General features: G+C 41.9%; 1 protein-coding gene across 4 annotated transcripts; it reads right to left on the minus strand.

Annotated features, from left to right (window-relative positions):
• Positions 1 to 22,998: 22,998 nt before the first annotated feature.
• Positions 22,999 to 96,769, minus strand: CYRIA (CYFIP related Rac1 interactor A). 4 transcript variants are annotated; one of them, XM_063125184.1, is made up of 13 exons: positions 96,646 to 96,769; positions 67,563 to 67,613; positions 62,520 to 62,568; positions 43,139 to 43,218; positions 37,118 to 37,239; positions 35,157 to 35,262; positions 34,157 to 34,293; positions 33,956 to 34,033; positions 32,803 to 32,919; positions 32,609 to 32,688; positions 29,327 to 29,453; positions 24,424 to 24,494; positions 22,999 to 23,442 (listed from the first exon to the last, which is right to left on the minus strand). In XM_063125184.1, the coding sequence occupies exons 4-13, from the start codon at positions 43,206 to 43,208 to the stop codon at positions 23,379 to 23,381; spliced, it is 972 nt and encodes a 323-aa protein (XP_062981254.1). In that variant the 5' UTR covers positions 43,209 to 43,218; positions 62,520 to 62,568; positions 67,563 to 67,613; positions 96,646 to 96,769; the 3' UTR covers positions 22,999 to 23,378. The 4 variants fall into 4 exon arrangements, with proteins under 4 accessions (XP_062981254.1, XP_062981255.1, XP_062981252.1 ...); XM_063125185.1 differs by lacking the exon at positions 43,139 to 43,218; XM_063125182.1 differs by lacking the exons at positions 62,520 to 62,568; positions 67,563 to 67,613; positions 96,646 to 96,769 and adding an exon at positions 56,695 to 56,725.
• Positions 96,770 to 144,179: the final 47,410 nt, after the last annotated feature.

Raw genomic sequence — 144,179 nt, forward strand, 5'->3', positions numbered from 1 at the left:
AGCCATAGAAGTTGATATAGTACTTCAATGTTCCTCCTTGAAACCACTGTGATGGGAGAAACCTGGTAAAATCATATCCCGTGATTAGAAGTGAGACCAGCCAGTCACAAAACTAGATGTTCCCAGCTCTCCCTCCCACTATTCCCACCTTAGTGTTTTCCTTACATGGCAGTCTGGGGGAGAATGTTGCAGTGTTTAAAGATATACTGTCTGCCTCTCTCTTTGCACCCGAATCTCTGAATCGCTCATGAAGCTTGATCCTGTTATAAGGGGAAATGTATCTGACAGGGTTATGCTCATGTGTTGTGAGAAAATAGCAAGCATACAGCATGAAGAGCACCTTTTATCAGCTTAGGCTGATATACCAACTGCGCCCTTATCTGGACAGAGATAGCCTAGCTACAGTTATCCATGCTCTGATAACCTCTCGTTTGGATTACTGCAATGCGTTATACATGGGGCTGCCTTTGAAAACGGTCCGGAAACTTCAACTGGTACAAAACAGGGCAGCACGGTTACTAACAGGGACTGGCCGACGAGACCACATCACGCCAGTCCTTTTCCAGCTTCATTGGCTGCCAGTCCTGGTCCGGGCCCGATTCAAAGTGCTGGTATTAACATTTAAAGCCCTAAACGGCTTGGACCAAGGGTATCTGAAGGAACGCCTCCTCCCATATGTAGCTGCCCGGACCCTAAGGTCATCCTCAGGGGTCCTTCTCCATGAGCCCCTGCCAAAGGAAGTGAGGTAGGTGGCTACCAGGAGGAGGTCCTTCTCTGCTATGGCACCCCGGCTGTGAAATGAGCTCCCTAAGGAGGTTCACTTGGCACCTACATTATATGCTTTTAGATGCCAGGTGAAGACCTTTTTATTCTCCCAGCAACAGTCTATAAATAAATTTTAACTTGGTGTTTTAAATTTGTAATTTTGCATTGCTGCTGTTTTTATCTGGTTGAGCTTTTATATTGTATTTTATATTATGGTTTTATACTGTTGTTTTATACTTTTTGTTTTTAATTTTTGTGACCCGCCCAGAGAGCTCCGGCTATTGGGTGGTATAGAAATGAAATAAATAAATAAATAAATAAATAAATAAATAAATAAATAAATTTAAAATGAAAATGATTAAAATAATTAAGGTTTCCTGTCTGCCCTAAGTATCCACTCCTGGAAGAGGTTGCCTGCTGTGTCTCTGCAAGATTCACTGATCCAGCCTATTGCTCTTCGAATGAGCTTCTGCTGTGTATGAGGGTAATTTTGTTGCAAAGTGTGATTAGATCCTTCAGTTACTGCCAACAGAGAGACATGGCGGAATTCCTTGTGCTCTGAGGAGGTTGCCCTGCCGCCCTATTAGAACTGGTATACTGGCCCATGGCACAGGGCAGGGGTGAGCAACATGCGGTCCACCATACTGCTGAAATTTATGGGAATGGCAGTGAAATAAATGGTAACGAAGTGCTGCAAGAAGTTAAAATGGACAAATTTACCTTGAAAACAAGCTAAGCTTGTCCATTTTACCATGCTGTAATGGGTGTTGCTGAAATTTGGTGGCATACCGCCATCTTTTTGCCACTGCTGAATTTGTCAGTGTGGTAGCAGTGCAGGAGTGCAGCCTGTGGGGCAAATGGGGGGGGGCAGAAGTGCCCTCCAGACACCCCGAAGTTGTCCAGCACTGTTCTGGGTGTGTGTGTTTCAATATACTAACCAAGCCATTTCTCTCTTCTATAATGAATACGCATGCATGTGTATTGAGGGGGAAAATCTGTAAAGCTATTGTGTATTTTGCATTTTAATTAACGTTTTGGCTAATATCTCTATTTTAGAAGTAAACTTTGGGATTCCAAACTTTGGGAGGAGCAGGGTGCATAGCTCTGTGTACATTTATCATTACACAAGTATACATGTAAATTCATATGTGCATGTGGATGAGGGTGGCAGCAATACAGAACCATTCAAATTAACCAAAAGGTGCCTGTAATAGTTCCAAGGGATTGAACCACCAGTGTCTGCTATTACATATGGGAGCATTACCTTCTGGCTGTGGTGTTACCTTGTGTGTGCCTCTGGTGGTGAGAGAGGTACTCACATCCCCGTTTTTATGTTTGTTTTTCTGCAGACATCCTCTTACGGTCCCCCAGATTCAACAAGACAAGCGTGTTTGTGCACCATGTACATTGATGGTGCTATATAAATAATAATAATAATAATAATAATAATAATAATAATAATAATAAAATATAATTTCATCATCATATTACATTTCTATAGTGGAAATGCCAGGACCAACATAGGGGAGCTAGTAAAAAAATGTGAGCTCATTTTTAGACATATTTCAAGGATGCTTTAGGGCTTAAATGACAGGCATAAATTCAAGAAGTGTGGTTTTGCTTGGGGTGCAAGTGCACCGATGTGGGGGAGGCATGACTTGTTGGATTTCTGTCTCCTGTGTGGCTAGGACTCTGAGCCTCTTGTGAAACAGGTAGCAACCTGACTGCCACTTTTGCTTGTGCAAAATTCTTCGGGAAGGTCATTTGGGTAGGTGGGAGATAAATACCCCCACCCCATTCTGTGGACAAAGCAGCCATAAGAATCTGCCTGGAAAGGTCAGGTTAAAGGCTTGCTCAAGACCACCAAGCGAGTCCATAGCAAGGCTGGAATTTTCACCCAGGTCAAAAGCCATTCATCTATCTCTTTGCCCACACTGGCTTTCCATAAATCATCTCCAACTCACAATATTTCATCCTAAGGAGAGAGCTACAGAAATTTTGTAAAACGAACACTACAGCGAATGAGAAAGATCTCTCCACATCCTTTGCATGGGTGGCACGATCCCATGCACCTTTAAGAATCAAGGCAGATCATTCGGAAGCAGCACAGCATTGCAATTATCAAGCTATCTGAGACAGAGGCGCACACATCCTGTCTTGATTTGTAATCAATGCATCGAGGAAAGTGATAACCAAGCACAAAAGAATGGAACTTATGCCTTTGCTTGATAGTAGAACAAGTTGCTATGCAGTGATCTTAGCTGGGACATTTGAAGGTGGCATGATATTTTGTTTGTTTTTTAAACTGCTTAAATGATCTTGTAGTTCTCCCTAGGAATCTGTGGTGTCAAACTCAAATCAGCTGAAGGGGCCATTGGGAATCCTCCTTGCCCCTCTCTGTCTGTATCGGCTCATCCTTGTTCTTGTGTAGTGGCTAGACTGTGTCAAAATCAGGAATCTCCTGAAAAAGGAAAAAAAATCTGTTTAACCAAAGTAATCTGTTCTGAATTATAATTAAGGGAAGAGTTCGGACTGCAGTCTGAAGCATGTGTGAAATAGTTGCCATTTTCTTTATCATTTTAATATTTGTCAGCAACACTGAATAGAAAAGGGCAGGTTGTAATGGTCAGCTACTCACAGAAGTAAGTTCCATTGATTTAAATGGGACTTACTTCCAAGCAAGAATGCTTAGCCGCGCAACGTCGTCACAGAACAGCAGGTAGGATGGCTGAGGCCCATTAAAAAGAAAAGGTAGTTGAAGACATACAGAATTCAGTTGTTGGCTGTATTGTTCCCTTGGGCTCAAGTTGCTGCGTGTCAGTTACTGGTTAGGAAAAATCCTGGGTTAAAATAATAAAGGCGAACTCCATGGGTCAGAGAGCCAGAACATGGCTTACATTTCCAAGCTGTCTCCGCCCTGTGCTAAACGGAACCTTTTGCTGTCCGTCTTTGGAACTTCAGAGCTGCTCCCCTCTAACCTCTCAGGAAGTTGTGTGAAGATTTTTCACAGTCCATAATTTAAACGGTCCCACCGGGATCGCCTGTGTGCGAAAAGAGGACAGAGAAAGAACGTGCGCCCTCGCTGCCCCGCTGCCGCTGATGGGGAAGAGATTAGGCCTGCTGGCCTAGACACCGAACAGTGTGATGGGGAAGATAACTCAGCAGAGAGTCTATCCTGAAATCATTTCCCCACCCCCGTTCCTTCTTCTTATTTTTTTAAAAACAAAATTGCAGCAGTTAAAAGGAATGTTTTCCTTGACAGCCCCCCTACTAAACAGGGATTAACTTCAAGGCTCAAAGAGAGAACAGCTCCAGAGTGACCAGTAATCAAGACAATAGACAATGCTGCTTTCTTTAATCTCAGGCCTGTTGAAACAGCCCCTTGACAGGTGATGGATTAGCAGAAACTAACACAACTTCCTAATGTCTTCATAGAAACACTGTATGGTTTATCTTCAGACACACTGTGGCCATTATTTTGCCTGTTGCAGGGCCCGTGTTCCTTAATCCTGCTCTTTTCCTCTTGCTGCTGATTCCTTCTCTCTCTCTCTCTCTCTCTCTCTCTCTCTCTCTCTCTCTCCAAGGCCACTAGAATCCCTTAATCAGTATCTTTCCGGCTGCTGTCACAGCAGGAAAATGGATGGGATCTGCATTGCAGATGAATCGCCAGAGAGCCGGAGTAGATGCTGAGGCTGAGGCATCCTCCTTGTGAACACTGTAGCTCTTGGCACTTTCCTTTGTCTTCAGCGCTGTGTGTGCGCGCGCACGCGTGTGCGTGTGTATGAGAGTGCAGTCAGATGCTTTCAGCCACTGGTGCCAGCCAGTTACATTTCTGCTGACAGATGGTGCAGCTTCATTCCCGCTACAGCAGCCGTAGCGCAAGCGAGCTGGCTATCAATGAAAGGGGCTGTTATTGGACGGGCAGTCAACATGCCTGCTGGAGCAAGGGGCGCAAGAAAGGAGAAACCATTTCAGTCAAAGCCACACAAAACAGCAAGGCTGTCGAAGTCAAGCGGCCCATAACAAAAGGCACTGAAGGCAGGCTGCCTGCGTCTTTGTGACTGGCCCTACTTTGGCGCTCAGAGCTTAGAACAGAAGAACAGGAGAAGAGCCCTGCTGGATCAGACCATGGGTCCGTTTACTCCTGCCTTCTGTTCACACAGTGGCCAACCAGCTGCCCACGGAAAATCCACAAGCAGGAGATGATTGCAACAGCACCCTCCCGCCCATGGCATACTGCCGCTGACACTGGATTTGGAATATTTCATTTATTTCACTTTAACTTTACAATGAGCCTGTGAGATGGGTTAGGCTGAGAGATAGAAGAGGTCTGGCCCAATATCACCTAGGGAGCTTCATCACTAGGGATGTATGGATTTTGAAAAATCCGTTCCGTCTGCGTTTTGCGAATCATGAGGTGCCTTTCGTTCCGTCATCCGCTCATTGACGGGATCATTTTTTTTCCAATTTCTCAAATTTGCACAAATTCACACTTGCCAAAAAACAAAACAAAAACCCACCTTGAAATGTGCAATTTCTTCCCAATATATACATTTTCATGCTTTAGCGTATGGGGGAAATGCGCATTTTCCCACCGGTGTGTAAAAATTTGAGTAAAATTCTGGAAAGTAAAAAAACCCACCACCCACTAGTCTGCAAGTCCATGGAATTCGTGTGACTCAAGAAAAGCCGGTCTGATGGGTAATCTGCAGGCTGGATTCATAGAAATCAAAATGCATTTTATTCTGTTGCAGAGTTCTCTGACATCTCTATTCATGACTGAGGGGGACTTGCTAAAATTCCCTGTTTTTTTGCTGCCTGAGAATGCAAAAAATAGGAAGGGGGGGGAAACAGTTGACAAATTACAATGCTCTGCGTTGGTGGGTCACAGGTTGTGTGAGGCTTTTCCCTTTAATTTCTTCAGAGCAAAACTTACTTTCTGAAAAGGAAATGGAGAAGAAGGAGAAGAAGGAACCTGCCTTATACTGGTCCTGTTCAGACAACGCACTAAGCCATGGTTAGGCTGCTAACCGTTTGGCAGCAAATGGTTAGTGAGCATGATTAACTCATAGTTGTGTAGCCATCATGGTTAGGAATGGCTCACAAGACTTGCTAAGTCATGGTTCACATGACATGCTAAGCCATAATGTTTAGCTCAAAATGTTTAACCACCATGGCTTAGCGTGTCGTCTGAACAGGGTCACTGAGTCAGACCCTCGGTCCATCTAGCCCAGTATTGTTGACACTGACTGGCAGAAGCTTTACAGGGTGTCAACCCAGCCCTACCTGGAGATGGCAGAGATTGAACCTGGGACCCTCTGCATGCAAAGTATGCATCCTTCCACTGATCTACAGCACCTCCCTAATAGCAAGGATGCTGCACTTATATATAGCACTCTAGCAAACTGGCTACTAATCTTGGAAATCTTCACACTGTCCCTTTAGATGGAACAGTTTACCAGTAATTTCCCTGTGATGCTTCAACACTTGCTTGGTCTCCTTCAAATGTTGGGGAAATGGGCTCAGCTGTTCCTCAAAAGAAGGGCACATCCTATTATGTTAGGTACCCATCCCTGATGGGAAAGTACTCATTTAATAGCATCTGCCACAGGGTTGGGTCAAATGGCTCTTCTACATACCATTAATATTTTGTTGTTGTTGTTGTTTATTCGTTCAGTCGCTTCCGACTCTTCATGACTTCATGGACCAGCCCATGCCAGAGCTTTCTGTCGGCCGTTGCCACCACTAGCTCCCCCAAGGTCAAGTCTGTCACCTCCAGAATATCATCCATCCATCTTGCCCTTGGTCGGCCCCTCTTCCTTTTGCCTTCCACTTTCCCTAGCATCAGCCTCTTCTCCAGGGTATCCTGTCTTCTCATTATGTGGCCAAAGTACTTCAGTTTTGCCTTTAATACCATTCCCTCAAGTGAGCAGTCTGGCTTTATTTCCTGGAGTATGGACTGGTTTGATCTTCTTGCAGTCCACGGCACTCTCAGAATTTTCCTCCAACACCACAGTTCAAAAGCATCTATCTTCCTTCGCTCAGCTTTCCTTATGGTCCAGCTCTCGCAGCCATAGGTTACTATGGGGAATACCGTTGCTTTAACTATGCGGACCTTTGTTGTCAGTGTGGTGTCTCTGCTCTTAACTATTTTATCAAGATTTGTCATTGCAGTCAAATATTCCTTGAAGCCAAAAATTCCCTTTTAAAAACTGTGGCCTTTGAAAATGAAATGCATCATGATATCATGAAATAGCAAATGGAAACATGATTGACTAGCAAAGTTATTCATGAAGATTATGTAATTTATGGTGGTGTGAGTGTGTCTTGATCTGCAGTACAACCTTTGTAGACTACTATTTTAAGTTTAATTAACTAAATGATGGTATATTCAATTCATTATTCATTATCTCAGGGACCTTGTTAATGATATTGATCTGGAAGTGATGGTAAACTTGCTTATCGCAGCCAAGATGTACATTGCAGCTAATTGGAAAGACTAGAAACAAAAATCCTGCCGGTCCATCAGTTTTGCAATGATATGGTATTGGAATTTGGAATATTGCTATTTTAACAAGATCAATGTATTATTGGAGTAGATTTCATAGACAACAGACAAACAAATTTGAGAATTTTTTTTAATGTTTTGGAATAGCACATTTCAAGTTAATATGCAGCTTGGAATGATTTTTGCATTATGGGGATGTATTGTATGGATTCTAATTTATTTATATTTCCCCCTTAATAATCGCCATGGGACCAGCTATGCCCTGGCTTGTGATTGGAAGGGAAACCTGGACAAATAGAATGCACCACTCCTCTTTGGCCTCCTGAGTCAATGAGACCCACTCCAAATAGACCCAGGCCATAGCTAGACAGGACTTTATCCCGGGGCGATCCCTGGGATCGTTCCTCTGTGTCCGCATGTCACACAGGGGATCCCAGGAACAGGGAGGGATGATCCCTCCCTTGCCCTGGGATCTCGCCCTACACTTTAGTCCCACTTTTTCTGCGGTCTCGGGCTGATCCCGAGACCACGGAACATGTGGGCTGCTGTCGCGTTTTGTTGCGGCTCTTTGCAGTTACTCACAAGGAGCCGGGACCCGCGCACGGGGCACAGGAGCTCTGCGCCTATCAGGGATGGGGTGGGGGGAGTGGGGGGGAATAATTAAAATAAAAAAACACTTACCTTTTGCGCACGAGCAAAAGGACACTAAAACCCAGAGATTTCTGGGGGGAAACCAGCCATTTGGTCACCCTACATCAGCCCTAGCCAGCATAGCCAACAGTGAGGGATGGTGGGAGCTGCAGTTTGGCAATATTTGGAAGGAACTGCTTCTCTACAGTAAGCTGCACATAAGGGAAACAGGTTTTTTCAACCGGCTGCTGCTCTGGTAGCTTGAGCTACTGCGGTGAAGAGGGGGCATTTATCTCCATGCCTTAAAAAGCTTCCTGCATATCAAGCTTCTGCTGAAATGGACAGCTGCAGGAGCTGCTTGAAAATCTGGCAACCTCGCTGCTCGCTCTGCGGTTAATGAGTTGGTAGAAAAGCACTACCCGTTTATGTAATTATTTCTCCACTGAAGCTGAAATGAGAGCACACAGCATTGCAAGGCAAGAAAAGTAAGTCCTACTGTGGCCAGTGGGACTTATTCCCATAAACACTGATAGGATGGCAGCCTAGAAAGAGCTGTTGTTAGGTCACAACCCAGAGAACTGTCTGGTTCCTTAACAACCCTGCAGTCACAGAGGAGGGTGCAACCACAATGATCCCATTACCCAGCCTCTATAAAGAAGACCATATGTCAGTAGAATAGCCCCAATTTTGGAGCTTCAGACAATAGCTAGACCTAAGGTTTATCCCTGGATCGTCCAGGGGTCAAACCTGTTCATCTAGGTGACACACAGGGGATCCAGTGCTCAGGCAGGGGCGAACCCTGGATGATCTCAGGATAAACGTTAGGTCTAGCTGTGGCCTCAGTCTCTGGTATCTTTAATGTGGGAGAGAGTGTTAAGAACATAAGAACATAGGAAGAGCCCTGTGGGATCAGACCAAGGGTTCAGCACTCTCAGCTGTCAACCAGGGACGCTCAAGCAGGACATAGTGCAACAGCAGGGCTGGAAGCGATGTCTGCTCGAAGACATTGGAGACTTGCTCCCAGTCAAAACCACATAACACTGCACTAAATGGAGCAACAGACTCGCTCCAGACTCAGTATGGGCAATTTGATGTGGTCATAGGATATTCTTTCCCTCTACCTGCTGTGAGGAAAACAAGAATTCTGATGGCTGGAGAAAGCCAAAGGATGCAGCGGTGACTAGTATGGTTAGATATAAAGGCCGAAGTGCCACAGGGAGTGTTTTCTTTCAGCTCCGTTCTTAAAGAGAACCATTGACAACTGGCGCTCATAAATAATCCCCTCAAGCACTTTTCAGGCTACGAGTGTTAACACTTAAAATGTGGCCAGAGTCCAAGCTGGGTAACTGCATTACATACATGCCCAAGTATAAATTCAGCTGGGAATGGTTTGTCTTCTTTATATCCACCAGGAGGATAAAATCCACGAGGAAGGACTTTGCTCAGGAGCTATCCTGCGGCCATAAATAAGTAATTAAAAAAAACAAATTATGAATGGAATGTAAATGCACATTAGAGTTCTTCCTGTTAAGGTAATAGCTCTTTAGAATAGGGTTGCTGGGCTCTTTTTGGAGTAAGATTCTATGCCAAGATTAAGTGACGTGGTTCTCACAGGCACCAATGTGTCTCCTGAGACTCAATAATAATAATAATAATAATAATAATAATAATAATAATAATAATAATAATAATAATTTTTCTTAATAAATTTATTTTGGGATTCCTTACTCACAGTTGTTTATAGGTTCTTCAGATGATGATGTGATCCTCCAGTTTCGCTTCTGGGTTTTCAGAGCACATTCCTGGGTTTTTTTTAGAGCAGGAAATATTGGGGTGTTATTTCTGAAAGCACTAATTGCGAATTTGTGGTATTCTGCTATAGTACAGCTCCACCTAGAGGTTATGTAGCTGAAAGGCACAAAAGGAAAAGCTCTTTGAGGAGAGCTCAAGTCTCAATTCTAAGATGAAACCAAATGTAGATACAGCGATTAACAGCCTCATAGAGAAAAGCTCTGAGCATTTCTCATGTTGCTCAAGAGCATCCAATGTAATATAGTGTCACTATGGGAAATTAGGGCACTATGGGAAATTTAAAATGGTGGCTTCCCAGACTTGGCTGCCTAGTATAGGTGATCCAGGTCAGGTGCCAGTGAGCCCTGGCAGCTGCCATAGTGTGCTGGACTTGGACCTGATTCTTTTATTATCCACATTGCAAAGAGGGCACAGTAGCTGAAGTGAAATTTGAGCTAGGGAGTTGATCGCTCACATTGCCAGCCATGCTGCTGTGACCTACCTTTACAAGTGTCTGCTTGGTTGGTTTAGGGTGACCATATGAAAAGGAGGACAGGGCTCCTGTATCTTTAACAGTTGCAAAGAAAAGGGAATTTCAGCAGGTGTCATTTGTATATATGGAGAACCTGGTGAAATCCCCTCTTCATCACAACAGTTAAAGCTGCAGGAGCTATACTAGAGTGGCCAGATTTAAAAGAGGGCAGGGCACCTGCAGCTTTAACTGTCGTGATAAAGAGGAAATTTCACCAGGTTCTCCATATATACAAATGACACCTGCTGAAATTCCTTTTTCAATACAACTGTTAAAGATACAGGAGCCCTGTCCTCCTTTTCATATGGTCACCCTATCATATTTACAAATGACACCTACTGAAATTCCATTTTCTATGCAACTGTTAAAGATACAGGAGCCCTGTCCTCCTTTTCATATGGTCACCCTAAGTTGGTTAGGCAAGGAAGTAGGCACAAACCCTGAGATCTGAATTACTCCCTGAACTTTTAGGGTGGCTGTTTTGTCCATACAAATTAACTGTCCACATAGGAAAAGGTGACACTACCCTGTGTGAAAATCAGGTGATGGTTTTATTGGAGCTTCCAATTGTACATCATTGTTGAAAAAACAAACACATGCATGATTTTCACACTTCTAAGGGATGAACCCTACCTACACACACACACACACACACACACACACACACCCCAAAGGGATGCCTCTTTGTCCATGTAGGACCTCCACTGTAGGTGAAGACCTTGTAGGTGAAGATCTTCATTGTAGGTGAAGACCTTGTTTGTCAAAGTGAAACACCAATCTGATGCTCCCCAAATGTGTTGGGACTGCAATTCCCAGAATTCCCAGCCATCATGGCCAATGGCTATGCTAGCTGGGAATTGTGGGAGTTGCAGTCCAACACACCTGGAAGGAACCTGGTTGGGGAAGGCTTCGCTAAACATTTCCATCCCTTGCCCTGCTGCACAGAGTCAAGCATCCAGGTCCACCTTCTTATGTGCCGTTTAGACAAAGACTGAAGGCTGTGTCGAGTGTTAATCAGGAGAAGCCATGAGGAGGAGCCAGTTTGATCATTGCTCTCATTTCCAGTCACATGCTGACAGCTGCAAAGACAGGTGAAGAGCGTATCTGTTTGGCCAGCTAGCAGCTGATGATACTGGGTGGTGGCCAAGCGATGACATTTTCTGTGTGGTGGTCCTCTTCCTGTGTTCACTTTGCAATTCCTATTCTAAGAGCGAGGGAGTGAGCTGACAGAACGCCTTTATTCTATTTGCATCTGTGAGTGCCCACACATTTTTCCAGCAGGCAGATGATCCCAAACAGCTGAAACAGCTAGCCTTAAAGAAGCTGAGTTTGGGGTGTGCGTGTGTGTGCTCTCAATATTGATAATATAGTCAGCATCTGGCAGAGACCAGTACGTTCTTACTAGAGCGTTATTTGTGATATCTTATATGCGGTACTGCGAAATCCACAGCATATATAGGTGTAATTTGGTCAGGACAAAAATAGTCTGAAACTCCACTTGCTTCATTGATCTTCAAGCCTTGAAACCAGATCCATTTTCGAGGTCCTGCTAAAAGTGCTGCCCCAGTTTTCCCATTCATCAAAGCAGCAGCAGATGGTGTCAGCATTTGTGAATTAAGCAGCCTCTTAAGCACAGCCAGACATTAAGGTGGAATATTTCCCGGACTGTCAAGATCGCTATAAAATGTGTCACCTTCTTTGCCCTGTAGCTGTTAGCCAGGTTGTTTTGTTTTATGATAAAATCCACAAAGTCTTGATTGAAAGCATATTGCTACAAAGACGAGTAATTAAGTACATTAAAGCTAGGAGCTACCAAAAGATACAGAAAGAGGTAAATCTAATATTTGTTTTGAAAAATAGCTTCTGTGAGATGCAGTCCTTCGATTGTGTGTAGCCTTGTTTAGGCAAATTCAATGAGGTTAGGTCTAGCAATGGTTATTAGTCATGATAAGTAGCAACTGCGACAAAATGTTGCAGTATATCCTAACAGGACTGGTCCGGTTCAGGCATCCAGCCAGTGAAGCTACCCTCTGGGATACTATGAGCTGTTAGGAACTCAATCAAACCGTTTCATTCTCTCCCCCTTGGGAATATGCTGATACCCCTACTTATTTCTATAGCCCCTTATCTCCAGTCTTGTACTCAGATAGTTACCCCCATAATCCTAGCCCATATTACCTCTGTACCTGAAGTTTCCATGTAACCCAATCAGATGGAGCTAATGGTCTCCCCATTCGTGCAAAAGGTTGTGTGGTGTTTTTCATGCATTTTATGGCTGTAAGCCACCTTGGAAGGGCTTCTGCCCTGAAAGGTAGCCAAGTATTTTTTAAAAATAAATAAATACAGTGAATTGTCTTGTGTTCAACCTCTAAACTTGACCCACTGCAGAGATTTATACAATAGCTCTTGCACACATATTCCACTGTACTGGATCACAAGGGGAGGTCTACCAGATCCTTACCAAGCATTAATTTATTGTAGGAATGTGTTCAACCGTCCTATAAGTTAGGCTATTATCTTTCTATTGCCGTGGTGGGGCAAGATTTCAACTCTGGGTGTTCTGGCTCACAAGCCATTCTATATGCATTACTTAGGTGAAGGGGCAACGTATGTTAAAGGGTGGGGGGGGGGCAGAGAAATATGCCTTGAACTCCAGTGAGGACTCCCAAGAGTCTAAGCCCCGGAGTCAGCCGTGGACTTAAGCCACCCTACTTATCTGGCACATCCACCATAGTTCACGGTGCAACTCCCCGGATGGCTAAAAGGCTTGATAGGCTAATAGCATCCATATATATATACAGTATTATTATTATTATTATTATTATTATTATTATTATTATTTATTTATATAGCACCATCAATGTACATGGTGCTGTACAGAGTAAAACAGTAAATAGCAAGACCCTGCCGCATAGGCTTACAATCTAATAAAATCATAGTAAAACAATAAGGAGGGGAAGAGAATGCAAACAGGTACAGGGTAGGGTAAGCAGGCACTGGGTAGGGAAAAACTAACAGTAGAAAGTAACAGTAGAAGTCTGCACAACATCAGACTTACTGCACAACAGTAATACAAATACCTCGAAATTACACAGACAACTTGAAATTTACCATAACTAAAACTCAGCTTTCACTCAGCAGTCTGAATCTCCATGGCAGTTTATGGCAATTTTGTCTAATTCTCTCTTCCTTATCTTTTTTGCTGCCAGTGCAAACAAAGCCACTTTCTGTGTCACGTAACTGTTCGTATCACTAAGAAAAATAACTATTTCTGCAAGGTCATTCCTATTTACCCTATCGCTGGAAAATTACTGCCGTAAATTCTATCGTTTATGGCATTTGTGGCCATAAAGTACTTCCTTCTAGGTGAATTGCAGCATAAGCGGCCACAATTTACATAGAAGGAAGTGCTTTACAGTCGCAAATGCAGCAAAAATGCCGTTGTGAAGAATGCTGGTTTTCAGCTGGAAAGAACAGGTTTGATGCAGAGTGAGAACGATGACGTGGGTCATAGACGATTGTGAGCCGCAGTAGCACTGGGGTAAACCTCCTGTGTTATATGGGGGTCCAGGACATGGTTGGTAGTAGCAGGCAAACTGCCTTTCACAGAGGGCTGTCTGCTGTTACTGGCCTTCCCATCAAAGAACCGTCAAAGGAGCATTACGTATCCCACCCACCCTGGCAAAAAAAAAAAAGTTTAGAAGTAACTCACAGCCCACCTGCCATGGATGCAAATCCCTAGATAGGCAAGGGGAAGGAGGGAGAATCATGAAGGAAATATGACTGAACAAAACCTGCTATTCCAGTTCAGATTTACGTTGGGACAATTTGAGATGGAGTTAAATTCATTGCTGCCTTTTCCTAAAAGGTTCAAACCAGTCAGACAGTGTTATGCTTTACGCATTTTCTCTTTGGGTGTTTCCAGATGAGGCTTTTTATTGTGTGATCGTCCCAATGATGTTGTCCCGTATTTCTCACCCTCCTGTGTTTTTCGACTGCTTCTTCGGTCTTTTTTCTTTCCACAAAAAAGATCTGTTCAAGGTAAAACAATGGAAGAGCTGCACAAGATCTTTTGACTGGTACCACTAGGAGTTCCCTGTTGCTCATTCTTTATTGGAAAAAAACAGCAGTTATTTGACATTATTTGAATGCTCTTTTCTCTTGACAACAATTCTATTCCTGATGCTCTAGAGCGGCCTTCCCTACTGGAAGTTATGAACTATAATTCCCATAACCCCTAAGCATTGGCCACGCTGTCTAGGGATGATGGGAATTGTAGTACAAAACATCTGGAGGGCACCAAGTTGATTCAGGCTGCTCTAGATCCTGGAACAGCTGTGTTCAAAAGGCACTGATGTAGACATTAACAAAAGAGGGAAATAGAAGTCCCTTATTTCTATATAGTGGTCAACATACTAAATTATTTTGTCAAACCAGTATCACAGCGGTATGCCAGTTTCGGTGAACTCAAGATGTATATAAAAAACGTCTCTTCACTTTCCTTTCCTGGGTAGTTTGTATTCCCATTTCACAGCCTGATTTCACTGTATAAAGGGCAGGAGAAGCTTTACTGAACAGAGAGAGCTCAGTCTACAATATCAAACAGTGAAGTGACCTTAAAGGAAAACATATTCCTTTAAGGAGGAAAGGGGTCGGGAGAGGGGAGGGGAGACATGGGGGGGGGGAACCCAACAACCCCCCAAGCAGAAAAATGGTTTCCTTTCAAGCCCCGGTTGTTTTACCCACCCATATCTGCTTCTGTGGTAACACATGTTTCATATGAACCTATATTAAGATGAATTTTAACCTACAAATAACTAGATACAGCTATGCAGTAGGAGGGAATTCCTCCCGAATGATGTCAAGTTTCTTAAGCAGTCAAATTAAAAATAGCACATAAAACCTGACCAGTCATCTTGGCTCTGAATTCAACCAACACATTTGGGAAACATTATCAGCTTTATCGGAGGGAAACGTATCACAGTAAATCTGCTTCTGTTTATATATCGTTTTATTATTCATTTTTGACATTTTCCTTTTTTCTTCAACCAGTTCTTCCTTCGCCCCCAGCAAATAAACATTAGCCTGAGTTGAAATGCAAAACAGTGTGAGTTTTCCCCTGTGCCAGCCCCCACAAGACTAAAAAGATCCACTTTAAAGCATGATACAAATTGAAAAGTTACCATTTAGAGGCTCTAAGCTTCCCAGAAATGCAAGCGCAAGAGAGGTTTTGAAGGAGACTACTCAACTGAAAAGGGTGGAGGGGGGACGTGTTTGATGGGAAATGGGTAAGACAGGTTTAAAGTGACATTGGATACTTAATAGCATATTATGCAGTACAATTCACAGCAAAATGTTGCTATAGCGTAAGACAAGCGACTCGATGGAAGACATGCTCTTCCAATCCAGCAATACATATTTATTAAAATAGCATTCCCGGCAAATATCCAGCCTACATAAGATGCCTCTTAACTGTCTCTTAAGATGCATCCAGGGAACAACTGGAAGTCCATTCATGTGGACCAGCCAAAAGCCTGGCCAAGTTTATAGGAATCAGATGGCCTGATGAGAAACAAGAACTTTTCAGATGGCCTGATTAAGACAACCTTCAAACACCCGTATTGAACACAGCTGATCTGTCTTTTCACAGCATAGGACATGAAATCAGACCTGGGCTATATACAGCCCTTGTCAAACATGGATCTTCGTGTGCAGAGAGCTTTGCACAGTGTGGAATTGGGATCATGTCCTTCTGATACTGTATTCTCAGGATTCCATGTTGGAACAGAAGCCTATCTGCATAAGCATCCATGTGTCCACTGACGATCCCTTAGCCCCTGTGACCCTGCTTCTCCTCCTTGGTGTTGCTGCCTGGTCACTCTCCCAGCAGTGCGGAGGAGCAGCTTCCACTTACATGGTCCTTTCCTCCTGGGTAGTGTTGTAGATTGGTCCAGAGGGAGAAGGCAAACAAATGGGGAATGATGAAAGTGGCAAAATCCCCCTAAAAGGGGATTCTTGGGCAAGCCTCCCCCACCCACCAACCAGGAGTCAAGTGGCTATATGCCCAGGGGATGTGACTGTTAGGGGAGGACAATGAGGACATTGACCAGGCCTACATGACTTGAGTCCTATTCCAATGTGGCATCTAATGGATCTGTCAATGCTGTTTTTTTCTGTGGCCTCATCTACACCAAGCAGGATATTGCACTATGAAAGCGGTATATAAAAGGCAAGAGCCACACCAAGCAGGATACAGTGGTATGAAAGCAGTATATGGTATGTGTCATGGGTCTCAACAGTTGTCAGTGCACTTCAATACTGCTGTAAAGCAGTAGTGTGGCTTTCATAGAGCAGTATCCTGCTTGGTGTAGATGAGGCCTGTGTCTCATTTTTCCAATGCTAAGTTTGGTGCGTCTTGAACTTAGAGAAGCTTGCAGGAAAATTCACTAGCATTTTTGTGCACACTTCTAATGCATGCTTTCCCCCCTAATGTACACATTTTTGCAGCTACTTTTCTAAATATAATGCACATTTGAACATCATTTTCTCTAACATATGCATTTTTGTAAGTATTTCTTGATTGGAGAACTCCATTACAAAATTCAGAAGTGTGAATTTCAAAGAATCACTGAGTTTTGGTTGGCGCAGAGTTCAAAAACTACAAAATTAAGGAAGTCCATATTAAATCGTGAACAGACAAAATTCATTCCTACGAACATGTAGATACTAATACAGGTCAAAGGGCTACACAAATGAAATCCCAATCTACCACTACCCCTGTAGGTTTTGTACATTTAGAGCCACATGTAAAAGTGAGATAATAGGAAATATTCCTGAACATTCCTGGGGGTTGGTTGTTGGGTGAGGGATGTGGAGTTGATGTCCCAAGACCCTTCAAGCAACCACAGCACATTTGGGGGCAAATTATTTCAAACATTGACACCCACATCTGGAGATGGTACAACAATATTAATTGAGTTGAGTTGGAAGAGACTTGAAGATCAACCAGTCCATTTTTGCCTTAATGAAGGATAACCTGTACATAGAAGATCCCCTCCTATTTCTTAGTCTTTCTTCCAAGGTACTACAGGTATCTGTTGAAATATCAGATGTCTGTTGTAATAGTGGGAAGAAGTCATGTCCTTTTAACAATCTTTAGACCAGGGTTTATAATACATTCCTCATGTAGGGTAAACATGCATTTCATCCACTGCATTTAGCTATGCATTCTAATTATTATTATTTTATTATTATTATTTATTACATTTTTATACCGCCCAATAGCTGAATCTCTCTGGGCGGTTCTGATAGGTTAGACCATTTTCTCTCTCTCTGTAATTCCCCCCACCCACCCCACAATACTTAGTCCAAAGCCGCAATTCACATGGAACTGGGTCACAGAAAGGACCCAACGCCCATTAGAACTGTGTGAATGCCAAATTCACAAACCACTAGAGTCCATTTGTCGAACATATTATAACTTTCTAACATTTTTAATGCTGTTTATGTGATTACATTGGCCTTAATTTTTATTTTTCTTCTATAGTATTGTAAACTACTACAAAACAGCTGTTTAGAAATGTTTGAAAATAAGTTTACAATAGGGAAGTTCCAAAAAGAAGCTCTGCAGCAAGGTGGTTCTTTGACAGTAACCATTTTTGGATTAGGTCTATTACTAATTTTGCCTTATTTCATTTGTATTTTATCCATCTGTCATATATAACAGATGGATAAATATATAATATGTATATAGCTTTGACATATATACAAATTCTAAGTTATAGACAGCAGCAATCTATTCCTACTTCGAATAGCCCATTAAAACGAATGGGACTTAAATAAGTAATTTCAATAGGTCTACTCCAAGTAGGATTTATGGTGGATTTTACTCCTAATAGTTAATTTAGATTACTCTTTTTAAAATAAAAAATCTTAGTTTAAACTTCTGTACAAGCAGGCACTGAAATGTATGCAAAAGTTGTAACAATCACACAATACCTTTTTCAACTCTTTATTATACAGAAGGCAAATAATTCTCTTCTTTTAACTTTTATAAACATGAATTCCATCTACAGTTCAAATCTGGGTACTCAGCTATGAATACAATTAGCCAAATTTATCACACATACTGCACATATGGATCAGTGTATCTGTCCAAAGAGCTATCAATTAGATGTGTACAGATGTACATAATTTGAGCAGTGAACCTGATGTTGATTAAGTGGGTTTTGTTCTTCTCTCCTGAATCATGTTCCAGGACAGCTAATTCTACATGTTTGCAGAAGAATCTGTCTGTGCACAGTTATTATTGGCTAGCACCTGTGATGCTATAAAACACCCAGAGCTACATGCTGCACTGAAAAATAGGTGTATTGTTTGCCTAAAAACACTGGGGAGAGGGACAAGAAATGTACCAATTCAGTCTTTGTACCGGTTCACCTTCAAAAGAGGCAGGGGTCAGCCCTGGGTCAACAGGGAATTGCAATTCCTTGTTCTTTGTTACATGTGTATGCAACCCTTCTCACTAGTATATGTAAAAATATCCTTCCAGGACTAGTTCCTCTCAACATCAGAGTTTCAGAACAGCACCCCATGCAGGTTCAAGCTCACAAACATATCACAGATATAAACACAGAAAGCTATCCCTCTCCCAAGCAGCTTACAATAAAGCCTAAAAAGTTGGATCTTAAATCAGTGTGCCTACTCTGAAATATCTGGTTCCAGGATTTGTAAGAAGAAACTGAAGTTCCCATCTTACCTTTCTAAACCATGATGGTCCCAAGTTTCCATCAACTCATAGACATACATTCTATGAAGTCTGCAAAATTCTTAACTAATTCAGTCCCCCCAAAATGCAGAAAAATTTACCCCCCCCCCCAAATGCAGCAGTTGTGGAGAACTGGTGGGAACACAGATACGCTCCCCCCCCCCCCGCCCATCCAAGCCTCTGTGGGCTAAATGACATCAGGGGACATGAGCCCTCCATGGGCCGAATGACATGAAGAAAGAGCCCGGCCACCACACCACCACCTTGGCTGAAGTGCCAGTGCTAAATAAGGGGACTCCCACTGTTATCTCTAATTTTTGAGTGGACCTGGAAATAAAGCAGAGATTCTCCTACACGCTGCTTGCCCTTCCAGTTGGGAGGCGGAACGTCACGTTTCAATCTATCAAAGTTTATTATATAGTCACAGGCCTGTTCAAGGAGGCTGCCCTTAGTGAAATCTCCATTTTATCGCTGCTCTGTGAAACACTAGGGATTCCTTTCCCCACCTCCTCCCTAAGAGGGGGGAGAGGTGGTTCTTGGAGAGTGGAGTGGGTGGGGGTCTGAGGATACAGCCCCAGCTTCTGTGGGCTGGATTGGGAACCTCTGTGGGGCAGAGGTGCCCACAGGTTAGGTCTACGGACCATAGGTTCCCTATGCTCTACAGGTTCTAAATATATGAATATCATATATTCATCTTACATACACAAAAGTTAGCATGTATATTCAAGAAATCCTATAAGCTAACCAGGTTACAGCTGCTGCTGATCACTCAGAAGACACATTCAAAAGAGGAACTGGAAAAATGTTCAGTATTCCTTGACTGAGGACTGTAGCGGGTTATGAAACAATTGCAGCTCAGTGAGGAAACTTTGCTTCTTGGAACTTAGGAACTCCGGCCAGCTAAGAACTGAAATGTAACTCTCATGTTTCACCCAGTGGCCAACTGTTGAATGCAGCAGTAAATGGAATTTAATGGCATTCTTATAAGCAACTCAACTCCTGTACAATGAAAACGTTTCCCCTGTTTTCTTACCCTCTATTATTTTCTGAGCGTCTATTATTTCGATGTGGCAAAATAGCATACAACCCCCATAATACACAAATATTGCGGAAATCAATGCTGCTCAAGGTGTTTGGCTTATGTAAGCTACACCTTGTTTCTTAGCTTAAGGTAAGTTGTGCAGATTGTCACCAGCCATAAGACCTGGGCCATAGCTAGACTGGGCGAAATCCTGGGGCAATCCCTGGGATTGTCCCTGTGCGTTCACATGACGCACAGGGGATCCCAGGATCAGGGAGGGATGCTCCCTCCCTTGCCCTGGGATCTTGCCCTACCCTTTGAGCCTGGTTTTTCCGCGGTCCTGGGCTGAGCCCGAGACAGCAGAATGTGTGGCCGGGCATCGGTTCCTTGCGAGGAGCTGGGACCCACGCACGGGGCGCAGAGCAACTCAGGAGCATTGCGCCCATCAGGGGTGAGGTGGAGGGAGCAGGGATTTATTTATTTGTTTAAAAAAGTAACCCTTACCTTTTGCGCATGAGTGCTCATGTGCATCTTCCCCTTTAAGGAAAAAAAACAAAATGGCAAGTGTGACGCCTCTCCCTCTGAGTTCGTCGCGCGCCGCTTGTAAACAGAGGGGGAGATCTCGCGATAAAAATATCGCGAGATCTTCACTCCTCCGTCTTGATAGGTCTAACTAAGGCCCTGGAGTCTTATGTCCTTATAGGTGGATACCATGAAAATGCAGAGAAAATGGCAAATGATCAGCAACTACAAAACGTTCCAAAACTATTTTCTATTGCTAGACAGTATACAGCTTTGGGGCTGATGGGAGGATGCTTTCAAGTGTGGGTTTTAGGAATATTTCTTTCCAGATAGAAGTGGTATGTGTGAATGGAGAGAACCACATCTGGTTTTGTTTTTGCTTTTTAGCAATATACCTCCACATACCACTGCAGCAAAGAGTGACCTAATTTGCTTGTTTATTTATGAATCAACTTCCTATTAAAAAATATTCAAGGTGACTTACAAAATTATGTTACTTTACGGCATAGTTTGTTGCTGGGAAAGGGAATCATATTTTTGATCATATTTGCAGAGTATTTTCCTGACCCAGGGTTGCATGGGGTGGGACTGTAACAGTAGTACTGCAGCCAATAAGAAAAAGAGAGAATTCTGCTGATGTGGTTAATATTCTGCCCCCTGCCCCAAATCACATGCTGAGCCGGTTCCTTGGAAGCTGTCGATGCATTTTTCTACCCACCTAGTTCCTTTTTGTGGCAACAATCCCACAAATACAACTGGGACTTGACCTGTCATTATCAAATAAAGCAACTGAAAAATAGAAATCTGCTTATTTATTTTGTATTTTTCTTTTATCCCGCCATGTGGCTCAACACAGCCACCACAAGGGCAGTTTACAGCATTAAAACTATGAAAAGTGGTTACTGAACTAGAGCTGCTCAAAATGAGCCTGAAATAATGTGACGCGCTCCTGCTAAATAAATCTTTAAAATGGCATGAAAAGTAATAGCCATTACTTGGGGGACTCTTCCACACCATTTCCTATTCTTTTCACTGGGAGTTATACAAAGGCTCAGCTAGGCATAGGCTAAATCCAAACCTGTGCCACAGACTTTCGTGGTGGGGGGAAATGGCACACATGTGAATGTCCAAGGTCAGGATGCTGTGTGGGCAGTATGTTCCATCACATGCCTGTCTCTCTGAATAGTGAAGAGAAGCAGGAAAGGAAAAAGAAAAAGGCAAGGAACACCATACACAACAAAGCCACTGTCAGTGCTGTCCGTATAATCAAAAGCATACAAAACCAGGCAAAGGTATATACAGCAGCACTGCTTATCTCTCGCTGGTCCTCTCCGCAGTCCCACGTGCTGTCTTAGTTCAGACGTACAGCTATCTTGGCTTAAGAAGTCAAGGTATGCACAAGCTCGTATTGGCCGACTCTGTCCCTGCGCACTCCCATTTCGTCCTTCAGTCTGAGGTTGGTTTAAAATCTGGGCTTGTCCCAACACTGATAACCACTCAGTTTGGATGCAATGGAGAACTATAGTTAATTAACTGAAGAAGTGTTGAATTGCGACAATCCAGGAAAGGAGCATGGTGCAAGGACAGGGTGCACTGGACCAAGGTTAGTACATATCTTGGCTTAATCTATGGGCTCACCTACACCAAGCAGGATATCCCACTATGAAAGTGGTATATAAAAGGTAGAAACCACACTACTGCTTTATAGCAGTATTGAAGTGCACTGACAACTGTTGGGGCCCATTGACACATACCAAATACTGCTTTTATAGTGCTATAGCCTGCTTGGTGTGGATCCTGCCTTTTATATACTGCTTTCATAGGGTTATATCCTGCTTGGTGTAGATGTATCATGGACCCCAACAGCTGTCAGTATACTTCGGTACCATTATAAAGCAGTAGTGTGGATCCTGCAGCGCATTTCAATACCGCTATAAAGCAGTAGTGTGGCTACTGCCTTTTATATACTGCTTTCATAATGGGATATCCTGCTTGGTGTAGATGAGCCCGAAGTCTGAACCAGGCCGCTATTTGCTTATATCAGCCTTCCACACCTGGTACCCTCCAGACAGGTTGGGCTACACCTCCAAGCAACCCCAGACAGCCATGCTGGGAGGTGTAGACCAAGACATAAGGGGGGGCATCATTTAGAGGAAGGCTGGTTTATATCAATCGCTTATATTCCACATCAGTGCCAAAAGTCACTCTGCAGACATAAAACTACATCAATTTAAAACCAATTCTAAAACGTTAAGTGTGTATGGCCAGGTCTCAGAGCTAAATCTGTCAAGGAAAGTGTTTCCCCCCCTCTACCCTTGCAAAAGGAGGGCCCCAACACACACATACCATGGTTAGTGTGTTGATTTGTATCAATGGATGGAACACATCCACTGCTCCCCAGCTCATGTGCTCGATGGTATAAAGAGCTAGTTGAAGGGAGAATGGACGAGTCCTAAGCCCACAAAAGTTCTTCAACAGCACATGCCCATTTGTAGAACTGCTCAAGGATGACAACAAAAGAATTACTGCATACATCCTTACACAAAGAGTCCAACCAACCAACAACAAAAAAAAGCAAGGCACATAGACAATGTTGTGTTATATATTCAACTTAAAGGTACCTTTCTGAACTGTTGAATGGTAAGACTAGCATATAGGTGGGATGCTGTGCCATATGGAGTCAGTCATGTTATCGATACAATTCCACATATTGGAACAACAGGAAGAAACCAGTTGTTATAGCATGTAACTTACGCATATGTATTAACACCACACACTATTAAATTATGTAAACAAACATCTTCTCTAAATAATACAAAAGTCCATTTGTCAAAGGCGGGCACTACTGAAGCATAGCTCGAACTTGTTTTGAAGTAGATTCATCATTCAGGTGTTTCGTGGTGAACCTAGAAGTTACAGAGGGACACAGTCAAAAGGCAATCCTGGGCATGTGAAATGGCATCACCTCCAAACTTTGATAGCTATCCTAACAAAGCCATGACCTCACGGTGCAATCCTATACATGTTTACTCCGGAGTAAGTCTCACTCCATTCAACGAGGCTTACTCCCACGTTAAGTGTGAACAGATTTCAGCCTCAATCATGCAACGTGCTTAATCGTACTCCAATACAGTCTTTCTGTATTGCAAATACACCTGCCTTCCACCGCCATTTGTCTGCTAGCCCTGTCTCTATCCCCTTCTTCGATTGCCATCTGCCCACCATTTATATACTACGTTTATATCTGCCTTTTCTCCAAGGAGCCCAAGGTGGCATACCCAAGCCTCCTCCTCTCTATTTTATCCTCTTGATAACCATGTGAGTTAGGTTAGGCTAAGAGTTAGTGACTGGCCCAAAGCCATCCGGTGAGCTTCCATGGCTGAGTGGGGAATGGAACCTGGGTCTCCCCAGTCCCAGTCCAACACTCTAACCAATACACCACACTCCCTTTCTTTGCAACCCACATACCTACTGCAGAGTAATGTGATCCACCGCAAAACCTGTGCAGGGCCTCAAAGAGACTGTATATAACATAACACAAAACCCTTTAAAAATCTATATTTTTTATTTCTATGTGACTATTTATCCAGTTTTGGCTTAATGGTTTTACTTATATAATTGAAACCTTTACTCTTTAAAGGCAAGACAGTATGAAGAAGGGACAGAGAAACCTAAGGGAGAAGGAATGGGGACAAGGGGGAAAGATGGGTGAAGTGTTCACTATTCGTACTGCATTGAAAAATGAAGCGAACATCTAATAAACTGTTAACCACTGGCAGGGGAGGGTCCCTGAGTTGCAGGCTGGCAAGTTTAATTTTACTGAAGGGGCGGATCACACACTACGAATACAAAATAATCAGAAGCTCCAAAGTAAATACAGTAGGTACCTGAGAGCATTCAAGAGCCCTTCAACAGTGTCTGGTGGCTGTTCCCTTAAAACCTTTATGCAACCCTTCATCTGGGGAAAAGAAAATAAGCAAGAATAAAAGTTACTATTTGGATATATGCATAAATACCAAACGGGAGACCAAGCCCCTGCTCACCGCATCTTATCCTATGGTCATAATTTGTGGGCTTTCCTTGGCCATTTCTACACCTGCCTTTTCCCCCAGGATCATCACTGGATCATTGCTGTGCATCCAAATGACACACAGGGGATCCTGGGAGCAGGCAGGGATGGTCCCTCCATTTTCCTGGGATAACCTTTAGGTGTAGAAAGGGCCCTTGAATGTTATTCCCCAAAAGGTCACGATTGATTGATTGATTGTAGTTTTAAACTGCCCAATAACCAAAATATTATGCCAGAAGAACAGTTCCCCCGACTGTGTTCTGGTGGAAGGAACAGACTGTAAAGCAACGCTGACAATAAACAGAGAACTCCAAGCTTAACCTGGTGCCTAACCAGGCCACCCTCCACATATTACACTTTGATTATGCAAAGCATTTCAGATATTTTCCAACAAGATAACAGCTCTTATAAATACATCTACATTATCTCCTTGGCTCCTTGCCTTGAAGTCTTCACATAGCCTTAAACTCTATTTAGAGACATTTAAGAGTTGCAGCTTCATAAAGCATGCCAAGATTCCAGACCATAGAGTTGATAAGTACTTTTATCTAGGGAACACCACCACCACTACCTGGCAGCCCACCTGCCTTTAGCCTTTGTAATTAAGATGAAGTGCCAGATCTCTTACCCTGGTGTTTACCTACCGATATTGGCTGACTATCTTAATATTGCCTTTAATGGTGGAGATAGAAAAGTTAGTAATATGAATCAGTAAATTAATGGAAGTGTTAGTAATGTATAGAACATGCAACAGCATGTTTTAGCATGGAGTAATCCTGTTCAGAGTTCTAGCCAACCAGCTAGCGAAGTCTTCGTTCAGGATACTCCGGCCATAGCTAGATGGGGTGAAATCCTGGGGTGATCCCCAGGATCGTCCCTGTGCATCCACACGACGCACAGGGGATCCCAGGATCAGGGAGGGATGATCTCTCCCTTGCCCCAGGATCTCACCCTACACTTTAGCCCCGGTTTTTCCACGGTCTCGTGCTGAGCCTGAGACTGCGGAACATGTGGCCGGGTGCTGCAGTTTGTCCCGGCTCCTTGTGGTTCCTCGTGAGGAGGCGGGACCCACGCACGGCAGAGCTCCTCAGGGGCACTGCGCCCATCATGGGTGGGGTGGGGGGAGCGGGAAAAATAATATATATATTTTTTAAAAAAAACACCTACCATTTGTGCACGAGCACTCGTGCGCTGCTGCGTCTTTAAAAATTAAAAAAAATGGTGTTCATGACGCTTCTCCTTCTGAGGTCGTAGCGCGCCATATGTGAACAGAGGGGGGATCTTGCAATAAAAACACCACGAGATCTTCACCCCTCCATCACATAACAGGTAGGTCTAGCTAAGGCCTCCATTCTCCTTCCCATTCCCACCTACGTCAATGTTGCGCCGATTGAGCATGCTCAGTCTTCACTGGGCTGTTTTGGGTTTTTCACCTACAGAAAGTTTTGTACTTCTGCAAATCTTCAGGTTCTCCTAAGCCTGCTGATACTCTTGTGTGTGGATTGTGCTGTTTTGGCTACATAACGATCCATATTTGGAGTAGTTTGCTATTCATAGGCATGATGATACACTATACGAAGTATACAGTCTAGGCTGACTATAGTATGCCCTCCTGTTCTGATGTGCCTGTATGAAACCCACTGATTTCCACTAGTAGAGAGCCAAGATATCACATTGCTCTTTCTTTGTCCCAAAGAATGGGACTGGCAACTGGAAAAGGGTGTGTGCGCATTTTACACACCCACACACAGCCAGGCTCTGATGATCAGAAATAAACCCAGCTGGAGAAAGCATTTGCAATAGAGAAAAGGTAAGGGTATGTGAGAGTGTATTATAGGATCAAGAATCCCACTGATTCTCCCCTATAAACACCCCACAGACACAAATACACACACTTGCATCATCTCAGCAAATGTGGATTTGGTAACATGTATATGTCAAGATATCCTCACCCTATGAACTTCTGACCCTACTGTAGCCATGAAAAAGCCTGTCCTATTAATCATTTGTTAGGCAAGAATACTTGAGCTCTAAATGTAATGTTTTGATATATTTTTAAATGATCCAACATTCATGTTTTAATTAAATACTTATTATAGTCTTTGAGGTAAGCATGGATAGAGCTCGGGAAACCAAAAAGCAGGAAGGAAGGCATTCCAAAGTAGATAGGCAGCCATTAATTCCAGTCATCAGGCCTGAAGATTGGCTTCTCCGGGATGCAAAAAACCTCAGGTATGAATCAGAGTACGTGCTGTAAACTCGGAGCCCCAAATGGCTTCTGCCCACATGGCTTTAGTGTGCAACTCCGCCCATATGAGCCTCCTAATATGGAGACTACCAGGAACTTCAGATGGGGGGGACGGGACACATTGCGTTCCCTCACCGTTGGCTTTGAAGCTGCGTCTTTTCCGCCTCTGCAATGAGCTGCAATTACACGGAGGAAGAGAAGCGACTATGTGGGCCATTCAGTTTACTGGGACAGCGCCCTCTAGTGGGCGGTTTATAGCGAAACCACTCCTGCACCTGGGCAGGAAATCGTGACAAATAATGTTATAGCTCAGAAGAGTCACGTTGAATAAGGATTATTTTATAACAAAAAAAATGGTGGAAGGAGCAGGAGATGAGTGGGAGACGTGCAGGAGGAACACGTGGTCGTCAAAATGACCTGCGAAAATCCATGAGTGGCCAGTCACGAGCGTCTGAAGAAGCTCTATGGTTTGGGGTCTGGCTACCTGAAAGCGCCACTCTCTTCGATGTGAATCTCTGAGGCCTCCATTCTTCAACTGAGGCCTTTCTTCAGGTCCCTCCCTCCTGCCCCCCACCCCACCATCCCAGGCCAGGCGGATAGAGGACCTTTTCCATTGTTACACTCTGACACCCTCTTCACGAAAGCACCCACCTTGTGCTTTTAGTGCAAGGCAAATATTTGGCGTTTCAGCATGTTTTATAACATGTTATTAGTTTTTTTTTATACAGCTCTGATGGATTTTATTGGCTTTATGGCTGCTGTTTATATGCATTCATATTTTGCTTTTAATGTAATTTGTAGCTTCCCTGATTTCCATTTCTTTCTGGCGTCAATTGGTCAGGAAATTATTTCTCTGGTTTGACCCTGGTAATGAGAGTGGTCTATCCAAAAATGTAGACTGAAGGGGATGAGGAGCAGGCTCTTTCTAGGAAATTAGTGAAGCAGGCAATAGGGGGATAAGGCTGAATTTTTAAAAAGTTTCATCTTAATTTTTCTTCCCCCCCCCCTTTTTATTTTAACACTATATTTACTATGTTTTATTCAATGCTGTAGACTGCACTGGAAGTAATGTGGGACCAGTATGCCAGGGTCTACCTTTCAAATTAATGGTATATCGTCAATAGCAAACACCCTACAGAAGTTACTTTTCTAAGGCTATGAATAGGACTCGTGACCAACATTTCAAGCTGAAGTACTAGTCTTCTTCACAACGCCCATGAATTCTAACACAACTAGGGATGCACGAGAATTTAGGCCTAATCTACACCTACCGCTGTTTCGCAACGGAGAAGGGATAATTGCAAGTTTTCCCACTTCCGCAATCGTCCCTCACAGGGTGCATGCGAGGAAAATTTCCTGTGAGTAAAGGAGAGTAAAGGACAGGAGTCCCATGATGGCGCTTCTAAAGGTGTATTGGGAGAAGTGGGCGGGAGTGGACAGATGGGTTTGGGGCACGGATTTTTTTTTTTTAATAACTCCTCCAAGATACGCACCAGTGCAAATACACAGAAACGCCCGGGGGGGGGGGGAGAATAGGTACTGTGTTGAAGGTGCACTCTTGCACATCGATATGGTGGTGTTAAAATAATACACATGGTTGGCTCCAAAAGACGCCGATAGCCAATCAAAAATGGTGCCGAAAATGGCGGCTGCCCACTCCCGCACACATCTGAAACTTCTGGACACGCCCCTAACAGAGGGTTGGCTGTTCGCCAAGCCAGGAGCTCGTGCCAAACAGCAACAGCTTCAGGAACACCAGCCGCGGACTTCGGGATCGTAGTGAGAGAGCCAGAAAAACCCTGGCAAAAGCAGTCAGCGATATTCCTGAATAATTTTATTATTTTATTTATTTATTACATTTTTAATCACTTTTTAATGTGTATTTTATATTATGTTTTTATACTGTTTGTTTTATACTTTGAATGGCTTTAGTTTTTGTGAACCGCCCAGGGAGCTTCAGCTATTGGGTGGTATAAAAATGCAATAAATAAATAAATAATTTTTTATACCGCCCAATAGCCGAAGCTCCCTGGGCGGTTCACAAAAATTAACTGAGGGGTTGTCCCTAGATCACCATGGGAGTAAGTGAATGTCATGTGGCGTGGTAGGGACAACCTCAATGGTATTCCGGAATAGCGCATGTTCTCCGAAAATGTTTGCAAGTTGACCAAACTTGCAGCGGCATTTGCAAAATGTGTACTTTAAAAATGCACAACTTCAAAAACATCACTTTTTAAAGTGTGCACTTTTAAAAATGTACCTTTTAAAACATTTTTTAAATTGTGCATTTTCCTGCTTTAGTCAATGGAGGAAAAGTGTGCACTTTTCTCATTCAAATAAACTGGAAAAACAGCTTTCAAATGGGAGCAGAAGAGAGACGCACTTTAAAGTAAAGTTCAGAAAATTTCAGTGAGCTTGAGCATGTCTGGTTCTCTCATCCCTAAACATGACTTTGTCTTTCCTTTATGCTTACATCTATCTTCGAAGTCTTGGAGAATGCTCCCACAGGATGAACGTGGTCATAGAGAATAATAACCCCAACCATTACTCTCATGCAGAACATAAGGGTTTCTTCACTGGTGAACCTACTTTTGTATTCTCTGAAAAATAAAAAATAAACGCCAATTGTAGCTTTTATTCTGACTTGATTTCATATCTCAAATTAAAATGCTTCACTTTCAAAGTAGCATCTCATTCACGACAGAATAAAGTTAAAAGACAATGCCAATGACTTCAAAGAAGTTAATACCTTTATGGAGCAGAAATGGTAATATTAATAACTTAAGGTGTCTGCAGTTAGGATAAACAAATGGACAAATACACACAAGCTCTTGCTAGCAGTCACACTGAAATCTTTGTTATGGTGGGACTGAGACTGAAAGGAAGTTATTTTAGGAACGTAGGAATCAGCCTTATACTGAGTCAGAACATTGAACCATCAAGCCCAGAAATGTCGACACTGACTGGCAGCAATGGCTCTCCAGGGTTTCAGGCAGGATTCTTTCCTCACCCTACCTGGAGAAGCCTGCAGTGGGGGGAAAGCCTACAACATCCAGCATGCACTGCCTGGGAGGGAGGGACTTACCAGGGCACAGGAATGGCAGGCACCGCCCTCCAGCACGATTGCCCGCCTGCTCCAGGATGTGCAAGTCCCTGGATGAGGCGCCGCATATTCCGCGAGTGCCCCACAGCCACCTGCGTCCCCTGAGAGCTGCCTGCTTCTGGGAGCCCAACCTTCATATGGCACAGGGTTCGCATGGAGGGACATCCCACAATTCAACAACAACCCATGATTCAATGACAACCTATACTTTGGCTTGTCGTTATGTGTGAACCAGGTCATTATGCATTCTGCCAATCTTGGGATCTCCTCAACGGTTTGGGAGCACAGATTGTTATTTTAGGCTGCCTTAGATGTTCAAACCATGGGTTTTGAACCCCTATATTCCAAGATCTTAAGGGTCTATCAAAATAACTTTCCCCATACATTCCATCTGGTGGAGTAGAAGAAAACACAATTCTAAGCCTCTCTGCGATCCTTTTTCAGCTGAAGAGCAGGATAAAATGCTTTAAATAACAAATACATAAAATATTTAGGAAAAGATGAAGAGCCAATGTCTGCATTGTCTGTATACAACCACGTCAGCATGGGTGATGGGTGAAAGGTTCATTAGGTTTCCCTAACAGAATGACCCATCTTCAAACATCAAAGCTTGTGAAAATACACAATTGGCTAAAAGGGTAAGTCATGTGGAAAGTGACCTGCTTTAAAGATCTCTGACCCCCTTTTTTTGTCCTGCCGTATCTTCCCCCCCCTCCTTCCCTCTCCAACTTTAAACACTTGTCCTTTAAAGATACATGGTCAACAGGCCAATGTAATCAATTTAAGCATTAATCTGCTACGCAGTATTTCCTTTTGCAACACAAAGGAAATTGTTTATAAATGTTTTTAGCCTCTCCTCTATGAAGTCAAAGTGACATATGAAAAGAATAAAAACGTAAGAACCATTAATATTAAAGTATTACATAAGGTATGGAGCTTAGTCCAGTCCATCACCATGTGTAGGGGAGACAGGGCATAACGCAATCCTATCCCTCTACCTACCCATTGGTATGAGTATACCCAGCCACCATCCATGGCTGCTACAGGGAAGGGGAGGCCTGCGTGTGCCTTTCATAATGCTGGGTGCCCACACATAGCAGGGGAGTGGGGTGAGGAGGGGAGACAGAGCTCAAGGGGATGTATTTGCTTGTGATGCTGAGCCTGCAATAGGACTGGTTTAGGCCCATGGTTATTCATTTTCATTCATTTCTCCCTTGGCAAGTCACAAAAATCACGATCAGCAAATACAAGTTCATAAAAACACAGTATAAAATCTTTACCGTATCAAATTTTAAAACAATTTTAAATGGCTCAAAAACAGTTACAAGAAAATACCAAGATCTGATAAAACAACTGGCATATATGCCCCATCATATGCCATCAAATATGCTGTTATTAAGTTTGTTCATTGAAAAATTAGTATGAGTAAGAAGCTGTAATAGCAGTGATATTCATAATTAAAACTGAATCGTAGCTTGGGAAGGATATCAAAGTTCTCCTGCCACCAGAGCTACACAAGCAATTTATCTTCTTGGGCTTTACTCTACCAAGTAGGATGGAAAAGGCCCTGCTGCCTATCCTAGCTAATCTAACTTCTGCAAATGAGGTTAGAAGGACAGGTTGCTCACCTGTAACTGTGGTTCTTCAAGTGGTCATCTGTGGCTCTTAGCTATAGAAACTTCCTGAAGTGGGGCTTCACACAGGCACAGAGCCCATATGTGTGATGCACAGAGACCACGAGGAAGAACTAGACATTACAATTGTCACAGGCTGCCACACAAAATGGCAGGTCATTGTCTCATTTTCCCCTTTCTCCCCTAAAACAGAAGGTCTATGCAAGTGTTTGTCCGCAGGACAAGCAGACCTGAAGCAGGGATGGGATGTGGGCATACATGCAAGCCCTACCCCAAAAACATCCTGCGCCCCCCGGCTGCCTTATAGATCTTGGTGCATTGAGCATGAAGTTCTGAAAGACAGCCGGGGTGGGCATACGGGGTTGTGGGGATGTTTGTAGGCAGGTCTTGCAAAGCACACTCATATCCCATCCCTCAATTTAGGTTCACTAGTGTTCCGGGTGAATGCCTTTGCAATGGGATCACAATGCAGGTTTCTATACTTCTTAAAAGCAGACAGTAACGATGTGGAGTCGGAGCAGGGAATCTTGTGGTGTAATGACATGACAGGCACTGAATATCCCTAGATGTTTCAAGGAAAACGGAAGACAACAACTCAGGGCTGCTGTTTTCAGTCTAAGCTCCGCCTTGAGGAACACAGAAGTCTGCATTTGCAAGAGGCATCATTACCCACAGTGCGTGTACGTGTCTGCTCATGTATCTTGTCCTATTGCTATTTCCACTCAAACATGCTTTGCATGTGTGTGTTTTTAAAGCACTAGAAAACCTGCAAAACCTGTTGTCCAGAGATGACAGTGGGATGAATGTATGCAGCCTGCCCCACCATGACTCTTCCACACACTCTGGAATAATTAGAGAGAAGATGCCCCAAAATGCCAACTAACTCTACAACCGACTGACTAACTCTACTAGCTTTTAGCAAATTTAATTCCTTTGAACCATGACATCAAAAATAATAAAATAATAACATAAATAAAATGAAATCACACATCTCCATTTCTCATATGACTTAACTTACGGTGTTTCCAGCATGACTTTACATACGCTGGTCATTGTACTTAGACAGTCTGTTGTGTTCTCAATCGGCAGAGTTTTGTTCTGTGAAGGTTAAAACAAAACGGACAATAACGAAAAAATCAGGTCAGTAATTCTATATTTCCCTATCATTGGCTTTCATTTTTTAAAATAAGAAGTATTAAAAGCACCACTCACTTCTGCTACGAAACGGGTGGTGGCATTGCTCAGCGTTTTCAGCACTGGTGTAGCTTCTGCATAAAACAGGGACATTCTATTAGCCATCTCGTTGTTCACTTCACTCTCAATGTCGAGCTGATGAAAACATAAGGTAAACACTTTTTCTTAGGGCCCATATACATTTTAAGAATCACAACAGACGGCATTTATCAAACTTGTCATTTGGAAACCACGCCTACAGCTGATAAAAGCTCTGTTCGCAATAGTAGATTCCTAAAATAAAAATAAAAAGGAAGTTTCATGCTACCAGGTGCTTATGCATAAAACTTCGAATTATCCCATGATATAAACAGCTCAGTGAGATCCGCCTTTAACGCCGGTACAGCAAATGAACAGAAACACATACAGCATTCAGTGATGAATGTGGCTCACTGGTTGAGCCCATGCTTTACATTCAGAAGGTCCCAAGATCAATCCTGGGCATCCCCAGGTAAGGCTGGCAAAGGCTCCTTACTGAAATACTGCAGAGCTGCTGCCACAAAGTACAGGCAATACAGAGATCGATGGGGAAATAATCCGATTCAGTATTAGGCAGCTTCCTATGTTCCTATGGAGTCTCCTAGTGCAGGATACTCATAGGGAATGTCCAGATGGGGCGATATCCCGGGGATCATCCCGGGATCATACCTGTGTGTCCACATGATGCACAGGGGATCCCAGGAGCAGGGAGGGATGATCCCCCCCTTGCCCCCGGATCTTGCCCTACACTTTAGGACCGCTTTTTCCGTGGCCTCAGGATGATCCCGAGACCGCGGGAGGTGTGGGCCACCGTCCCGGTTTGTTCCGGCTCCTCGCGAGTAAACGCAAGGACCCGGGACCCGGGCAGGAGCTCCATGCCCACCAGGGGTGAGGTAGGGGGAGCAGGTTGTTGTTTTTAAAACAACAACAACTTACTTTTGCGTTCGAGCGCTTGTGTGCTCTTTTTCAATAAAAAACAACAACACCAAAATGGCGGGTGCAACGTCCTCTTCCTCCCAGGATGTCTTGTGTCGCGTGTAGACACAGGGTGACGATCCCAGAAGTAGGTAAGTCCGGGATTGCCCCCTCTCCGGCCCTCTACACCCACAGGTGTAGACATGCCCATAAGCTCCATAAGGAAATATTCACTTACGTGCATATTGTTTATTCTGTTGCGACTTAATGTCCTCCTATAGTAGCTGAAGTCATTCTGAATTGCTGGGTTTCTCATCTTAATGAAAGAGAAAAGGTAAAATAAAATTTTAAAAAGAGGAGAGATCAGATTCCAGTGCTCTTAACTAAAAAGGCAATTAAACGTTTTGGTGTTAGCTGATCGCCACTTCTTGCTCCTAACCTTGAGTTCATCAAAGCGAAGGGTAAAATGCAAGATCTCTGCAAACTGCTTTGCTAGGGCCTGCTCTCGTTCCAAGTGCTGAGTTGGTGTGTAGGGTGGACATGTCAAGCATTCCAATAAACTCTGCAGTGCTTTCTCTGGGGGGGAAATAAATAATGAAATCACGTAAGTTTGCCTCATTTTTATTTTTTAAAAAGGAGTCTTTCAACCTATAGCAATCCAACATCTATATGGCTGCTTTAATAGACCTGTGAACTGATTAAAACCTTCAAAAACTTATTGATTGTCTGTCTTTTACTTGACAGATTGCAAACCTCAATGAAGATTACTTTTAGAGGATCCTGGAAGAGGAAGGCAAGCTATCTTAAGTGTGACATAACTATAATTTAATAAACAAAAGAATCTTTAATTATTCCTCCTCCTCCTCCTCCTTCTACATTAACACATAAAAATGGCTTCAATAAATAAAGCCATTGAAGGAACATTCAATTGTTCAATAACACTGACGGCCAATCCAGACAGGAAAAAACACGTAGTAAAGTTATTCCTGTGTGAACTACCCCTTGTCTAACTATCTTTTGCATACCAGTCGGCATTTCCAAATGGTGCATCTGATGAAATCCAAGAAAGCTTTATGCCATAAGAAATGTGTTAGTATTTAAGGTGCCACAAGACTATTTTTTGCTTTTGCTGCAAACATGACACCCTTCAGGAAATTTTATTTAATGTTTTCTTTCTGCTCCTCTAAACTCAGGTATTAAAAAAGCATCATTGTCTTGCTGACAGAATCTGGCAAGGCAGTACTATTCCTGATGGTATCAAATACATATTTAAGATTAGCAATAAGCCTGGACATATGAATATACAACTACATTGTTCTAAGCACAAAAAAGTGCCAATGTTCATGTGCGCATTTGTTGGTCTAAGGAGGTGAGCAGAGAATTGTTGATCAATCTTTTGAGACTAAACAATCTTTTGAGACTAATAGGCAGGTCCTCACCTAGTCTGAGAGAAAATTCATAGAACCGCTTCAACCTCACAACCAGAGGGCACACTGAATTCCAAGCTGTCTCTTGAAGTTGGATATCGTTTGGGTTTTGTATTGCCTGGAAAAAAACAACACCTTGACCAATTTTATTTATTTTACACAAAGATTTATACTTCATCCTTCTAATGCATTTGCATTACTCAGATGGATGACATCTGATCAATGCCAGATGAGATGACAGCACACAAAAACAGCCAAAGAAAAAGTTAACATCAGAATGCAAGTATACCTGAGACCAAAAGGAAAGGAAAGGAAAGGAACCTCTCGTGCAGGCACTGAGTCATTACTGACTCTTGGAGGGACGGCAGCTTTCGCTGACGTTTTCTTGGCAGGCCTTATAGCGGGGTGGTTTGCCGTTGCCTTCCCCAGCCGTTATTACCTTTCCCCCAGCTAACTGGGTACTCATTTTACCAACCTCGGGAAGATGGAAGGCTGAGTCGACCCGAGCCGGCTGCCTGAAACCAGCTTCCGCTGGGATCGAACTCAGGCCGTGGGGAGAGTTTCAGCTGCAGAAACTGCTGCTTTACCGCCCTGCGCCACACGAGGCTCTTACCTGAGACCAAAACCACTCAAAATTATTTGTTTATTACAGGGACCGGGAATCTGTAGCCCTAGGATTGCATGTGGCCTTTGACTTAATTTCATGTCGCCCTCAGATCGCTCTCTGCAAGCAATCTGTTCAGACCTCAAGATTATCTATCCCTTCCTTGGTAGCCTGCTGGATGGGAGAGAAAGAAGGATGGAGAGGTAGAGAGGGGAGGGGGTGTCAGGACCCTGCCCACTGTTGGCTTCCACCTTGCCCACCACTGGCGTCTGCCCTCCCCACCATTGGCTTTACCCTTCACATCACTGGCTTCTGCCCTGCCAACCACCATTATGTGGCACCAAACAAATTACTCGCAAGGGAATGCAGCCATCAACAGAAAATAAATTCCCCATCCTGATTTATGGAATACTGGGCTCAAGTTACAGGAAGCCAGATTCTGGCTGGACATCAGGAAAAATGTCCTGACTGTTAGAGCAGTATGACAATGGAACCAATTACCTAGGGAGGTTGTGGGCATTCCCACACTAGAGACATTCAAGAGGCAGCTGGTCAGCCATCTGTCAGACATGCCTTAATGTGAATTCCTGCACTGAGCAGGGAATTGGACTAGATGGCCTTAAAGGCCCCTTCCAACTTTACTATTCTATGATTCGATGATTTATTAGAAGGGGTAATTTTTCCATCAGATTCCAATTAGTCCAGTTGGTTTGCTATTCTTTATACCCATGTCCCTCCCTTCCCTCTTCAGTAGAAGAAAAATTCTCTGTAAGTTCAGGGGCAAGAATCTATTCTGGCTTTTCTTTGTAAAGCATCGTATACATTGATGGCACTTTATACATTAAGAACACATAACCATTTGAAGGATTTTGTAAATTAAAACAAAAACACATGGAGACTACCAAACCAAGAGTCTATATTAAGTCTATATTTGAAGCCACAGCATTTACTGCAGCCCTGATAGGTATCTTAGAACAGAAATCTTTTGGCCAACATGCGGTGCTCAAAATCTACCATTCATCATTTGAGTCATTAATAAATAACATCCTTTGGAGAAAAAAACTCTTTGCAATCTTTGGAATGCTAAAGAGTGATGCTACAAGTTTCAATAAGAACATCACTTGAATGATATAGTAGCTTGGTTGTAGTGATACATTTTTGTCTCTGAAAGAGGTGATTTGTGCAACGACCTGGAAAATTCTCACTATTTTTTTTGTTTTAAGTACTGCAGAATTAGGAACACACATTTTTTTAAAAAAAAAACTCTTGACTGTACTGCTTGGGTATGCAAAGTCGGAAAAAATACAGATTGATGTTTCCATTTTTCTTCCTTAGAAAATATTTGTTTCCATAGTATGGTTTAACGCACATCTCTAATCTCTTGTCCAGCTCCTTTGTAAGACTGTAGGTCTGAAAGCATGCTTTCTGAATCTTGTAAGACAGCATTGACTTGGTTCCATATTTCCCTTTCCCCATCTGTAGGCTGAGCATCTAAGCAAAACATAAAAAAGAGATATTTTAAAAAGTGTTAGGCTGTAAATGAAACTATAATGAAACACAACACACTTCTGTGGAATCCAGTACACTGGTTATTTGTGCCATATTTCATTAGCCTATAGAAAATTAAGATACATGCCTTGGTATTTAGCTCAAATATAACTAGGATTAGAAAATGCTGCTTTCCCTGCCTAAAAAAAAAAAAAAAGGACCCGCTGCAAAGTTTATTTACAAATTAAAAACAAATTTTAGATTTCAACAAACTCCAGGTCAAAGATATCATGGAATCCACTAGTCAAAATAAATTGGATACATTAAAAAAGAAAAAAAAGGTAGTGCCAATCCTTCCCAATTGGCATTACTGGGCAGGAGAGAAGGACGTCTATGAGGTGAGCTCACCACCACTAAGTGTTGATATGGTAAGATCAGAAGAATACTCAAGAATCCTTTCCCCTTTTTCCAGTACTAATCATAGCCTGGTGTTGCCCTGGTTTCTTCTCTTTGGTCTATCATTTCCATGTCTTGACTCTTGGTCCCAAGATATTAATCTCCAGCAAAGTTATTGCTAGAGATTGGAAGACATGCTCCACAACATCAGATCTGGAAACAATTTGTTTTATAAAAGACCCGATTTATTATTCATTTTTTTAAATTGATAATTGATAATTTCCAAATTGGCAAGGCTTCTGGGACCCAACGCAGCTCCAACGCCATCAGTGGGAGAACAACAGGGCCTAAAGTCCTCTCTGCATCCTTCACCTTTGAACCCCTAACTTAAATTAGCCGTTTACTTGAAAGGTAGTATGCAGCTATGTATCTTGGCTTTTTCTTAATAAATTACAGGATTGCATGGAGGGTTTGTATGATTTCTTAGTGTGGAAAACAGCCCGTAGGAAAGGGAGGGTGATCTCTTCCCTCCTGAGTGCAATCAGAACTAAAATCCACCCACCCCATGTGGTTAGCGCTCTTAGGAAAAACTCCCCAAGGTAGCTTAGCATGATTTGTGAATGTGGATAAACTTCATGCCATTTTTTAAAATTTACCTCCTAGTAGACTCATCTTTTCAGTTAACTGTTACAGCACTTTTGGTTGCTCCTCTTTAAAAAGAAAAAAAAGCATTCAATTTAACTACAGCAAACACTCAACATAGCATCACTCATTGCTGTAAATCCTTCTTCAGAGGATGCTAGACACAGGTGCCTTCAAGTGATTCCCAATATTCATGGATTCAGGGTCATACTGTAACCTCTTGATGGGCACTACTTAAATCACTTAATCAGCTCTGTCATAAATTATTCAAGCCAGAGATGAACAAATCTAACAAAAATGAAAGCAAGAGTTTCAAGTCTTTGAAACTACACACACTCCAGAACAGTGTTTAACATATTAACTGTTAACATATTAACTGAAAAGTTGGGGGGAAGCCAATCTGTACGGAAACAGATTTCAGTATATGGATTGCTACCACTGCCTAGGGGGACCACATGAAAAGGAGGACAGGGCTTCTGTATCTTTAACAGTTGTAGAGAAAGGGGAATTTCAGCAAGTGTCATTGTTATACATGCTGCACCTGTTGAAAATCCCTCATCACAACAGTTAAAGCTGCAGAAGCTATACTAGAGTGACCAGATACATAGCAGGGCAGGGCTCCTACAGCTTTAACTGTTGTGATGAAGATGGAATTTCACCAGGTGCTGCATGCATACAAATGACACCTGCTGAAATTCCCTTTTCTCTATAACTGTTAAAGATACAGGAGCCCTGTCCTCCATTTCATATGGTGACCCTACCTCTGCCAGTAAATAAAAGTAGCCATCTTTCCTACATGTGACACAGGTATCTGCTGTTTGGGGATAAGGTGGGGTAACAAGCAGACACTAGGCTGTCTAGGTATCCCTTCTCCCTTCCCTTTCAGAGAGGAGTACTGTGCGGTCACCTCCCGACAGCAGTGACCACACTAAGCAGTGTGCAAGCACATGTTCTCCAAACAGATGTCTGCTTCACTTAGAGGGTATGTCAAGACGGGGCGATATCCCAGTGATCGTCCCGGGATCATCCCTGTGCGTCCACATGACACACAGGGGATCCCAGGAGCAGGGAGGGAAGATCCCTGCATTTCCCCGGGATATGGCCCTATATTTTTGTCCTGGTTTTTCCTGTGGTCCTGGGATGATCCCAAGACCACGGGACGTGTGGGCAGCTGTCCTGGTTTGTCCCGGCTCCTCGTGAGTAACAGCAAGGAACCGGGCACAGGGCACGGAGCTCCTCGGGGGTGGGGTGAGCGGGAGGTTTTTTTAAAAAACAAAAATTTCTTTACCTCAATTGCTGGAGCGTTCCTGCACTCAAAAAAATTTTGTGCGCAAGGGCCTCTCTCCCAGGATGTTGCGCACCGCGTGAAGACTGAGGGCGAGGATCTCACGACCAGCATATCACAAGATCCTCCCGCAACACCCCCCTGGTCTAGTCATGCTCAGACTTCCCTAAATCAGGAGTTTTGTGTGCTTATTTAAGATCCTCAAATCCTCATACAACAGGTATTGGAGATCTATTTTGTGGATTGGAAGAAGGCCTCCTTTGGAAGATTATTTTCCTCCTGCTTCATTTACATCAAATAAATGGTTTCTAACTTTAAATACTGCTATAAAATCCAGTTGTACACATTTTACAAGAAAAATGCCTGCTGCTAATAGCCTTGAGTGTTCAAAATTCACCCTACTAGTTATTAATTTAGGCAGGAACAAGGTCTAAAAAAGGCCTAGAGAGATCCTTAGTTTTAACAAGATTCGTTGGGGTGGAATTCACTGCAGGTGCAAATGAAAAACCTTCATTAGGAGAAAAAAAATCAGATCTGAAGCACCCCAAACTGAGTTAAGATTTCTCTCTCGTCCCTTTAGCAACTCCGGATGTTAGGATTTGGCTGGCATATTTTTGAGTCTATTATATAATAATGCATCAGTCAGTACCCAATACCTCATCATGATTTAGGGCCCAGAGAAGAAACTTTTACACACCATGCATTAGCATGTGATGTGTGATAAAAATGCTCCTTACCATGTGGCAGGAGGACGCAAGAGGCTTAAGTTACTCAGGGGTGGGACAAGGCACCCCAGCCCAGCATAGTTTACTTATCTGCACAGGCTGAAACTATAACTAAGAAATAGAATCCTGAATTGACCTATGAAGGCTTGAACCTCAGTGGCTGGGATCACCAGGGACAAAACATGTTTAATGGTGTCCCCAACTGCACCCCATTGCTTTGTCCTATGCACAGAAGCGAACAGGTACCATTCATTCCAATAGGAAAAGTCACATGTGGCACTTGGGGGGACATTGCTACAGAGAGGGCAAACCTGCCAAAGAACCCGGAAAGGGATAACATGGGAGAGGAGTGGTCCTCCTTTGGAATGCAGCTCCAGAACTGTGAGGCTGTCAGGAATCCTATTCAATATTTCCTATTTAGTTTTTCCAAGGAGCAGGAGATTTTGATGTGGAGAGGGTGCAATCTGTAATGGTATATTCCTATGGGACGGCTGTACCCTATGAGGGCTTGTACAATTGGAAGTCATTCCACAATTTGATTCCTTGGATGCACTAAGGGCATATCTACACCAGCCCTATATCCTGGGATCATCCCGGGATCATTCCTGTGCATCCAAATGCCACACAGGGGATCCCGGGAGCAGGCAAGGACGATCCTTCCATTTTCGTGGGATAACCCTTAGGTGTAGAAAGGGCCTAATTCTATTTCCAGTTCCTCATCCCTGTCCCTGGTGACTATTCAGAGCGAGGACTCTTTATAGTCCCTTCAACCAGAATCATTCTGTTACTTATTTTGATTTTATGCTTTTGCAAAGTGTTCTCTCTTCCTCAACTTCTTCCACATTCACAGAACTTACCATATTCAACCTGAACATTGCCCTTAACAAGACTAAAATTCAATCAATTACATTCATGTCACTGACATCTCGCCAGGTATGTACATTTTGAAATGCTCTACACAAGGGGTGGGGAATGTGTGCCACACTAAATACGGATGGACTACAACTCCCATATACCTGACCATTGGGCATACTTACTAGACGTCTATACTTCTGGTATAATCAGCTTCTTAAATTCCATGCCAGAAATGCTTTCTTGCACTTGAAGCGAATACATGCGGTAGCAAAACTGACTAATGTGTAATGGCCCTGAGTATTGATCTAAATGCCAAGAACCAACTTATGTTACTTTCATGGATAATTATCAGGGATCTTTGAGAAAATGGAGGTAAGAAGAAATTCTTTGAATGTTATAGAAAGGATATAGGGATCTGGACTGAAACTGATACAATCCCCCTTAGAAAGATTTCCCCATAAAAATGTTATGAAATATAGCAACCCGTGCTGAAAAACAACATACACCAGTCTTGTCAGTGTTTAGAAAGGTATTATGAAGGAAGCAGAGCAGAGGTGTAGTATATCTTTAGTGAATGAAGGGTATTTTAATGTATTTGCTGATGGGCTTTTAAAGGAATGCTCAAAGTGCATGCATCAAACTGTAAGCAGAAGGACTGTATTATAAGTAATCCAATGAAAGATGTGGTTAGATAATTAATGTAAGAAATATATTGCATGTCACCACATGATTGAAATAAAGATAAGGGAATGGAGACCAAGGGTTTGCGTCAATTGTTATATTCGGAGGTAATCCCATTAATTAATATATGAGCAATTCACAGACTTTATCCACCACTGTACATGGCCTTTGATGGCAAAAAGATTGCCCACACCTGCATTAATTCAGAACTAAATAGAGGCAAGAAAAGTGTCTTATGAACCACGATTTAGCATTATCCTTTATAGGACAGGTATATCCAAACGGTTAATTTAAGTCTTTTGATCATAGACTTATCAACATGTATCATACATTTTTTAATTTGTCTGTTTCTTTTTATATGATATTTCTGCTTTTAAATGATAGGGAGAAAAAGCTGTCTATTCCCATATATACTACGTCGACACTTTTCTGCCCAACAGGATTTTAGCAGTGTCACAGTAATGTGCTTTTCAATAACATCTAAAAGGCAGAAAAATTGCTTACAAGTTCCTTTAGAATACAGCACAAGCCACTTACAAAGACCAATTTGTACAGACCATGGTGAGGGGAGCACAAGGAGGGTGAACATACAACCTTTTAGGCCAATTGCCTCTCTCCCCTTAGGTACAAATCAGGGAGGGAAATTAGGCTTGAATAGCGCCCTGTTAAGAGTCACTGGAAAATCTTTCTACAGGTTCTGTTCTTTGTAGACATTCTAAAATGCAGGCTGCTGGGTAGAGGCCCAGTATTGGGCAAAAGGTGGAATAATAATAATAATAATAATAATAATAATAATAATAATAATAATAGCAGCAGCAGCAGCAGTCACCTGCTCAGGATACATGGCAGTGTTAGCCCATCCTTTTAATTATGCTAACAATCACAAAAAATATTCTTGCAATTTTGGGCAAACTCAGCACAGTTAACTGCCAGAATGAAGCAGGAAAAGTATCAGTGGTGTGTACTGTACTGCTCGCATGTATGGTGGATTAATGTATGCAATTTATTAGGAATAAAAAAATACCCGATAAAGGAATGCAAGCCAGGCAAGAAGCTTTGCTCACTTTCAAAGTCAAGGAAAAAAATTGGCCCTTGATCAAACTCTGTGCAAGTGAGAACTTTTAAAAGGTTTCCCATTTGGTTCCTGAAAAATAGAAAAGGAACAGGAAAGGGTCTCAGCGAACAAATATTGAAAACATTGAGTCAGATCATTTGTACTGCTTGAACATGTTTATCTGTCAAAGCAAATCAGGCTTAAACATTCCTTCTCAACCAGCTCCTAAGTCAGGGGAAATGACGTTCCAATCTTTGAACTTACTTTCAAAATCCAGGAAAAAATGTGGGTAGTTTTCAATTTCCCTGGTAAGGACTTTAAGAAGATTACCCATACCAGCAAACCTAGTGAATGCAACAAAATCATAAAGAGTTATATATGCAAAATTAGAATGTTGAAAAAGTAAGGGCTTGACATGCACTGCTAATTCTTATTTCAAATTGAAATAATAATGTCCAGCTTGTTTTCTAGAGCAATGTTGAAAATAAAGTGCCATAAGAAAGACTCACTGGGAATAGCTCATAGTGGCCAGCTACAGAGGAACCCAAATACATAAAAAGATGTGTAGAAATTAAACTTCATTACTGAGACTGGATAACCTTTGAGTTAAACCTGTTTGACCAGAGATATTATTGAAAAATGAGTGTACCACATTATGGTATAGTGCCTTCCAATTTGTTTGTTTTTAGAGCTACTATGTTGGCAAAGGGATTCAACTAATGTCAGGTGAGTGGACTTCTATTCATGTAATCAGACTTCCTTTTCCTCTTCTTGCCACCCCCTCCAAACTGCTCAAGAGAATCCCAGCCAGACCTACACCAAGCAAGATATATCACTATGAAAGGGGTACGAAAGCAGTAAGTAAGAGGCAGGAGCCACACTACTGCTTTATAGCGGTATCGAAGTGCACTGATAACTGTTGGGGCCCATTGACACATACCATTTACTGCTTTCATGGTGCTATATCCTGCTTGGTGTGGCTCCTGCCTTTTATATACCACTTTCATGGTGCTATATCCTGCTTGGTGTAGATGAGGCCTCTATCTATCACTTTCATAGTGCTATATCCACTTGGTGTAGATCTGGCCTACATTCTGCTTGCAAATGGACACCATTGGATCCAACCCAATACACCCAAAAGGAAGATAAAATATTTCTTTTTCCAATTTACCCATACAAAATTTATCTGTACATACTTAGGATCTATAGAGTTTAATTCATACCCACCTTTCTATTCAGCTACTCAAGGCAGTTTAAAATATTTTTATATTCGTTATGACTTTGACCACGGCTAGACCTAAGGTTTATCCTGGGATCATCCAGGGTTCGCCCCTGCCTGAGCACTGGATCCCGTGTGTCACCTAGATGAACAGGTTTGACCCCTGGACGATCCAGGGATAAACCTTAGGTCTAGTTTTGTGAACCGCCCAGAGAGCTCCGGCTATTGGGCGGTATAGAAATGTAATAAATAAATAAATAAATAAATAGTTATGGCCTTTGTGTTTCTTGTGCTTATATAGCCATTAGCTTATTCACAAACAAAGAGTTGGTTATTTTGTTTTCCTTTCACAAATGGCTTAGATTGTTATATGTGGGCAGTTAGTCTAGTAAAACTAATTCTGGGCAAATAACTTTTGCAGAGTTGCATTTTTTAAGTTATTTGGGCCACAGCTAGACCTAAAGTTTATCTTGGGATCATCCAGGGTTTGCCCCTGCCTGAGCATCTGGATGAACATCTAGTGTGTCACCTAGATGAACAGGTTTGAACCCTGGATGATCCAGGGATAAACCTTAGGTCTAGCTATGGCCATAGTCTCCTAAACAACCAGGTTTCAGTAATGAATGTCCAAGGGTTCAACATAGCATACATTTGTCACATTATAGATAACAAGTGCCACTCCAATATTACATATAGGGATAGCATCATAAGGGGCTGAGGCCTCTCAAGGTAAGCCTCATAAGGAAATTTTCCGTTGTATTTGTAACAGTTCTGCTTATTGCTGGCAGACCTGAGAAAAATATAGGGCGGGGCCAAACCCAGTGGTGAAATTAGTTGCTGCTCTCTTCAGCCTTGGTCATCTCCCAAAAACGATTTGCCACTTTCAATGAATTTCTGGCACTCTGTGGCTTAAAAGCTTGCAACCAGTATCTTAAAATCTGTTGGACATGTGTCGTGGTCACTCTGCGTATCTCCTCTCATATAAGAGCAGGTATGTCAAACCCTTTCAATTAGTAACATTTTGCATACAATGTATTAAAACATGCCAGACCAAACATAATTTTTCAGAAAGCATAACCAATTTATAAGAAAGTAAGGAACAAAATCACATCTATTTTTTCAAATCAAAGTTTCACTAAGGTAAAATAATTTAGAACACAGCTATACCTTCTTCAATAAACTTTAGATTTGATCTCATCAATATTATTTCACTGTGACTTATTTCATCATGCATAAATATCATATCCAGAACACAAGGATCATGCTTTTTTTTAAAGTGCTTTTAAAGACAATTCATCTCAGAATATGATTTAATTAGGGATGACATGCTTCCAAACTTTAAAAAAAAACCACAACTTACCTCATTATAATTAAATTAGATTACAATCCCCAAAATATATTTTGCTTCCAAAGCCACAAACCATCCTAGTTAATTCCAGGGCATTGTTGTTAGAGGCAATCAGGTTGATTCCACAGATTCATACATTCGTGGCTGTACGTCTGACTTCACAAACAGTAATCTGTTTTAAGGCAACCATAGCAGTACTCTTCCCAAAGGCAAAAGTTCAGAGCAGGATGGCCCTGGCCAACATTCCAGAGAAAGTTCAAGCTACCAGGAAAAACTGTGGCTCCCTGTGTACTCATGGCACTTGGTGTGTACCACTGTGTAATGTGTGAAACAGCCTCAATTTGCTCTAGAGGTCATGAGAAGTTCAAGGAACAGGAATTGGAGATGCCTCACACTTCTGATTCTCTACACTTCTCCATAACATCCATTTTCATTTCAGAAAAAGAGGAACATAGGCGCCTTGAGTATTGGGGGAAAAGGGGGATATAAATAAATCTGATACAAATATAATAATAACAAATGTGCCAACATTAATGCCATCTTGCTATTTTCTCTGGAATCTGCTAGTAGTTTAAAGCAACCCGTCCAGATCTTTTTTTAAAAAAATATATGCTTTCCCCCCCACCCCCCCAAAAGTATGCTACATAATGAACTCTGTATATCTTGCCACTCCCACTCCAATATGCAGAAGCTCCCACTGGGAAGGTATTTTTCCCCCTTTTCCTGAATTTGGGAGTTACGACCATTAGCCAGCTCATCCGGTCTCTTTTACTCTCTCCTTCTAGATAATTACCCATGCACTTTCTCTCTCACCCCGTCTCACCACCCATAGATAAGATTCTGCTCCTTCTCCTCCTCCTCCCTCTCCCTCCCTCCCTCCCTCTCTCTCTCTCTCTCTCACACACACACACACACAATAAATGCCCCAGCCAGCCACGTACCTCAGCCATCCATCCTCCATCCTCCCACACATGCATGCAAGCACCCCATGTATCCATCATGAATTATGCCCATATTACATGCCTCTCCCTTCTCCTTTTCACTGGAAGCACACAAAAAGCCAAACTCACTCTTTTCGGGGAGCCCTCCAAAATCCTCCCTAAACCCATTCTCTCTCCCGCTCTCTTTTGCACACACATGCGTCTCCCCCACCACCCATTCACATATAGAAGCACACAGCCCACCACAATCCCCCAGGTTGCTCCCTGCTGGCTCCCCAAGCCCGCCCCCCACCAGGTTTCGGCCACTCTCCTTCCCTTCTCCCCGTGACTTCCTGCTGGCTTCCTTAATCCCCTAGCTGACACTGAATTACTGCCCTTCCCAGCTTCCTGGCACCCTCTAACCTCCACTTCTATCATAAGCCAGCCAACACCCCCATCTTACCAGACAAAAGGACCAGGAGTCCATTTTTCCTTCCCCCTTCTTTTTCTTGATAACTGAAGAGGGAAGCATTGGCCTGCAGCTTCCCACTATCTTCATTGTCTAAGTGTCTCTAAACCTCATGTGTGTGGCCCAGAGGCATTCATAGGAAATTAGGATGGCAATAGCTGGAGGCCCTCACCATCGTTTTGAAGTGATCCCAACTGCCAGTAAAAAAACCCACCTGCTGTTGTCGTTTTAAAGTGGGAGGCGCTCTGCAGGCGTCACGGAAGGTGTCCGAGAGCGCACTGGGATCCACTGTCAGCATGCTGACACAAATGGACTTTGGAGCCACATATTGCATACCACTTCTATAGACCAAAGGCCTTAAGAACAGGTTTGAACTCTATGGGCTAAGTGTAGACCCACTAATGGCTTCCAGGTAATGGCAGTGAACAAATTAGGAACCAAATCCATTTCCCCTTCGTAGCCTGTTAACACAATTTTGGTGGAAATACTGTTCTAAATCAATTCTTTAAGTTTCACCTGTGTTTGCAGCACCTTCGGCAAACCCGCTTTACCCCACAATCCTATGTACAGTTACTAGGGAGTAAGACCCTCAGAACCATTAGGCTTCTGAATACACATGCACAGGACTGTGATGCAGTCCTGCTTATTACATCATTCCAGAAAGGATTAGCAGATATATTACACTTTATTTCTTAAATGCATAATTTAGATCACAGAATGGAACACCTGCCTTTGTTGTGCAACATGATGTGTGTGTGTGTGTGTGTGTGTTGGGGGGGGGGGAAGGAACAGGAAACCAAGGTGATTGCACCGATGATACTTTGAAATGTTTCACTACGTTATTACTTTAAAATAACTGAAAGGGATAAATGATGTTTTAAATAATCATTTATCCCTTTCAGTTATTTTAAAGCAAAACTGGCAAAAGCATCTTTTGGGCCAAAGTTACACAGAACACAGGTATGGTATTAAACACGAAGGGTGCAATCTTATGCATGGCTGGCTGGGGAATGCTTTTTAAGGGCTTTTTTTCCTGTCTAAACACACAGAGGATTTCACCCTTAGGCTGCAATCCTATACTCAATTGTCTGGGAGCGAGTCCAACTGAACTCAATGGGAGACATGTATAGGACTGTGCTGTTAATGAGTCTAACCTAATTTCTGGAAGTTGAACTCTCTCACACCAACAGTGTTCCAGGAAAAATGTTCTCTGTCTCATTAAAATATAAACCATTCAATTGGGAATCAATCAGGGATTTAAGGGTGATTCCATGCAATGATAAATTGTGGCTGAGATTAAATTGCACAAAAGCACTGGAAGCCTAAAAATACTTTTCACTGCAAGAGTAAACTAATGTAAAAATGTGGTGTAATATCAGAAATTAGTGGAAATGTTATCAGTAAATATGGTTCAAAGAGACAGAACTATTTCTCACTGTTACTTCTGCTTTAAATTTTCATCTTCAACTAAGTGTAGTCTAGAACAAAATCAGCATTAACCTTTGCCTGTTTTAAACATTAAAAAGAATACATCTGTGAACAACCAAACAAATACACATTGTAATATTTTCCCCTCCAATGAATAAATAAGCCAAAGGAACAGAAAGTTATCGGAGTCTAAAAAAAGAACCTTCCTATTTCCAATCTATATATTACAACAGACCCTACCAACTGAGTCATACTCGTCTTTGAATAGAAGAGGGAGATCAGTTTTTAAGACTAGAAGAAAGACATGAAGCCGACCTTTGACTAAAGGACTCTGGTCTCCAAATACCTCATGTTCAAGGCTAAACTAAGGGCTTGGAGGGCGACAATCTCATGATTTTATGATCGCGAGATCGTCTCCCTCGTCTACATGCAGCGCATGACATCGCGACTGCCATTTTGGATTTTTTTTAAAAAGGAAAAGGAGCGCACGAATGCTCAAACGAAAGGTAAGGTGTTTTTTTTAAAAAAAAAAACACCTCCCCTTCCCCCCACCCCACCCCCGATGGGCACAGAGCTCCTGAGGAGCTCCGTGCCCCATTCCTCGTGGTTACTCGCAAGGAGCCAGGACAAACCGCGACACCCAGCCACACGTTCCGCAGTATCGGGATCATCCCAAGACTGCGGAAAAAGTAGGGAAAAAGGGTAGGGTGATATCCTGGGCCAAGGGAGGGATAATCCCTCCCTGCCCCTGGGATCCCCTGTGCGTCATGTGGACACACAGGGATGATCCCAGGCAATCACCAGGATATTGCCCGGTCTAGCCATAGCCTTAGGCCTCCCCAACACTTCCTCCCTTCTAATGTGCTACTGGCAATGTATTTCACACTTCCTATACGTATACATTACAGCTATGAATCCATTTTAACTATTCTGCATACTCTGGGTCCCTTCTGATGCCATGCTTAATACTGGGAGAAATGCACACTACTGTCTTACTTCCATGCAAACATAGGGGAAGACCCACTCCGGCTCTTTTCCATGCCAGGTTTACTCCAACTGCAGCATGGCTTTCGATTGTTGGGAAGGGCAATACGCGGCAGTAACTGAGATATGATACTCTACTTAACTGCTTTGAGTCAGATCTGGAAGAGCTCTGTTATCATCAGCCAATAATCTCTTCCAAGGCAATTTAACTCCAACCATACATATCAAACATTAACTAGGTTCTTTGTGCATGTTTAGTGAAAGTAGCTCTGCTGTGCCCACTATTGTACACCCCACCAAATAAGAATGAATCCCATGTTTCCAAAACATATTTTACAAGATAATCCTTGAAAACCACTGAGAGATAAAGAGAGTCTGCATGTGTGTGTGACAGAGAATAGTATTTGCATTCTAAAGGATTAGAGGATTTTAGACAATGTGAGGCAGCAGGCAGTGATAAGGTAAGGAAAAGAGTACATGTTAGCAAGCACACAATGAAAAAAAATATTTACAATGCTGACACAGTATGTGTGGCGGTTCCCATTCAGAGAGAGAGAGAGAGAGAGAGAGAGAGAGAGAGCATAACACAAGAAACAAGTGGCAAAAAGATTGAAGGTATAGGATAAGAGGAGCAGGAATGAATAAGCACCTTTTGAAATTTGGGGCAGAAAGTCCCTTGGGCATTATAGTCTTGTTTAAAAAGGGGGGAACCTTGACCACATCATCTTTAAAAGTAACCCACCACCACCACCTGAATGTTCTTTGGCATTGCTCACCCACTGAAAATCATGACAGTTCCTCCCCACTTTCGAAATAGATGAATGGTGCTGTGAAAGGGGGGGTGACGGCAGTATTTGGGCTAGCCTGATTCTGGACAAAGCCAACTATATCATCTCATGATACCAACCCTGTAATCTCATGTCAAGGTTACCAAGGTATGTATGACTTCTAGGAGTGTGTGGCTGCCTCACCAATCAAAGCTTGATAGAGACACTTCTGGCTATAGCAAAGCTAGATCTGGAATCATCCCCAAGTTGCAACAATGCTGTTTTGTGGGGAGTGCAACCCTATCCAGAGGCAGCTCTCTCTGTACTCCCCCAAACTAACAGAACCATCTACCAGTGGCATGATCCTTATCATGACTGAAGTTCATCTTACTGGGACCTCCTGCAGCTCATTACTGACCCCATTTAAAGCAGTACAACAATGGAACCAGTTACCTAGGGAGGTTGTGGCCTCTCCCACACTAGAGGCATTCAAGAGGCAGCTGGACAACCATCTGTCAGGGATGCCTTAGGGTGGATTCCTGCATTGAGCAGGGGGTTGGACACGATGACCTTGTGGGCCCCTTCCAACTCTGCTGTTCTATGATTCTATGATTCTAATGAGGCACTGCAATCCAGGCACTGACTCAGGGACTCTACTGCTACAGTAAGGTTTCCAAAAAGAGAGAGGTATAATTGCATACTGATGATTCCTAACTCCAAAACTTCATACATCCTCTTCCAGCAGCATCATGCAGATGTTAAAATGTGGGAGACAAAATAGAACTTAAAAGCATCCTGTACTATAGGACAGCTGCCATGGGCTATAACCACAACCCTGTATTACCATCTTTTGGTAAGCAGGAATTACCAAAAGATAAGAGCAGAAAACCCATTTTATCACAAAGATCTTGGAGCCAAGTATCTTGATTTATAAAAGAATTAGTTCATATACTATATGAACCATGCATATGTTATAGGGTGTTGTTTTTTGTTTTGTTTTCTTTGTTTTAAAACAGAATCCACAGACAGCCCCTGAACAGGAATCACCCATTTCATATATCATCTAAGAGCATGTCTATACCAAGGGAGGGGAGGGAGAGGATCTCACGATATGCTGATCAGAAGATCCTCCCCCTCCTAGAGATGTGAAGGCCAGGAAAAAAACCGGAAAAATTCGGGGGGGGGGAACTGTTTTTTCCCCCAAAGCCTCTTTTCAGGGGTTTTCAAAAAAAATTGGGAAAATTGAAAAAAAAAATGAAGAAAAAATGGATTATGGGATGTTTTATTTTAGCATGATGAATAAAATGTTTAAGACAAGATGTTCAGATATTTACTTCTCCAAATGATTTCTAAAAACTGTGCAGTATCAGATTATTACAATGTCTGTGCACCAAGGACAAGCAAGTCCTAGGTGGCAAACTGAGACTACAACTCTCAAATGCAAGAGCAAGATGCATTTCTGCCTCTAGGGGGCACTGCCATTGAGGCAGAGACTGAAACTGATAGCTGAAGCTCAGGAAACGAGTCTGATTAAATTTCATGCATATTCATTGAAACTTGGTTCCCCCTTTTTTCTCAGTTCTTTTTATGGAAATGGGTGCTTTATGTCTTGACACTGGAGGACTAGCGGAAACCTAAATAATTTTCTTTGTTACTAATGTTGGTGGTTTCTTCTGTTGTTGTTTAAAATTGATTTTTTGCCTGCTCCTCATAAACTGGCAAAACCAAAGAAGTTCCTTACAGTTCAGGTGTTCCTAACAGTTCAGGAGCTTGTAGCTCCATTTATTACAAAAAAAAAAAGTTTAAAAGTGAATTAAATTTGTAATAATTCTTTGCATACACTGTACTTTTAATATACCAAATGTAATAACTTTATGCCAAACCAACTTGGACTAAATTATATTTTATGTTACTAAAGTGACTTTCAATCTGTAAAAAGTGCTAATATTGCATTATTTCAATTTTTCTGAAAACTTGTTTTTTCCCGACCCCAACCCCCCCCCCCCCCAGAAAAAACCCAGGTTTTTTCCATGGCTTCAAAATTTCCAGAAATTTTACATCTCTACCCCCTCCATTCACACATGGCGCACGATGTCCAGGGAGGAAGGAGGAAGTTGCAGCCACCTTTTTTTAAAAAAAAAACAGGACCTGGAGCGCACCTGTGCTCCAGCACAAAAGTAAATGTAAAAAATAAAGGCCCAGCCCTGCTCCCCTCCCCACCTCTGATGGGCACGGAGTGCTTGAAGAGCTCCGTGTCCTGTGCCTGGTTCCAGGCTCTTTGCATTTTCTCGCAAGGAGCCCGGACGAAACCGGGATGGCTGCCCACATCTCCTGCGGTCTCAGGACAATCCCGAGACCACAGAAAAAATCAGGCTAAAAGCCGTCCTGGTAATCCCGGGGAAACGGAGGGATCATCCCTCCCTGCCCCCGGGATCCCCTGTGCATCATGTGGACACACAGGGATGATCCTCAGGATAAGGCATCATCTAGACATGCCCTAAGTTTGGGCCACAGACTAGGGCAGGATCTACACTACTGCTTTAAAGCGCTTTATAACAGTTTTAACAACTGTTGGGGCCCAGGACACACTCCATATACCATTTTCAAAACGTTTTAAAAGCACTTTAAAGCAGTAGTGTAGATGCCCCCTAGCTTTAAAGGCAGATCTCCAAATACTACCCTTCAAGCCTCCTTGTTTGCACGGATCTTCCCATTTGCTTCAGTGACAAGAGCAGCCCTTTGTGCACACAGTGTTCGCAGCACTGAAGGGACTGGGGAAGAATGATGGCTCCATGTGCACATTTGAGCTCTGGTAGAGTATGAGGAGCGAGGATAGTTTTAACTTCCTGCATACCCATAGCTTTTCCTAAGCTGCTCTGTGCATGAATGAACTACATTTCACATGAATACTGCTTGATCTGGAAATGCGGAAGCAACTATGCATTCCCCGCTGCAGCCAATCAGCTCAACATCTCTAATTAAACTAGAGAAATTAAAACGAGATTTCAAGGGAGATAAGAAGTGGAAAATAGTAGCCTTAATTATTCATGTGGAATTTTAGGATGTTTTTATAATGTATACTACGTTTTTAATTCAGTTTCATGTATTTTATACCTATTGTTGTACCCCACCTCGATCCAGACAGAGAGGCTGGTAAGAAATATGATGATAATGATGATGATGAGACTGAACTTTGTTTGGTTTGATTCTTTGAATATTTACGCATAAATAAGCCCTACAGTGTTCAATAGTAATTACTCCCAAGTAAGGGTGAACAGAACTGCAACCGTGAACAAATATTTTGTATACCAGCAATTGCTTCCCAAAGTGAAACTAGTGCCAAAGAAAGTAATCTGTGCCTCCCCCGCCCCCAATCTATTCAGAAAGTCCTTTGGCCAGTTTCTTCTTTTTAAAAAACAATGTCTTGAGTCATCTTTCAGCCATTCACAGGCAGGCCAGAGGAAAAGAATTGATGTCTACAAGAAGCGTGAAAACCTGGAGCTGTCCAACCCATGCACAGTTTTTATTATTAATAGTGAACAGATCACATAACAGCTGGACACATATTAATGAGCAAAAAAGTATCACCTCTGTATTATGTCCTGGCTGAAACAGTAGAATTTTTTGGGCAAGACATCAATCAGGTTTAAGTAGAGAAAAGTTTAAAATCAGCCAGTCCTGTTCAATCAATTTATAGGGCAAAAATTCTTATTGTGCCTTATAACAAGAGCCTATTGCCTAGAAAAGTCAAAGTAATGACTAGTCTGGCAATAAAAAAACACAAAAACCCAGTTGCTGATTTTCAAGTACAAGCAAGCACACATTCCAAGTTAAAAACTGTAAAATGTAAATAGTGATTGTTTTGTTTTGTTTTAGAGTGGTGTACTTAATAATGTGCAAGTAGAAACTAATCTCAATTCAGCAGCAGTAAAATCCATACAGTAAGATCTTGTTAAGACAATTAAGTTTATACAAAGTCCCACTTATATATTCAAGATCAAGTTAGTTCTAAAACTGCTAGTTTTAAGCCATGACAAATCCACATGATGATTAATCATATACAGACACCCTTTATGGCAAATATCATTTGCTCCTTTCATAATACTAGATGCACGTGACTAAAGTGATCTATTATACAAAGAAAACAGACATTGTTCAGCGATGTGAGCGAAGTTAAACATATGCACAGAAGTGGACATTGTGCAGTTGTTTGGACAACCCTGCAGTGCTACACAGTGGATTTCCTGTGAAGGAGACATTTAAAACTCGCAGACCAGTCTATAGACATTTGCTCATTCAACATGGCTTCACATGAAGGAAGAAGGGGGGGGGGGAATTACACAGGCTGAGAATGGACTTTGTTAATTACATAGTGCCCTCTGCTGTTAGACATTAAAACTAAAAAAAAGAAAAAAAGGGACATGATTTCTCACTACTGGTGGTATACTCAGCAAGAGGAAGAAAAATATTCACAAGTTACACTTAAAATTAAAAAAAAACAATGAAAACAAGAAGTGTGGGAAAATGCTTTTGATAGTTTCCGAATAGCTTTGATATTGATGTTCTCTGTGGTATTGGCAATTTCATATAAAAATCTAAATAAGTTACAATTACAACTTTAACCAGATCGCCAATGAAAATGCAAACTTAGAACAGCGTTCATGTAAATTCTCTTCAGGCAAAATGAATCAAGAGCACACACAAAGAAGAGGGAAGCTTTGGGCTAAATGCACATCTTAAAAGATTCTCAGTTTAGGGAATTTGCCTATGGAACTCTGTTGTCCACTAGCCACAAACACTCAATGGCCCCATTCAGAAGACACCTTAAACCATGGCTTTAACCATGGTAGTTAAGCCAGAAAGCCTTATTCACCTTGGTTAAAGCCATGGTTTAAGGTGTCTTCTGAACGGGGCCAATATTTTGTCCATTTCGAGTGCAACACTGTGCAGCATGATCCTAACATTCTTAGGTTTTGCCTACCACCGAAGAGGTTAGGAAATGGGATATCACCATATACACAAACACAGTAAAGAAACATCACGCTAACATTATTGGAATGTTACAATGCCATCTCAGGCAGATAGGATCTTGAAAATATTGGGACTTGAATGCCAGTAAGTTGGGTTAACAAAAAAAACAAAACAAAAAAAAACAAACCAATAACTTACTAAACTACTGTAAAAGGTTTCTACTGTAAAAGGTTTCTACTGTAAAAGAAATGCCCACTATTGGATGCTACATGGGAGCAAGAGGAAAAAGAAGAAGCAAACATGGTTATTTAGGGAATAGCTTGCATTTGGGTTGAGGAAAGTAGTGGCTCTATCCTAGCCATGTCTACTCAGAAGTATATCCCATTAAATCCAACAAGCCTTACTCCTGAGTAAGTGTTTTTAGGATTGCTGTCAAAATAACTCCTAAGTCAGCCCCTTGTCCCAGTGCAATCTCCCTACACAGGGAGGAGCAGAATCTTTGAAATGCTCTTCACATAGCAAAATCTAAACAGCAAGTGATTCTTGACTGCTCATCACCTTTCGGAATTCTCTAGCTTCAGAGATCCAATAAAACCCAAGCATCTTCCTAAGGTGTGTCTTCATCATGCAGATCAGGGGTGGGGAGCAAGTGACCTCCAGATGTTGGTAGACTGCTACTCCCATCAGCCTAATTAATAGTGAGGGATGATGAGAGTAACGGCCCAACAACATCTGGAGAGCCACATGCTCCTCATCCCTGACATAGATGGTTGTTCTTAAGAGAGTGCACTGAGACACAAGGAGGAAATAGACACCCAGGAATGTAAGGCTTTATTGATCAAAGCCAGGTCCAAAGGCTGCAGAGAATCAGAGCTGACCATGGACCAGCACTGCCATGAGGTACTTCTAGTAATACACTCCTGTGGTTAGCCAAAGTGGAACAGGTAATCTGCCTACCTTCCTACCTCTCTTTCTCAGAAGGTACTCTAGGAGTATAAAGCTGTTAGCAGAGATGCTGCTGAAATTTGAATTTGTTCTTGTAGCTGCTACAGTTTTGCCATTGTTGGACATACTGGCTGGGGTTGTATATAATGATAACCCATGGTATGAGTTGTTGGGAGTCTAGGGCCTTAGTTAGACCTAAGGTTTATCCTGGGATCATCCCGGGGTCATCCCTGTGCATCTAAATGACACACAGGGGATCCCGGGAGCAGGCAGGGATGACCAAGGGATGATCTAAGGATAAACCTTAGGTCTAGCTAAGGCCTGGGTTGTCGTGTTGTGTCAACCCAGTCATGCAATCAAATCATGGTTTGTTAACCATGAACAACACAGCAGGAGAACCTATGGTTTGTTGTTTGCTTGTGGGGTCATTGTTACATGCAAACCCAGAACTGTTGGTTGTTTCTCCAGAGACAGTAGATAAAAGTGGTAAAAACAACAACAACATGCCAGCACTGAAAAGGCATTTGGGATGTCGGGAGGGAGAAGGCAAAGGAGGGCAGACACAAACAATCCAGGAATTTAGAAAACAAACTGTCATTTGTTTGTTCAACTGCCAGACAAATCCTGGGTAGAGCAACCAATCCTGGGTTAGCATTATGTATGAACCAGGTCACTGTCGAGGCATACACACACTTCACACAGTGACTCGGTTCACATGACATGAAGCCCATGAGTTAAACACCGTGCAGATGAACAAGCGGGACACTACATGTAGTGCACCATCATACATTGCTTTGCATGTCGTCTGAACCTGGATAGCTGAGTTGTTTAGAGCTCAAACAACCCAGCAGTTAACCCAACAGCAAGCCATGGGTTAAGCATTCTAAGCAACCTACAATGGAGCCAATCAGGGGCTGCTAAGGAACAAGCTCTTTCCCACTTGAGCACAACAGCCACTGTGTCGTATGAACTGGCTCAGCGCTGAATTAATTTCAGAAACTCAGCAATTAAAGCTAACCTCCTTTCCTCTAAAAGATAACTAAAAACAAGCCAATCTAGCCACGTTCATTATATTTTTTAAAGAAGAGATTGTAGTTAGAGGAGTCATCCACTAAGTGGCAATATTAGCCTGCCAAAGTAAAAACAACAGGCCAAAAAAATCGCATTGCAGATACTAGTTTTTAGAAAAACATAGGTAGGTATTCTGGATAATCAATATCACTTATTATAGGTGGCAACCTATACTAGTCTGTACAAACATCTACTGGTGTAGGCCACCATATTACTTTCAGAATCAAGCCAATAATAGTAATAGAAAAAACTGGTCACCCACAATAGGTCACCCCCAAAATTTATAGGGGTCCTTTAATAAAAAGAAGAAGCAATTGTGCTTATTTAAAAATATATTCATCATGGAAGTAGAAGGCTGAATAATAGCTGTCGTTAATATTTTTTCTATAGTGTATTGGCAAACACAAATGCAACTTTAACTCACATTTTATTCAGATAAAAATATCCATTTACATTTAAAGGTTTTATTTTTTAAAAAAAACACAGAGCAATCTGAGACATGATCTGTAGCTGTGAATTGATGGCTGAGACAACAGGTGCAGGGCTCTATTTGAAGCTCCTCAAATGTAAGGATGGGGTCAATTTTCACCCCTGCTGATAATGAAAGAGAACTCTGTCTATACTTTGCAGCCCTGCAGCACTGGACTGTGTCCTTTATCTTATGACATGACACAAGACTGAATAAGTAGTAAACACTTTGGTGATCAAAAAAAGATAAAGGGTATTTCTTTCATCTGTGCAGGGCATTCATTTTCAAAATACAAATTGATGCCTAATAGGCTGCAACCTATGGCAAGTCCTTCTGATCAACTTCATACCATCGCAGCTGGCTAGAAGGATCTATGTTGACATCTTCAGCGTTTTGAGTTGGCTATAAAAGCTTTACCTCCATAGGAACACGGAAAGCAGTCTGCTATTGACCATGGGTCTATCTAGTCCAGGATTGTTGACACTTACTGGCAGTGGCTTTCCAGAGTTTCCAAGCCCTACCTGGAGTTGTCAGAGACTGCACCTACCTGGAGATGTCAGAGACTGAACTCTACTACTGAGTTATGGGTCTTCAGCAAATAATGAATTTGTAAGGCCATTTTAAATCTACAGAGAAATTTGGCAGTTAATTAAAATATACGTGCTGTGCTTTATTGCCAGCATTAACATTGGGCTCATCTACACGAAGTAGGATATTCCACTATGAAAGTGGTATGAAAGCGGTATATAAAAGGTTGGAGCCACACTACTGCTTCATAGCAGTATTGAAGTGCACTGCAGGAGCTACACTACTGCTTTATAGTGGTATTGAAGTGCTTTGTTGGGGCCCATGACACATCTACACCAAGCAGAATACTGCACCATGAAAGTTGTATGAAAGCAGTATATGGCATGTGTCAATGGGCCCCAGCAGTTGTCAGTGTACTTCAATACTGCAATAAAGCAGTAGTGTGGCTCCTGCCTTTTATATACCGCTTTCATAGTGGAATATCCTGCTTGGTGTAGATGAGGCCTTTGTCATTTATACATACCTATGGGTTTTATTACATTTGCAAATGACAATGAACTTTATTTGCTGAATTGTTTCTCAGGCTTTTTTAGTCTTTCACTCCAGCCTATGTTTCAGGGGTGTGTGTGTGTGTGTGTGTGTGTGTGTGTGTGTGTGTGTGTTTTAAGAGACGTCTCTTTTCCACACATCCTTTATTTTGCTGTCCTCTTTCATCTGGCACAGATGGTTTATAACTCCACTAATAATTCACACACTTCCATCTATTTTTCCTTTCCTTTCCACTAATCATTATGATTATTCTCTAGAGCTACTTTGTTTGAGAAATATTATCCACAGGAGGGCAATTTGAGGCTGTCAAGATTTTTGGGGCTATAACTCCCAGCACAGCATCATATTAGCTTTTCTGTTCCTTGCACCCCTTAACTTTGTCACCTGGGTCTTATGTGGTTTCAGCATCCTAGGATTAGGGTACTGGGAGAATGGAAGGATATTTAAGGTGTGTGTGTGGGGGGGGTACTATAGTTTTATGAGGGTGAGTTAGATGTGGGTCAGGGAAGGGAAATGCTAAATTCATTATGGACTGAATGATTTGGAATACAAAGTTATTTTATTATACTGTTACATTTCAAAGGTTTTAAAAAACTGAATAATAAAAAAGCAGCTCTATAACAGGGAGAATTTAAAAATTCCCTTTTACATTTCCTTAAAAGCCACTGATATTTAACAAAAGGTTTTCAGGACCCAAAGTCTTCTCTTGCCAGGTGCCCTCTGTGTTTGTTTACAGTTCCTATCAACTTCAGCCATTGGCCATGGTGGGTGCCTGAATGGGGATGATAGGAGTTGTAATCCAACACATCTGGAGGGTGCCTAGTTGAGGAAGCAAGTACTATAGTCTAAAGCTTAAAAAAACCACCCCTGTGTAACCAGATTCCTGTGTAAATGAACACAGAGAACAACTCTATTAAAGTCTATTGACTGTTATTTGAGTATGTTCACAAGATTCACACAAGGAAAAGTAATTTATTCCACTAGCTGAATGACTAAATGATATTTTATAGCTGTGGTATACAAGAGACGTGTACTGCATAGTATTAAACAAGCATTTCTAGTTTTATAAAAATGCCACAGTGAACTTTTAATCATCTGATAAACTAGATTATTCTCGAGTTCCTCATTCCCATCCAACAGCTTCAGGTCTACAATATTTGCAGGTGGGCTTTAAACACTATGGAACAGTATCTTGTTTTGTAACTTTGCTTGGGTGTGGCTCAAAGTCCAATTTTGGAAACACGCCCTACAACAGTAAAGCATCCAGATTTGTTCCTGCTACACAGGAAAAACAGACGGGTATTTGGCTTGTCTCTTCCTCTTGATGGATCATATGCAGAGATTATTTTCAGGCTAGCTCATCACCACTTTACGGAACAAAAGCCTTTTTCTCTTTAGCCAAGGATAAAGGTTTCAAGTCCTTTGGCCTCCAATATGCATGACTCCAGTGGTGCTCAAACAACTAGAGTTGCCATATCAAAATGTCAAAAAAGAAGAGGCACTTTGAAGCTGCGATGTCTGACATAAGGCAACCATTATGCAATATGGAAATAAGAGGCAATTATTATATTCTAGAAAGCTGTGATGTTCTGAAAATAAAGGCATGACTTTCTAAAATAAGGATAACTGGGACCTCCTACGTCTGTGTTTGACAGAGCATGATAATACTGTTATGGACAGCCGTCTGATTACCGTGAATGGGTCAATCACAATGGTTTTGTCTAAAATGACTCCAGATGGGGGGGTGAGATTTGACAAAATAATTCACCTGGATGGGTGGGGGCTGAGGGCCAAACTAGATAATGAATTAAATGTGTGACTGCACCTCCCATCCCCTCTGCAGTCCTGATAAAGATCCCCCCTCCTAAGCTGCTTTTTTTTAACCCATGAGAATAGCAGTTTTTTTTTTTGGGGGGGGGACTGATCTTTGGTGGGATGGCCAGCAGCAAAAAAATACATCCTCCTCCCTTCTCCCTGAAATCTGAATCCTGGTCCTCTGGTGTTCCTTAAAAGAAAAAATTAGACACCTCAAATCCAGTGACATATTTAATGTATCATCTGGCTTGGCCCCAAAACAAATGCTTGGGAGATTGTGAGTGACAAACGGGATTGCAGCAGTACAGCACATTCTCGATCTGGTGGCGTTGGTGCTCTGAAAGTGGAGGAGTTACATGTGACTCTGTTGTCATGGGCAGACCATTATCTGGTTAGTTTTGGACTGTGAACTGGTACAGACCTCCAGACAGATGGAGGACTGGTTAGAATGGTCCACCCCAGGCGCCTGATGGATCTGAGTGGTTTCCTGAATAAGCTTGGGGATTTTCCTGTCTCATGTGTTGGTGGTACTGTCGAAGTCCTGGCTTATCTATGGAATATGGAGATGGCCCAGGCCACTGAAAATATCACTCCTAAGTGTCCTTTCTCTCCAGGTAGAGCCAGGTTAGCTCCCTGGTTTATCAGGGAGCTGAAAGCAATGGAGCAATAGATATGTCAGCTGTTGGAGAACTTGGGATAAATCCAACCAAACACTGGTAAAAGACCATTCAAAGACCTCTACCACAGTGGTGAGGACAGTAAGGAAAGCTCGCATTTCTGCTACTATCATATCCACACAGAATATACCAGTGGTGCTTTTCTGTATTGTACTGTACTTCACTAGAATGCTGGAGTGGGTGCCAGAGTAATCAGTGGCTCACTGTGAACAATTTCCTTAATTCTTTGCAGATAAAGTTGCTCAGATTTGCCTTGACTTAGGCCGTAGCTAGACCTAAGGTTTATCCCAGGATCATCCCGGGTCCGTCCCTGCCTGAGTGCTGGATGCCCTGTGTGGCACTTAGATGAACAGGTTTGACCCCAGGACAATCCTGGGATAAACCTTAGGTCTAGCTACGGCCTTGGACTCCAAATTGGGGCATGTAACCTTGGCAACTGCTTATCCAGTTGTTTTGATGAAGTGCACAGGGATCTGGAAGGGTGAGTTCCACCACCTGTGTACTCAACCCTGTCTCACTATGCATCTGCCCAAGTATTAAGATTTGCAGGAGAGGCCCTTTTGAGGGAACCAGTACCCACAGACACTTATTTGTTGAACACACGTGAAAGGGCTTTCTCCTAGGTTGCCCCTAAAACTTTGGAAAGTCTTCCCTCAAGAATTACAACTCATCCCCATTCTCTTGGCCCTTAGAAAGACACATATTTTCAACTGAATCGTTTAAAATGTGTAGTTTTTAATGTTTTTTGTGTTTTTAGTGTTCTTGTTTTTATTGTTGCACGATTTTATTGTTTTAGATTGTTATACACCGCCTTGATGGCTTGTTAGCAGATAAGACAGCATATAAATGTCTTAACCCCCTTGAGTCACAGAACTGGGGAAAAGGTGGGGTATAAATACAACAACAACAACAACAACAACGATAATAATAATAAATGTTAAAAATAAATAAGAAGTTGTAGCAGTGGGTTCTCTCAGTTGTGGTACCATTTCTTTAGAATTCTTAACAAAAGAGTTCCAATTGCTCTCCACCCCTGGGTATACGTTTTGTTATCAAATTAATATGCTTTTATTTTGAAAAGCATTTGGCACTTAATGCTGAGGTGCAGACAGCTGTTTTAAGTCTTCTGGCTGATGGTTGCTATTTTCATGGCTGCAGTTTTTTGCTGCATTTTTGTCTTCTGTAGTAACCAGATACAAAAGAGGGCAGGGCTCCTGCAGCTTCAACTGTTGTGATGAAGAGGGAATTTCACCAGGTGCTGCAGGCATACGAATGACACCTGCTGGAATTCCCCTTTCAATACAACTGTTAAAGATAGAGGAGCCCTGTCCTCCTTTTCATATGGCTCTCCCTAGCGTTGGACTGAGGAAATGTGGATAACATACACATCAAATACATAAAGCTATCAAATTCACAAAACAAACCTAAAGATTCGTACTGGAATGCTGCCTAACAAAGCATTTGATACACTGAGTAATTTCTTACCTGGAAATGTGTTTCTTCTGAATCAAGTTCAATAATCTGCAACAAAAATCTGCAACAATGGAATTGCACAGTCAGTAACTGCCTCATTCAGAACTCAGGTTCACATATATAAATACAGATAAAACCAACCTGCTCAAACAACCAATTCCTATACCTTCACAAGGTTTCACTTCCTCCTGATTCCTTTTGGGCTTCTCAGGGCACTTTCCTATGGATTGTGCCCTGCCCCGAACTTGGGGCCTTCAAAGATTATTCCTATGCCCTGCTGGGTTGAAGCCAGCAGGGCAGGAGGAGCAGCAGAGGCAATCTTGGTCTCCCCAACCTCTGATCTTGCCTTTTTGCACTAGATATATTTCAACATATCTAGTGAGGGCACTTTGGAGTTGGAGGAAAGCAAGCTGGAAGAGGCTCAGGATAAATTGTATCATGACCTCTATGGTCTCCTCTCCTCCTCACCCACCTTTTCCACATCTCTGAGGTTGATTTTCCGAACTCATGAGAAGCAGCTGGCATTGTCCTCTTCATGCCAGCTGTGACTCCCCTCATGACTCCAGTGGTGATATTTGACCCCCCTTTCAAGGTTGGAGCACCGTCTCCAACCTAAGGCAACGGGGGGGGGGGTGGAATCCAAGCCATCCTATGGTCCTCGGGATGCTTTTAAATGTAATAAAATAAAATAGTTGTTTTTATACTGTTTTTATGTTTTTTGTGTACTTTTAATGTTTACTATTTTTAATTGTTGTAAACCGCCCAGAGAGCTTCGGCTGGGGGGCGGTATATAAATGTAATAAAATAAATAAATAAAATAAATAAATAAAATAAAATAAATAAATAAAATTCACAGGGAACATAGGATTGCTCTCTTAAAATCCTAATTTCTGTCAGCAAATGTCAGGATTTACCAAATTTATGACATTGTAACATATGTGTAGATAGAAAGCACATTCTCATATTTATCACCAAATAGAAAGGTGTGTGTGTGTGTGTTTTGCCCAGGGAGATCAAAATTTCAAATCAAATATCAGCTTGAAATGTTTCTTCTATATTCCCAGGCCTTTGTGTGTGGGGGGGAGACACCTTACATGCTCCTTAATACCTCCTGTCTCCCTAATTATGTAAGTTTTCAACCTGGTTCACATGTAACGACAACTGAGAGTACAGGTTGAAAACAGATTGGGTACGGCTTGAGTATGGGTTGTTACTGAATCATGGATTGTCATTACATGCAGACCTTGCCGTATCATTTAATTAAGGGTTATTAACCACATATAACCAAAGAAGAGAGCCCATGGTTTGTTGTTGGGTTATGAACTCTGGGTTGTTTGTGCTAAAAACCCATAGTTAAACCATGGGTTGGGTTTGCACACAACAGCAACCCACAATTCAACAATAACTCCTGATTCTATGGCAATACACGATTCAACCCATATTTGAATTGTGTTGTCATTACAAGCAAACAAGGCCAACTTGGTTTATGGTAACCAAGTAACCATCCATCTTTGGGACTTTTCTAGACTCCCTCCAATGAAACCAGAGCTGCACATTTGCAGCATTAATCAGAGTGAAGCAAACGTAGGCGTGTCCCATTTAATAACAAGTTTAAGTATAGTGATACTTTTATGAGACACTTCATTTTCAATTCTCTCAGTCATACTCTGCAGATCCAAGTTTTGTTTTGCTTTGAAAATCAGAATATATGATTATATTGGAAAAGTCCTTGAATGATTAATACTTTTGGAGTGAAAAGCTATTCAGAGCCATCAATTCGGAGGAGCTCCTCCCATGTTCAAAAGAAGAAATTTAATTTTGCCAGATACTCTGCCTTTTATTTGAGTAACCTGAGGATTGTAGAAGCGTGAAGGGGGGATGGTGCTAAGTATTAATCATGCATGTAAGTGTGAGTGGCCACAGATGTTTAAAAAGGAAGTGAGGCAGGTGGCTACTAGGAGGAGGGCTTTCTCCGCTGTGGCACCCCAGCTGTGGAATGAGCTCCCCAGAGAGGTCTGCCTGGCGCCTACACTGTACTGCTTTCGTCGCCAGCTGAAGACCTTTTTATTCTCTCAGTATTTTAACACTTAATTTTAACTTAAATTTAAATTTTACTGTTCCAATTCTGTATTTTAATCTTATATCAATTTCTGCTGCGTGGTTTTATCCTGGTTGTGCTTTTTATACTGTATTTTGTATTTGTGTTTTTAGACTGTCAGTTGTTTTATTATGGTTTTAATTTTTGTGAACCACCCAGAGAGCTTCGGCTATTGGGCGGTATAAAAATGTAATAAATAAATAAATAAATAAATAAAACAGCTTCTCTCCAACTGGATGTAAGTGGGTGTGACGAACATAAAAAACCATTCCCAAAACGTTTCCCAAGGCTGTGCCAACCAATCCATTCTCAAATGCAGATGCTCTATGTGTCATTTTCCTTACCGTTAAGTAGCCTCAGACACTATTCTGCCTTCCCTTGGGGCCTAAGACAGAGTCAGAGTACAGAAAAAAGCCAGAGCTGTACTTAGGGTGGTACAACCACAGTTACACTGCCAGGCATAACTGTGCATTCGTGGCGGGTGGAGGGATATTCTATTATTTATTCAATTAATTATAGAAAATTTCTACTCCACCTTTTGGACCCCAAAAGGTTCCCAAGCAAGATTAACAACTGAAAATACAATAAAACGCAATAAAAGCATGATTGATCTCAGTGAGACTTACTTCTGAGTAAACATGCACTGGATTGCATATCACTAAAACAACAGCATGAAAGGGATATAAAGTAACTGGGTACATTGAAAAAGACACTGACATAGCAGGAGGTCACCCCACTAAGTGTAATGGGACTTGCTCCCAGGTTATTGGTTATAGGATTGCAGCCTAAAGGCACAGTGCAATTTTAAAAGGCTTTGTTGCCTTTCTAAAATTTGAGAAAGGAAGCCAAGTAAACCTCTTTTAGGAGGGAGTTCCACAAATTGGATGCCACTTGTGGGGGGGGAAACAACCCACTTTCCTGTCCTACCCTCTTCATTTCAGAATGTTTAACTTTATATTTTATAAAGTACATAACTGTACATAACATACAATTAAAAACACAGGCCCTGTCCTCAGACTTCCAATTTAAGGAATGAGATGCAGACTAATCGTTCTTTCTATGAGGCATCCATTCAAAGGACTTAAAAAAAAAAGAATTGCAAAACTTTTGTGGGTTTCCTTTAAAAAAAATGTATCTCAGAATTTTTATGTCCCTGTGATTACTAGTGAGAGTCAGCCCTTTCTGTGGCAATGTTTCCCCAAGTGTGAGGTAAGTTAAGCACTTCCTAATCTACAAACTATGATGCCAATTATAAGAAGGATGGCTTTGCTATATAAAATTCTCCCCTCCCCCCCGCACTGCCTCCCCGGCTACTTCTCAGAACTGAAGTCATTCCAAAAGAAGAACGGAAAATTTCTATATGATTACAACCCCAGTCTGATCCTGTCTGTCAGCAATTATTACAGAGAAAGCAATAGTATAATCAGTGAAAACTGGCTAGGGAGCAGGACAGGAGGAATCTAGACAGGAGGAACGTTTTCAAGTCATACTGCATGTTGCAAACCATGACAATTCCCAGCAAAGGAAGGGGGGAAATCAATGATTTAAATTTTAAAAATCAAACTGGAATGTTTTATTTAAATTGATATCTTCCCCTCCCCCATGTAAATACTATGGACAGTATACAACAGTGACTGACCACACACAGTCAGTCCCACCGAATATGTTGCACAAGCAGACCTCACCATTTGCACAACAGTGATTTAGGCCTTGCGGAGGCAATGGTGAGGGATCATGGGAACTACAGGCCAAAACATCTGGAAAGACACAATTTGCCCACCCTGTCTTAAACAAAAACTTGGTTAATATTAATATTAAACAATCTGAGTATAAGCAAGTTACCCTACAATAAATATCTAAACTTGAATCAGTGCCTCTTACTACCGAAGGCTTTTCTATGTAAATGAAAAACTAATTTGATCATTACTGAAAAATGAATATTTACATTCTGCCTACAAACTTAGGCATTTAATTCACACCAGATGAAAACTCACTGCTTTAGTTTGCTCAGGAGCTATCAACCTATCCGTCATGGGCCTCCTACTTTTGTTTACTACTCTACTTTTGTGAGGGTTGGGATGGGCCAAGGCACAGTGAAGCTGAAAAGAGCAACACTGAAAAGAAGGAAGTACAATATTGTCCAACACAGAAAATTCTTATACTGGATCTTACAAACGGCCATGACTACTGGTCATAAGAAAAACCTTACATAGGGTAATATCCCCTATATGGAGAGCATTCAAGATGTAAAAGTACAACCAATATATACTTACAACTTACAAGTCTAGTTGTAAGAATGAAACTGCATTATTGCATTATTTAAAGTGTAAATAATACTCTATTTAGTTGTAAATTAATGTGAGCTGTAATCCTATAATCCCTAGGAAGGCATCCCACAGCTCCTAGATTTTTCAGATCTCCAATTCAAAGAGAAGCAAGAGAGATCAACACTCAGAGGGGGAGTTCCGACCTGAGATACCTTCTCCCAGCCCCCAAGGATCTTACCTCTTTATACCAAGTCAGTCCCATCTAGCCCAGCATTGTCGACACTGACTAGCAGCAGGGTTTCAGGAAGGAATATTTTCTATCCCTACCTTTGGATGCTGCTGGGTATTGAACCAGAGACATTCTCCATGCATATCTAGAGCTCTACCACTGAGCCAGCTGACTAACAGGAACACAAGAACATAAGAAGAGCCGTGCTGGATCAGACCAAGGGTCCATCTAGTCCTGTGTTCTGTTCACCCAGTGGCCAACCAGCTGCCCATGGGAACCCACAAGCAGAACGTAAGTGCAATGGCCGCCTTCTGCCCATGTTCCTTGCAAATGGGGTATCTTCCTCTGATACTGGAGATACCATAGAGTCCTCAGGACTAGTAGCCACTGACAGCATTATTTTCCATGTACAAAAGATACAATAGATCCAAAGTGTATCTAACTGGTGTGATCTTACTCACCTCTTTAGAAATTCTCCAAACCCTCCTAGACATCTAACAGAAGTGTGAAACCTGCCAATAATAAATTCATAACATTAATTTATTATTCTTTAAATAAGAACAATGCAGTTTAAATAATCTGTCACATAGATACATATGAACAAGTTTTACTTGGTGTTTTAATTTTCTACCCAGAGGATGGGCTGATTAAGAGAATGGGAGTGCTTCCTATCCTTCCTTCCATGCAAATAGCCTCCTCGCTGCCCTTTCCAGCATGAGGCATAGTCAGCATTATACCTGCACCAAGATTAGTACTTCACATGGTGAGCTTTAAACCAGTTTGACAACAGATGTAGAATCTGGTTTGCGACCTCCTAGTTCAATTTATGTTGCCTTAATATTTTTAGAACTAGCATTGTCAGAAAAACAGTGCTGCCCTTGAACACACAGCTACGTTCATATACTTGTTCAACTGTGGGGAATGTTATTTTTCATTCCAAGTTTCCTCTTCTACAAAATAAGAAAATGTATGGCAAACTTGCAAGGATGGAAGAGATGATGATTCTAATCTAAGGCCTCAGACACACTTAAAATTCTATGGAAAAGGAGGATCTGTCCTTAGTTACGCTGCCTAAGTCTACAAATCAGCTGTTTTATTTCTTATTAGCGAACGGACAAGGCTTCGTACACTTGGAATAACTCTTCGTTTGATACAGCAAAGCCTAAGTTACATAGTTCTCAGAATTAAGAACATAAGAATTGCCATGCTGAATCAGACCAAGGGTCCATCTACTCCAGTACTCTGTTCACATGGTGACCAACCGTCAACCGGGAACCAACAAAGCAAGACATGGTGCAATAGCACCCTGCCACCCATGTTCCCTAGCAACTGGTATATATAGTCTTACTGCTTCAGTTACTGGATGCAGCACATAACCATCAAGGCTAGTAGCCATTGATAGTCTTCTCCTCCAGGAATTTATCCAACCCCCTTTTAAAGCCATCCAAATTGGTGGCCATCACTACATCTTGTGGTAGTGAATTCCATAATTTAACTATGCGCTGTGTGAAGAAGTACTTCCTTTTATCTGTCCTGAATCTTCCACCAATCAGCTTCATGGGATGACCCCGGGTTCTAACATTTTGAGGGAGGGAGAAAAATGTCTCCCTATCCACATTCTCCACACCATGCATAATTTTGTACACCTCTTTCATGTCTCCCCTTAGCCTCTTTTTTCCAAGCTAAACAATCCCAACTGAAGACATGGCTGCTGCCACAGTGAACCCCGATAGCCCCCTGGGGGAAGGCGCTTCTCACTCTATAACTTTGTCCCTCGGCCTAATCCCTTCTGGATTCAAACTGTATAGACTCCAAAGCTATGCACTGGTTAGGGAGGTCTACCACCTAGTGAATGATGATGATATTCATGGCTTCAAACACATGGACACATTAAAATTAATTAATGCATTTAAAACACAAAACAATGGTGCCCTCACTAGTTTCAGGTATCTAGATTTCACAGTCTTGACATGGCATTGGCAGACAATCAATCTCTTTTATTATTATAGATTAAATTGTTTTGCAATGCTTGCAACTTGCAAATCTATTCCCTTTTTTTAACTTAAGAATCTCGTCGGTATTGAAATTTGGCCTTGCACTTAAGTTTTTTATACATCACATTTGGATTTATGTATACAGCATGATCTACTCCCACTAATGACATTAAAGAAAGAAAGTTCTATTTAGGGCAACATATCTTTCAAATATAAAATGCTAACACAGACACTCCAAGGAGAGGGAAAAAGGAAAGGGCGGGGGAGTAATAAGGGATAAGAAAGTGAGAGCAAAAACTGCAAACAGGGAATGGGAGAGAATAGCAGAGTAATTATTTCATTAATGTACTACATTACATATTTAGGGCAATATTCTCAGCAATATAGAACTGCAAGCACACATCCGTTTTTCCCAACCAAGTGCCACAGTCTCTGAACTCAAAACAGATGTATTTCCTCTTATTTGGTCATTTCTCATGGTGAATCAGTGTTTCAGCTGTCATAGTCAAGGGGAGATCTTCCTTTGCTATCATACAGCCAACCTGAAACAGCAAAGTTCTTTCATTGCCTTGATGGGTTAACCTTGGCTGCTTTCATGGGAAAGAAAATCCAGAGCACAAGTGTTAAGCACACGGTGGATAAAAACTGATATTATTTCCTTTACACACACACACAGAGAGAGAGAGAGAGAGAGAGAGAGAGAGAGAGAGAGAGATTTTCATTTTTAAGGTTTCAATTTAGCGTCCGTGAGCGGGGCCCACCACCACTTCCATTCCGTGAGCATCCAGCCCTGCTGATTCCATTCAACAAGTGGTACCCACAAGGCAGGTCAATGGAGCTCCCTTATGCAAGCTTTGCAAAGCTTTGGTTTGTTAGTCCCTGATATAAAATGCGAACAATGATTCTGTACTTATTATTTTTATTCCTGCAGATTAGAAATTTTTACTACAATTTTGGACATAGAGTCCAACATTTCTCTTCAGGAAGGTAACGATTACCATTCCTTTCTTAAGGTTTGCTTACCTACTATTATTATAAAGGGTACAGTCCATGGGACTCCTAGTGGAGATTAATGTTTACCAATGTCCATTTATTTGTCTGTATTTCAGCAAACAGTCTACCACGGGGGTTACAACCTGCAGCCAACATGCCAGGCATATATGTTTATATTATGATGAATGCTTAACTTTTGAAAATAGAAAACGTGTATTACTGACAAAGGTGGAAACGGTGCATACAATCCGGAGTCGTCATTTAATATTTATACGTTTTCCTTTGCTTGTATTCTTTCATGTTTGTGACATGTTTTTGTCTTGTTAATTAACAGTAACTTTGCTGTTTATTAAACGTTTGCTAAACGTCCATTGACATTCATTATATTATGATTGCTGGCTAGGATAAATCGTGTGAAGGCTTTTGTATATGCTCAGCACATTGGGCTCCCTAAATTTTGTGCGCTCAACTTCAGGAGTGTTGGTGGATCTTTTCCCTTTCTTTGCTGCCATTTCAGAATTGAGCATCTTTGCTTGTTCAGGTTGCCCCGAAAATGGAATGGAATCAGCAGGGCTGGCCCACTCATGGGCGGTAAACACTAGATACTGCCCCTGGTTTAAAATGAAACCTGAAATCAATTCAAACAGGTAATGTCTACATCTATAAGCCCTTGAATCTGAAGCTGTGGCTCCATCGATTGCTTTAAAAGAAAGACTAATGAAGAAACATATCTGACTTTCAGGTCAAACATTATAGAAGACATGTATGTCATGTATTGTATTTATTATCACGGACTTCCTCTTAACCCCAGAACTAACAGGCCCTAGAATCCAGGGCCGTTTCTACACCTGCCTTTTTCTCCGGGTTTGTACCGGGATCATCCCTGTGCATCCAAATGACACACAGGGGATCCTGGGAGCAACCCTCCATTTTTCTGGGATAATGTTTAGGTGTAGAAAGGGCTCAGGAGACAATCTGCATCTCACCAGGCTCATCAATTTCACTCTTGTTTTATGTCCTTTAATGACTGACAGTCTGCAAAGTATTCAGATTTCAATTAATATTTATAATTACCAAATAGATGGACATTTATTTTTCATTCCATGGAGAAATACCATTCAGCCCAGTATCACGCTTCTGGAAGGTTATGTCCATGTAGCCTTCAACTACATGATCTTGTTTTGAGGCCTCATGAGTTGCATCGATATTGAGAGTTTTGACTTTCAGTTGCCCCCTCTTGTATCTATATACACAGCTATAATTCCGTAGCACGTGAAATTATGGTGCTGTAATGTTTTTAATTATCTATTATTTTTATCTTGTATTTTATTGTGAACCGCTTAGGGACTTTAAGTCGTATAAAAGTATTATAAGAAATAATAAAATAAATAAACGATGTGACCACGGTTTTGCTTTATGCTCTTTGCAGCATCAATTTGTGAACCGCAAAGAAAGCTCCGGCTATTGGGCGGTATAGAAATTTAATAAATAAATAAATAAATTCATCTGCTTCAATGAATCCTCTGACTCCGCTTTCGTGTCTATGTGGACTTCCCCCATATGACCACCTCAACAACCTAATCCTCATTACATCACTAAGCCACTGTTCTTCGTATCAATAGCAACAAAAGAAGAAGAAAACTTTCCAATATTAACAAAAGCCTTATTTTTCCAACCACATACTGAGGAGCTAGTGTTCAAAGAGCTACCTTAGGCCACAGCTAGACCTAAGGTTTATCCTGGGATCATCCAGGGTTCACCCCTGCCTGAGCACTGGATCCCCTGCGTGTCACCTAGATGAACAGGTTTGACCCCTGGATGATCTAGGGATAAACCTTAGGTCTAGCTATGGCCTTAGTCATGACGTGATTATTATTATTATTATTTTACTTTTTCCTTAAAAAAGCAGGTCCCTATGCCTTATTACAATTCACTTTTGAAACTCCTTGAAATTTCAAAAGTGGTTGGCAGTGTTGCAAGGTTGGGGGGGGGGGGGAGATCGATTCCATACACCTTTGGGTACACAGGGCTTTTGTTTATTCCTAGTCTATATATTCCAGTAAAAAGAGAGAGACAGAAAGAGATATGTGTTACAGCTTAAGTGACACCTAACAAATCCATTTAACCATTGATAAAAATTACATTTTAAAAAATCCAGTTCAGTACCTGCCACACATCAGTCAACTGTATGATCTAGTAGAAAAGCTTATTATACACACCACGTTTGAGCAATAATACTTTGCAGTCAATTTAACTTAAGACAATACACAGCTGTTGCTCTAGAAGTTTCCTGCTGTGGAAGAAATAATGAAGGCCATATGATCAGTCTTCCAGAATGCATTAGAAATTAAGCCATTAGGCGGGAAAAGGACTGTGTAACAGAATGATTAAAAAACAATAAACCATGACTAGCAAAATAAAAGAATCCAAAATAAAATAGACCGTAACAAGACTCCTGTACAATTTCTCATATAAAATATAGTCCTCGGATAAATTTTCCCTTTCTTATCATGGCAACATGGTGAAAAGTGGAACAGAACGAACCCTCTCTTTCTCAAATATGGGATTTCCAATCCTACTGTCTAACCCTGCACTCATCATGACATCATATGGAAATATTACAACAGTCTGCAGAAGGAAGCAGCATCTCGGAACCTTTAACTAACATTAGCTGACACTGGAAGCTCATGTGATCTCGCAGCTAGAATGCTGGAGTTGTATTTAAGTTTACATATTACACTGGATGAATCAGTAGAGTTCTAGGGTATGCTTCTTCACACTGCAGATGAGTTGGTCCTTCTTGTTGAAGGCCGCCCACATGAATCTTTCTCCCTGTGTGCATGGAGAAAGATGTGCTAAACCTTTCTTCTTGCTGTACCTCCCACCTCCAGTCAGAAATGATACAATGCAAGAACTCAACCATCTCACCCTACAATAGATGGTCCTAGCTTTCCTTTGGTAAAAAGTGAATATACTGTTCAGCTTTTGATGGTTTTTGATATGGGATTAATTCTGTCTCTGAGATTTTAATTATAGTTTAGCAGTTAATCTGAATTCTGGTTTTGATGTTCTTGTTCTTTTTATACATTGCCTTAGGGGCCCTGTCTGAGTTGAAAGGCAGGTTAGACATATTCAATAATAAAGTAACTGGCTTACTAGTAATGTAAAAGAGGTGTAAAATGATTACTGATAATATCCTGGAGTTCCTTTGATGCCCAGCGTTAACATGAAATTTCAAGAAATGCAAGACAGGATCCAGCCAAGGCCCTCAGCTGGAGCTATCTTTCTGAATTTCCGCACCAACATACAACCCAACATGTCAGTGACACAATAAATCAACACTAGTGGCAGATTCTTCTGTGAAGTCTGGACCAAATAATCAATATATGACTGGAATTGTCAGCCATGCAGATAGCCTCCTGGTCAGGATAAGAAATAAAACCTTTAGGACAGGTTACCTCTGTGACTCAGGCCTAATCTACACCAAGCAGGATATTGCACTATGAAAGTGATATGAAAGTGGTATATAAAAGGCAGGAGCCACACTACTACTTTATAGCGGTATTGAAGTGCACTGACAACTGTTGGGACCCGTGACACATACCATATACCGCTTTCATACTGCTATAACCTGCTTGGTGTGGCTCCTGCCTTTTATATACCGCTTTCATATCACTTTCATAGTTTAATATCCTGTTTGGTGTAGATTAGGCCACTGATACACATGCTGGGGGCAAAGTTAGGAATTCCCCCCTCCCCCAGTGTGTGTGTGGAAACTCTGAATTATACTTCCTCATTAGGATCATCTCCCAAGGACTGATGATTACTTAGGGTTATTGATCAATAAGGAAATTCAGTGGAGCATTATTGAAATTATTGTCAAATTTAAACAAGTTTTCAAACAAGCTAATTGTATGTTTTATTTATGTAAATAACAGATATCAGATGTTAAGATTTGGCAACAACAAAATTGCAAATGCAGTGAAAATTATATTGAAGAAGTGCTGATTAAATGTTTTAAAATTTGTTTTTAATTGTATTTATGCCAGTCCCTGAATGTAATAAATCTCTGAATTCAAGTGGAACAATCCAGAGTGTTACAAATTAAGGATTACATTAAAGACAGTCAAAGCTAATCAACTTTATTTTACTACAAATAGAAAGACTGTATAAGAAAGACTACAGATTCCCAGTACTAAAACTGGAGTCAAATCTGAGAGATACATATCCCCTAAGGTTAATTATACAAAAATCAAGTTGCAAATCCTGACCTATACACCAATATCAGGCCTTCTGAAATAAGACAGTGTTTTGATCTTGTGATTTTTTTCCCCACTATACAAATCACATGCCATTGCTTTTCTCCTTTTATGGGCAAAAAGCTGAAGGAAGCTTGTTCAGCTCACTTCAGATACATGAATTAAAAACCTTGCAAGTTGTAATGTAAGTCACCCTTTCCCACCTAAGTGAGAACATACACACACACACACACACAAAGAAAAAGTAACTCCGTTACTGTATTCTCTAACAGATACTGAATTAGATTTCTACATATTTGCTCCTTAACAATCTAAAACAGAAAAGTAACACATTCAAATATGTTATATGCATTTACCTTCTTTTAAATTCATTATTGTGTAAGTGCGATCATGGCTTTATCATTAGTACATACATCTTGTTCTTCCAAACAGATGTACTAACAGACTGCCATGAAACAGCAATAAAAAGGCAAACTTGCATAATCTGCCACTTACAATTCCACAGATTTCTACAGATGTCCTATAATGTTTCAGCATCTGCCTCCCACTACCAATCTGCTAAATGTTGCTTTTGTTCAGAAAAGCAAAAGAGAGCTTAACACAACTAGAAAACAGCCAAATATTTAAGTAAAAGGCTATCATTATGCCAACCCGTGCTGGGATTTGGAATTCAGACAGGTGAAAGTCTAGAATGCTCTATCTGTTTGGTGATTCAAGGCGTTTTATACATCCCACACGATCTTTCATTACATACGAATGTACACAAACTTCTGTTACATATGAACACTCACACAAATTGATCTGGCGTTTTAAAACCGGTCAGCACATCCACACACATAGCCTAAACCCATTTTTTCAGTTATCAAAGACACCCAAGTATGACTTACTTATTATTTAGAAAATGCCATAAATGTGCATGGCACTTTACAGCATGGGTGGGCATTTCAGGCTTGCTGGATCTGTTTTGATTTTTTTTCTAGAACCCTGAGATCCACCAAGAAGAGCCAGGTTAAAAGTAGTGGCTAATAGGGAAGAACAGTCTAAATCCCTATTGTAAGCCCTGTATTAAGGGCCTAGCTAAATTAAGAAAACTGCTGCAGCCTTTATACAAAGTGGTTTGGAGTTAGGGGCCTAAGCAGACATTATTTTAAAGACGTAGCTAACAGCTACATTTTTTGCATTTTACTCAAGGTACAGGGGGCTCAGTTCAGATCAGGGCTCTATCAGGGGACGTAGAGGGCTTTCACCCCACCCCCAACTTGCTATGGGCCCAATAACACACACACACAGTACAACAATAAATAACAACAAAAACAATAATAATTCAAAAGAGCAGTAAACGTGCATCATTTCAGCAAGTCATTCTATCATAAGATCTAAACTTACCCGTACACAGCGCTCAACATCTAAGATCCTCCTCCGAGTGCCTACTCCGAGGGAAGCTTGGAGGATGGCAACAAGGGAGAGGGCCTTTTCGGTGGTGCCCCCCCCCCGACTGTGGAATGATCTCCCCAATGAGGCTTGCCTGGCGCCAACGTTGTTATCTTTTAGGCGCCAGGTCAAGACTTTTCTCTTCTCCCAGGCATTTAACACCATTTAACAATGCTAAGTTTGTTCTTTAATGGACCCCAGAACTGTTGTTTTTAAATGGATACTCTTGTTTTTATACTGTTGTTTTTATGTTTTTAAATTTTGTATACTTTTTAAATGTTTACTGTTTTTAACTTTTGTAAACCGCCCAGAGAGCTTCAGCTATGGGGCGATATATAAATGTAACAAATAAATAAATAAATAAGTAAAAACATATCCACTAAGAGCATCATACAACAACAAAACTCTGACCTACTGTCTTAAGTAAAAGCAGTCTGAAATAAAAAAATATATATATTCTGCCCACCTAAAAGTAAATGGTCTAGATTCACCATAATCAGGAAGCGCTATAGCTCAGCATAACAGCATAAACTGATAAAAGGCACTCCTAGCCACCTGAGCTTCCAAACATAGCGCGGAGTTCAGGACCCACAAACATGGCCTTTCAGATGGAGCTACTGCATCTAGAACTGGTTGAACACCTCTATCCAGAGCAAATGATTTCCCCACCAACAATACTTGTTTCATCTTGTTCATCCTCATCAATCCCAAAATTGCCTCTAGACACCAGTTCCACTGTTTTCACAGGCTTCCTGGGATTCGTACGTGGAAATGAGAACTAGAGTTACAAGTCATCCACATACTGTTGACACTGTAACCTACTTTTATATTCTGCTCTTCTATTAAAAGTACCCAGAGTAGTATACAACATAATCATTAAAAAAATGGAAGTACAAACAGACAATTTCTAAAAAGCAGTAACAAAAATACAGCCAACACGTAAAACAAAGCAAATCACAACTCTGGTAGCAGCAATCAAAGATGCTACTCATTAAAAAGGTAAAGAAAAACAGCTTTCAATAATAATTTTTGAAATGATACCCAGCTCTACCTTTCCTTTTCATCAAACCCAGGTGAGGCAGTGACTGTTCTGAACCAGTGCCTGGGCACGGTAATGGACTGGATGAGGGCTAACAAACCGAGACTCAATCCAGACAAGACGGAGGTACTGTTAGCGGGTGGTTCATCTGTCCGGCGAGATGATGTTTGCCCTGTCCTGGACGGGGTTGCACTCTCCCTAAAGGATCGGGTCCGTAGTTTGGGGGTGCTCTTCGATCCAGAACTGTCACTTGAGGCACAGGGGAACTCAGTGGCAAAGAGCACCTTTTATCAGCTTAGGTTGATAATACCAACTTATAATACCAACTTATACCAACTACGCCCTTATCTGGACAGAGATAGCCTAGCTACAGTTATCCATGCTCTGATAACCTCTCGCTTGGATTACTGCAATGCGTTATACATGGGGCTGCCTTTGAAAACGGTCTGGAAGCTTCAGCTGGTACAAAATAGGGCAGCCCGTTTACTAACAAGGACTGGCCGGCGAGATCACATTACGCCAGTCCTTTTCCAGCTTCATTGGCTGCCAGTCCAGGTCCGGGCCCAATTCAAAGTGCTGGTATTGACATTTAAAGCCCTAAACGGTTTGAGGCCAGGTTATTTGAAGGAACGCCTCCTCCCATATGTACCTGCCCGGACCTTAAGATCATCTACAGGAGCCCTTCTCCGTGAGCCCCTGCCAAAGGAAGTGAGGCAGGTGGCTACTAGAAGGAGGGCTTTCTCCGCTGTGGCACCCCGGTTGTGGAATGAGCTCCCCAGAGAGGTCCGCCTGGCGCCTACACTGTACTGCTTTCGTCGCCAGCTGAAGACCTTTTTATTCACTCAGTATTTTAACACTTAATTTTAACTTAAATTTAAATTTTATTGTTCTAACTCTGTATCTTATATCAATTTCTGCTGCGTGGTTTTATCCTGGTTGTGCTTTTTATACTGTATTTTGTAATTGTGCTTTTAATCTGTTGGTTGTTTTCTTGTGGTTTTAATTTTTGTGAACCACCCAGAGAGCTTCGGCTATTGGGCGGTATAAAAATGTAATAAATAAATAAATAAAACAAACTAGGGGCAGGATCCAACCCCGCCCTTGTGCGCATGACCAGTCCGCTAAGAGCTTCATCCCACATACCTATTTCCCTCGAATTATCCCCTACAGCGCTAAGCTGTCGCCGTTGTTGTTGCTACCGGGCGGCTAGATCCTTTGCATACCAGGAAATGTATGCATTTATGTAAAAAAATGTTAAAAAAAATCATTAAATGTAAAACACTAAATGTAAAAAAAACCATTAAAAATCAATGGATGACCCAATCCAATTCAAGTTTGGCATGCTTAAAGCTCTCCTTAATATCTATTACTGTGCCAATTTTGATGTCTTTATCTTTAAAGCTTACACAGATATAAGCATTTGTTTAATTTTTCTTCAAATCCTTCTCCTCACCCCAGTGGCCGCTCGGAAAACAACAAATGATATGCTCAAAAACTAGTAGCAAAATATTGTACTTCTTTTGGTTAAGAAGCGCAATTAAATCAGGATGCATGGGAGGACTTCACAATAAAAGCAGATTATAAACTGGAAAACTTCGGAGTCCTTTGCACACAATTTGCAGTGATTACACAGTATAAAGCTGGTGTGATAAAACTCTAATTTCTGCTAATTTCTGGAAGGGGCCAGATTTTGGAGCTTGTTTTCACTTGTTTGGCAGCTTGCTCCCAGAAGCACTACATCACCAGTCCACAAGCAGTAGAGGCCACTTGCGACTGGAAATGGAAAGGCTGGGCAGGGCAGGGCTAGCTGCATGAAGGCCAGAATTGGCAGGGCTGACCATGAGTGTAAGGGCAGGGTTGCATCCTGCCCTGGGGATTCTGCCTTTGGATTCAGCCCACTGAAATAAAAGACACACACAGAGGGAGCCTGACCAGTTTGAACTGGGAGGGCATTCTGGTGTTGCAGCATGGTGCTCACTTGCCAAATCTTCTGGGATGGCACCAAGGACAAAGACTCTTACACTGATCTTAATTCCTGAGCAGACCTATATGGGAGCAAGCAGTCCCTAATAAAACAAGTAAAATGATACCCATCATCAACAGCAATGAGAACCTGGAAGGGAGTGCCCTGAAAGGCAGGGTATATATTTCTTCATATATTAAATAAATAAACCAAGGGTGCTTTCAAAAGAGGACTCTTAGTGCTATTATCATTATTTCAACTCTGTAGTTGAAGCTCTCAGAGTGATGTACATAACAAGTAAAACCAATGTTGAAACCAAAAATAAAACACTTTAAAAAGTATTATTTTAAAAGCAGCAAGAAAAATTCAGCATTAAAATCCAGTGCTACCACTTAAACAGCAATGCACACCTATTCTGTCTTTTTCTCCCTAATGGATTTCTTGTGGAAAGAAAAATTATGGACAAACATGGGAGAGTAACAAAGGGAAGGCGTTCTCACCCGGACCCCCGCTTAAAATCCCATGTCTGAAGCAGGAACAAAGCCTCATCTGGAATCAAAAAGACACGGATGTCAATGCAAAAGAGGGCTTCCAGGACAAATGAGGAGGCAAATAAGTACTATAGTGACAGCCAAATTAATGCAGAAGATCTGTGGGCAGAGTCTTCCATGTTTAGGAGCGATTTGGATAGGGATTTGAGGAAGCAGAGTTTAACAGCCTTCCTCAACTTGGTGTCTTCCAGGCGTTTGGGACTTCACTCCCATCAGCCCTATGCAGCATGGCAAATGGTCAGGAAAAAGGTGTGATAATGAAGACCAATGAAACATGGAATAAATGAATTGACAATAAAGATAGCAAGGAGGAAGTGGAGCAATTTAAACGCAACATGAACAGAGAAGGGGGAAACGGTGGCCTCAATAACTGGATAACCCCTACCACCACCAGCAGGAAACAGTTCACTCGAACAACTTATGAAATCATTGGTGTGAAGTTATATCACAAAAATATACTGAAAAATGAAAAAGTGTAAGGAACATCTGAACATATAAAATATATGAACTATCCACAACATTAATGTAGAGACCGAAAAGTTATAAATTCCCCAAGCATTCTAAATTTATATAAAACAACAAATAACAAGTATCCACTCAAGAAAGAACTGGACCTTTCACCTGACAATTCAAAGATTTTAAAGTTCCTGTAGTTTCAGACAGTGCTGAGACGTAAATGCGGCATTTCAAAGCCAACAAAAATGACCAGCGTGCACAAATTCATGTAGTATATTATTTTTGTACGGCCTATAACAGAAGAACCACCAATTTTTCCAAAGTTCCACTTGTTTGAAGGTAATCCTTACTCACCAAAGTAAGAGCTAAGGAGTGAAACTATCTCCCCCACCTCTGTTTGGCATTAGCCAGAGTACCTTTTTAAAAGCCTAGCACCTACTCTTCAAGCCTATTGAGCAGTTAATAGCTATGTGGGGAATTATTTCTACTAATTATTCACACAGTATTATTCATGCAATTAGAGCTCTGCAGTGCTAAACTAGGGGCTGCTTTATATGAAATTTGTTACAACATGGAGATTAATCTCCTTCTCATAAAGAGTGTACTCCAATGTTTCAATGATGGCAAGAGAATTATTTTGGATAGGTAACGTGTGATCCAAAGGAAGCTTCTGAATCCATGTTGTGTCTGCAGCATGGACCTGAAGGGAGAAACAGAATAACAGGGGCCGTTTCTACACCTGCATTTTTTCCAGGAATCATCCCGGGATCATCCCTGTGCATGCAAATGACACACAGGAGATCCCAGGAGCAGGCAGGGGTGATCCCTCCATTTTCCTGGGATAATCCTTAGGTGTAGAAAGGGCCACACATTCAATGAGCTGAGCTGAAAGTAGGACTTAACTGTACTGCCTTGACTTCCATGAATTTTGTCACTGCAATGTTGCTTACAGTCTGACTATGTTGGGGAAGGTGAGGCAGCCCACCAGCTGAGTGAAGTGGATAGAACAGCAAATGGCACAAGCTGCTACCAGCCAGGAGTGTAGCTGGAAACCATTTCCCATGGTGGACTACCCTCTATGCCTAAACCCCTGATGAGCAGCTTCAAGGCTTCCTCCATGGAATTTACAAAGAGCCCATCCATGCCTCTTCCCTCCTACCAAATGCTAAGTGCCAGTCATGCCATTACAAATAGTAAAATATAATCACTTGAACCAATACGCATGTCAAAAAATCTTAGAACTATGGAGGATGTCTTCTCATTATTATTATTATTTATTACACTTATATACCGCTCCCATAGCCAGGGCTCTCTGGGCGGTTTACAGAAATTCTAAAATTGAGATAAAAACAAGTATACAAAATTTAAAATTCTAAAACACATTCTCATGCACTTTTAAATCCTACTAGCTCCAAATACATACTTTTCTTAGCCTTCTGGCCTCCCTCCATGTCCCCAAATCTCTTGTTTCAGATTTTTCCTAGCAATATCTACTCCTCTTGTCCTCTGACAAATGAACAAACTGCCTATATCGTTAAAAGATAACACGTATTTGTAAAGCACAAATACACTCTTTAAAAAGATACACTAAAAAAATAAAACCTTGCCAGCAAGCCACTAACTGGTTGCCCAAATAGGTGGTGCTGTAACAGAGCAATCCTACTTATGCCTTCTCAAAGTAACTCTTTTAAAAATAATTATTATTATTTCTTTAATTACATGTTTATATTATTATCAATGAGTACAGTTCAACTGGACTTACTCTAAAGTAAGTGTATAGCATTAGCAGCCTTAGGGAAAATGCAACACTTCATAGGCTCAGAAGCCTTGTAATTCTTCTTGCTTCTCCAATTAAAAGTGTTCCACTCTCAGTAATGGAAGAAGCACTATTTGGATCAACAGGCTCCAATGTATCATAGGATATAACCACTTCAAAGCCCATTACCTATAGCAGTAATGCCAGCTTAATAGTATACACAAGCTAATATACTGACCAACATGACTGAAGCTGTAGACATTTAAGCACCCATTATTGTTTTAGTCATTGACCCATTTATTTCAATTTCTACCCTTCTGACCCATCCTTTTAGCTCAAGGCAGGTTTAAAAACGAACTATAGCATGCTTTGAATGTTCCAACACTACCTCTCTCCTTTGTGGTCTTCAGCACTGATATACACATGAATGTGCTGCACTCCTTTATCTCATCTTTTGATGACTCATAGTTGAACACAGTTATTATTTTGATCCAAACATAGCTGATTCAAGCTCTGCCTGTGATTTTAATTTGCAATACTTCGTTCACATGCACAAAGCATCTCTCATGAAGCTCAAGTCATTGAGCCATTAACATGTGCTGTGTGAATTCTCAAACAGTTCTGGATAAAAGTGAGTGTGCAACTTGCCTTTAAATATATTAATGAGAAATGAGAACTGTCTTGCTGGATCAGAACAAAAGTCCATCTAGTTCAGAATTTTGTTTCCCACAATGGCCAAGCAGATGTTTCCAGAAAGCCTATAATCAGGACATGAAGGAAACTGGTATTCAGCAGGGCCAGCTCTACCATTAGGCAGAGTGAAGCAGCTGCCTCAGGCAGCAGATGCTGCAGGACAGGGAGCAGTGAGGTCAGGACTGAATTATATGTTGTAAAAGGTACTTCTGTTCATTTGTCTTGAATATCTTGCCAATTAACTTAACTGGAATTAAAGTTTTAATATTATATTTAAAAAGGTTCTCACTCCTTGCTGCTGCTGCTTCTCACTCTCTCTCTCCCACTCATAATTTTATAAACCCATCAGGTTCATAGTTTGTTGGTGCTCTTGGATCCAGAACTGTCGCTTGAGGCACAGGTGGACTCAGTGGTAAGGATTACCTTTTATCAGTTTAGGCTGATATACCAACTACACCCTTATCTGGACAGAGATAGCTTAGCTACAGTTATCCATGCTCTGATAACCTCTCGTCTGGATTACAGCAATGCGTTATACGTGGGACTGCCTTTGAAAATGGTCCGGAAACTTCGGCCTTAGCTAGACCTAAGGTTTATCCCGGGATCGTCCCTGCCTGCTCCTGGGATATCCAGTGTGTCATTTACATGAACAGGGATGACCCCGGGACAATCCCGGGATAAACCTTAGGTCTAGCTAAGGCCTTCGTCTGGTACAAAACAGGGCAGCAAGAGTGTGAACAGGGACTAGCCAATGAGATCATATTACACCAGTACTTTTCCAGCTTCACTGGCGGCCAATCCAGGTCTGGGCACGATTCAAAGAGCTGGTATTAACATTCAAAGCCCTAAACAGCTTGGGCCAGGTTATCTGAAAAAACACCTTCTCCCATATGTAACTGCCTGGATCCTAGATCATCGTCAGAGGTCTTTCTTCATGAGTTCCTGCCAAAGGAAGTGAGGCAGGTGGCTAACAGGTGAGGGCCTTCCCTGCTGTGGTATCCCAGCTTTCGAATGAGCTCCCTAGAGAAGGTTGCTTGGCACCTTCATTATACTCTTTTTGACGCCAAGTGAAGACCTTTTTATTTTTATTGTTAACACTTTATTATCTTAGTCTTTAACTTTGCTGTTTTAAATCTGTATTTTAAATCTGTATAAATCTCTGCATTGCTGCTTGGTTTTATCCTAGCTGTGCTTTGATACTGCACTTTTATATTGTGTTTTCATATTGTGGTTTGTTTTATACTTTGAATTATACTCGATGTTTTAATTTTTGCGAACTGTCCAGAAAGCTTCGGCTATTGAGTGGTATAGAAATGCAATAAATAAATAAATAAATCAGCCCATGGAGTCTTGATAGCTTGTCAAACACTCCAACAATCCATACTCGCTGGATTCACATGTTACAAGGTGCCCCCATCGCAACTCAGATATTGAAAATGGTACCCACTGCCACAATAAGAAACCCTGCAGGGAAATTCTCCCATGGTGGCTTCTCATTATGTGCAAACAGGGGCAGCAAGTCAGTGGTTAAGATGAAATTTGAAGTAGGCACCTCCAAATTACCAACTCAGATTGCAATCACATATATGCTTACCTGGGAATAAATCCCACATTACTGAGTAGGATTTATTTCTGAGTATATATGCATAAAGTTGCACTGTCTCCTAGCCACTACACTGCACTAGTTTATGAATGTTCTAGATATGCTAATTTTTTTAAATAAGTCAGTAGCTACAGAGAAATCACTGCACTTTTCACCAACCTTGTTTAATTATTCCCAAGCTCTGTCCTACAGCTGCTTCTGTTTCGCCCACAATCATTTTTTCATATTTATTTAATCAATATTTAGTATCTTTTCTACTCTCCCTGTTGAAGAACATAAGAGCCCTGCCAGGCCAGAATAAACATCTCTCTAGTCCAGCATTCTGTTTCCACAGCGGCCAGATGCCCACGGGAAGCCCACAAGTAGGACATGGGTGCAATAGTACCCTTCTGTTTATGTTTCCCAGCAAATGATACTCAGATGCATACTTCCTATGATACTGGAGACATACCTCCTCTGATACTGGAGGCAATATTTTATTTATTTATTTATTTATTTATTTATTTATATATATTTTTTTAAAATAGGCTGTCTTTAAGAGCAGAACCCTTAATATATAATCATTATGACTAATAGCCATTGATAATTTTAGCCTCCGTGAATTTGTCTAATCCCAGTTAGTAGCTATCACTACTTCTTGTGGTAGTAAATTCCATAATTCGACTACGCACCGTGTGAGAAAGTACTTTTATTTTATTTGTCCTGGATCTCCAGCATTCAGCTTTATCACAAGAAGTTCTTAATGGTAAAAAAGTATACTTCAATAGTTTCACCACATCTATTTGTATTTCTTGTCTATGTTGTAAACATGGCTCTCACAGGCCTTAGCTACACCGAAGGTTTATCCCGGGCTCGTCCTGGGGTCATCCTTGTTCATGTAAATGACACTCAGGATATCTCAGGAGCAGGCAGGGACAACCCCAGGACAAACCTTAGGTCTACTAGCTAAGGCCACAATCTCCACTATATGCCATGCCTGGAACATAGGGACTAAAGAAAGAATAAATTCCTCTGTCACTCAGTCATTCAACATACCAACCATAGTTATCATCAACGGTATCCACACCACCAAATTTCAACAGATGGTTGACAGGAGGCCTTGTATACCTTGGAAACGGGCTCATCATTCAGCTGCATTTGCTGCAAATTCAGTCTCAGAAAATAATACCCTGTCAGAAGCTCTAGCTCAATAGCTAGCAGCTTGCTGTCCCATGACTCCATGATAGTTCTTAAAGACCTGATTCTAAAGAGAAATAGTCTAGCAAACACATTGCTGCTCTAAAAAGCCTCAGCTGGAAACTACCCATAAGAATAATGAAAAGCTGCAGAACTATAGCAAGAGAAAAGCTTCAGAAAGTACAAAGGAAGTCATAGGAATCCTGACATCCTGAACTGTTTTAAACCATAGTTTAAATATGCCAAAGATAGAAAGAATTCACCTCCTCTCTATGACATTTAACAGAGGAATACCTTGGAAATGAACTTAACCACTCAACCACATCTATTGCAAATGTGTAATCTCAGAAAAAAAGAGCCTGTCAAAAGAGATTTCTTTACCGAAATAAAGTGTGCATTTAGGAATTCATAAATCATAAAAGAATTATAGTGCTCAACTGAAAAGAATAAGATCAGTCATTTTACCATTTAAAGTTGGTTATCAAGCACAAAAAACTATAACAAATAAAAACAAAACAATCACCCAAAATTTTCATTAGAAAGATTATTCTCCCTCCCCAGCCTCTTTAAAAGCTTTTGATTCAATCTAACACGCTGGACTACATTTTTTTGACTGCTGGCAAAATGGAAATAGTTCCAAACAATTAGTCTGTACTTACCAGCCCATTAGTGAGAAGATTTTAAAAAAAAACACCCTCACAGATGCCTTAAAGCAAGAAGAACATTAGCCAGCATCACTCTCGGTTCATTCATGGTCAATCTATACACCACTGTATTAAAGTGATCGCTACCCTATGACCCAGAAGTCCCCATGAACAATGACAGTGGCTGGGTTGACATATCACACTAATATGTGATGGTTAACAAGCTATGCCGGGTAGGGGTTTATGCAAACAACCTACTGTGCTCCTATCAGATGATCAGTCAAACAAGCTACAAACAATGGTTTGTTTCAGCCCCCTCACCTCTCCTTCTCCTGTAGTCCTCCTGCCCAGCTGGGCAGTTATCTCAGCTTCCTTTGTTATGGGAACAGAGGTCACTTAGGAGAAGCAGAGAAGTGCTACCGTTTTTGGCCACTCTTGCCAAGCAGTTCTGTATGTGATCTCTGTAACCCATGCTGGCAAGACAGACAACACACTAACCCACCATAGGTAAAATAACCATGGGTTTTTAGGGTGGGTTATTTTGAGGAAATAACCCACTTTGGGTGGGTGGGGGACATCCCATAGACAACATGTAACCCATCATGATTGTTCTGGAAAAGAAACCATCATGGTTTAGAGTGTTGTGTGAACCCAGTCAGTGTCTAAAATTATGTCTAAGCCTTTGTTTTTATTTCATTATTTCCATTGTATGTATTTTTTAAACCTTGTTGGCTGAAAAGTGGGGTAGAAATTTCCGTGAAATGAATACATAGTAAAAAAACAGGAAAGATTACCATGCAAATATAAACACAACACCACTCGCTATAAAGTGACCAAATTTCTAATTACTGAAGTATCTCTAAGGTGACCTGTTTCCAGAGTAAAACAACCAATATAACCCTCAAGCAATATATACCATAGAAGAGTAGAATTCACTAGAATGCACTTCTGCTGTTCTGCTTGCATCAAGCTCAATACTTTTTCATTGGGTGCACACGTGGTCTCAGTTTGCTTAAGTGCTATATCTACTATGTTAAATTGTCATAGATTGATGGTCTAAAGATCTGCATAGTTGTTAAGGAAAACATATAAAAAATAAAAGCAGCATCTGACTACTAGAAGCAGGTTCATACATTATGCATTTCTAGAAGGAGAACTATCTCCATATAGGTGGAAACACATGCGTTGCAAATTTTACAATCCTGTTGTCAATAGTTCTATTTGTGCTGGGGAAAATATTCCTACCTTTGGATGAGTTTCCAAGCAGCCTCGTCATCCAACTTTTTTTCTTTACGATGTCAGCTGCTGTTGCCCCCTTATAATCCAAATCTTGTATCATCTGCACGATGATTATCCCAATAAATATTAGATTATGCTAGCAAAGAAATGTCTGCAGTTCAAAGACACAATTGGCACTGCACACTCACTGAAAGAAATGGTCTTCATTGAGTTCAAAGGCAAGAGTCTTAAGTACACTTACATGCTACTGAAATCAACTGGGTTTATGTTTAAGTAATACTGTAATTGATTTATAGCATTTAATTCCATTCAAGCCTCATTCACATTTTCAGTAGTCTTTCAATTCATACATTAGGTTGGATTCAGTTTCTTTTCTGCCAGCAGGAGCGTTTCCTGAGTGGAATCCACTCAGAATGTTCCAACTGACAGAAAAATGGAGCACACTTTACCAATTACTCCTCTCTCTGCAGCTCCCAACATCATCTCCCCCATTGGTATTTTTTTTTGGTTTTGTTTTTTTGAGTGGGGAAGAAACTACATGAGGAGGGGGAATTTGTGAAGTTTGCCTCCTCCTTATTCCACCATTACAAGAGCTCCATTGGATTGAAAGCCTTCCATGGATGGAACTACGCCTTCCATCCGCCAAAAGAGGGTGGGGGGGAGACCCTAGATCCAACCATTATCATTAATGATAGCAAAAGTATTTTAAAATGTTTTCTATATTTGTCATACAGCAAAATGAGATGAGAGGTGGGAGAAGAGTTTCAAACAAAGAGCATATCCAGGACTGTAGTGAAGTCAGTAACAGGACAATATAGTCTCTGGATCAAGGATTTTACTTATAAAATGTATATGTAGTTTCTCCAACAAGATTACTTTTGGAGACTTAAAGAACATCAAAACTGCAGCCTATGCGGTCAAGTAATTAGCGTGTTACTATCTTCAACAGAATACTAACTATGATTAATAAAATGGCCCCAAATTCACCAGAGGGGAAAAAATCATGGAAGAAATTGGGTCATTTTAAAGAGGCACTGCCAACTTTAAATTGGGTCAACAAGATGGCAAGCATGTAAATGTCTGTGAGATAGAAACCAGACAAGGGAAATGAAAAGATATGAAAAAGAAAAATCACTAATTCACAGCATGCATGTAACTGAGGTGACTGTGGTTTTTTTCCTTTGAATCCAGATTTTCCAAAAGGATCACTAGCAAGATGCAATTGAAAAAAGAGTTGCTATTTTTTCAGGGTGAAAATATTTTAACGACTTTGTATAACATTTGAGTAATAAAAAATATTGCTTTGAAGTATGCTGATGTGCAATACATTTGCACATTACCTAATTTATGGAAAATATAAACAAACTTGCAAAGCAAAGTAAAGCATGCCCCTTTGCACACACACACCCATCAAGTTTAATTTATATGTAAGAGGAAAATTGCCAAAACAGTCAAGAGAAGTCATATTTGAGTACAAAAAAGGAAACTTCTCTAACATGGGGGAACTGGTAAAAAGGAAGTCGAAAGGGAAAGTCAAGGTGGTCATATCTTTCCAGAACACTTTGGGTTTACTCAAAAACACAATAACAGAGGCTCAGCTAGAATGCATTTTGCAAATCAGGTAAGGTAACACACAAAGTCCATGAGGTTACCACCGTAGTTAACAAGCAGTGTCTAAAGCCTTAGCTAGACCTTCCTGAAAGTACAAGGGAGAGGAGGGGAGACGTCGTGTTAGGATTAACACGAGATCTTGCCCCCATTTACACATAAGGCGCGACGACCTCAGGAAGAGAGGTGTCGCACCCGCCATTTTTAATTTTTTTTAAAGAGGATGCAGCACACAAACGCTCGTGCACTAAAGGCAAGTCTTTTTAAAAAATTTAATTTGGTTTCACCGCTCCCCCTCCCCCTAACCCCGATGGGCACTCGCGTGGAGTGGGGTCAAGCCGTGGAAACAGGCCAGACGTTCCACAGTCTCGGGCTCAGCCCGAGACCGCGGAAAAAGTGGGCCGAAAGGGGAGGGCTCTATCCTGGCGCAAGGGAGGGATGATCCCTCCCTGATCACGGGATCCCCTGTGCATCATCTGGACGCGCAGGGACAATCCGAGGGTTCACCCCCATGATATAGCCTGGTCTAGCTAAGGCCTAAGAAGCTATTAGAAAATGAAAGCTTTTTTCAGAAAATGGAAACAACGGAATGGAAATCCAAACAACTGTGTTCCTTTTCATGAAAAGGAACACAAAGGCAATACAAAAATAATTTTTGAGGTGCATATTGATAGCATTAAGATAAAGCATTCTTTAAATGCATTAGAAGCATGACACTGGCTAGGAAGGCGGTTGACCATTGGATGACATGGGAGTTAAAGGAGTACTACGGGAGGAGGAGGAGACAGTAGAGAAGCTAAATGTTTGACTGATTGATTGACTAATTGAATACATTTCTATACCATTCTATCAGGACACCAAAGGCAGTTTATGATTTTAAATACTGAAACAAACAAAAGTTACCAAAAACAAAACAAAAAAAGCCATCAGAATATAGTTCTCTTAAGGCCAATTGGATATATTTTCAGTAGCTGATGGCATGAGCTCCCTGGCCAGGATTCTGTTTTGCCTTCCGGCAAAGCACACAGGTCTTAAGTAGCCCCAGGGAAGGTGGGGGAGACACTGCCCTAAATCATGCCATTGATGGTTCCTTCAGGAGTTGATGGCTCCCCAGCCTGGGCTTCTCCTCTTTTATCTATATTCACTGCAGAAGATGTAGAACAGATATCCATGATTTTCATGGATATCTGGATAACAGATTTTCAGGAGGGGAGTCTGGATTTTCTAGAACTTATTGACAAATTGAAAACAAACAAATCACTGGGTCCAGATGGTATCCCCCAAGAGTTCTTAAAGAACTCAAATGTGAAATTGCTGAAAGCTTAACAAAAATATGTAACATGTCCCTAAGATAAGGGATGTTATTGTTTGCAAATCATGCGAACTTGTCCCATTCACAATCCTCAATATGAATGTGAGCAGGAGCACATTTTTTCAAGAAATGTTTAGTAAATTCCTGCTTTAATCAATGGGGTATAGGTGTACATTTTTCAAAAATATGCACAGAAATGTGAACTCTCCCTGTTTGACGAAAACCAGGTTGAAAACAAAAATGGGAGAAAGCCAAAACATGCCTCAAAGGATTTCCAGACAACTTAGGGGAGCTTGAAAATTGCTGGTTCTTCCATCCTTACCTAAGATCATCCTCTGTACCCAGGAATGGAGCATGGCCAATATAATACCAATTGTTTTATTATGATTTTATTAGAATGTAAGCCTATGCGGCAGGGTCTTGCTATTTACTGTTTTACTCTGTACAGCACCATGTACATTGATGGTGCTATATAAATAAATAATAATAATAATAAAAAAGTGATCCAAGGGGGATCCAAGAAATGACAGACCGGTTAGCTTAACAACTAGTCCATGTAAATTAGTGGAAAGCATCACTAAAGATGAAGTTATCAACCATATAGAACAGTGGTTCTCAACCTTCCTAATGCCACGACCCTTTAATACAGTTCCTCATGTTGCGGTTATCCCCAACCATAAAATTATTTTCGTTGCTACTTCATAACTGTAATTTTGCTACTGTTATGAATCGTAATGTAAATATCTGATATGCAGGATGTATTTTCATTGTTACAAATTGAACATAATTAAAGCATAGTGATTAATCACAAAAACAATATGTAATTATATATTGTGAAATATTTATTTCTAATTACAAATAAATGAAATATGTGTTTTCCGATGGTCTTAGGCGACCCCTGTGAAAGGGTCGTTTGACCCCCAAAGGGGTCGCGACCCACAGGTTGAGAACCGCTGATATAGAAGGACGTATCCTGCTGAAAAAGAAACAATACAGCTTCAGCAGGGTCAATAAACATGTGGATAGGAGAGATCTCGTAGACATTATTTACTTGGACTTCCAAAAAGCTTGGAACAGATTCCCTTACCAAAGCCTAATGACCAAAATTAGCAGTCATGGAATAAGATAATGGGTACCTGGGTAAAGAACAGAACATACATGATAGGAATAAATGGTCAGTTCTCACAATGGAAGTTTGTAAAGAGTGGTGTTCCTGAACCATCTGAAGTAGGATCAGTGCTTTTTACTTTATTTATAAATTTTCTGGAGTTAAGGGTGAGCAGTAAGATAGCTAGATTTTCTGATGACACTAAATTATTTAGAGTGTTTAACAGAGATTGTGATGAGCTGGGCATTAAAATGGCAAATGCAGTTCAGTGTAAGCAAGTGTAAAGTGATGCATACTGGGGCAAAAAATCCTAATTTGACATATACACTGATGGGGTCTGAACTGGTGATAACTGACCAAGAAAGAGTTCAAATGAGGTTGTGGTATATAGCTCAATGAAAACAGTGTGCAGGAGCCATGAAAAAGGCAAATTCCATTTGAGGATCACTAGGAAGGGTATCGAAAATAAGACTGTCAATATCATAATGTCCTTATATAAATCTCTGGTACAATCACAATTAGACTACTGCGTACAGTTCTGGTCACTGCAGCTCCAAAAGGATAAGGTGCAGAAAAGAGGCAACAAAATGATCAAGGGACTGAGACAGCTCCCATATGAGGACAAGTTACAACAGCCTTCCTCAACCTGGTGCCCTCCAGATTTTTGGACATCGATAACCATTAGCCCCAGCCAGCATGGCCAATGGTCAGGAATACATTGCTACTAGTCATGATGACTGTCTATTACTGCAGTATTAGAAGCCTTTGAGAACGAGTTGCTGGAGAACACGAACTGAAGGGCACTAATGTCCTGCCCATGGGCGCCCCGTAGGCATTTGGTTGGTCACTGTGGATACAGAATGCTGGACTAGACAGACTTCTGGTCCGATCTAGTATGGCTCTTCTTATGTTCTTACATTCTTATGATTCACCCTGGAGCAGCTGCTGCATCAACAGCCATTAGGCAAATCAACTAGTTCTTCTCCAGTAGGGTTCCAAATAATTCTTACATTCTATTATAAATTTGCAAATGTTGACAGTGTGATAGAGTTGTACAGAAACATGTTTTACAAATGCATGGGGGGGGGGGAAGTGTTCAGGTAGATTAGCTGCCGTAAAGATTAAAAGTTGTGAATAATCCATGGATTTCACAATAAGTCAAATGCTTGACTTATCACATATTTTAAGAGTAAATTTGTTACATAGAAGTCGAGTGCCAATCCTCCATAATTTTGTTTTTGATATTATGGGTTTCAACGACAAGCCCCACCCATATAGTGCCATGATGTCACCGGCAAGGCTAAAATTATGCCTGTGTAAAAGGCCGACAAGGGTGGGGTTCTAGTGGTGGACCTTTCATGTTTAAACAGCTAGGATAAAGAGTACTTATCCTAGCTGAGCAAGTGTGAATGACTACTATTACTATGAGTAAAATTCAGCCCAAATATTAAGGGTTTTATAATAAAACACGAAAACTAGAATCAAACGAATATCACTACCACTGCCAAGACTTGCTGACTGCTGCCTCTGAAGCATTTTGTGTGCGTGAAATGCTTTCTCACAGCCAACAATAACTCCCAGCTGCACCTGCCATTCTCCAAATGACACTGCCAGTGAGTAAGAAATGGAGTAATTCTGATATCAGTGTGACACTGATGCAACTAGGTGTTGGGGTGAGGGGGGGGGGAGCAAATACGGCCCCTGGGCCTATTTATACAGCAAAGAACAAAGAAACACATGAGAGGATAAACAAGCGAGAAAAGTAATAAAAAATGCATGTTAACCTACTATAATTATACTTCAAGTACAGCTCACTGCCACAAAGGAAACACAAAATGGAAATATGCACTAATATAATATGAGGTTAACATGACCATGAGGTGTTTTCTTTTCTTTCTCTGGGTGTGTAAAGCATTGTATCCTTCAAGAGACAAACTGAAATGAATGAAAATACATTTGTGCCTTTTTTCCCCCCAGCGGAGGGAGAAGCTCACCAGCAAAATTTGTTTCTGACTATGGAGATGGGGAAATGTGAAGAGGATCACTAAGAACAAGAGGACATGAAAATAAGAAGTGTTTTTTTAAGGGTCCTCCATGCAGAGGAGATGGTGTATATATGATTATTCTCACTGTACAACAATACTGAAGGACATGCCCTATCTTAAGTGTGCGTGTACACGCACACACCTGTGGTTGGGGGGATTTTAATTTTTCTGTAAAACTAACTTGGACAAACAGAAATGATAAAATAGAGGCCAATGCGAGTCCCATCGGAAATACATCAACGTACAATCTGGAACAAGGGGATGTACACAACAAACATTACAAAGAACCTTTTATGAAATGTGTCTGCCCCCACTTTGCACAATGCAAATTGTGATCATTTGGGCAAAGAAAGAACCTAGCTGGTTGAGTCACAGCTAGGTTTTACAACAACCAAAAGATAAACAGGCCACAGGAGAGTGATTGAGACACAGCTAAGCATTTTAAAAAGAACTACTGATATTTCTTCTCTTTTCTAAGAAGAAAGTAAAATATAGCTGGAATGCTAAAAAAAACTCTGCCCCCCGCAGCATATTAGATCTATAAAACAGAAAACATAAGAAAAAAAAAATAGAATACCCGATGAGAACTTGGATCCCTGTCTCCATTAAAGGTATGAGACAAGATAAAATCCAAATCCCAAAGCAGGCAGTGGTTTCCTTTAAGAATGCAGCAATGCTAATTGTTTGTGCAGCATTTGTTTGCTTTCCTCATCAACAAACTTTACTGTGCCATTTTCTGTTTTCCTTGTCCCTCTAGTATGGCCTGGCACAAGGCAGTAAGCTGTCTGGGAAATGATTTTTTCCATCTCTTTGCCACTGTATTAATAAAGACCCTGGAACACAGGCACCCTTGTTGGCACCATAAGGGCATTACTGTGACCCAAATAAGCAGCAACCACTAGGAAGGATCACAGCCACGTTACCAACTCATGACAACCCGCCCCAACCCAAAACCCTCTTATGGTATTTGGACATTTCTTGAAAGTCTTAACTCCTAAATCCAAACCTTGTTTTGAAAACTAAGAAGGTTTTAATATCCATGACTAAGGGGAGAATGTAAGTTATATGGAAGCAGAATAAAACTCCGCCAACTCCAGCTTCATCCCAAAAGCCCTCCAAGCTTTTAAAATCCTGCGATTTAAACAAACATATAGTAATAATTTAGGACAACACTGTAATTAGTAGCAATTCACTCAACAGAATGAGCAAACGGAAAGGCAAGTTTGGCATCCATATAATTACTTTGTGATATGTCTGAAGTTTTGCTATAGCATCGGTGCAATGCCAGCCGTACTGCACTGGTTCAACCTCATCCATTAATATCCATTGGATAATATTGGGTAGAGCCACTTGGAGGATCACACACACCAGTATCCACACAAACATGACTTCCTCAATTGGAATAGCAAGTGCAAGAAATATTATCCAAATGAATTTCATGTATGGTTTTTGCAAATTCAAGAATGAAGTAAGATAAGAATGGGAGTGGGGACAACAAAATACACGGCAACGGTGACCTAAACTCGATCTTTCAATATGTATAAAAATTTGGATGGTATAAAGAAAATTCAACCTGTGAAGTAGGCCAAACTGCATATTACGTGGGAGATACATGAGTGATATTTTTGTTTTTCATGGAGGATAAAGTTATGGTTAGTACTAGTCATGATGGTTCTATATTCTTCCAGTATCAAGGCAATATGCCAGTGAACTTCAGTTGATGGGCAACACGAGTAGGAGGGTGAAACTGTATTCGTGTCCTGTTATGGGCTTCTCATGGGGATTAGGCAAACCGAATGCCAGACTAGATAGGCATTTACTCCGATTCAGCATGGCTCTTGTTATATTTATGAACAAATCACAGAAGGAAAAGGGTTCTGAAGTTGATTGGAGCTGTGGTGCTGGGTGAGCTGGTACTTAAGCCTTTCCTTAGCACTTGCTTTCCTCAACCCAATCACACACACACTGCTTTCCCCCTGTGGGCACTAAGACCAGTTCTGGGCACCGAAAGATTTGGACTGAAGAAACAAAGTGCAAAGGTTAAGGCTTAAACACAGCCTCCTCCAGCACCACCATTCCAATCAAATTTGGAGACCCCACAACTGGTTTAAAACAAAAATAAAAACATCAGATCATTGATCGCCCACGTAAGGGCTAGTTTGGACCATAGCGTCATGCTAGTAATTTACAAACTCTCAACAAATACTTATAATTATATTACACAGTTTAATCCTTAATGCATTGCTCCCAATAGATGATTCATGTCTTTCTGGCATGGCAGTCTTATTATAGGCCTCTGTGACCCCAGAATACATGTTTTAGATCATTCTTGAGAAGACAGAGGGGCCTGTGAAGATTGCGGCATTTGAACATTTATGAGAATCATGGATTTGCCACACGCAGACACACAAGCGCACACACTCCTTTCCATTGTAGGGCCTCCCGAGGTCTTGGTGGCATCCTTGTGGGGATTTGGCACAATATCCACATGGCTGCCACTTAGAAACATTAAACTGCAGCATGGAGAGTCTCCCACGCAGAAGCAGGGGCTTCTGACAGCAACCATACTTCACTTGCAATGATCTGAAGCCAGTTTAAGTGTATCCACAGCGCACTGTTGGCACAACCCACACAAGCAACTGAGCCGAACCCGCCCAGTCCATATGGCTTGACCAAGGAAACAGAAAGGACAATACAGATGATTCAGTCCACGGGCAGATACCAGGCAAAACCTTATCCAATATATGACCTTAGTTCCACCTCCCTAATTCATCTAGAAAAGAACACCCCCAAAATGAGAATTAATAACAGCAAAAGGGTTCCCTTACGCTGCATATGACGGGAGGAAGTGACACAAAAATCAAAACTAGATTTGAAACACAAATAAGTCAATCTGAAACGTGAGGTAGGGAAGGGGAACGGCACAAGCACTCAGAAGCCCCCACCCCGCCCCAAGGCTGACATAAACCAGTGATCAAAAACAACACGGCCAACTTCAGGTCGAACTAGAGAGGGGTGGAAGGAAGCACGTTAGGACAAACTGCGACCCCTTTAATCGTGTTAGCAAGCCTTCCATCCCAATCACAGTTGAAGTAGAGGTCAGCACTGGGAGGGAGAGAGGGAAGTCGGCGGGCGGGCAAGGCAAACCAGCAACAGGTGTCTTTTCCACCCCAACTCAACCCTTCTTATCCTGCGCACATTGAACTGGGAGAGAAAGCCCCTGGAAGGCAGTGGGATTTCCTTCCGAGTAGACAGGCACGGAATGGGGCTTCTCCAAGGGCCAAGCGTGGAGGATTGTGAGGACTCCCCAGGGGGAAAGGCGGCATCTCGCTAAAGCGCGGGAGGACAAGAGGAACAGGACAGCGCAGGGCGAAGTCCTGGAAGAGATGCCCGGGGCGAGTCAAGGCGCCCTGGCCCACTCCAGCCACCCCGCGGGCTTCCCCGGGCATCCAAGGCGCGCTCTCATTTCGCCAGCTTGTCCACACCGAGCTGCGCCGCAGGCCGGGCCCCTTCCTTCCTTCCTTCCTTTCGCCCCCACTCTCCTCCTCCCAGCCCCGGCGGCTCTCTCTCCCCCCCACCCCCCACCTACCCACCCCGGGCGGAAAGCCATGGGGTTCGCCCCCGCCTCATCCGCCCCAACTCCGCTTTGCTCCGCCAACCCCCGCAGCCCTCACCTGCTCCCTTCGCCTCCGCTCCACAGCGCTGCAGCAGACAACGGAGCGCTCAGCCATGCCCAGCCGGCGCTCGCAACGATGGCCCGACCCAACTCAGCGCGGCGGGAGGAGAGGAGGAGGAGGAGGCGGAGGAGGAGGAGAAGGCGGCGGCAGCGGCGAGCGCGCGGGCGGGCAGGACACTCCCTGGGAGCAGCGGCAGCTTCTTCTTTTCCTTCTCGCTCTCTCCTCTCTCTGTGTATTTGCCGTCCGGGGGAGGCGCTCCGGGCTGTCACTCAGTCAGGGTGCGCTCGGCCCTCTCGCTCTCCACCCTGAGCTCCAGCAGCCGCAGCCTCAGTTAGTCGCCAAGGGGGCACCAGCCCTGACGCCGCGCCTCGGCAGAAATGTTCTCTGTACGCGCGCGCGAACGCGCACACACACAAACACACACACACACACACACGACTTAGCTCCCAACCAGGTTTCAGCCAGGGTTTTCCCCTGAAACGTGAAGTTCTTAAGAAACAGCATCAGGAGCTAATAGGATAACAGGCCAGGAATAAGAGAGGCGAAGCAAGGAACTAAACACTGTAATCAAATAGTAGGGCAGCCCAAGACATTTTGCTGCCTGAGGTGAAGAACAAGATGGCACCTTTTCCTATCTCATGTGCAAAAAGCTGACCAGACTGTTTCTTCAACACTGATGATGGAGCGGCATCTTCCATAGAATCTGAAGGCAGCAGGCTAGTTTAGGGAGCACAGGGCAGGCCGCAAGGCCCACAGCTCCTCCAGCACCTTGCTGCCACCTCCCAGCGTCTGCAGCCTGAGGCAACTGCTTCACCCTGCCTAATAGTAGGGCCAGCCGTGAATCTATATCATAACTAATTTGTGATAGCAGCCCATCTATCTATATCATTTTTACCCTAAGGATTGAAAAATACTCCAAGCTAGGGCCAAACTAGCCATGGCATAGCAGATTTATGAAGAGAATCCCCCCATGCATGTGGGTGGATAGGTGTGTTTAACATTCATAGTAGATTGCAGGGGAGGGTTAAACCTCCCCCCCCCCATGCCTTTTTCCCAATCCCCCTCCCCCCACCCTACTATTGGGGCAAAACATACATACCATACATACATATGGTATTTCTTCTGTAGGGCTGACCCAGGAGGTGAATGTAAATATGCTCCCCACTCCCACCACGACAATTTCCACATACAGAAGCCAACCTGGCAGTTGAATCTTACTTCCAACACTGGTGATAGGAAAAGAACCCTCCACCACACTTGAGGATATCTACCCAGCTTAGTGTGTGTGTGGAAAGCTGTGTAGCACATTCAGCTTTGTCCAAAACGTCACCATTGCCCCCTGCCCCCAACATCTGCTGCCAGAGGCTGCCACGGTCTCACTCTGGCTAACGGTAAGGATAGCCCTGCTCCCATATCATATCTAATTTTGCCCCTACTTTGGGATGCACACCATGCCTAGAAATTCAGGTCAATTCGTAGAATACTTCTCTCAGCTACAAAAGCCCGAAGCAAAACTTAGAAAGAATATGTGTACCTTCAGTTCTTATTAACTATAATGCAATGTGCTGTCATGCTTCACACTTGCCATATAACCAAGACATCCCTAAACAATGGCTGGCATTTCTTAATACAGAAAAAGGCTTGAGATAGGGGATCCGTACTTGAGTAACTACAGAGAAGAAAAAGTAAATGCCCTGAAAGGTGGCCTAGAAATATTTTAAATAAATAAATAAATAAATAAAATAAAAATTTAAGGAGAAGAAGAAAATGAATGTAACAATAAAAATAAAATAGCATGGGCAGTGTCACTACAACCAGGCGCTACACATTTTGGATTTATTTGACATGACATCCCATTAGCCTGAAGCTCCAGACACCTCTCCTTTCTAAAAACTAAGGCAATGATCATACTTGCTAAACATGGACATTATAAAGTCAGCCAAGCATTAACACACTGATCTTATGCATGTTTTTTGCAAATATGTCTGAGTTCAGTATTTCTTACTCCCAATGAAACATGCCTTAGTGCTGTCCTGTGCAGATTAGCTGTACCTATGTATGCCAAACTCTGCATAAAACTAGGCTTTTAATACTACATTTAACAATCTGCTGGAGAGACATCTAAAATGACAGAGAAGGGGGTGGGGAGAGAGAGAGAGAAAGAAAGAAAGAAAACGGGTTGCTCACCTCCAGGTCTAGCTCTGACCATCACTGACTTTGTGCACCTCTGGTATGTGACCCCAAGTTTTCCCCCTGAAGGGATTGTGGCCCTTGACATTAAAAAGAAAAGAAGTCCCAACCCTGTCCTAAACCGTTGTAGCATAAATTAAGGAATAGCAACCCACACCCCTCATATAGAGATTTAGGGGAATAAATTAACTGGATGGTAGCACTTCATGCACTTGTATTTTGTTATAGTGTATGCACTTTCTATTAAAAGCACTCAGGCTGTTTCTACACCTGCCTTTTTTCAAGGGATAATCTCGGGATCATTCCTGTGCATGCAAATGATACACAGGGGATCCAGGGAGCAGGCAGGGACCATCCCTCCATTTTCCTGGAATAATCCTTAGGTGTAAAAAGGGCCTCACTCACTACTACCAGAATGAGAGATCACACAGTCATACAGGATCACATCCTTGCACACCTTGTTAATAATCACCCTGTAATCTATGTATCTATCTATTTAAAATTATTTTTATGCTGCCTTGAAGGATGGAATCTTTTTATGCTAGGAATTTGCCCTAGATTAGAATCTGGCCATTAGATTAATAGTTTTAACTAGCAAGGTTCAGGAATAGTGACCTTAAAATGTGATTATACATAATGTCTTCTGTCTGCAGGAGAGTTGCTTGTGTAAATAAAAAATATTCTTTAAGTTCCCAGTAGTCGAAAATCCAATAAAAAACTTTAAAAGACATGTAATCAGTGAAAAGATGTTGATTGTCAATATTGATATGCTTGGATTGTCAAACAGTCCTGGCTGTAGAGCTGTTGAAGCAAGACTGAGAGCTGATTACAAATCCTTGTATGGTTTCACTGGAAATGACTAGGTAAATATATGTCAGCTTGTAATGTTTGGGATAAGAGGGGCAGCCTTCAGCTCTCTACGGGCACATTGCCAAGGGCTATGTAGCACTGGGCCGATTACACGGCTCCACTACTCAGCATAATCTCCATACTGCCTAAGGTCACCAGAAGAACAGGACAGGATCACAGCCGCAGAAGAAATGCTATCCAGACAAAGTGAGCAGGGAATGCTGTTGGTATGGGATTGGTTTGCGGCAACAGCAGCTGGGAATCAGCATATGATGAGCATATGTGTATATGAACATCAGCAGTCTGCCAGGAGCCTAAAGCAAGGCAAGGAGAAGGTGAGTGCAGGAAGGGATTTCCTGCTACTGCCATCTGCATTAACCACCAGTGAAATGAAGCTTCATTTCCTCACATATGAGCACAGCGCTTTTCCCATGGGCCTCTGAGGCTTTCCCCTGGTTCCTTAGCCTGGGTTTCCCCTGAGTTCCCCAGCTAGGGAAGTGACTTACACTGTGTCAAAAAAAGAGGAAATTTGTTACACAAATAACACAACTTTGCAAGAGCTTTCCAGATTCTGATTTAACTGTCATAAATGCAAATGTGGAAATAATTACTATAATTTACAAATACAAAAAAAGAAGAAGATATTGTAGAACTGGGAAGTGTAGCAAAGGTCAATTAAAATTATCACTGGGCTGGAGTAACTCGCCCATAAGGGAAGGTTACAATAGCTTGGATTGTTTAGACTTTTCTCTTCTCCCGGGCATTTTAACAGCATTTAACAACGTTAACTTTGTTTTTAATGGACCCCAGAATTGTTGTTTTAAATGGATACTGTTGTTTTTATACTGTTGTTTTTATGCTTTTGATGGTTTTTAAATTTTGTATACTTTTTAATGTTTACCATTTTTAACTGTTGTAAACCGCCCAGAGAGCTTCGGCTGTGGGGCAGTATATAAATGTAATAAATAAATAAATAAGTAAAAAAAAAAAGTTGATTGAGGAGAGACATGATAGAGGTGTTTAAAATTATTCATGGTGTGAACAAAGTGGATTGGGAACCCGGGGGTCAGCCCATGAAACTGATTGGTGGGAGATCAGGATAGATTAAAGGAAGTACTTATTCATACAGTGCATAGTTAAACTATGGAATTTGCTACCACAAGACATAGTAATGGCTACCAATTTGGTATCCAGTATCAGAATCAGTAGGCGAGGTGCTAGGAAACATGGGCAAGAGGGTGCTGTTGTACTCATGTCCTGCTTCTGGGTTTCCTGTGGACAGCTGTTTGGCCACAGGGCTCATCTACACCAAGCAGGATATTCCACTATGAAAGGGGTGTATAAAAGGCAGGAGCCACACTACTGCTTTATAGCAGATTGAAGGCCAGTCACAATTGTTGGGGCCCATTGACACATACCAAATACCGCTTTCATAGTGTTATATCCTGTTTGGTGTAGATGTGACACGGGCCCCAACAGTTGTCAGTGCACTTCAGTACCACTATAAAGCAGTAGTGTGGCTCCTGCCTTTTATATACCACTTTCATAGTGCAATGTCCTGCTTGGTGTAGATTAGGCCTAACTGTACAATCCCTTGTGCCAATGGGTCTTCCTTCCTAGCAGGTGAATTTAGGATTGCAGGCTTAAGGAGCAATCCTATGGCCACTAGACATTGTCTAGAGGGCCATAGGATTTTTTTAAACTCCTTCCCCGTCAGAGGTGACGTGGATTTTTCCATGCCAGTTATGTTTCTGTGCTTAGAAATGGAGCATGCACATGGGGAAAGGGGGGCAGTCCCGGTGGTAGGGTGGGGAGGAAACGGAGGAAGCTGCATTACGCAGCTTCCTATGTGCATCCGGGCGTCCTTCCCTCCCTGAAGTCGTAGCTAGACAGCCTTCCATCCTTCCGAGGTCGGTAAAATGAGTACCCAGCTAGCTGGGGGAAAAGTAACCACGACTGGGGAAGGCAATGGCAAACCACCCCGCTACAAAAGTCTGCCAAGAAAACGTCAGCGAAAGCAGGAGTCAGCAATGACTCAAGTGCTTGCACGAGAGGTTCCTTTTCTTTCTGTAGATCCTGCAGTGCACTTCAATACTGTAGCTGAGCCCTGTGTGAACAGGGGCAGATCCGCACGTCGGCCCCAGAGCGCATTTATGCGACTCTAGGGCACCCCAGAAACGATAGTCTATACTTGCCTGTAAAAAGAAACTAGGAAGAGACGGAGCCGCCGCCGCCCAGCTCTCCTCGGCCAGCTCCTCGACCAGGACAGAGAGCTCGGCAGAAGAAGGTTGGGTGGACAGCGGAAGAAGCTCTCTACCCCCGCCTTCTTCAAAAAGAACTCTCCTAGCCAGCCGGGGAGAGCTGGGTGGCGGCAGTGGCGGCGGCTCCGTCTCTTCCTAGTTTCTTTTTACAGGCAAGTACAGACTATCATTTCTGGGATGCCCTAGAGTCGCATAACTGCGCTCTGGGGCCGACGTGCAGATCCGCCCCAGGAAGCTGGGCTAGATGGACCTTTGGTCTGATCCAGCATGGCTCTTCTTACGTTCTTACATTTCTCCATAGTGCAGAAGATTGTGACCAGGCAACCAGCATGCCTGCTTATTCTGCTTCCCAGATGCAACTTCCAGCCCCCTGATTTCCCTTCTTATGGTTCTTTCTCTTTAAACTGGACTCAGAATGGACAGCCCTTCAAATGGAGGACTGTCTTCTATAAAGTAAGACACATGGCCACCCTAAGCTTTTCCCTGGACTCCCGGATTTGAATCGCCATATAGCCCCATGCATTTGGCCCTGTTAAAAATCCTATGTGTCTACAGTGGTTGTCAGCCTTCTCTCCCCACTAACAGTTCAGCTATCATAGTGCTATGATAGCACTATGCACAAGCAAAAAATAGCAGTTTGCTATTGGCAACAGCATTTTTAAAAACAGCTTGTCTCCTACACAGAACCATTAAAATGCACCACACAGCCATGGAAAAATACTAAATCTCTACAAACCTGCTTGCAAAAATTTAACATTGAACTCCACAGATGTGACTGTACATGCCTATAGGAAATAACCATGCAGAACAAAGCAAAATGAACTCAAACACACACATACACACGCAGAGTCAACAAAAACTGTACATCTAAAAACCTACTCTTCTCCCTCGTCCTGCAATAATAAAGGGAAAATATGAAGCTAGTAAGAGAATTGTTTTCTTTTTGAATTAGGAAAGGCATTTCCATACAATCCGCATTAAGCAATGACTAAACCTTCTATTCTATAAGAAAAGTACACTTGAAATATATATATAGCTATACAAGGTGATTCTTCCTTAGTGACTACTGGTATAAATAGCACAAATTTTATTTTGTTACAAATAGAGAAGATTCCATTGAAATGGGCAATAATGTCAAGATTGTTCTTAATCATATTGCCAGATGTTGCTCAATGGATATGCCATATTTACTTAGATCTTATTAACATCACTAGCTTGCCAAGCTGATTTCAACTACTTTGTGGAAGCACATTTTCCGTTGCATCTAGATATTGTATCCTTGGCAACAGCGTTATATTTCTGGGTCCCTAACAATGCGTTCTGTTTATTGTGTGCAAGTGATTGCAAGATTCTAGCTCTAGGCCACAAATGTAAGATCAAAGATTTAAGCGAATGGCAACAATTTGCTTAAAGTAAACATGACGTTATCCATGATTTATCTATCTGATCCATTAAAAATTAAGCCCACTGTCAAATGCTTCTCCAATTGTGCAGAAATAAATGTAAATACTGCTTAACCCCACTTCGTTTCCTCCTTCAGATATGGGTGACCAAGCAATACATACTTTAGTTGTCATTTACACCAGAACAAAAAAAGGGGGGGGGGCTTTGATGCTTCGTTCAAAGAACCCTTTCTAAAATGACTGCAAAATGTATTTCTTTTCAACCATCCCAATGTAACCAGTCCAACGGAATCAGATTACATTGTAGGTAAGAGCCTATGCTGCATCAGCGAGATCACTGACAGGATTGTGTGGCTGCTGTCTTACGCTGAGGGCAGAATAATAATGAATGAGGGGTGGCATCAAGGGTAGGGATGGTCGGGCACCTACCGAGGGCCCACTCCCCAATTGGGATAACTGACAAGAGTCTCCTGGCATTGCTCCTCCTTACCAATGGAACGTGCCTGGTCACCTGCCTTGTGCTCTGGCCCAGACAATGGTGGTGGCAAGAAAGAAGAACAGTACATGCTACTGCCTACTTATTCACTGGCTCTCTGGCTGTCAAGGAAGGAAGAGACACCACCACTGCTCTTCCCTGTGGACTTTCTGCCTGACTGACTGCCACTCCCTGCAGGAGCAGGCCCCCTGGTACTAAGACAGCTGCTTGGACAAGTTCCACCATCCCTCCTCCCTACCTGGGAGGGATATATAAGCTGGCCGGCTGAGGGGACCTAGGAGAACCACCACCTGCAGGAGAGAGAGGCCCATTGCCTGGGGAGGAGACAGTGCTTGCTGCTGCCATCACCACCACTACTGTTCTTCCCTGTGGACTTTCTGCCTGACAGACTGCCACTCCCTGCAGGACTTGGGCTCCCAGGTACTAAGCCAGCTGCTTGGACAATTTCCACCACCACCCCTCCCTTCCTGGGAGGGAGATATAAGCTAGCTGGTTGAGGGGACCTAGGAGAACCAGTATGAGAGGGATGTTTTTGTGATGTTAAATTTTTGTATATTGTTTTTATCTTATGTAAACTGCCCAGAGAACCTTGGCTATGGGGTGGTATATAAATGTAATAAATAAATGATGAGAAAGAGGGGGTGGAGCAAGAGCAGCTGGGAGTGAGAAGGTAGACTTACTGTGGGAGGGGGTCCATTGGGGGGCATCTTGCCCAAGCATCCTCCAAAACCTGGAGCTTGCATCACACTCACGCCACACCACCTTTTTCAAATCTCACTACCTTGCTTTACAAACAGAAATCATTTAAACAAAATTTGTGTGTGTGTGGGGGGTATGTAAACTGCCCAGAGAGCTATGGGGCAGTATAAAAATGGAAATAATAATAGCAACAGCAATGAGATTTTTGTCCTTTCCTCATTTAATTTTACATTACTTCAAAAAACATTTTGTGTGTTTTTAATCCCAGAATAAGAGGTGAAATGTGTGTGCTGGAATGATGTTTCTTTGGAGAGACTGACAGAAACTATATACTCGAATGAAAACAGTAGCCAAGGATTGGTGAGGAAGTTTAATTTGTGCAATAACTCAACTTGTTCTTTTCATGTTGCATTGACAAAATAACTGTTGGGGGGGCGGATTTCCTCCAGGTTATCAACCTGCAGCCCTCTGCAGGAAGGTTAGCAAGATCTGTCTTGTTTGCCAGGTGTACAAATGTCATCGTAAGGTTTAATAATTGGTGAATGCTACTTGGCAGCTAAGGAACAAATGCTAAGGAAAGGAGTTAACCCTATTTTATTGATTTACCTACTTGATTTCAGCTTCAATGGGAAAAACCCCAAAAATCTAATAAAGGAGAACCACATGTGGAAGCAGCTTCTGCTTATGCAACGGATGAAAGTGCTATTTCCAACTGCATTGCAATTATAATTCAACTCTCATGGAACTAGCTAGATATGTATCTTTTGATACAGGTGAGGATGCATATGTGCACCAAAACCAGTTTTGCACTATGTGGTGTGACCATATGGAAAAGAGGACAGGGCTCCTGTATCTTTAACAGTGGTACAGAAAAGGGCATGTCAGCAAGTATTATTTGTATGCATGCAGCACCTGGTGAAATTCCCTCTTCATCCCAACAGTTAAAGCTACAGTAGCCTTGCCTCCTTTTGTATCTGGTCACTCTAGTATAGCTTCTACTTGGGTTACTTGAGGGTTGCTTCCCCTTCAAACAAGCCATGCTGCATAGGTTTGGATGGCATGACAAACCGCACCCTGGCAGGTAATTAGGCAAATAGCACCCAGTACAAGCCACCATGTAAGGTGATGCCTGCAAACTGGGGGGGGGGGGAATCTACACTTAAAGCACTTTAAAGCGCTTTGAAAACGTTTTGAAACCTGTATATGCAGTGTGTCCTGGGCCCCAACAGTTGTCAAAACTGTAGTTTTACCCTACCCTGTGCCTGCTTACCCTACCCTGTGCCTGTTTGCATTCTCTTCCCCTCATTGTTTTACTAGGATTTTATTAGATTGTAAGCCTATGCGGCAGAGTCTTGCTATTTACTGTTTTACTCTGTACAGCACCATGTACATTGATGGTGCTATATAAATAAATAAATAATAATAATAATAATAATAATAATAATAATAATTTAAAGCAGTAGTGTAGATCCCCCTCCTTGATTTGAGCTGGATCAAGGCCAGGATTTTCACATGGATTGCATGCACCACCTTAGAACACCTCAAAGCTACACATTGAAATGTGTTAGGGACCACTTGGAGAATTATACTGGGGGGGAGGAGGAGGAGGAGATGATAAAGTGATTATACCTACCATGGCAAAATGTAAAATGGCTAAAAAGGGAGTTTCTCTTCTAGTCTTCAGCAATCTAGCTCAGAAATACTTTGCTGAAATTCAGGGAGCTTATGCAAAGGGTGACCACAAAGCCTACGCATGTGCTGGCTGGAAGTTAACTGCAGCCTAGCCTTATGAGAGATTCCTTCTCTAAACATATACACATGCAAAACAGGAAAGGAAAGAATAAACTTCCACTCCCAGAGACTGCTGTAAAAATAAAATTAAAAAATTACCATACTTTTCTTGATAGCTCAGAAGAATAAAACGATCAGAAATAGGATACCTTACAGTAAGCACAAGTAGTTTGGCCATGTTACCTCTTTTACAAAGGACAGCCCTCTATTTGACAGTGTCAAATAAAGGGCTGTCTTGTCCAGGTCCAGTTTAAGGTAAAGAACTACAAGAACTGTTGCCCATCAATACTGAGCATCTGAACAGGCAGGCATATAAGTCACAATTTTCCAGACTGTGGTGAGATGACATGTATTTCTATTTAAATTAGAATAATTCTTTCTAAATTTGTATCTATATAAATTAGCATATGCAAACGTTATGCAATTTGGCATCCTCTTTTGTCCTCTGTTCCGATAGTGCATTTTCTCCTTTTTGGTGATTCATCATAAGTGGCTACCCTAAGCACAATAGATTGTTCTCACAACTACTTCTAGCATGGTGTCTTCTGTGATGCTGAGTTGTTGCCCTTTGAGGAGATAGGTCCTTTGCGTACCACTGGAAGGCCACAGTAACCTTTTAAGCATTTACAGCAGCAAGAAAAAAGATCATCCATGTACAGTTCTGCACACAGTATTATCAGCTTTCACACAATCTTCATTCTCTCCAGTCATGATGCGTATAAATTACTCAGAATCATGGTGGTGTACTATGCCCAAAAGAGGTCATGAGAATGGGCCCTGAAACACTCAGTAAACAAACAATGTAGATCTAGAAACATTACACTAGAAGAGATTCTACAATCCCAAAACCGCCGGATCTACACTACTACTTTAAAACGCTTTATAACAGTTTTGAAAACGGTATATGGAGTGTGTCCTGGGCCCCAACAGTTGTCAAAACTATTATAAAGCACCTTAAAACAGTAGTGTAGATCCTGCCTCAGTTTACAAGTCACCACTACATTGTCTTGTAAATTGTGTATTTGTTTCTTCTTTCCTGTTTATGACACTTTACATTAGATCATGTTGAATTTCATTAGATTTTTGTTTACCCAACCATCACACTTACAAAGTTCATTTTGAATTTATATTAGAACTGCCAGCTTTAATCAGTTCGGCTGATAGAAATCATCTAAAGTTGATTAACCAGTAAAGAAAATTTAATGGGTGGACCTGTAGCAGAAAGGTACCTTCGTTTGTTTAGGCTATTTTTTTGTTATCAGTTTATTAGATTGGATTCAATTTCCAATACAGTACAAACAGTAAACGCTCCTTGCAGTTCCCATTCCCTTCCCTTTAGGTCCCCCTTCCGTTCTTCATATTGTCTTGTATTTAAAAAGTAAAGGTCACATGTGTATAAGTAAAATCATAAAGTAAAAATTGGCTGAATAAATAGTTACATGGAGGATATGGTTTTGTGCATATATTTCAAGATTTTTTTCTATATTAATTGCTATTTATTTTCTTTTAGGAATTTCCTTTAGTAGTTCTTTTAGTAATTTGGTGTAACATACTTCTTTGTGGGCAGTTAAAGTCAATTGATATTGAATTCAAGACATTTTAAACCTGGCCCCTTATTGTAACGAAGAATGCAAAAGAAAATGTGAAAAAAGGACTTTCTTTCCAACAATAAAACATAAATGCTGTTGATCATTAACTTGCAAGTTACAATGGGAGCCTGCAACAAAATGTTGTCGCATAGGGAGAATGCTACAACATAGGGAGAATGCTCCTAAACCTTCTCCTCATCTCTCATTCTCTCTTACTGTGTCAATGATTCCCTAGATGTTTCAAGGAAAACAGAAGACAACAACTTAGGGCTGCTGTTTTCAGTCTAAGCTCCGCCTTGAGGAACACAGAAGTCTGCATTTGCAAGAGGCATCATTACCCATAGTGCGTGTACGTGTCTGCTCATGTATCTTGTCCTATTGCTATTTCCACTCAAACATGCTTTGCATGCTTACTCCGGTCAAGGAAGCTCGTAGCCTTGGCTTTATATTTGACTCCTCGCTCTCCTTTATTCCTCATATTGAGGCAGTAGCTAAATCTTGTCGATTTTTCCTGTATAATATTGCCAGGATTCGATCATTTTTGTCTGTCTCTTCCGCCAAGACTCTTGTTCATGCACTGGTTATTTCACGGTTGGACTACTGCAACCTTCTTCTCTCTGGCCTTCCTTCCTCTCACATCAGTCCATTGGTTTCTGTTCACCACTCTGCCGCAAAGATCACCTTCTTGGCTCGCCGCTCTGACCATGTTACTCCGCTTCTGAAATCTCTTCATTGGCTTCCAATTCACTTCAGAATCCACTATAAACTTCTCCTGCTAACCTTCAAAGCTTTTCACGGTCTAGCTCCTTCCTATCTCTCCTCTCTCATCTCACACTATTGCCCCGCTCGTGCTCTTCGCTCCTCTGATGCCATGTTTCTCGCCTGCCCAAGGGTTTTTACTTCCCTTGCTCGGCTCCGTCCATTTTCTTCTGCTGCCCCTTACGCCTGGAACGCTCTTCCAGAACATTTGAGAACTACAAGTTCAATCGCAGCTTTTAAAGCTCAACTAAAAACTTTTCTTTTTCCTAAAGCTTTTAAACTTGATGTTGTGCAGACTTTATACTGTTAGTTTTACCCTACCCTGTGCCTGCTTACCCTACCCTGTGCCTGTTTGCATTCTCTTCCCCTCCTTATTGTTTTACTATGATTTTATTAGATTGTAAGCCTATGCGGCAGGGTCTTGCTATTTACTGTTTTACTCTGTACAGCACCATGTACATTGATGGTGCTATATAAATAAATTATTATTATTATTATTATTATTATTATTATTATTATTATTATTATTATTATTTCCAGCTAGAATTCTCCCTGACACACTAGTTTTCTGTGGGCAGTATTATTATTTTTTATTTTGTATGGAAGAACATTCAATTATGTAAGTCCCCATATGTAGTCTGAAATTCTGTCTTTTCCTCCTTAAAGGGTTTTTCAACATTTTCTTTGGTGGATTAGAAAACGATGGGAGAAACGGTGGGAAAACATGGGCGAGTTACAAGTGGAAGAAGAAGACGTCAGAGGCAGAGCGATTGCATGCTAAAAGGCACATCTGGAAGCACCCTATCAGCACTCAGTGGTAACATGTGCTTCCTGGACTTTTTCTGAGGCAAATTTAGTCACAGCTATTTGTCCTCTTTCTTAAACTTTCTACTTCCTGCACATGATTCCTATATTGCTGGATTTGCTGCCGTGTCTCCCTGAAATGAGGTGAGTCTATCAAATGAGAGAGTGGCAGTACAATAAGAATAGGATACCCCTTAGGCTGAACGAACTTCCTCCTACACAATAATTACATTTGTCATGTTAACGTTCCATATCCTGACTATGTGAACCTCACCTCAAACAGGAAACACACGGGCACGTGCTCTTCTCTTTAAAACAACAACAACAATGAAACAAGCCAACTTTAACTTTCACCAAAAATGCAGTCTGTGAGGCGGTTTTTGTTTTTATTTGTGTCAAGAAGATGCATCTGAACACTGCAGAGGAGCGGGGAGTAGAAGCATAGACAATGAAGCTCAGTGTATTTTGTGCATCCCATATAGATGGGAACCTATATCCTTTCAGATATATGGGACCCTATATCCTTTCAGATGGATGGGAACCTATATCCTTTCAGATGTTTATTTTATATTTTATTTTATTTTTTATTTATTTACTGCTGAGTATAGTAAAATCTCTCACTGGTTCATGTATTAAAATACAATATTCAAAACACATTAAAACACACATTAAAAACACTTCCAACTACAGTGAAAAGTCAAGAAGCAGTAAAATGGAGCAGCATAATTAATTTACCTACAGCCCTGGAAAAGCCTGGTAAACAAGTATGTTTTCAGGGGCATTTAGAAAACATCATATTTCTGGTTTCCAAACTACGCAAGGGAGGGTTTTCCAGATGGTAGGTGCCGCTACAGAGAAGTTGGACTTCAACTCCCATCAGCCCCAGTCAGTATGGCCAATGGTCAGAGATGAAGGGAGTTGTAGTCCACAGCTTCTCCACCCTTGCTTAGAAGTGTCCGGTGCAACCTGTCCTACAGACAGATGTTGAGGCTTGACAAGGGGTTGGGCGGAGAGACACAGGGAATAATATTCAGCACACAATGGGCTGACACTGCAGTTTTACAGCCACACAGAAACAACTCAGGTCAGAAACTCTTTGTCGTCCCGTCCCCCACCCATGTGAAAAAAAGATAAAATGAAAACATAATCAGTTACACAGGTGATGTGACTGAATAAATATTGGCTTGGGTCATCCTGTGCTTTCAGTGTGCATTACAGCAAGTGGTTCATTTAATGGCTCTGGCACACACCAAGAGCATCATCAGACGAGGGGTTAATTGCACACTCTTTACAGGACACTCACAGATTTTTGCAGGTCCCATTCATGATGTCGTTCGCCTCCTGTGCTTCTCCTGCCCCTTCTAGCCTTCTTCCTGCAATTAAAAAAAGACCCCAGTAAGTCCAAATCATTTTTAGAGATGGAACTTGCAACTTTCTCTTGCTGTGTGCACGAGAAGCGGTGCAATGAAAACGATCCACTGAATGGGCCACTGGCACATTGTTTACTTCCTCTTTCCTCTCTCTGAGAAAGAGGAAATATTGAGCAACAAAAGCGAGGGTGGCGAAGTGATGGTAGGGAAGCGTGATTTCCCCCCATCTGATGGAGCTGCAAGACTGATTTTCCGTTCGTGTGGCCACTTATGAATCACCAAATAAGAGACACATCATCAAAACAGAGCACAGAAGCGGACACCAATTTGCATAAGGTTTGCATATGCTAATGAATATGTACAGATGAAAATTTTGAAATAATTATTCTAATTTAAATAGAAATACAGTACATCTTACCCTAGTGTGGAAGACTGTGACCAGGGAATCCAAGTCTGCTGTCCAGGTGCCGTTGATGGGTAACTCCAAGCCCCAACACTTACTTCTGGTGGTTCTCTACCATTATCACTGGACTTGGACTGGACAATTCTTCAAACAGAGGACACCCTCTGCCAGCCCTTTAAATAGAGGACTATCTTCTGTAAAAGAGGACACATGGGCCGCCTAATTTTCAGCCTTCGAGGATGCAAATATTATTAACATACGTTTGATTCAAAACCCATCCAGCCCTGGAACTCAGTAATAAGATGGCCATTTTGCCTTGCACCTAGAGCTTGCAGTGTGGCCAGGATCATTTTTTACACAAAAAACAAACTGAACTTTGAATACAGTCAAGGCCATGCTTTCTTTCTTTCTCCCCCTCTCTTTTTTTAACAGAAGACTGATGCTGTACTTGCTGATGCCAAACATTCCAAGAACATGCCCCACCTTGAGTACTGAGCATTTGTTATAGTAACACTATTACCTAGATTTAATTACAGTGAACTTCAGTGTGCGAGTGTCTTACTGTCACTCAATATCATTGATAACAAGTTATCTCACCCAACTCAGTTTGTAATTTCTGAGCTGCCTCGGAGAAAGCTCAGGGCTTTTCCAAGAGTAAGTAGTAGTAGTGTAGGCAGCTGCCTTATTCCAAGTCAGTTGATCTATTTTGGTCAGTATTGCCTCCACAGACAGGAGGTATTATCTAGCCCCTACATGGGACTGAACCTGGGACCTTCTGCATGCAAGGCATGTGATCTACCTCTGAGCTATGGCCATGCAGTTGTCTGAGAGGGTTTGGAAAGACCAACTCAAGGGGAACCTTATGCTATACCTCCACTGTCACCAAGTTGTTATTCTCCCTCGTTCCATCTCAAACTTTCTGAGGGGGTAGTGGGATTGAGGGTTGACGATGGCAGAAGCTGATGATGCCAGCTTTGGACGTTCTGGAAAATGTTTGGAAGTCTCCATTGCAGCTAGAAAACCTAGGAACTATAGTTTCCAGTTCCTCTTTGATCAATAGATTGAGCCAGGAGGAACTACAAACTACCACTTCTAGGTTTCCTGGTGGCAATGCTTTAGGATGGAGGCCTCTACTGTGTCAGGCTTCCCCGACAACATCACAAAAGTAAATATATGTGGCAATGAATCAAGCCCATAACAAGCCAGGTCCGAACTTTTGTGGAAATTTGGGCTTAAACGTAATAGAGGAGGACCCCTGAGTTCATCATTACACACACACACACACACACACACACACACACACACACACACACACACACACATTCATTAAGAGACTCTGCACATCACAAATAATTCTCATAATGGTCAATATGAAGGTGTCTTTCATTAACACTTTTAAGCTGTAAAAGACGTTGTTTTACATTGACTGCCAGCATCCATATCTCTCTGGGATTCTGCTAAGACATAGTTAATGTCATTAAGAGTTATTAACATACAACTACCAAGGTGTCATCCTATTAAGTGTCAAAACTGGGGCAAAGTAGGCCTTTGTAGATTATTGGTATTGTTGCTTGGACACTAGATTCCAAAACTGTCTTTAGTCTCTCATCAGGCTATTCCTGAGTCAAAGCTGCTATGTCCATGCCATCATGCCTCCAAGAAAAAAATGGAGAGATGTTTACGTTTCACAAGATCTGTAAAAGCATCAGAGGTTAAGGTGTTATACTAGCAACGTAATACTACAGTGTCCCTATAAAATCCTACATTTCAATCACATCAAAACCTACCATTTCCACTCCTCTTTTACAATTACAAAATGTATCTCTTCAGAATTGACATATTTTCTTTTGGATTACAGATCCAATGCTGAGACAAAGCAGCCTCTCTCTTTTTTTGGAACTAGGCCTTAGCTAGATGGGGCGAAATCCCAGGGCGATCCCCGGGATCATCCCTGTGCATCCAAATGGTGCACAGGGGATCCCGTGAGCAGGGAAGGATGATCCCTCCCTTGCCCGGGGATCTCACCCTACCCTTTAGGCCCAGTTTTTCTGCGGTCTCAGGCTGAGCCCGAGACTGCGGAATGTGTGTCCGGGCACCGCAGTTTGTCCTGGCTCCTCGTGGTTCCTCTGGAATCTAGCTAGCTATCAATAGTGTGAAGGAAACCACCATATAAACCAGCCTTCCCCAACCTAGTGCCCTCCAGATGTTTTGGACTTCAACTCCCATCAGCCCCATCCAGCATGGCCAATAGTCAGGAATCATGGGAGTCATAGTCCAAAACATCTGGAGGGCATCAGGTTGGAGAAGGCTGACATACCTGTTTCCCAATTGTGTTACATAAAACATCCTCTCCCCTGCCTTCTGAAACAACAACGTTAACTGTTCAATATTTCAGGGGCCTTAATCTAGAAATATAGGTTTTGCACTTAAAATAACTGTAAGATTGCTCTCCCTTGATCTTGGTGGTTTGGGCAACATGATGAAGGAACAGACAAGATGACTTATATTATGCTCAGAATGATTGGAAACATCAAAGGAGTGTTTCCCCCTTAAGCAGGTGCTCAGCTATAACTGTGCCCTGCTGGAAGCAATACTTTCTGATCTGTATGGGGGAGCTTTTGAAGCTCCCTGTGAACTAGAGCAAATGTTTTGAAAGAAGAGATGTTGGAAGTGGAACTAGGCGATTCCAATGCACCGTTTTTGAACTGTTTTTAATAGTTTCCTGTCACAGTTTAATTAAGCCTGCATATTAAAATAGTACCCAAACATCAAGTGACATGTAGAGTCTTATGTCCCTTGAGGTGTTGGCCAACTTTACATTAAAAAGTAGGGTGGAAGAGGAGGAGGAGGAGGAGGAGATGGAAACCTACTCCAGCTTCCAATCGACTTGTGCATCGACATTAGGGGAAAGCTAAAGGAAAAACATTGGGAAGAATCCAGTGGTGTCATGGCACTAGCACTATTGATGATGCACTAGCATAAACCAATGCTTGCACAATATCAATAGTGCTTGCTAATGCAAAGGATTTCCTGGAAAATCAGCCACACTAGCAAACTCTATTGACATTGCACTAACATTTGTTTACACTAACTCGTCAGTAGCACCAGCGCTGTGACAACATTGGATCTTTTTCCTCCTAACTATATATTGGGTGGTGAGCATAGGACTTTCTGGTGCTTTTGTCTGGGCTCTGGAACTCCCTTTGAAGGGTAGATCATCATCTTACCTCCCCATTAATTTCTGTCTGGTCTGGAAGCTGTTAAACATTTTCCTTTTTAGGAAGGTACCGTATTTCTTCGATTCTAAGATGCACTTTTTTCCCTAAAGTAACAGCTCTAAAAATTGGGTGCGCCTTAGATTCGATGGCGCCTTAGAATCGAAGAAATACGGTAATTACATTTGTCGAGTCTGCAGCGGGACAGGCGGGGAAAGAGGGTAGGGTGTGAAGAGAGAGCGAGAGAGAAGGGAGTGGAGAGAAAAGCGGGGGGGAGAGGGGCAACGTCTCGGAGCATCTCAAACGTTGCCGCCGGAAGCCGGCTGGGAGGGACCCCAGCTCCGGCAGGCCAGCGAGCTTCCAAAGAGCTCGGCCTCGCCTCTGTTAAGGAGATGGGAAGCGGAAGAATCACCTGAGCAGCGCTGGTTGGGCTCGCCCGCCCACCCCCTCCCGTCCGTGTGAATGGTGCAGACCAGCTTTTGAATGCATGTGTGGCTGTCCGTTCCCAGGCAGGGGACGATTGGTTCCTGCTTCCCATTCATGTAACCTGCCTCTACGCGTGTGCGTGCGCGCGTGTCTGTGTCTCGCTCGCTCCCTGTTCCTCTCCCCCTCCGCTGCGTGTATGTACCGTAAAATTGCTTTGCTGGCTGATTGGAGAAATTTATTTTTTCTTCGAATCAAAGCTTTTTTTCCCTGTTGGTGGCACTGAAATTAGTGTGCGCCTTAGATTCGATGGCGTCTTACAATCGAAGAAATACGGTATGTAATTTTAATTTGCCATTTTAACCTGTCTCTATTTTTTGAATATTTTAAATATTTTATTACCGTTGCACTGTTGTATTCTGCCGCTGTTTTTGTGTTTATGTTATGTTGTAAATTGGAAGGATGTTTTTAATGGTTGCTATTGACGTTATTGTCAACTGCCTAGGACTCCTCAGAAATAAGGTGGGGTATAAATGTTTTCAAATAACGATGTGGAGAGGATGCTTGGAGGGCTGAAGCCTATCATGTGTGTGCCTACCTTGCTCTTCCCGGCTTATAACAGTGGCCACAGTAAGGGCAGTGATGGAAGCTCCTTTACAACAGGGCATGATTCCATCTTGCCTGAAAGAGATGGTGGTGAGATTTGCTAAAAGATTTTTTTTAAAAAAAATATCCCTGAATCCCACCCCATCATACTAGATAATTTCTGGCTACTCTCCCATATTCCATTCTTGGCCAAGGGGGTGGGGGTGGGGTGGGGGGTGTCACAAATTCAAGGGTTTCTGGATGAGGCAAATTGTCTAGATCCATTTCAATTTGGATTCAGGCCTGGGCCCCGTCTACACACAGTCTTCGGGGCGCCCCGAAGGTGCTTCAGGGCGCCCCGAAACTCCTAGTGTAGCTACCTGGTCAGAAGAGACGGAGGAAGAGGCGGCGGCGGCGGCGAAAAGTTCCCAGGGCTTGGCGGCTTCTCTGGTGAGTCCTTGCCGCCGAGCCCAACTCCCCGCCGGCCTCCTGCTGCCGGCGAAAGAGCCACCTGGGTTGGAGAGCTCGGCGGAAGAGCCCGCCTTCTTCCGCCGAGCTCTCCAACCCGGGTGGCTCTTTCGCTGGCAGCAGGAGGAGGCCGGCGGGGAGTTGGGCTCGGCGGCAAGGACTCGCCAGAGAAGCCGCCGAGCCCTGGGAACTTTTCGCCGCTGCCGCCTCTTCCTCCGTCTCTTCTGACCAGGTAGCTACACTTGGAGTTTCGGGGCGCCTTGAAGCGCCTTCGGGGCGCCCCGAAGACTGTGTGTAGACAGGGCCCTGGTTATCGGACAGAGATTGCTTTAGTTACCTTGGTGGATGAACTATACCAAAAAGTGGCAGGTGGAGTGTGCGCCTTGCTGGTTCTGCTGGAACTCTCAGAAGGTTTTGATCCATTGGTCATAGTATCCTTCTGAGTTGTGTGTTTCAGATGGGACTTGGAGGCCCTTTTCTACTGTGGCTCTGGTCCATCTAGGAGGAGTGATTTCAGAAGGTGGTGCTCAGGGATTTCTGTTTGACACCATGACTTGGTTCAATCAGTCACGCAGCACAGCGGAGGCGGTTTCATACCCACCCTGCAAATCTCAGAGTTCCATCTTGCCCCCCCATGCAACTTAACATATGCATGAAACTGTTGTGGGAAGTCGCCCAGAGTTTTGGAATTTGGTGCCACCAGTATGCTGACATTGCCCAATTTTATCTCTCATTTTCACTGAAATCCAAGGAAACTGTTCTACTTTTAAAACAGTGTCTGATGTCAGTGAAGCACTGGATGCAGGTGAACACATTGAAGCTTAATCCCAAAAACACAGAGGTGCTCCTAGGTAGTCAAAAGGCAGATCAAGGAAGACCTGCCCTGGGATTTCGCCCCATCTAGCTATGGCCCAATTCTGGCCTGCTTGTATTGTCTGCCTGTGTTTCTAAGCCCAATTTAAGATGCTGGTTTTTCTTTACCTATAAAGCCTTATATGGCTTGGGACCACAGTACCTAATGGAGCACTTCTGCTGGCATGAACTGACCCATACTCTACGTCCAGCGTCTGAGGCCCTCCTCTAGGTGCCTCCTCCAAGGGAGGCTCAGAGAGTGGCAACAAGGGAGAGGGCCTTCTCAACGGTGCCCCCCCAAGTATGGAATGATCTCCCTGACGAGCCCCACCTCACATGAACGTTGTTATCGTATTATTTATTTATTTATTTATTTATTTATTTATTTATTTATTTATATAGCACCATCAATGTACATGGTACTGTACAGAGTAAAACAGTAAATAGCAAGACCCTGCCGCATAGGCTTATGTGTTGTCTATGTGGGTGCTATCCGTTGATATGATATAAATGGTTTTGCACTTTGTATCTTTTTAAAATGCGTTTTAACTTTTGTGAAGTGTCCAGAGAGCTTTAGCTGTGGGTGGTATAGAAATATAATAAATGAAATGAATGAATGAAATATCCCTGCTGAAGCCTTCCCTAATATTGCAATAGCTGTCCCTGAAGTGACTAATCTTTGATGCGCTTTAGCTTCAGAATGGCCTCTAAACGGGGATCCATTCTCATTAGCATAACATCTATGTGTATGTAAACTGTTCACACTACTATCCAAGTAGCAGCAGTAATGAAGTAATCATCATCGGCTACTTAAAATTGGGATTGAATGTAGGTGGATGGGAAATACTGCCATCTAGTGGACATAAAAAATCTGTAAATAATTTTGCCTCTCTTCAAATGGTTTCATCCCTAAACGATTCCTTCTCTAAATTTACTGCCTCTAAATTTTCAGATGGAAGTGATACAAAAGCAAAGTTAAAATGTCACATGTGGCACAAAACAAAGCCATTATACAGCAATTCCGAAGATATATATATATATATATATATATATATATATATATATATTTGGTACACTTGGCTACAACAATGTGATTTCGTTGGGTCACTTTCTTGGTATTTCTTTTCATTTTTTTCAAGTAAAGATGGTTAAGATCAGGGTGACAATGTTACATTTTAGTTTTTTTATGCTGTGTAAAATATTTGCCAATAAAGCTTTTGTTGTTAACTATCCTGATTTTTCATGTGTAAAGGGGGGGGATACCTGGAGGATAACTGCAAAATACAGTCTCAAAAAGATATAAATAAAAATGAAAACAATCACCAGGAAAATAAGACCATCTCTTTCTCTGTCCTTCTTACAATGGGACATGCTGCTTACGCAATGGAGATTTACTGCTTCCCAGAAGAAGCCCTGAAGTGAGGAGAAATGCTCATTTCTGGATCAGGAGAGGCGGTGGAGCTGCCTTATGTGACTGCCCTGTTCCAGAAAGTAATGTTCCCACTCATTTTGGGTTGACCCCAGAAGCACTAAATCTCCACGCCACAAGTGCGGGGTACAAAAGAATCAGTGGAACATAAGCATTCTGTTGGATACTGCCCATTGTAATTTTGACTCCATGGATCTGCCATTTTTCTCCTTCACTGACATGTATAATTTGGTGATAGTACATTCCTTGTATAGATATATTAGATATTTCCAAAACAATTACACAAGGCTTAATTTAATATGTTTAATTTTAAATACAGATGCTTGAAGAAGTCTAAATAACTCCGAAATGATAGCAAGCTGTACAGTTGTCCTGATACACCTACTTAGTAACAGCTACATGTATAAGTAAATGAACTGGAGAATAATTTCACATGCCAGAAAATAATTCCTTGATCATTTGCAAGTTTCACAGAAGCTATTTTGTGCCTTGTGTATTAGTTATTGACAAGATCATGATTGCTTGGTGAAGCTCTTCCTATTTTTTTGTAGGGTAAATTTCATTATTTACTGCCCCTTGTTTCTTAACAACATGATGTGCTTTGGGTTGATGTCAGGGCAATCTTCTGCCCACGCAAAAGATTTTTAAAACAGTTAATCCTGAACAACCTCTTACCTAGATAAGCAAGAGCCAACAGTTTCAACAACAGTAACCAAAATGAGAAAGAGAAAGAGAGAGAGAGAGAGAGAGAGACCTGGGCTGTGTCTTGACGGTGCTGCATTGGCACTGTGAACACTCAAACCCCCAAGTTTGCGCTCCTTCACATTATCCCCACAACAAGGAGTGCAAATGCGGGTTTTCAAACCTCACCAGGAAGAGGAGGAGGGACAGTGCCGCCCCATGCACCCTGTTCCTCTCCCCACTGGTTTTTCCCCGCCTTCTTGTCCCCAGGCATGTTCTGGGACAGAACAAGCCCCCTAACTTTATTTAAAATAACCTTTCCGCCGCCACGCCCATGCACAGCTGCGCAACAGCACATCATTGTATGGGCGGCGCATCCCATGTCCTCCATGGCTTTCTTGTTAAAATCTTTCTTTTAACCTCCCCCCTTTTTTGTGCTTCTCCAGTGTGGGAGTCCTTCTGCCCAAGCTGGAGAAGCACGGAGGTGTTCCAGCAGCCATTTGGCTTGCTGGTCCGCCCCTCCTTCCCCCTCCTCCTGTCCAGCCATGGGGACACACCTCTGCTGCAAATCTGGAGCAAGGCAACAGGTGGCAAATGCGCGTCATGCCTTGCTCACAGCAAAAACTCATGATAAGTTACTGACTTTTTAAATTTGGAGCTTTTGGGGGAATGCCCTGGGACAGCTCCGCAATGGTGGCTGCATCATATAAATGGCCTAACGCCACTGCAGATCCATCCCTGGGCTTTCCCCTTGTCAAAACAAGCCCCTATGTAGGGAGGAAATTATGGACATTAGAGAATCCCAAGTAGTATCACAATTATCTTTCACCTAATCATTAACTATTTTCTCTTCATATAAAGGTTGAAACTGTCAAATGTATGAAACAGCCACCTGAATACATGAATAAAAAGGTCAAAATAGCAACTGCTTCAGGAAAAAGCATGAAAAGGAATTTCATGCTGGTGGTAATAATCATGGGCTGCACTGGTATGTGATAAATCAGTCAAGGAGCCATTTGTCTGCTGCTGAACTCACGAGAAGAAAATTTAAATAAAACCCCTCTACAAATCCCTTGAAGCACGGAAAGGAAGAGAGAATTTGGAGCAAGTACTATCTGTCTAACCTGTCTATAACCTCTATTAAATACCATCCCTTCCATTATGAAAATTGCTGGGGAAATGTCATTCCATTCCTCCTGCTTGCTTTTAGGGCTTTCTAGAGTGCAAAAGGCCACTATTGTACTTTAACTATGTCAGAATCCAACTTTACAGATCCAGCGAAGTTATGACTATGATGAAACAGCCGATCACAGGATCAAAGTGAAAATATATCTTGGAACTACGTTAGCATTTTTAAATTGCTTTCATCCTGGCAGTAGGTCTAAAAGGGAGCAATAGGGAGAGATCTGAAGAGAACCAGGTTTACAGGTTACTTCGATTAATGCAGGTCCGGGCATAGTCAGCTGTGAAATATACTACTAACAGAATTTAAACGTCAGAATGGACACATCCTTCCAAATCCAATGATCTCAGGAAGAAGCAGTCTTCAGTGCACACACATCTATTCCATCTGCAAGCCATTTTGGGGCCTCATTATCTCAGCAGCCACCAAGTACGTTTTGGGGAAGGGGAGGGGCTAGGACATTAAAGGTCTGACATGCACTGTCATTGCCACCTAAATTATTCCTTGCAATATAGGGTAGCCACTGATGAATTGCCAACAATGAAGAAATGCATGACCCAAAAAAGGGGAGAAACTGATTTGCATAATATTTGTAGATGCTAGTTTCTACATATAGATCCCTGGTATCCAAGATCCTGTCAGACCATTTTGAATCCCCCTGGTCAGAGGCCTTGATGAGTAAAATCACTTTGGTAAGGCTTTCACCTCTCTCGTTATCTAGGGATCTAGTAATTGCCAAGCTAATTGTGAAACAGAGATAGTTGGATATAGATTTGCTCCCCTCAGTCCTTAGCTTTACCAATCTCTTTTTCCAAAGATGAGATGCCCTATTTGAGCTGGTTAACGATTCCTAAATATAGGAGTGCATTCTTGTTAGCTAGAGAATGCACTTTCTAGATGGCAGATATAAAAAAATATCTAGATGGCAGATATAAAAAAAATCCTACTGCTCAACAGATGTTGTTCTTGTAATAATATCGAGGTGGAAACCATATCGCATATGTTACTGTTTTGCAGTTTTTATCAAGGGGCCAGGAATGATCTCTTAAATCCCATTTTTCAGTCCTTTCCTGGTCACCCTACAGAATTTTGAATTATTCCATTACTCCAGAACTCAGATAAGTCAATTTCCGAGCAAATTTCTGAACATGGCTATTTCTATCAGATCCGCTAGGACTAATTATCCTATTAAAGTTAAATGAATGTTCTGTCCTATGTATGTAACTTATTTTATGAGCTGGAATGGTCTACTGAGTGCAATAAAGATTTGTTGTTGTCGACATATAGTTGCCAATTTAGAGGTTGTTGTTTAAATAGAGTGCATCTCACCCTAGTGTGGAAGACCACATCCAGGTGACCTGAGTTTACCTGCTTGTTCTGTCTGCTGTCTGTTTGCTTTTGACAGACAACTTCAAGGCCCAGGTCTTCCTTAGGATGGTTCTTTATCTTTAAACTGGACTTGCATTAGACAGACTTTCAAATACAGGGCCGGCCTCTGTAAATGAGGACACATGGGCCCTTTCTACACCTAAGAGTTATCCCAAGAAAATGGAGACATCATCCCTGCCTGCTCCCAGGACCCCCTGTGTGTCAGTTGCATGCACAGGAACGATCCCAGGATATAGGGCTGGTGGAGACATGCCCATGGTCTCCCTAAATATGGGGTGCTGGTGTTGGGATGGCCTGGCAGCAGCAAAGGTCTCGTTCTTAAAGGACTGACAGCAGGAAGAACCCAAACTTCTGCAGAGTCCGGCCTCAGCTTATAATGAGATCCAGGAGGAATGCAAAGACTATTTGCCTTTATGACCCCCACCCCGTTTCACACTTCAGCACCACTAGAATTTAGAATTCTGTGTGAACACCATTCTGTTTGCCCCATCTTATTGGCTGGGCTTGTGAACCGCCCAGAGAGCTTCGGCTATTGGGCGGTATAAAAATGTAATAAATAAATAAATAAATAAATAAAATGGGCTAACCTAGAAAGAGGCAGGGTAGGCGGAAGGCCCTAGGAAATAAATGGTAAGCAGGAAGAGAAGGAGCCTAAGAAAGAAATGTTGGAAGGCAGAATGCTCCAGAGAAATAAGAAGAGGAAGTGGCCAGAAGGAAGACTCTGAGACAGGAACAAAATTGGGAGAGAGAAGGAGAAGATATAAGATCTGGTGGATTTGTGGATCTTAACTTAACTTAACTTTCTTTATTGCGATCTATAGATCCATAAAAAGAAAAGAAACAAACAACAAACAACCAAACACAAGAATCAGACATGAAATCATACAGTCAGAGCTATTATCAACTTTAGTCTAATACACAAAGAGCTCTAATCTTGGCCGCCACTGTAAGAAATTTAGCAACAGCCAAAGTTACACTTGAGGACTTATCTTCCAACAGAAACTTAACATAAAATTTGCCTGAAGTTCTGGACAGTTTGCTCAACAATGGGGTAATCATAAGATGGCGGGCCTGATTATAAAAGCTACAGGACAGAAGGATATGCTCCATCGTCTCCACTTCCGTATTCCTACAGGGGCACCGTCGTTCCTGATACGGGACACCAGCATATCTGCCCTGAAGTAATTCAATAGAATAAACATTGCATCTGGCCTTGGAGAAGGCAATACGATATTTAGCGACCGACAAGTGATTTGTGGATCTGGTCACAGTTATTTATTATATTTATTTCATTTATATCCCACCTTTTTTCCTCCAAAGAACCCAAGGTGGCGTACATAATCCTCCTCCTCTCCGTTTTATCCTCACAACAACAACCCTGTGAGGTAGGTTGGGCTGAGAGTCTGTGACTGGCCCAAAGTCACGCAGTGGGTTTCCATGGCCGAGTGGGGACTAGAAATCGGATCTCTCAACTCCCAGTCCTACATGCCTTACCTAGATAAGACTCCTGCAAAGCACTCTATCTAAGCCTCTGAAGAATGTCCAGAAACTTCAGCTGCAGCCAATTGGAGCCAGTATATCGCTATGGCAGGAGTCCATGTTGTCAGTCATTTAATATTAAGATTGTACCAGTGCAACTGGCATCCAATTAGTTTCCAGACCCAATTGAAAGCACTGATTCTGACTAACGGGATCATCAGACAAGCATTTTATCGCACACTCATTATTACCCGCTCATAGTTTTTTGCACATCCCTTAGACGACAAAATCTGTCTCCCACTCCTTCCTCTCAAAAAAAGACCTGGAAAATCCAACTTATTTTTTAAAAATGAAACTTGCCACCATTTCCTACTGTGTGCAGGAAAAGCAGTGCAATAAAAATGCCCGCTGAAAGGGCCACATAGTTGTTGCTGCTTCCTCTCTCTTTCTCTCTGTATAAAGAGATCGTTGCTATAGTGGGACAGCAGCAGGAGGCCATAGCTACAGTAGGGAAACGTGAAAATTTCCCTGTCTGATGGCAGTATAAATCCTAAGCCCCCTTCTCTGTTCAGACTCTTCTTTAAGCCCCTTCTCCATTCTGTTTTAGACAGGATGTTAAAAAAAAAATTCCTGTAGGCTTTCTAGTATTTAAAATTTCTTAGCTTCGCACTCTATTTTTAGGATTCTCTCCTGTCCTCAATTTATGCTGCTGGTATTCTTTTAAAGTTTTCAGAGTGCTTTTGTTTTTTTAAAATAAAAGTCTGGATGCAAGTTTGGACTAAGCTAACAGAAATGCTATATACAAGCAATGCCTGTCTTTTGTTTGCTCCTATCAGTTTAGATCCAGAAGATGGTGCTCACTCCTAGCAAAATAAACAAAGAGATTATCTGTGGGGGGAGAGATTAACTCGCTTTCTCATCTGCAGCAAACCCTTGATCTCTTTTAAACTTTGGTGACAGTTTGAAAACTTACCAGCTGACACTAGAATGCCATATGAAACCAATCATAATTAGAAATGGGATGCAGATTGGCAATGATTCTTACACAGACTCAGATTCATCTAGGGCAGTGTTTGGTTATTGGGGGGATTCCTCATCAAGCAATAACTGTTCTTGAGAATCTCTACACTACTGCTTTTAAAACGCTTTAAAGCGCTTTGAAAATGTTTTGAAAACGTTTTGAAACCTGTATATGCAGTGTGTCCTGGGCCCCAACAGTTGTCAAAACTGTTATAAAGCGCTTTAAAGCAGTAGTGTAGATTCCCCCATGAAACTGTACAACAAGGATGAAAAATGTGTGGCCTCTCCAGATGTGGTTGGATTGCAACTTCCATCAACCCTAGCCAGCACAGCCAGTGGTGAGGGATGATGGACACTGCAGTCCAACAACATCTGGATGGCCACATGTTTCCTATCCATGCTCTACAGAAACAATCAAAGAACACAAAAGCATCATTTTGTAAGAGTGGATGCAATCACACCCATACAAAAATCCCAACTATCCTAAATATTATTTATTTATTTATTTATTGCATTTCTACACCATCCAATAGCCGGAGCTCTCTGGGCGGTTCACAAAATTTAGAACCATTCAAAGTATAAAACAACAGTATAAAACCATAATATAAAATACAATATAAAAGCTCAACCAGATAAAAACGGCAGCAACGCAAAATTACAAATTTAAAACACCAAGTTAAAATTTATTTATAGACTGTTAAAATGCTGGGAAAATAAAAAGGTCTTCACCTGGCATCTAAAGACATATAATGTAGGTGCCAAGCGAACCTCCTTAGGGAGCTCATTCCACAGCGGGGTGCCACAGCAGAGAAGGCCCTCCTCCTGGTAGCCACCTGCTAGATTAGTGAGTTGCAGCATCTCAGTCTCAATGAGTCCCATGGAGGTCACCATCTCCCAGGTAGACAGAGTGTGGATGGGTTATAATGGTGGTATAGACAAGTAATAAATAAATAAATATCTGAAGCCATACACACATGCAGTTACATAAATATGTACATTCCTTATCTCCAGTTAATTCTTAATTATCACCTCTTTGAACATGGCCTAATCCTTTGGAGAATATCTCTCCCTAATCTGCTTACTCTCCCTGCTCATTTGCTTAATACACATCCATGACCTCAGTGGAGAAAAAAATATATCTATGGTGCAGATAGAAGAGGCAAAAGATACCAACGCATTGTCTGCAGATTTATCATTTAACAAATGTCTGTTGAGCTTCTTTACGCCCCAAAGTATTTAAAAGCCAACATGGATATTTGAGGTATGAAAATCTGTATTACAACATCCTTCAAATCACAAAATTTATATGTACCCTAATCTTAATCTGACACTCTATAAACCAAACCACCTTGGTTCTCCTTTCAGTGTATACATCATATGCTAGATTTAAAAATAGAAAAGGAGTGATAAATTGATTTCTCTGCCAAATGTAGGCCTGATACGACAAATTAAATCCTTTGATTGGAACACAATGTTCATAATTCATCTAGGAAATGGTTAAACAGTGGCTACTGTAGATGACATCTCCTTAATAAGTGGCTTGGGGAGCTGATGGTCTGAGACCAAGCTTTAGGCCATTAACTTCAGCTAGGTAATTAACATTTGAGCAAAAGTCTTGTTCTTGGTTCATCATTACAGTTGTGCCCCTCAGAACACAATTAAACAGAAGCAGAAGCAAACCATGGAGATTAATGCCTTTGAAACCGAGTTAACGAGGCCACCGTGATACCTATTATTCTCAAATGATCTACTCCCAGCAGAAGGTAATCAGCATTATCTCTTTGGTTTTCAATGACCTGTCTGAGCAATACCAACTTTTAAAAAGTGTCGGAAACAAAAACAAAACGAAAAATGGCAAAGTGTGTCTGTTTTAGCTCTAAAGTAGCTTCCGCAAGAGGGACAATTAGATGCTGAGGCATTGTATCCCGGGGCTGAAGGGACTAAAAAAAGAACTAATATGCATCTTAAGATCCAGACCTACAATGAAAGCAAGAAGAAACGGGGTAGTGTTCAGATGATCTAGAAGCCAGATTCACAGAACTCTGTGAGGCCTAGACATTGATGGTGCCTCACGTTGAAATAAATAAATAAACCTACAAGAAGCTGTCAAGAATCTAACCAAAAAAAATAGCTCAAGGGTAGTTACACACTATCCCTTTCTTAACAAGTCTGGGCTTTCAGCAAAAACACTATCTTGAAGAAAAGAAGTGTCATTTTAAAATGAGGTTTGAAGGAGTGGAGGAGCTTCACAAATGAATCATTAAAATTAAAATGAGTTAAGAATAAAATGTTGTTCAATATAGGGAAATAATGTGCAATTTTCTGAAGTACCTTTTCTCCCCTTACATTCAGGGAAGAACTAGTGTTGCCAAGGGACAGTAGCAGACTTTGAATTCAAAATCCACCTTTATCTTCTGTTCAAACCTTGCCTTGTGCAAAAGTAGTTTCTAAGAATTATCATAAAAGTTCTTGGTTTGTATCTGGTCTTGTATGTAAAAATGGCTACCAGAACTATTCTGGACAAACTAAGTGCAGTACCAGAGTCTTCTCACTTTTGCTTAATATCCAGAACAACACATTTTGTTCCAGGAAAATGATTAGATTCAAAAAGCTAGATAACCAGCTTCAATTGTAGGGGAAGTAAGTTCCAGAAACTCATCAACCAGGTAGTGGGTAAGATCTTTTTGTAATGTCATTTATTTATTTATTTATTTATTTATTTAATTACATTTATATACCGCCCCACAGCCGAAGCTCTCTGGGCGGTTTACATTAGACTATGTAATAGAGCTCTAACTAATGGATTTTCTATTATGATATCTTGTATGTCATATAATATTGTACACTCTGTAATTTTTGCATCTGCTCTATTTTTCTAAACAAAGAATAATCTTTTATAATCTAAGGAGATATGGTGAGCCTTCTTCTATTCAATTATTTATCCAATACTAATTTGATTAGTGGGTATCCTACAACTTCCTGCCTAGTGAGACATCATCACACCTGTGTAGCTAAGGTGAAGCACACGTGGATGAAACCCGTCATACAGCCATGGGGAAGAAGGAAATAGTAAGCAACTGTCACAGTTGATCTTTTACAATCAGGTAGAAGCAAAGATACTGTTGTGTTTCCACATAGCACATAATACAGGGCCATCCCCCAGATTCAAATCCCTTCCCCCAGAAACCATAGTTTGTTTATGTAGCAGTAAGTTCCATTTGGTGGTTCAATTGAACTTATTCATTAGAATGTAACAATTGGACAAACTCCCCTGATAAGGCTTAGGACAACGAGGAATTGGCTTAGAATAGGCAGGGATGGCCCTCCCATGAAGCAGGATGAGGTGCCCACATCAGAGGGACCTACCATTGCTGCCCCACCGCCTCCAGTGCGTGCTCTGGAGAGCCTTGTCAGCTGCTCTCCCACTGGTGGGGCTCTCCGGAGCACCTACCCACCCACTCTTTGCCTTGTTGCACACTCCTCTTGTTTTCGCCACCCCACCCCACCCCACCCCCATTAGCTCTATGGAAAGCTGAGCAGCTGGACAACGTAGCTGAGAGGCCCTTGTGATCTGTTGCGAAAGCCTGCACCCACTTCTTCTGGCTGGGTGGCACCTCCATAGAGTAAGGAAGGAAGCACATGATGAGGAAGGAGAAGTGCAACGTGGTGTCAGGAAGGGGGCATGATGCATTGGTGGTGCATGTTCTTTCCTGCCTCAGCGGGGGCTGAGGACAGGTGTGCACCATCTTCTGAGAGAGGGAACAGTTTCCACTGGTAGCACAAATAGAGGAAGCTTTTATCTCTGATGTCTCCTGAGTGGGAGCGAAGGGTACTAAGCCTTGGGGAAAGCTCAACACTCTGAAAATAGCTCAGTTTATTCCAACCCCTAACAGACCCCATCATGCCCCCATTGTGTGTATTACTGGGAGATTGGACAGGATCCAAATGCATCGAGTCGTCATCAAGGTGGGGTACAACACAAATGCAAACACCATAAAATACATATAACTAATTAAAACATTTAAAACTAATACATTATTAGAATAATAGAATCATAGAATAGCAGAGTTGGAAGGGGTCTATAAGGCCATAGAGTCCAACCCCCTGCTCAGTGCAGGAATCCACCTTGAAGCATACCTGACACAGATGGTTGTCCAGCTGCCTCTTGAATGCCTCTAGTGTGGGAGAGCCCACAACCTCCCTAGGGAACTGGTTCCATTGTCATACCGATCTAACAGTCAGGAACTTTTTCCTGATGTACAGTCAGAATCTGGCTTCCTGCAACTTGAGCCAGTTATTCTGTGTCCTGCACTCTGGGATAATCGAGAAGAGATTAAAACCAGCACGTTATTAAAAAGGCAACTTAAAATTCATTTTTGCTTAGTAGCAACAGCTGACCTATAAGGGCTCCTCCCTATCAAGAAATGAATGCAATACTATCATAATATACAAAACTGGGGTGAGATAATTATTTTTTTTACAATGTTAGATATAGAAATATTTTATACAGAAGAAATAAGCAGTTTTTACAATGTTATATATAAAGCTCTAATTAAAAAAAATCACCCCATCTTGAGGCTTTGGCCGGGACTTCAAGTGCATTTCAGTGTGGAGTTGAGGAATGGGTCCCTCTATCTGTTCACGGCAATAGCCTTCTTGATGGTGTTAATAATCAATAATCTCTGAAGAAGCAACTCGCAAAACAGGTTGAAAATATACCGGAAGCCTGTATTTCTCTTTATATACGGCATTGTAAAAACTGCTTATTTCTTCTGTATAAAATATTTCTGTTCAGCGTTGTGCTTCCTCCTCATCAACTGTTTAATTGTTGTTCATACGATGTTATCTCAGCCTCAGCAATGACGTTATATGTATGGAACTTAAATAATTCACTGTTATAGGCGATAAAAAACTATACATGATAAAAGATAAAAGAAAAATTCTCTCACCCCAGTTTTGTATATTATTATAAGTTTAGCAGTTGTGTGCCCTGTTTGACTTTGTCAACTGCTGACTCCTACATTGGTTTTCCCGTCTGCAATACCATCATGGCACCTCTCCATATTTAATTTACTAAAAGGTGTAGTTGATTTGAACCGGGCAGGAGGGAAGTGCTATTAGTGAACTCATGGTGCAATGTCATTTTCTGGCCCTCTTGTTTTCATGCTCCTTCTAGATGCTAAACATGCTTTATGTCTCTCACTGCTGAATAACTCTTACGATGATTTTCTACTCCTGACACCATTCTAATCTGGACATATTTTATATCCCTTCAAGATGCCATGATAAACGAGGGTTGCTCTATATGAAAATCCAAACTCTGAATTATTCATTAATTGGAAAACCCAACAGCATCTGTCTTTTGCTGTAGTAATGGAGCCATCCATGCCTCTTAAATAAGCAAGTCATACCTTTAACAGTGGGTAAACGGTATACTACCTCAACCAGTGTATTACTGAATATCCCTTATTATCTGTTGCAGCATTTTCCAGATTGGGTGGAATCCAGGAGGGGATCTACACTAGTCAAGTTAGAACGTGTCTTACCGTTTTTAAGTGTGTGTTTGGTAGTATTTCGCCCCATGACATTCAGTTTGTGACATTTTATTGTTGTCTGTTCTCCGGTTTTTATTTGAACTTCTCTGAAATAAGTCATTCTATTTGGTATGATGTGGCCGATTTCATCGTATTAAATGGGTTTCCTGTAGTTCTTAATTAGTCAATCACATTCCTGGGGGGCATGTTTATGTAATTTTCGTGCCCAAAGTTGGAGCCTTTTTTTTCTTTCAAGCCTCTTTTGCAGACATTTTTAGTTTCACTTTTGGGAGGCTGCTTGCTGGTTTGTTTGCCAGTGGAGGATTCTCAGAGAGAAGAGGAAGTGGGAGGGGAAATTGGCAGACGGGGGGGGGGGGGAGTACAAAAGGATTTCTTTTCTTAGTGTGGCCAAAAGGAATGCATTCCCACGGAAAGAGAAAAGTAAGTAAACGTTTTAAAATCTGCTATGTTTTAAATCGTTCAAAAACAAAATGTTCAATGACTGTAAAAACAACATTTCATATACTAGTGTAGATCCCCTCCAGGATTTTTAACACAAGCGGAACTTAGCTATGAATTTCAGTGGGATTCGGGTGGCACTCGTCCCAATCCAATGCATGTTTACTCATAAGTAAGTTTGACTTTGTTTAATGGGACTTATTTCCAAGTAATTGGGCATAGGATTGCAGCCTTAAAGTGCAGTCCTGTGCATGACTACTAAAAGCACCATCCAACGAGTGTGTTATTGCACGCTTGTTACTGGGCACTCACGGAGTTTTCTCAGGTCCCTCACATGACATCGTCTGCTTCCCACATGCCTTCCACCCCTTCTGACCTTCCCTTTGCGACAAAAAAACCCCTCATTAAGTCCAATGTTTTTTTAAACATGGAATTGCAGGACTCTCCTGCCATGTGCAGGAGAAGCAGTGCTATTAGAACAGTGGACTCAATGGGCCTCATGCTCATTCTGTACTCCCTCTTTTGAAAAGGGAGGAACAAAACCACGGGTGGAGAAGTGAAGGTAGGGAGCATGTTAACCCCCGGTGTGATGGGGCTTACTGTTGCAAAAATTCTAAAAGGCAACATTTTATAAAAACAAGAAGTAAGTTGATGTGCCCAGCAAATCTAGTGCAAATAGGAAATGAGATTCAATATACCTTAATAAATAAGAATTTCCATCAAGGATATTGGAAGGGTAAACAATTCCTTCTGGTTGCTAACGTTCTGAACTCAAGATGCTCATATCCTTGCATGATAGGCAAACTGGCATTTAGTCTACCTCCAAAAACTCTTTTGATGAGGACAGAATGTGCCCTGGTGAGTTTATTTGAGACAAAAAATAATTTAGTTCATATACACTTTTCATTTCGGTAGTGCACAAAACTAAGCTACTGCATTAAGAGTTTCTGTGGAACAGAAACTGGAAAACGGTTCCCTGCGTAATTGTTATTCCCTCAGTTCGAAGTTATTTGGATTCATCTAGTTCAGCAGCTATTGAGGCATTGGATTAGCTGACCAGTTTTTAGAGTAATAAATGCTTCAGAAAGTGGCTTTCTTTTCTAAAACAGCATGCATAATATAGAGGAACTTGGTGTAGAACACAAATGTGCTGAGCCTAATTCTTCCATCTTCTACCCACTCATAAGGAACAAATGCTTCTATGACAAAGCATCTAGTATGCAGAAATTGTGGGAAATGGCTTTTTTCTAGGTCAGGAATAGCCAGTTTCTGCTTCTATCCTCAACAGTCATCCTCACAGATGGCCAAATGCTATAATAAAGTCAGCTGCTCTATCGAGCAATAAGGTCTTCACAGTCACTCGGGCATAGCCGGGCCATTATATACAAAACTGAAGACAAGTTTAAAGCCTGGAATATCACTTTCTTATCTCTAGGGATGTATTAGAATTTTATTTCAGTTCGTTTAACAGAATTTCCCCCTTTAGCACCCCCAAATGAGAAAGGCAAAGCTCGCATTCCTTAGCTTGCACTCAGGTTCGCAAAATGGAGTGGTCAGTAAAAAGTGCGTGGGGGGGAATATATACTTTCATGCTTTCGTCATAAATGTGCACTTTCCCTATGCAGTGGAAATGCAGAAGGCAATAGTTATATCGAGGAGTTAGTGGTGCACAACAATTGCTCCTTCTCAAATCTAGACTTCCACATTGGCCTGTTGCTTTTAGGGCATTTCTACCTGAGATTTTTATTTAGCACCTTTACCAGGTCTTCTGCTTCTGAATTCTTTGCAGGATTAAGATCAGCTCCTTTACATGTGGTTTCTCCCCACCCCCGGGGTTTTCTTTCTCTGCTTCTCTACATGTTTCATTACAGAGCCACTAGATGGCACTGTGGCATAGTGGAATTGTGCAATAACACAGAACGTTTACTGGTGCTATTCTGGATATGCCAGATTTTCCCTGTTATATAAAAAAACCCACTATAATGGTTGCAAAGCATGGGAGATGCCCCAGAGGAGGATGACGTTGTATAAAGGACCCACAAACTACCTTGACTGAGCCATTGTGAGTGCTCAATAAAAGACTTATCTAGAAAGGCTCTTTGTGGTTAGCTATGCTTTTCCTTCTCAATTATTCAGGGCCAATTATCTGGTTTAGACTGAACTGAGAGGCTAGTATATAAGCCTCTGACGAGATCTCAAGGTTGGCCATTTTTTGAGAGAGTATCTATGTTGTCTTACCGCCAAACATTCTCAAAGTCATTGAAGCAGAGCTTTAGAATAAGGGGTGGGATTGCTATGAGCACAAGAGTATACATGAATCCCTGACGTCCTCTCAATGCAGGCCAATCCAGAAAGGTGCTGCGTATTACCCGCTGCCATATTTTTGATCGAGCAACTGTAAAGGGCTTAAGGCCTTGCTCTGTAGTTTCTCGCTTGCTGCCATCATTGCATTGCAGTTGTCCGCTGTAATCTTCTACTTTGTTCATTTGCTCCTGCTTAATAAAATCTTTAGCCTCTCTCCCTTAGTGTGTTCATTGTATTCTGAATCGTAAAAAAGAACTATTGCCTCTTGGCAAGACATCCTGTTCAAACAGCAGCAACAAAAAAACTCACATGCAGGAATAAGTTGGGGGAAGCTTTGAAGTGGAACTTGGAGAACTCCAATGAGCTCAAATCTCGTACCTCGCTGATTCCCCCATCCCTGCCTACATCCCTGCTTATCTCATTAATGGGTTTGAAGGACATACTTCTACTTTTGGGTCCCTTTCAGGTTCATCTGCTTCCTGCGCTCCTCCCACCCCTTCCCATGACAAAAACACACACACCCCAGTAAGTCCGACTTATTTTTAAAGACGGAAGTTGCCGCTATCTCTTGCTGTGTGCAGGAGAAGCAGCGGGATCAAAACAGCCCACTGAATGGGCCTCGTGCAAGTTGTTTACTTCCTCTTTCAAAAGAAGAAGTAATGAGGGACAAACGTGCAGGCGGAGAAGTGATGGTAAGCAAACATGATTCTCCCCTGTGTGGTGACGTTCTAACTCTTCCAAGTGAAACCATCCAAACTCTTTATCCCACCCTGATTAAAACAGGGCATGCCTACCTGGGGCCAGCTATGATTGATTTTTGGGGGGCGGTGACCTGTTTGGTACCCCCTTGTGCAGCCATGCCTTATCAAGATATATCTGCCTGCCTTAAATGGCCGCTCTTTTTCTTCCAGAAGAAAAGCCATGTAGGTCTGCTGCACCAAGAACAATACATTTTATTATGGCATGCGTTTTCTCAGACTAGACTCCACATTATCAGATGCTATACTGCAAGTCAGAGGACCTAGTCTGTAGTTAAGGCTCAATCTCAGATTCAACCGGGGCAAACAGACAGTCTTGGGGGCTGTCTCCATGGCCCTCTGAAACTCTGCAGTTTCTATCTCCCTGGGTAATCCCGACGTGAAGGAGGGAGCTTGGAGTTTCTGGGCAGCCATCTGGGTACTGGAGCCGGCCCTGCCCTCGTCCTGGTGGAAGGCAAACAGTCATCGCTCTGATTGAAAAAGTCTAACCGATGCAGTGCAGATCCCCAGTCACGACGAGGCTTTCCCTGTGTATAGACAGCTTCTTGGTTGTTATTAGCATGGGGAATAGTGCAACCTCGTGTGCTAGGGCCATGTTGCAATTAGTTAGCTCATGGAAATTTTGACCGCAGCTAGTCTTAGGATCTCTAAAGCCTACAATGTGGTTTCCTGTGATTTCTTCCTTTTGCCCCTCCCCTTCCTCCCCTCTCCAACCTCCTCCATTGCTGGGAGCACATGTGTTTGATCTCTCACTCCTGCTGGTGTAATAGAACACAAAATGCCTGAACAAACTTGAAATGCTGTGCTGTACCTGCATTGTATATGCAAGAATATTTCTAAGTAATACTGTTTTGTTTCACTGAAGAAGGGTATGGTCTCCTTTTAAATAGCCTGTGTCCATGAGGGACTGGTAAACACTCATTCTGTTTTGCCTTTTGGTTTTTCTCTGTTAATTGCCCTTCTCACAGGAGGCATCATTACTAATCCCACCAATTGGACACATAGGTCTCCCTAGTGTATGGGTAATAAGAACCATGCTGGATCAGATCACAGACCTGGTGTTTTCTTCTCAACAGTGACCAGCCAGATGCCTCTGGGAAGCTTATAAGCAAGGGTTGATGGCTATAGCTGTAGGGTAACCATGGGTCCTCTTTTACAGAGGGCAGTCTTCTATTTGAAGGGCTGCTGCAGAACTGTCCTCTAGTTGAAGGCATCTTCTGTTTGAAGGGCTGTCCAGTTCAATTCTTAGTTAAAGATCATGAGCAGCCATGCAAATTGAGAGCCAGGGTCTCAGAGTTGCACGTTAACAGTTAGCACCTGGACAGCAGACTGAACAGGCAGACACACAAGCCATCTAGCCAGTCTTTTGCCTGAAGCTGCATTTCCATTTAAATTTGCATCTATTCATATACATTAGAACATGCAAGTTTTATGCAAGTCTGTGTCCTCTTTTTTGCGTGACATTTTTTTTTTAAAAAAAGAATTGTATACTTTTTAATGTTTACTGTTTTTAACTGTTGTAAACCGCCCAGAGAGCTTCGACTGTGGGGCGGTATATAAATGAAATAAATAAACGGCCACCCTACCCTAGCAATCTGTTACTGAGAACATGGAGGTCCTGTTTAGTGACCATCGATGACAGGGGTTGACCTATCCTCCATTATTTGTCTGATCCCTTTAAAAACCCTTGTCTAAGATCCTAGCAGCTACCACCAAACTTTGTGGCATTGAACTCCTCAAGTTAATTCGACAGTGTAGTAGGATTCTGTAAGTAATGGATTGCTTCTGGCAGGAACCTTCTGCATCTCTCCTCCTGTATTCCTGCTCAGGCAGTGATTTCAATTGAAGTACGTGCACTATTTGGACAGCACAGTACTTACGTTGACATTTCCCGCCTCTTAATTCAGGGGTTCTTAACCGGTGGGGTACGCCTCCCCAGGGGAGGTTTGGACCAACTCCAGGGGAGGTGTGAGTAGCCTCTCAACTATAAATTGTTTATTTTACAAGTACACAGCAGTGCAGCTTGGCCCAACCTTATTTCTTTCTAATGGGCAGAACTGTCTTCAGCACTTGAAAGCAACGACAGTTCCAGATTCTGGCATTTTATCTCAACTATAAGACATTCTGAGACCCCCACTATGGATACTGCTATTACCATTCAGGAATGGGAACTCCACTTCCGATCGCTCCTTTATGACAAGTCCGCGTGCTTACCCCCTCTGCAGGAGGAAGATCTGCTGTCGAATAGCTGGGCCCCCGTCACCTGTGAAGAAGCAGCCTCCCTGATAAGAAAGCTAAAGAGGGGCAAGGCCCCGGGGAGGAACAGTATCCCACCAGACTTCCTGATGGACTACCCTCACTGGTGGATACCAGTGTTGGCAGCCCTATTTACTACAATTGACAGATCTGGCAAATTTCCCAAAGATTGGTCAGTGGCAATAGTGGTGCCCATTTATAAAAAAGGGAGTAGGTCAGACCCTAAAAATTATCGCCCCATTAGCCTGCTGGATTTTTCCAGTAAACTGTATGCAAGACATCTTCTAGATAAGTTGGAATTGTGGGTGGCCGGAGAAAACCTCCTGGCCGAAGAACAAACAGGCTCTCAAAGTGGCAGATCTACAATAGACCACTGCTTCTTACTAAAACATCTAGTAGGGAAATATACAGCCCCTCCTTATCACTCACTTTTCACAGCATTTGTAGACTTCAGAGCGGCTTTTGACTCTATACACCGTCCCTGCCTTTGGCAGAGGATATCACTCTTAAACATTGACCAGAGGTTACTCAGGAGAATACAGGGGCTGCACCAAAACTCTAGCTTATGCGTGAGAACCTCCGCGGATGGTGATCTATCAGACCCCATCCCTACCTGAAGGAGTTCGTCAGGGATGTCTGCTAGCTCCCCTTTTATTCAATCTATATTTAAATAATATTGTCCCTACCCTAACTAGTCGTAACTTCTATCCATCCCGCTTAAAGGATAGGAACATTTCGGTGCTATTGTATGCAGACGACGCTGTTCTCCTTTCACATACGCAAGTGGGGATGCGTAGGATGTTGAGAGCGCTAAGCGTATATTGTAAGAAGGAAGCCCTTCAGGTTAATTATGATAAAACCAAAATCTTAGTTTTTGGGAAAAGGAGGAAAATATATCATTGGCAGCTAGATAGTCGCCCTCTTGATCAGGTGAATAAATATAAATACTTAGGAGTAACTTTTCAAAGCTCCGGCTTCTGGTCTGAGCATTTGGGTGCAGCAGCCTCTGCAGCCAATGTAACAGCTAACGCTATTTTCCGCTTCGCAGCTGGAGCAGGAGGACAGTGGATAGCACCACTGTTACAACTGTTTAAAAGCAAATTATTCCCTCAGATTCTGTATGGAGCTCCCATTTGGGCCCATGCAGATATCACACCATTAGCAGTGGCACAGCATAAATTTCTATCTAGGACCCTTGGAGTTCCCAGAGCTACATCTAAGGATATTGTCCGACTGGAAACTGCATGTCACTCAATCCATACATTGACTCTAAAAGCAGCAATATCCTTCTGGTTAAAGATAGTGTTTCACTTGGCCTCACCATTGGTGCTGTCCACATATGACAATATGGGGAAGGATTCATGGGCAGACAGGATGAGACACTCTGTCTCCAAATTGGGCTTCTCGCAAGCATTCCTCCTTACGAGGGGGTTTGACGGGGCCAAGGATGAGATTGCTAGAAGGCTGTATGACTGTGATATTCAGACATCTATGGCAGCGGTCGAAGTGAGCCGCTCAAATGGGCTCTATAAAAGTATCATTATTGCTCCGGGAAAGGCTCCCCTATATTTAACTTCTGGAATGCCACAAGAGCTGAGATGGCTATTTACTCGGTGCAGGTTAAATTCACTCCAGCTGATGGAGGTGAAGGCGCGCTATAAAAACCACCCTAGCGCCAATGTAGATTGCCCAGCAGGCTGCCCTAAAGCTGAGGATATGATTCATCTCCTAGTTGAGTGCCCAAGGTATGCGGAGCTGAGGAAACATTACCTTGAGCCTTTAATTCCCAGGTTTAACTTCATGTCATCTAAAGGTGTAGTTCAAACACTTTTGGTTGGTACAGACTATTATACATCATTTAGGACTGCCAAGTTTGTACACCGGGCGAATGGCCCATGCGGCTAATATGCAATAAAGTTATTTTATTTATTTCTACTAATCTTGGGAGCTACGACATAGCTCATTTGTACACCACGTGCGTTATAGTAGTTATCGTTACCTGCTACACGTGTGTTAGCATTCGTGAAGAACAATCAATCTTTCAAGTTAAGTGACTGCTTTGTTCTAAGTCACTTTTTCCGGTTTATTGCAAAAAGTATTATTATTATTTTGCATTTCTATACCACCCAACAGCCGAAGCTATTGTGGGTTCGAAATCCTTTCACATTTAATTTGGACTCTATGGATGATGCTGATATGCAAAAAGATGACGCTATTGAATTGCAGAGCAAAGCCTTGGTCAAGCAAAATTTCTTCAATCAAAATCTTGATGAATTTTGGTGCTCTCAAATGGCTGCATATCCTGTTCTGGCAAAGAAAGTTATTTCATCATTAATTCCATTTCCAACCACCTATCTGTGTGAATCTGGATTTTCAACTCTTGTCAGCATAAAAAAACCAAAGCTAGAAATCGGTTTGATGCCAGAGATGATATGCGCCTAGCATTGTCTAACGTTGTCCCTCGAATAACTACTCTTGCTGAGCACAAACGGCAACAGCGATCACATTGAAGTTATTTTGAAATTATCCTTTTATGTGTGTAGTTATTAGAAATACTTTCTTTAAATACAGGTTTTATTTCCACAAAAATGTTCATTGCTTGTGTTTGTGTTCTTTTCATTGAATATGCATTTTTTTAGCCCAGAGACAGAACTAAAAAATGCAAACTCGTCCTGCCTAAGCCTAAATTTTGGGCCATTAACACATGGGAGGCATGGGTCATAAGATTTTTCACAAGGGAGGTGTGACACCAAAAAGGTTAAGAACCACTGGCAATTATTTGCTGCAGATACACAACCAGCAATCCTTCCTTGTGTTTTTTGGTCAAATGGGAGCATGCCGAACTGGATGCACCAAATCAGAAACGTCCATGCAATTCAGCTCTCACACCTCTACTTCTTTATTTGTGAAATGGAAATACTGACTTGCCTCATGAGAGGAGGATCCATCTACATCATTGCTAGTACAAAGCTATTTGCATGGACGATTGTGACAGAGAAGATTCATTTTCCTACCCTCCTTTGTGACAGTTTATACGTTAAATGATAGATTTAAAAGACCAGTTGCAATCTCTGGCCTGTTGTAAACTAATCTTCGATACATATTTCTGTGTTTGGTTTTATGGTTTTGGTTTTGTCTTTGTTTTTAGTATTATAGGGGGTGGAGAATTGTTAAAAGAGTTCAAAACAAAAGTGAAAGGCAATCTTCTCTAAGCTATGAAAGATAGCTTAGCCCCAGTGCACATATTTCCCACAAAACAAGGAAGGTTAACAGCAAAAGCAATCAGAAGGGCAATTTTGAATGTTTCTTTGTTTTGCCACATCAAGCATTGGAGAACAGGAGACATATAGAATAAAACAGTGACATTTTAAAAAGCAGTAACCCAAAATTAAGCAGGAACATAAAACGCAGGCAGGAGATAGGCAATGGCAGCTCTTAACAGCTTCCATTCATCCTTTGTAATAGCCTATAAAGGAAACATACAAACCCATTTGGAAGTGAAGGCAGTGGTGTAGAACAGTCAAATTACTGGAGCAATCTCAGGCCCTGACATTTCTCAGTACAACCACATACTTGAACTGTATTTCTCACTGAAGGGCATTTCTTCACTTAGAGGACTTTCAGATGGGCAGGGGGCGGGGAATTGCATTTCCTTACCATTGCTCTGCTTCCTGCTTCTCTTCCACATTTAAAACAAGCTGAATTGCACGGGAAGAGAACCGCGACCACATGACCTGTAATGTAAAACCGCCCAGCCCATACAGTTCAATTGGACAGCACCCTCCAGTGGGCATTTTATAGTGTACCTTCGCCTCCACACAGCAGGAAATCCCAACAATTCCCGACATATTTCAGAAAATTCGGGGTTTCTAAGGTTTATTCTTTTACATAAAAACTGGGAAAAGAAGCAGGAGATGAGCAGGAGGCTCATGGAGTCATCAAAATGACCTGCGAACATCTGTGAGTGGCCAGTCACAAGCATGCTATAAATCGCTCATTTAAAGAAGCCTTTAGTCTGCATTTCCTCTGTATTACATTTATTTCTTAGTACGGATTGGATGACAATTTTGATCTGCAGGTCCACCTCTAAACTTAGTCTAGGCATATACAAATTGTAGGCTCCATCGGCGTAATCAAGGACCCTGAAAACAACAAAGAATAGAGATTCTGTGGATTGAGCCAGTTTATTCGCACCGCTTCTTTCACATGAGTAGGCAACCTTTGGGGGCATGTGGGCACATTTGGCAATCTGAGCAGCTCTTTTGGACACTACCACAAAATGGCGGTGCTACTGATGAAAAGCACTGGTCTACAGTGACCCACCATCTTTTCTTCAGGTTTTATTGTGTTTTTTTTAATCATTTTTAATATCACATTGGTTTTTATTATGTGTTTTATTGTTGTACGCTGCCATGGGCAGGCTTCTGCCCTGAAAGAGAACCAAGAAATGTTTCAAATAATAAATCTTCATTTGCTAAGCATGTCTCTGAGCCCTACGCCTGGCCCAGAGGCATTCATGGGAAAAGAAGATGGGAGCAGCTAGAAGCCCTCGCTTTAGGTACCCTGTTGCCTATCCTTGGCTTCAGTGGAGGCTGGTGGCTCTGGGTTCTGTGGGGCTGTGATTCCATTCTGGGTTTTAGTCAGAATGAGCCAAATCTCTAAAGGATGTGTCCAAGGTGCTGAACTAAAAAAATGGATTCATCACCTTGCATAGCTCCTTTAGAGTTGAAAAATCAGAATCCAACCAAATTTACTAGCTGAGAGTGGAGTTATTACTTTACGGTGTCTTGAACTTTAGAAAATAAGAAATGGAAATGGTTGGAGGAGCAGATCTGAACTCTGATTGGGGATGCATCTGAGATGTTTGGATACAACTCTCACCATCTCTAGTCAGCATAGCCAATGGCAAGGCATCACAGGAGTTCTAGGCCAAAACAACTGGAGGACCACAAGTTGCCCATCCCTGTATTAGGGCTCTTGCAAAGTTGGTGGCTCATGTGTTCACTAAGGCTACCTTTGGAAAGAGTCCTCCACAGTCACTTGCCCAGGAAGAGTATTTTTAACTTTATTTCTCTAAACAACATCCAGTACAGCAGCAGTGCCTCAGCTGTCCTAGTTTTGGCCTTGGAAGCCAGTCCACCTATTCAAGACCATTATTAGTGTACATTGAATAGAGCTTCCACAGGAAATATCACAGTGCCAGTTAGGTCTTAAAAATTACTTTGTATCAGATAATTCTTTAATAGTTTTGGTTTAAATCCAAAGGCCCTCGGTGCCATCTGTCCTCCGCAAAATATAATATTGCCAAGTTTGATTTGTGTTCCATTTCAACTCTTCTCAGCAGGGACAATTCTTGGGCTGTCTAAATCAAGCAGTGAAACTAGACAAAATGCTACAGAGTGGAAGAAATAGAAAATGGGAAGATAGGGTTGCTTCAGAAGGGGGGGACATACGGCTCCATCCTTCCTTAGTGTTTCTGCATAAGCATCCAGCCGAATGCTAGACCAACAGCCGTGTGTCTGCATAGAAACTGTAGCTTAAATGTATGGAATGGAAGTGCCACAATAATCTGCATGGCTGTATTTGTAGAATATTGTATAAGTATCAACCACACAACTCCTTCCTAGGACTTTGGGAGCAAAGGTTGGCAGATTTCAGTAAATCTAAGTTTACTCTGCTTAACTCACAACTTATTCATATCTCTATGACCAAAATGTAGCCACCTTCCTGAAGCTATGCCTACTGGAGGCTGCAGCAGGACTAGTATGCTCTTGTTCTAATTAAAGCACTCCGAACTTGTTTAAGCATTTATTTAAGCATATTTGTTCTATGATGTGCCCTGAAGGCATGTGATGCAGCCACCTTCCTACAGCTAAGCAGGCATGGGTGTGGTCAGTGCGTGGATGGGAGACCACCTGGAATTCTCTTGTACACTGTTTGAGTTCCATGATGAAAGGAAGGCAGAGAGGTTTTTTTTTTCTTTTAAAGCAGGGCAGGATCTACTCTACTGCTTTATAATAGTTTATAATAGTTTTGACAACTGTCCAGGCCCAGGACACATTACATGTATCATTTTCAAACCGTTTTCAAAGTGTTATATCCTGCTTGGTGTAGATCTGCCCCAGATGTCTGAAAGGACTGATGCCAAGGCAGCAACCTTAATACACAGTTACTGAGGTGGGCAGAACAACAGTTCAAAGTAATTGTTGAGAGTAGGGGTGGGGGAGGAGCTATACCGTCCATTATGGGGAGGGGCCATAGCTCAGTGTGATAAGAGTACATGCTTTGCATGCAGAAGGTCACAAGTTCGATCCCCGGCTTCTCCAGGTAGGGCAAGGAAAGGAATCCCACCTGAAACCCTGGAGAGCCGCTGCCAGTCCATGTCAACAATACTGGGCTAGCTGGACCAATGGTTTGACTCAGTATAAGGCAGCTTCCTATGTTTCATTATCTTCAATGTAGAGTGTACGTGATTGAGGATTGGGAAATGGATGCACCAGCCAGGGTGACAGGAAGCCCAGGTGACTGTGATGTACAGGAATGATTTTTACCATCTTAGGCAGGTACGCGAGCTGCAGTCCCATCTGGAGAGGATGTACCTTGCCTCAGTTATCCATTCACTGGTGCCATCCAGCCTAGACTAATGTAATGTGCTTTACATGGGACTACCTTTAGAGATGGTTCAGACTTATCTGCAGGCTTATCTGTTTTCCCTGAGTGTGTTTTATTGGACTGATCTTGGTTTTTATCTGGAATTGTATTTTATAGCTTAGTACCATCTGGTTTGGATGTTTTTGATTTTTATTGCTGGTGTTTGTAGATTTTATTAATTTCGCCTGTTTTATTTTTGTATAGGATTTTATTGTATAGAATTTTATTATGTCAGCCGCCCTAGGAGGTCTTTGGCATTAAAGGCGGCTAGGGTGGTCATTCATGAATTGCCAAAAAAAGAGGAAATGCATAATGAAAAAAGAGGACAAAAGAGGATACTGATTTGTATTATGTCAGCACATCCTAATTTATATGTTGTATTGGATTTGGTTTCGGAAGAACGCCAAGGAGTCAACTGCGAATTTACTTAGAGTCATATGCAGGGTATAGTATTTAATGCGTATGAATACCGATTTCTGATGGTTTTCTAACTCAGTGAGACTTGCTCTATAAAATCCTGAGTACATAAGCCTACTCCCAGTTCTTGTCTGAGACATACCACCTGCTCAGACAACCAACTCTGGGACGGTTCCCGTCACTTCCTTGGGCACTGCGGTGAATGAACTTAGAATTGGGGGCATATGTAAGCTTTCTTGGCTTTTTATTCTGTGCATCCATTTTCCATCAATACAGTCTATCATTATTATTTTTCACGCAAGTGGTCTTGAGTCATATTGGTACCTTTAGTGTGGGGGGTCCTGGCTGGACCAGGCCCCAGATTTAAGATGTATAGATGCAAATTTAGAAAATAATTATAATTTAAATAGAAATGCAGTACGTCGCACTGTGACCTGGTGATCTGTGTGCCTAGCTCAGTCTGCTGTTTAAGAGCTTACTGCTGGCGAGCAACTTCAAAGCCCAGTTCAATGGTTCTTTATTTTTAATTAGGCAGCTCTTGAAATAGAGAACACCTCCAAAATAAAGGACAATCCTTTGGCAGCCCCTCAAATAGAACTCTGTCTTCTGTAGAAGAGGATCATGGCCAGCTTAGAAATATTTTAAATGAATAAATAAAATAGAGATACAGCCTATTTTTTTGTCCTAGCTTCCCTTGCCCCAGAGGAAGGGACATCTTCATGAAGGTTTCCTTCATGTAGAACTTTACACATCTGTGTTTATGAGCTTTGTGCCTCTCTATTTTCCACATATTCAGCAGCAAGTTAGGAGTCATCAGCCCCCATTTCATAAGCAGTCACATAACTCAACTCACCTAAATACAGAAATATTATACTAAGGGAAAGTCCAAACTCTCAAAAGGAGAAGCTGGATTTGCTATAGTCACATCATACCTCAAAATAAACACACTTAAAAAAAAAGTCTGGGGATAAGGTAATTAGCAGTGCTAAGAATTTAAATTGTATCATACTATGCATTTGTATTGTTTTTTTAATGTAATGAGAACTATCAACTGAGAAAGAAAGAAAGAAAGAAAGAAAGAAAGAAAGAAAGAAAGAAAGGGGGGGGATCTACACTACTGCTTTTAAAGCGCTTTAAAGTGCTTTGAAAACGTTTTGAAACCTGTATATGCAGTGTGTCCTGGGCCCCAACAGTTGTCAAAACTGTTATAAAGCGCTTTAAAGCAGTAGTGTAGAAAGAAAGAAAGAAAGAAAGAAAGAAAGAAAGAAAGAAAGAAAGAAAGAAAGAAAATCTGTTTTCCACTTAACAAAAGTGTCTTGAAAGGCTAGTTTTTGAAGCCATGGTATCACATTGGCATTTATAGCCTTATGCAGAGAGCAAGCAATTTGCAATAAATTTCTCCCTCAGACCCATATTCTCAGAGATTTCTTTGCAGCAGCGAGTGCAATGAATACTGATGATGAAAAAAGACAGGGCTTCGAATGCCTGCTGGGAAAGAAAAATAAAGCACATCTTGTATGTATGTGTGCGAGAGCTGTGGGAGGAGGGATATCTTCTCATAAACAAGAAAAACAAAAACACAACTCAGGCCCTAAACCAAAATGAAATGGTAAAACTTAAATAGTAGGAGAAAAAAATGTTTCCTTTTGTGCTTTGCAAACGTGACTGCACATCTCACAGGTCTCTAGCGCTAGGCTCTGCTAAGCTTTTGCAGTGTCAGTAAAGCAGGCAAGTAGCCAGACTAGATTAGACTATTGGTGCATATACTATCCTGTCTCTGACTGTGGCTGGATCAACGTTTTGTAGCGTGTCAA

The sequence above is a fragment of the Elgaria multicarinata genome, chromosome 4, assembly GCF_023053635.1.
Source record: "Elgaria multicarinata webbii isolate HBS135686 ecotype San Diego chromosome 4, rElgMul1.1.pri, whole genome shotgun sequence".
Classification (NCBI taxonomy): Eukaryota; Metazoa; Chordata; class Lepidosauria; order Squamata; family Anguidae; genus Elgaria; species Elgaria multicarinata.

Coding starts and splice junctions, on each gene's coding strand:
- CYRIA (XM_063125182.1), bottom strand. Junction 32,689..32,802: donor CCACCCGTTTCGTAGCAGAA/GTGAGTGGTGCT, acceptor TAACCTTCACAG/AACAAAACTCTGCCGATTGA. Junction 23,443..24,423: donor GGGCTCTTGAATGCTCTCAG/GTACCTACTGTA, acceptor TGTAACTTCTAG/GTTCACCACGAAACACCTGA.